This window comes from Pelodiscus sinensis, chromosome 6 (assembly GCF_052426305.1).
Source record: "Pelodiscus sinensis isolate ZL-2025 chromosome 6, ASM5242630v1, whole genome shotgun sequence".
In the NCBI taxonomy this organism is placed as follows: Eukaryota; Metazoa; Chordata; order Testudines; family Trionychidae; genus Pelodiscus; species Pelodiscus sinensis.
In genome coordinates, this window is record NC_143057.1 from 11,516,509 (window position 1) to 11,637,500 (window position 120,992).

General features: G+C 43.6%; 1 protein-coding gene across 4 annotated transcripts; it reads left to right on the forward strand.

The window, feature by feature from the left end:
* The first annotated feature begins 3,853 nt into the window (after window positions 1-3,853).
* Window positions 3,854-88,795, forward strand: MUSK (muscle associated receptor tyrosine kinase). Of its 4 annotated transcripts, XM_006117991.5 has the most exons (17): window positions 3,854-4,095; window positions 7,778-7,904; window positions 19,245-19,396; window positions 20,573-20,700; window positions 21,560-21,701; window positions 49,945-50,069; window positions 56,342-56,501; window positions 58,626-58,632; window positions 62,581-62,847; window positions 67,688-67,863; window positions 68,527-68,550; window positions 73,890-73,978; window positions 74,424-74,583; window positions 75,438-75,624; window positions 77,382-77,573; window positions 84,037-84,185; window positions 87,368-88,793. In XM_006117991.5, exons 1-17 carry the CDS (start codon window positions 3,954-3,956, stop codon window positions 88,048-88,050), a joined length of 2,910 nt encoding a protein of 969 aa, XP_006118053.3. In that variant the 5' UTR covers window positions 3,854-3,953; the 3' UTR covers window positions 88,051-88,793. The 4 variants fall into 4 exon arrangements, with proteins under 4 accessions (XP_006118053.3, XP_075787555.2, XP_075787556.2 ...); XM_075931441.2 differs by lacking the exons at window positions 3,854-4,095; window positions 7,778-7,904; window positions 19,245-19,396; ... (3 more) ...; window positions 56,342-56,501; window positions 58,626-58,632 and having other exon boundaries at window positions 62,617-62,743; window positions 87,368-88,794; XM_075931442.2 differs by lacking the exons at window positions 3,854-4,095; window positions 7,778-7,904; window positions 19,245-19,396; ... (3 more) ...; window positions 56,342-56,501; window positions 58,626-58,632 and having other exon boundaries at window positions 62,714-62,847; window positions 67,728-67,863; window positions 87,368-88,794.
* The last annotated feature ends 32,197 nt before the right edge of the window (window positions 88,796-120,992 follow it).

The following is a 120,992-nucleotide window of genomic DNA, read 5'->3' on the forward strand; positions in this document are numbered from 1 at the left end:
CAAAGGTGCTAAGAAAAAAGAAAAGGAAACAAATAGCCAGTCCCAGAAAACAAGTCACTGGCCTCTCTTATTTCACAGGCCAAGCCACAGTACAGCCCAGTGTTCACAAAGAGCCTACTACCTTCATTTCGGGATGCTTGGACCATCCACAGGAAAGGCATGTACTGCTGTCTATCCCCATGTGTCCCCCCCTCAGCCTGCCCAGGCACCAGGAACTATCCTACTGGCCGCTCCCCTTTTGAACTTTTCATCTGCTCCTGACATAATGTGCAGGGGCAGCTGCAACTTCATAACCCCTTCCTCTCTGGTGTGAGGTTGGTACCCCCACCACACATAAAGATCAGGACTATGACACTCTCCCAAGACAATGGACCTTGCAGGGACAGAAAATTGACTTAGCTTAGTGCGGCTTAATTGCATTAATATGAATGAAGTCATATTGGTTTACCACAGCCAGGCTCCAAGGGCCTTATGCAAAACCGACTGCAGTTAGAAAGGCTCCTATAGACATAACTGGGATTTAGATCATGTCCTACATGCTGTAGGGGAAGGAAGGAAATGCAATTGGCAGGTGTATGGAAAGGGGATGCACAGGGATAACTTGGAACATCTGTTTTAATACAAATATCAGCCCTGGTAATGATTTTTAAAAATGGCTGCACATATCCCCAAAGTACTGCACTGTTACTCCTGTTGAAAATGAATGACCTCACCAGAGAGTAGGTACCTTAAGGAAATAAACAAGTGCTGAGTGGGAAAGCCAGGGCAAAGCTTATGAATATGGGTCAGGAGTGCACAATGTTTTATTCACAGTGCAAAATCTTGCATGTGAGTCAAAGTATTTTCCTTTGCAAGGTTATTGCCAAAAAGCCACAGTCAAGTGCATTGTATAAAGCCTCGACGCAGGACAAGAGGCAGAATGCCCCAAATACAGGATATCATTAAAACAGGGGTCTCGCAGACCTCCTCCTAACTCACGGTTTCCTGTCCTCAGGTGCTGTTCTTCCACCACTTACTGAAAAATTGAGATAATCTGTGAATACCAAAAGTGTTATTGCACCAGAGCTACTGCAATTGTGCAAAGGTGGCTTCCAAATCACAGAACTGTGAGTATCACTGTGTTAGACACACAAGCATTCTACTTTACAATGAGAGACTTTATGCGAATTTTCAGTCTTCAGGTTTTAATACATGGTTTTCTTGTTATGCCTTGGAGTCACATGTATCAGATTGCATCTTCTAGTCTGTTTAAGATTCCATATAATAAAATCCATTCTACTTCAGTTAGTAATGGGCCACGTAGCTCCATTTCCATACAAGGGTTTATTTTGCCAAATGGGAATGCACTGGGATGTTCCCCTGCCCCACCAGAAGTGTAAGAAGTTGGGTAAACTTGCCTGACTTCCATGCGGGCCCTCCAAAATATTTCTAAATGTGTCTCAAATTTCTCACTCATTGAGCCGTTGCACCATGTGACAGAGTGAAGGTTTCATAAATCAATGGGCATAGTGACCCAGGAGTTTACAATCCTCTTATTACATTTAAAGTCAGAGGAGCTGAAACTAGAGAAGAGTGAACAACAAGACTTTATGCACCTGCTTGGGGTGTCACTCTGTAGAGAAATCAAGACCACCACCAGCTGCTCAGAAACACAGCTATGGCTGCCTGTGGCACTGTCGCTGGGGATAACCAGGCTGTAAGATTTTCAGCAGTGCAAGGTTAACTCCTGGCAAGCTGGTACTTCACTGAAAAGAAATGGGAAGTCTCCCAGTTGAAGGCGACCCATGCATAGTAAAGGGTTATTCTATAGTGATCTGCCAGGGAACAAAGAGAGACTCTTATTTTAGTTATGTGCTTTATAGGAACAGGGCACTGACAGCTATACTCAAATGCAGCATGTGAATCTTCTTCCCTCAGGCTACGTCTACACTACAGGGTTTTTGTGCAAATACCCTCAGAACATCCACACCTCAAGCACGTTTTTGCGCAAGAAAATGTACAGGAGAATGGCAGAAAAGAGGGCTTTTTGTGGTGTAGGTACACCTCTTTCTGCAAGGAATAACTCCTTTTTGCGCAAGAGTTCTAGCTCAAAAAGGTGTGTGTGGATGCTCAACAGGGGTTTCTTGCACAAAAAGAGCCTATCAGAAAAAGCACAGGTGCTCTGATGGCCATTCTGTGAATGATAATCAGAACTTTCTTGCGCAAGAGCGTCTATGCAGTGTGGACACTGTCTTGTGCAAAAGCACATCGTTTTTGCAATGCGCTTCTGCAAAAAGCTTCTGCCGCGTGTAGCTGCGGGCACGGAGTTCAGACTAAGGGGGAATTAAAAATGGTGGCACCTGGGAACATGCAAATGAAGTCTGGGATATTTAAATCCAGGGCTTCATTTGCAACTCCGGTTGCCCTCATTTGCCTACCTAGCTCGAACTAACAAGCTAGTGTAGACATACCCATAGATAGATAGATAGATATAAATATATATTAGAGTGTATCAGTTTGTCTGTCTGCAAGACTGTTTGTTCAAGAACTCCTCCTAAACGGTGAGAGCAAGGGCCACCGAATTTGGTATGCAGCTTCCTCTTCTCCTAATGTAAAGCAAGGTCAGGACAAATGGAAGCCCTGGAAAAGGGACAGTTTCCCATAACCTACAGAGGAAGGGTCTGCTTTCAGAAGGACGTGATATAAGAATGTCTATTGGGGGCAGTGAGACCACAGGGCAGAGCTGTCCTGCAGTGTGTCCTCTGGGGGCAGTCGTATCACCATGGGAGTGACCCTCAGGGCAGGGGCTCCGCCATCCTGCCTGCCAACACACCAGTAAGTAGCCCTCCTGGGGTGTGTTCTGGGGGTGGGGCGAGAACAAGTCCTTGCGTCTTGTGGAGGTGTCCTAAGGGGGAAAGAACAGGCCCTGGGCAGGCTGGGGAGGTGGCATGGGGTTAAGGAGAACAGGCCTTGGGAGAGTAGGGAAACTGGGGGGAGAAAACATGCTTTTAACCCCCCCTCCGGCCTCCTGTCCCCCTCCACATACCCAAGGCTGTGCCCTGAAAGACCCGGGCAATGCTGAATAAGTCTGCTAACATACAATAAAATTGGGTGCATGTGTAGGTGTTGGATTGAGGCCCCCTTGAAAATGTGTCTTGTTTTTCAATAGAGACTTGGACAATAATAAGAAATCACTGAGATAATCATGCCTAGATTTAACATGTACAGTTCATAAAATGACTAGATCAACTGTTGCCTGAATTTACCACGCTCTTGCTGAGATTACAGTGAAATACACTTGATCCTCCAGAGAAGAAATTGAGCAACATTCCCGATCACTGTTAATCTTTCATTTTGCCAGCGCTTGTATGGGTTCAAGAGTCTATTTGCAGGACATGATGCTGCTTTCTCAGTCTGCTGCAACAAATCTGAAAAATTGACAGTCTCCTTGATAAACAAGACCAGATTTCAGTTCCCAGAGTCAGACATCTTGTGCTCTGGCAGATGTATCTACTAAGCAAAAGCAAAGCACAATCAGCAGTGGAACAGGTGGTATATTTCAGCTATTCATCAGGGATTATGACAAGCAAGAGACAAAGAGAGAAGGGAAAAAAGAAAGGACCAAGTTGAAAGAAAATACATGTCAATGACAAACATGAGTTCTACTAGTGTTTTTACCTTGGTCTGGGATAAAGGCCTGACAATTTGCACTCTGTTCAGTCTGGTTATTGTTTTGGAAAGGCATTCGGCCATTGTAGTCCATGATCTTTGCTCAAAAGGAATTCTAAAGGGATTCACTTTCTCTTGTTTCATGAGCCCCATGTTATCGTACTGACTTAAGTGGATGCATACCAGCTGGCCACGTCCATCACTGTAGCCACGTCCGAGAATTCCTGATTATACTTAGATCCCATACACTCCATAGCAGAGTCCATTAGCTGGGGCACTTTGTAACAAACTTTGTATGGTTTAAAATGAAACTGGCAGGGAACTCAGTGCATTTACCTAAAGGAGCTGCATATGATTCTGGATTAACCATGAAAGACTTATTACACATTCCACTTGTACATATCTTCACCCTGGTGGCCTTCAGCGTGGCTGAAAAACTTCCAAAAGGTTTGTTTAAACAGCCTTCATCTTCTCTTCATATTTGTCACTGATTAAGGAATTTTTATAAGGACAATTTAGAATTTTAAGTTGCATCCTTTATGTCTTTGGTAAAAATGGTATTAATTTGACTATTTACTAAGCTGGTCATTTGTTGTCTTTAGCAGCTAATGATGAAATAATCCTGCATATCTATCTAAGATTGTTTGTTTACAAATAGCACTTAATGTCACTATAATAGACAAGGAAGTTCTTTGAGTCCAGTTTGTGTGGGATGGGTGTTTGTCATATCAAATCAAGCTACTAAGGCTTAGCTACTAACTTGCATACTTTTGTTAGGGTCAAAAGTTTTATGATACACGTGTGTGTGTATCACATATGTATTCATAATGTGTTCATATTAATATATAACTGCACATATAAATATATACAAACACATATACTTTATGTATATTATTTACATATCATTGGTATTATATACACACACACACACACACACACACAACTCATAATTAGTTCCCCATATGAAAGTCTAAAAAATCTGTTCAGAAGATTCTGAGAGATGCAACTTTATGTAATGGAAACCGAAGATTTACCATATGAGAACCAAACTATCAGCTAAATGAAGGCTTTCTTCTTCTCATATTGGTTATTAGAACTGAATTAAAATATACCATGAACTCTTGGGAAAGGGAATATGGACCAAGAAGAAGCTGTTAGTCAGTGTTATGCCAGTAGCTTTGCCCAAGTCAAGATGAATACATACAGTCAGTGATCAGACTGTTTCACTTGCTTTCCAAATTTATTGACATGGAAATTGAACCCAAGGTATTGTGTTAAGGCAGCAACAGTAAATGAGGCTTGGGAGGTGCATGGTAGATAGTAGCAAGACTAGAGAAACAAGTAAACAAAGAGAGATAGAAGTGATTTTTCCGATACCTACCCTTTCATGAAACATCTGCACAAGATTTTCTTTTTAAGAAAGCTAAATGTCATGTTCATGTTCATGAAGGCAACCAAGTGTGCTGATAAGACCACAAAGTCATATGGTTTTTGCAGCAAAGCTGGACCAGTAATGGTCAGAGATATGCACAAGAGTAGTTCATAGTTAGAGATGTTTCACTATTTCTAAGAGTCTACACAGCTGGAATGGGCGTAAATTTTATTTTTCTGTTTACTTTGTTGGTTTAAAAACGTTTAGATTAAAAGTAAACCCCCTCTCCACAATCCAGTACACTCTGATGGACTGAACTTAGAACACTAAGGATACGTCTACATAGCACTGTTATTTCGGAGCAAATAACGTTATTTTGAAATAACAAAGTTCAGGTCTACACACAATGTCCAATTGGAGGACTTCTTACTCCAATTCCTGTAACCCTCTTTTTACAAGGATTAAGGGAAGTTGGAGGAAGAGTGCTCTATTTCGAAATAAGTTCTGTGAAGACGTGCCTAAATTTAAAATAAGCGATTTTGATTTAAGCTACGCAATTGTGTAGCTCAAGTTGCGTAGCTTATTTTGAGTTTAGCCCTGCTGTGTAGATGTACCCTCAGTAATGAACACTAGCAACATTTAATATTGACCTTGAATCCTTTTGCTACTTCCTGAACTTACAGTTGATGTCCAGGAAAATGCCACCTGAATGGCCTTAATGATGGAGAGGTTACATGTCTTGTGATTCTATTTAAAATCATAATGATACCTAAACATGTCACAGGCATTATCCTGATCTATTTTCTCCAGCACACTCAAGTCTTGGCAGTTTCTCAAACTTTGGCGCGATGAACTGTGCGTCTTTCTCAACCGATTTAAAAATTGGCAATATGGGCCAGTGTGAGTTTTCGGGCTGAGAAAGCACTGGTTCTTATCAACATTAGAACTTTTTTTATGTCAATGTCTAAATAAGCACCAGTCACTGCCATTTTAGGGAGCTCTCTTTAGCAGAAACAAAATGGTGGCACAGCCCACAAATCGTACTCCAATTGTATCAGTTGCTACCATTGTAGAAGAGAGACTTCTTATCCTGTACTAAACACCCTGCATCCTTTAAAGCAGTGCTTCTAAATGATAACCTGATGCTACTCTCTCATTTATTTTTGTTCCAGAACTATGATTTGTTCTTCACATATATGTAATTACTGACTACTATGAGTAGTGTGTGTGCAGTTATCCTGAACAGAAATTTTATTAGCATGCGCTTGTCTTAGTAGCAGTTTTGAAACGTGCTGTACAATACTGTGAACCTGAGAGGTAACATTAGTATGAAGCATCTGATTCTTCTCGTTGTTATCCCAATTTTACTCCAACTGAACTGCATCCATAACTCCAACAGAATGTTATTGTACACCCAGGTAAATGAGAAAAGAGTCAGGCACAAATTCTATACTATACCATATCAATTTTCTGTCTCGTTTATACGGGAGTGTCTCACATCACCAGATGGCTTGGGTGTATTGTAATGCTCAGGAATATTTAATACAGATTGGATTGGCTAGAGAAGAAGACGACATAGTTCAGGCAAGATTTTTCCATGAAGAGACATCAACATGTACCAGACATCTCTGCAGTAAACAGAGTCTGTCTATTTAGTAATTTATGTATAGGCAGGGTCATTTTCTTTGCGGTGTTTAAAGGTTCCTGGGATTTTTCTTGCCACTCCTTCAAGTTCACTGCAGTATTTCACAGCAGAGCATCCACGGTCAGTGAAATCCCGTGTACCTAGTACAGAATGTATGTCTCTGCCAGACATACATTGAGAGGAACTGATTATGCATCTTCCGTTCCTGTGATCACCAAGCGGAGGGGAAAATAATTGAGAGGTCCTCTTTGATCTCTAACAACTATGCTCCGGCTTTTACCAACTGGCATGGAAAATGCCCTTCCAAAGATAGAGGTATTTCATTTGATGATGAGTACTTGACAATAAATGTAAATGCCAGAAATTGTATTCCATGTTTGTTAAAACCAAGAAATACAGTGGAACTGAATCAGTCTGTATTAATGACAAGGACTCCTGTATCTTGCTTTTTTGGGGGTATAAGTGGCAAGTCACCTTACACACTCAGACAGGCAAGTCAAGGAGTCCCCTTATTCCCATATATAGACCCAGCATTGCTAGTCCACACAAAGATGAGCAACGGCTGCAGAGGCCACTTGTCCCCCTTGTATAGATAGGTAGCGGGCAGAGCCTGGGATCTGATCCCCCTCCCAAAGAGTCCAGTTCAGCCTCTGCTTCTCTCTCCCTGTGCAGCTAAGTGGGCATGGAGGGAGAAGCAGAGGCTGAACTGGACTCTTTGAATCAGACCATGCTGGGATAACTTCATGATCTAACCCTTTGAGAGTTAGGAAAAACATGATCAAGAAATTGGAAAATGCCCATGGGCCCCTCACTTCAGCTGTGCTGGTGCAGGAAGCCCCGTGTGCATTGGAGGAAAATGCCGACTCACCAGTGTAGGGGTGCAGAGAATTGCCAGCCGCTGGTCAGTTATAAATGGCCTAGTTCCATGTCAGAGAATTACTGAACGCAAGGGAAGGGGTCAGGAGATGACCCTGCTGGGAATGTGGCGCCACATACGTTGCACAGCAGAACAGTCTCATTGGTTTGTGCCTGTGAATTCACCAGGCAGTTTGATGATTTAGCAGAAGAAACCCAAGAGTGAAGTGGCATGTTTTCTCCCCTTCCTTCTGTAGCTCCGCTTATCCACACTCCCCTGGAAACCGTGGATGCCTTAGTAGAAGAGGTCGCCAAGTTCATGTGTGTGGTGGACTCCTACCCTGAGCCAGAAATTACCTGGACACGTAACAACATTCCCATCAGGTAAGAAGGCAAACCCGAGGAAGTGCCACACATGGGCATCCTTGTACATAAGGTAGATATTACAGTGGGTCAGGAATTTTTGATCAAAACGTTTCTTCAGTGGAAAATGCAGATTCTGAAACCAAGCTCCAAATCCATTTATATGTTTTGCTATTTGGTCAGGTTGTGCTGAATTGAAACTCTTCCACTTTTAAAGCCAAATTGAAACATTTCATTTTGTGCCATTTTGAGCTGCTGAGATGCCTCATGTAAACTGTAGTTTAGATGCTTCATGCCCTGGTTTACACATAATGTGCCATGTCACTTCAAGTCAAGAGAGGAGACCATGCTGTAGACCACCGGATCAGGTTGATGAGGTTTGAGTCTTTCTTCAGACAACTGAGAGAAGCTTTCAGATCATAGGCCCTGGTTCTCATGGGGGACTTTAATCATCCTGACATCTGTTGGGAGACCAATACAGCAGAACACAGAAAATCCAGGAAGTTTTTGGAGAATGCTGGGGATAACTTCTTGGTACAAGTGCTGAAGGAACCGACCAGGGGCCATGCACAGCTTGACCTGATGCTTACAAACAGGGAGGAACTAGTAGGGGAAGTAGAGGTGGGTGACAACCTGGGAAGCGGTGATCATGAGATGGTAGATTTCAGGTTCCTGACCAAAGGAAGAAAGGAGAGTAGCAAAATACACATCCTGAACTTCAGAAGAGCAGACTTTGACTTCCTCAGAGAACTGATGGGCAGGATTCCCTGGGATGCTTACATGAAGGGGAAAGGAGTCCAGGAGAGCTGGCAGTATTTTAAAGAAGCCTTATTAAAGGCACAGGAAGAAACCATCCTGATGCACAACAAGAAAAGCAAATATGGTAGGCGACCAGATTGGCTTACTGGGGAAATCCTGGGTGAGCTTAAACACAAAAATGAAGCTTACAAGAAGTGGAAACTTGGACAGATAACTAGGGAAGAGCATAAATATATTGCTCGAGAATGCAGGGGAGTTATCAGGAAGGTGAAAGCACAACTGGAATTGCAGCTAGCAAGGGATGTGAAGGATAACAAGAAAGGTTTCTATAGGCATGTTAGCAAGAAGTGGGTGATCAGAGAGGCTGCGGGGCCCTTACTGGATGAAGGAGGTAACCTAGTGACAGGTGATGTGGGAAAAGCTGAAGTACTTAATGCTTTCTTTGCCCCTGTCTTCACGGAGAAGGTCAGTTTCCAGACTAATGTACTAGGCAACGCAGTATGGGTGGACAGCCCATGGTGGGGAAAGAACAAGTTAGGAACTTTAGAAAAGCTAAACATACACAAATCCATGGGCCCGGATTTAATGCATCCAAGGGTACTGAGGAACTTGGCAAATGTCATTGTGGAGCCTTTGGCCATTATCTTTGAAAACTCATGGAGTTTGGGAGAGATCCCGGATGATTGGAAAAAGGCAAATGTAGTGCCCATCTTTAAAAAAGGGAAGGAGGACAATCCAGGGAACTACAGTCCAGTCAGCCTTACCTCAGTCCCTGGAAAAATCATGGAGGGGATCCTCCAGGAATCCATTTTGAAGCACTTGGAAGAGAGGAAAGTGATCAGGAATAGTCAACATGGATTCACGAAGGGCAAGTCGTGCCTGACCAATCTGATTAGCTTCTATGATGAGGTAACTGGCTCTGTGGATATGGGAAAGTCAGTGGATGTGATATACCTTGACTTTAGCAAGGCTTTTGATACGGTCTCCCACAATATTCTTGCCAGCCAGTTAAGGGAATACGGATTGGATAAATGGACTATAAAATGGATAGAAAGCTGGCTAGGCTGATGGGCCCAATGGGTAGTGATCAACAGCTCAATGTCATGTTGGTGGTTGGTTTCTAGCGGAGTGCCCCAAGGATTGGTTCTTGGTCCGGTTTTGTTCAATATCTTTATCAATGACCTGGATGAGGGGATAGATTGCACCCTCAGAAAGTGTGCAGATGACACTAAGGGTACGTCTAGACTACATGCCTCTGTCACCAGAGGCATGTAGATTAGGCTACCCAACATAGTAAAATGAAGCGGAGATTTAAATAATTGCAACTTCATTTAAATTTACATGGCTGCCACACTGAGCCGACAAACAGCTGATCAGCTGTTTGTCGGCTCAGCACGATAGTCTGGACGCGCGGGTGTCGACATCAAAGGTATTTGTCAACCACCCAGGTAAGCCTCCTGGGGTGAGGTTTACCTGGGTGGTCGACAAATACCTTTGGTGTCGACACCTGCGCATCCAGACTATCGCGCTGAGGCATGCTGAGGTGACAGAGGCATATAGTCTAGACGTCCCCTAAGCTAGGGGGAGAGGTAGATACGCTGGAGGGCAGGGATAGGGTCCAAAGTGACCTAGACAGATTAGAGGATTGGGCCAAAAGAAATCTGATGAGGTTCAACAAGGACAAGAGTAGAGACCTGCACTTGGGACGGAAGACTCCCAAGCATTGTTTCAAGCATTGCTAAGTAGCAGTTCAGCAGAAAAGGACCTGGGATTCCAGTGGATGAGAAGCTGGATATGAGTCAACAGTGTGCCCTTGGAGCCAGGAAGGCTAATGGCATATTAGGGTGCATTAGGAGGAGCATTGCCAGCAGATCCAGAGAAGTGATTATTCCCCTTTATTCGGCTCTGGTGAGGCCACATCTGGACTATTGTGTCCAGTTCTGGGCCCCCCACTATAGAAAGGATGTGGACGCATTGGAGAGGGTCCAGCAGAGGGCAACCAAAATGATTAGGGGGCTGGAGCGTATGACCTATGAGGAGAGACTGAGGGATTTGGGTTTGTTTAGTCTGCAGAAGAGAAGAGTGAGGGGGGATTTGATAGCACCCAACATATTCAATGAAGCGGGGATTTAAATATCCCCAGCTTCATTAAAATAAAAATGGCCACTGCGCTGTGCCGGCTCAGCTGATTGTCGGCACAGTGCGGCAGTCAAGATGCGGATCAGTTGACAGGGAAAGCCTTTGTCGACCACTCCCTTATGACTCGTGATGATGGTGCTAGAAACCCCAAAAGGTACATGGCAGAAATGAGATCATTGTTCTGCTCCTTTCCATGTTGGCCAACAGGAGAGGTCGACAAAGGCTTCCCCTGTCGACTGATCTGCGTGTTGACTGCTGCGCTGTGCCAACAATCAGCTGAGCCGGCACAGCGCAGTGGCCATTTTTATTTTAATGAAGCTAAGGATATTTAAATCCCCGCTTTATTGACTATGTTGGGTAGCCTATTTTACATGCCTCTGTTGTCAGAGGCATATAGTCTAGACATACCCAAGGGGATGCAGATTAATGTAGAATCAAACCAAAACTCAGCGTCAATTCAGTTCAACCATTCAAACTGAAACATTTTGATTCTAGAATGTCACAACATTTCATTTGGTAGGGAGTGTTGAAACAAAATGTTTTGAATCAAAATTTCTAGGCTATTTCCATAGCATGAAAGGTGTGGCTTTTTTGACTTCTTACCTCAAGTTGGGATTAAAACAAATTTTGTAATACAAGAATTTTCTGCAGGATGGAAATTCTGATTTCCTACCAGCTCTGCTAAAATGTAACACTGAGGAACACAGCAGGGTGTAAAATGTGGAGGGTTGAGTTGAAAACTATAGATGAAAAGTACTAGCAGAGAGTCAAGTATGTTCCCCTTTAGCATGTCCTTGATAGAACAGCAGTGTCACAAGATGTGATCCTGTAAGCGGGAAATAAATGATGTTACCTGTTGTGATTCTAAACAAAATATTGGATCAGATTGTTTGGCAGGAGAATCATGTGTTTGCCCACGAAACAAGAGGTTTGTGATAGCAGAAAGAAACTGCCTTAGTGCATTTTGGTGAAAGTCTCTCACGGGGAGAGATGTGAACAGAAACACATGTGCAGGGGTTCTGTATGTTAGAAATCAGCACAGATGGGATGTATTAGCGGGTGTTTTTAAGGCAGTCACAGAATGCTCCGTGCATGGTAGCTGAGTACGCTATTCCACTTTGTGGAACAGATGGGGCAAATAAAGGTATTTATATATGCTTCGTAGGGTTGTTATCCAGGTTCCTGGAGCCATATCTCCATTAAATATCTTTGCAGACATCTACCTGCACCAGTGCTTGCCAGATTTTGTGCACAAATCAGGGTGGCTTTTAGCCTCTACACCCTGGGGGAAAACTAGCTCAGTGATTTGAGCATTAGCCTGCTAAATCCAGGATTGTGAGTTCAATCCTTGAGGGGGCTAGTTAGGGACCTGGGGCAAATCTCTCAGGGATGGTACTTGGTCCTGCCATGAGGGTGCAGGACTGGACTTGATGCTCTCTCAAGTTCCCTTCTGGTTTTATGAGATAGGTATATTTCCATGTAGATTTTGAGAAGTCAGGCTTTTTCAGGGGAAAACAATTGCTTGAGCAGCATCACCCAATGGGTGAGCACTGGGCTGCTGTCTGTCGTGGGGGAGGAGGATGTCTCTCTAAGGCCTGCTCAGAGCCTAAGACTACGCTCCTTTACGTAGTGCAGCCTACTCTCCTCAGCTCATCAGTCCTGCTCTTTGAGCCTGTGCAGGTCCTTTTGGGGCATCATGAAGTCACTGCACTGCACAAGCCATGTAGGGAAGGGGAGTCCTTACAGTCTCTCCAACTCTGTACACTCACAGCAGGGTTAGGATGAGGCACTTACTTAGGCCCAGGGATTGTTACAATATTGATTTCTGTGGGAAAACTAATCTGCACTAGACCCAGTGTTGACTGGTAACTTTGTGGACTAGCAAATGCTGGTGGTGGAGCAACCTGGCCATGTGTCAGGTTTTGGGGCTCGGCACAAGATCCTAAAAGTTAGAAAAACAGCTGCACTTCATTGGCGTGAGATAGTTAAGGAGAGGACAAGACGGTGACTGTTTGGTTTTATGTAGGGATTATTATTTGTTATTGAGAACTCACAGTGCATTTGGGATTGTATAGCACACAGAACATGCCAAGAGTGCTGTGCTACAGTGCCAGACGCTGATGCTCAATAGTGGTGGAAGAGATGTCAGACAGGGAGTCAGGGAATCTGTGGTTTGTGCCCAGCTCTGCTGTGAGCTTCTTGCCTGAGCGTATTCTTAGCCAAATATTGGAGTTATTTTCAATGTGGTTGCAGAGGGAAGGAGGGGCAGGGGCATATCAGAGGAGAATTTGATCCTTGTTATTCTTTGCATCTCATTTCTGTATATTTTAGAGCTAATTTTCAAATATGGCCCCACACATTTGAATATGAAGGGGACAGTCACATGACCTGGAGTCTATTGCTGCCACCACAGATTTCTTGTGTAACCGCCAATGAAGACAGTTAGCTCTGTTCCTCAGTTTACCAATAACCATATCAGCGATGACATGTCTCAGATGGAAAGGAGTGCTGCAGGACTTAATTTATGTTTTGTGAAGTATTTTGTGAATCCTGCATAGAAAATGTTAAGTAATCATAAAGTATTATTATTCTTGCCTTGTAAAGATAATAATAGATAAAAAATGGTTGCTTTGAATTGTACATTTTCACACATTATTCACTACCTACCAAAACATCATCTAAAGAGGAAATGATGTGCTGTGATTTGGAAACTGTTTGTTACTCTTGTTGTGGTTATATTTTGCAGATAATCTCTTGTAAAGGTAAAAAGTAGTTCATTCATGTTTAACCTTTTATCAGGTAAATTCCTTTGCATTCCCTGTCTCACATTCTTTATTCTCCCTTGCCTCTCTTTCAGTGACGGGAAATTCATTTAGTTTAAAAAAAGTACTCAAGGACTGTTTTAGGATAACTTTTTTTTTTTGGTGGGCTTGTGAGAAACACTCAGGAGATTCCAGACTGGCTATAACTGCAGGCAGAACTGACTGGTAATTAAATGATTTTAGAATATATCTAACCTGTAAATTTGTTTAAAACTTTGCATATATAGCCACACAAAAGATTTTAGAATTCATGCTCCAGTGACTGCAGGAGAACTGTCCTCTTTAGCCCAAAATCCAATCCTGCAAGAGCTGTAATAAAGTCCTCCCTCCCCACCAAAAAAATCTTTGTGCTAAACAGCTTCCAGATTGAGGGCCTAAATCTTGATGGATGGAATCTCCAGATTAAACCACCTGTCTTCTCCAATGATAAACCTAGTACTGAAAGGAGAAACAGCATGGTGGATGCAATTTATACATCAGGACTGGGGTCACGTGACCTTCCCAAACACTTAAAGGTACATACACCTTGTGTGAGTATACAAGTCCACTAAGTGGTACAGTATCCCTCTCTCCAATAGCTGAAATCATCTTCCCAAAGGTGTTTCACTATGATATTAATATTAGCTCCCTATTAGACAGAGCATGTCTGTTTATATCACTGGCAAAAAAAATTCCTAAAAACCTATTTTTTGTGGGACCAAACACTTCAGTTTGCTTTGTTCATCTCTTGGTATTTCTGTCGCAAAAACAAAATAGCTTTTCCCACTTATAGCTGGTACTGGTGGGCACCAACACAGGGCTTTATGTAAACTGAAACTCTTCCAACTACGTTCCAAACACAGGGAGGGAGAAAGAGTTGCTAAACAGAAAAGAACCAAAACAATGGCCTTTATAAAAATCAGATATCATTGAGGCTAATTATTATGATCAATAAATATTAATTATTTTATTTTGGAAATCTTCCTTTGCCAAGGTTCAGGGACACGGGACAGACAGCTAACTTCAAAACAAAACAATATGTAAACAACTGAATTCAATGGGAATGATGCCAGAATAAGGATTTATGAGATTAGATTGCATGCAGTTCTTTATGAATTCCTTGCTTCCTATGGTCACTGACTTTGTGGCATATATTGTAGAGTTTTCTACCTCTGCCTGCTGGTCAGTTAACTCCAGGTGGCTAATTCGTTTTCAAAGCATAGTCTAAACCTGCAAATGTTTGCTGGAGGAACAGCAGTATGAACTTCAACCATGCAGACATCGGTTGGGGTCTCATCTCCAAGAGGAAACCTGACAGATGATGTCATAGGTTATAATTGTGAATAACAGGAATCCAGTGTAATTGTTTAATCTGCTTGAGTGTGGAATGCTCCCATTCTGATGTATAGCATTTTCCTGCTTCCTTGCACATGTCACCAGTGCTACACGGTGCAAGGCAGTAAAGAGCCATGCCTTGTGCTTTCATAGCACTTTTGCTCCAAGAATTACGAAGTGCTTTATGAACGGCACTGAATTAAATCTCACAGCAATCCCGTGAGGCACAGACGTGTCATTATTTCTCTTCTATACACAAGGAAAGTGAAGCACTAGGGGATAAGTCAACATTTTTGAAAGACATTGCTTTAATTCAGGGCTACTCAACGCTCAGCCCGTGGGCTGCACGTGGCCCGCAGCCCATTTGTTTGCAGCTCGCGGTGCGGTTTGGGTTTACACACAGGGCTCAACACACGGACCACGGGTGGGATCCTTTGAACATGGCCTCCACTGGGAACACAATGGCGAGGTGTCTCTCAGGTGGGGTGAGCATTGAAAGATGCAAGCGCACAGGCCGGCTGGAACAGACAGGTACAGGGTGTCAGCGTTTCTAGCCCTCAGAGAGTAGGTGCTGGGAGTGCCAGGGCATTGTGGGAGGTGCTGGCTGCTTAGCCTTGTGGGGAGACCCTGAGAGGTGCTGACTGGCTCACACTGGCCACTTTTGGGTCTGATGATGCGGCTTAAGGCTTAATATTTGTATTCATGCCCATCACTGTGAAAGAAGCTACTTGTATATATTTGCATATATATTTTCATGTATATGCAACCACACTTAAGTTGCAGCCCCCGGCATGTGCTCTGAGTATCATTGTGGCCCCCAAGGCTTCCAAAGTTGAGTAGCCCTGCTTTAATTATCGGGGTCCCACTCTCCAGCACCTCGGGCCTGATTATCAGAGGAACAGTTGAGCACTCAATGGAGTTGTGGCTATTCAACACCTCTAAAAATCATGTCTTTGAAAATTAGAGAATAAAGCCACCATCCTCAAAGGCATTTAGGTGCTTTCAATTGATTTCAAATGGAAGATAGGTGCCTAATGATCTTTGAGGATCTAGGTCTACATGACTTGCTTGAAGTCACCTAGGAAATCAGCGTCAGGCAGACAGAAACAGAGCTCCTGACTCTTATTTCTGCACTTTAGCCATTAAACTGTCCTTCCTGGGCATTTGTATCTTTCACTTTACTTTGTAAACGCCTACGTTTTCCTGGGGAGAAAGAGAAAAGGCAGCTAATTGGGAACCTGAAACCATTTATTGGCAGTTATGAGCATGGCAACGTGTGCTACAATGGTTTATTTAAATAAAATAAAAACTTTCCAGAAAACCATAAAAAGTTTCCATTTTCTCACCTCCTGCTCCATTGTCCAACCTAAACAGTAGTGTGGAAGCTTTCCTAGTACTCAGACAGCCAAGATAGTTTTATAACTCTGGCAAGGCAGTTCTGGTAACATGTCTAATTCTCAGTAAACCCACTGAAGTGTAGCTATTCATGACATGTATTTGGCCAGCATATAGATCATACTGCAAAACTTAGTTTGAGGAAATTGCTCTCCCTGAAAAGTACTGCTTTAGCCTCACAACATCTTCCACTACGGCGGGTGCAGTCTCCAAAACAAATACACCAAATCACACACCTATTCTACAATGCATCTGGGCTGATTGTATCAGGCTATGTGCTGTTTCAGCTATGTATTAGGGATTCGTTGATTAACCGATAAGCAAACATTTATAGGTTAATGCTACAGACTACATGCATTTCCCCCCCCCCCCCCACTCCCTTGCCAGTAAATGTTTTAGTAGACTGGAAGGCAGTCCAGCTCAGTCCTGGCTCACGCCGGGTCTGGGATCTACCCCCACTGTGTCTCTGTATTTAAAGTGCATTAGGAGCCAGGCAGGCAGGCAGCCCAGCTCAGTTCTGGTATCAGAGGCAGCAGTGCGGGACAACAGGCAGCCAGCCTGCAAGGTGAGCTGTTTTTCAAACTGGCTCCCCTCACAGATCAGCTCCTACCTGGCGCCCTGCGCTGCTGCCTCTGATACAGAGGTAGCAGCACGGAGTGGCAGGGGACTCCTCACTGGCTGCCAGCCCCACCCACAGAGACTATAGACTAGTCGAGTAACCACTAAAAATCCATGAGGTTACTCAACTATTCAGTTAACCTATATTTAACATCCTTACTTTGTATTTCCTGTCCCATATGGGAGCAGCTTTTGCCTGCTGATTTTAAGCTCCCAGAATAAGGGTTTGATTATTTGCTCAACATAGCTCTCCTGCCATACTGCTCTTCTGTTGAGCTGTGAATCAATGGCACTGTATGAGCAATTATTATTTTTATTTAAGTACAAAAATCTGTGATGTACCAGTTGCCTTGGATAGCCATAGGGAAAGCAGTACATGAAGGAAAATATTATAAAAAAATCAATGATTATCATATCAAATATCATATCATACCAATGACAGCCATCCCAAATATATCTCCTGAATGCTATTGCTAAACTGGGTTTTTATTTTGCTCTCATTTAGAAATAAATGGCAGTGCTTAGGCTGACATCAGTAAATACAGAATCAGGGTCTTACACAACATGAAGTATCAAACCTTGATCCCTTTGAAATCTATAGTAAATTTCCTATTGGCTACATTGGGGGTCCAGATTTCACTCACTTCCTTCACTTCAATGGAGTTACACAGCATAGGGAGATCTCCCAATGCTTTAGGTAAACCACCTCCATGAGGGGAGTAGCTTACAGCATTGGGAGCCTGTTTACACTGGCGCTTTCCAGTACTTTAACTTGCTGGGCTCACGGTGGGAGGATTTTTTCACACCCCGGTGTGAGAAAGTTACAGTATAGTAACTTGCCATTGTAGACAAACCTACAGGAGCAATTGAGAGCAGATATGGCTCCTTTTGCTGAAAGGTGTGTTTAGAGGTATCTAACTTCACTTTGGAAAGTTGAGCCTATAGAATCTTAAATGAGGAATTTAGACTTATAGTGCAAAATGTTTTATTACTAAAAAACAGCAAATAAGTCTTTTGGAGGGTTGAATGTTCAAGGAAGACTCATCCCTCATTTCAGTAACATTTGTCAGAGCTTAAGGCTACTTTCATGAGTGCAGTTGTAAACAGTCACAAAAAGATGTAACACTCAGAATCTGATGGAGATATGATATTTGACGCAAGCAGGAAAAATCTTGCACCATGAAACGGACTCCAAAAATTGTTTTATTTTTCAGATTTGCAAAAGTGGCCCTTCTTCTCCCCTAAGAATTTTTCATTGTTACACAATTCAGCAATACCTAGAGTAGCAGGCTACTTTCCCCTTCCAGGACACAAAACTCTTCACAGCTTTGTGGAGCCCTGAGGAATTTTATTTCCTTCTCTATGGCAGGTGGGCCAGAGCTGGATGGTACATTTTTTCTCATGACAAATTACATTCTCCCCCCTCCCCCAATTTTTCTCTGTTTCAAAACAAAACAAAAACTGTTTTGGATGCCAAAATCTTAAAATGGCTTGACTTTTTCTTGATCAATACCCATTGGTTTTTTTTTAACAAAACAAACATGTTTTCACAAAAATTTCCTCAACCCCCCCACACCTCTAGCCTCCTGCCCTGAGTCCCCCACATCCCCAAGTCCTGCCCTGACTACTGCACCCCCACACTGCCAGCTCCCTGCCCTGAAGGACCCTGGCAACACTGGGTAAGTCTTCTAGTTTTAAATAAGAAGCAGGCAGCAGTACCACCCATCAATGTAAACAAACTTCTTTGTCTTAGCAAGTGGCTGAACAAGAAGTAAAACTGAATGAAGTTGTAGGCTTTGGTTTTACATTGTTTTGGTTTTGAGTGCAGTTATGGAACAACAAAAATTATTAAGTTAAATTTTCACGATAAAAGGATTGCAGCACAGTATTTGTTCGAGGTGAACTGAAAAATACTATTTCTTGTCTATTATTTCTACAGTGCAAACATTAGTAATAATAATATAAAAGGAGCACATTACTGTTTGTATTCTGTGTTGTAATAGAAATCAATATATTTGAAAATGGAGAAAATTATTCAAAATTAATAAATTTCAATTGGTGCTCTATTGTTTAACTGTGCAATTAATTTTTTAAACTAATCATGTGAGTTAACTGCAGTTAAATCGACTGCCCGAATAAATACCACAGATTAGATAGAAAGAAGACTGTTCAGAACTGCTACTAAAACTGGTGTCACTAAACACTGAAACGTGTCACCAATTGAGAAATGATGAGAAAAAAGCAAAACTTGTAATGAGTCCTGATTTACACTGTGCACCTCATGCTCTTGTTACCATGTCACTGTATCCTGCAGGCTGTTTGATATGCGGTATAGCATACAAGAAAACGGGCAGCTCCTGACCATTCTTAGCGTAGAGGACAAAGATGATGGAGTGTACTGCTGCTCTGCTGACAATGGAGTTGGAGTGCCTGCAAAAAGCTGTGGGGCTTTACAGGTGAAAATGAGTAAGTGTGTGTGTGGGGGGGGGGGGGGGGGAGGGGTATCACTGAGTGGACAATAAAAGCTTGTCTCACTTTGTGAATTAATCTAGCAGGCACTTAGGTCTCCATTCTGCTGCTATTTGGGAACATGGTCCACTTTTGCACAATAAGGGCAATTTAAAGTATACTGGATGTACGTTTTTGTATGTCTGTATGAACACATCTGGTTTTGCATAGCGTTTCTACATCTGGCAAATGCAGTCAGTGTTTCATGCATGGAAGGGACCATATTTGGGTCTTTGTTTATGCAAATTTGTTGACCATGTTCTTGTTCTGACTATTCAATCCTTAATACATCCCCCCAGCTATATACAGAAAATACTAGAAATCTTTACAGTACCTGAATGGGAATGCGAGAGAAAAACAATTAGCTATTCAAGCTTTATGCACCAAATTTAATTATAATGCTACGTTCCTTGTGACTCTCAAAACCGTAAGGTAGGGCAGGTTTATCTTTCCTGATGGACATCTGTGTAAGACTCTTATAATACTTCACCGACCAAAAAGGCTATTCTCCCGTCCTCCTTCCAGCTGACATTTTTCGCTATGGAGATTAATAATCCTCAGCAACTCCCTAATCTTAAAATCCATCCCCAGTGGAGGGAAGGATGCCTCTACTATTTGGGTGAAGCTCCCCAGCTCAACAGCAATGTGATGACAATCTTTCCACCCACTGCAGATGGCCACAGGAGTGGCCATATTCCCCTCTGAATGGCATAACTCACCATTCTGAAGCCCCTACAATGGCAGGTTCAATTTTTTTTAAAAACTGACCGCAAAGAAATCTGAGCACCTGCATCCACTTTAACAACCTTTGTGTGAATCAGATGGCTGGGTCTTGTTTATCATTTCAGGTCACACTGGTATGTGAATACACATGTAGCCAGATCCCCCTGACTAAAAATCTGAAGAAGCTTATTACAGTAAATACCTGAAATATATTGTGCTCATGGAAATATTATGCCTGCAATGTTCTAAACTGAAAAGACAATGTCATATTTAAAAAAAAGTCATGGATCAAACCTTAGCTAGTGTGAAGAGGAAAGCAGAGAGGGATGGAGAGGAAGAGTCTGTTTAATAGTATATTTGAAATGTGTTTATTGTCTGTTGTTCAGATTTAATTTTGGCTTTTTTTTTTAGAACCTAAAATAACTCGTCCTCCTGTAAATGTAAAAGTAATAGAAGGATTAAAGGCTGTTCTCCCTTGCACTACAATGGGGAATCCCAAACCTTCTGTCTCATGGATCAAGGGAGAAACTGTTCTAAGAGTGAGTACAGAATGACATGAATATATAGCATAGATGCTAAAAATACATCATCAATCCAAGCACTTGTCAGTTCTACTCGATAAACATATAGAGAAATACAGACGTCATGTAAATGACAAAAGGTTTTGGTTAGGGATAATTTTACTTACAGAGAGAAATTCTCAAAAAAAATGCTATATCTCATTTTCAAATTACTAGTAGATCTGGCCTAATACAAGTTGAACCCCTCTAGTCTGGCATCAAACCAGAGAACTTGACAAATCAAGGGAGGTTAATATTGTCTAGCAGCATTACGAACACTTCCACTGCTTACTGGTCTCTCTAATTAGGTAAATTAGAGCTAAATAACAGCACAGAACACCGAGAGTCAGGACTAGTGGCTATAAACAAATCTTATTGGACCTCTGGAAACTTGGCCACCCATGATAAGTAGACATCTAGCTAATTAAAATCATGCTGGACCATGGATGTTGCTGGACCAGAGAGTATCAGGCTAGGGAGATTCAATGTGTACAGCCAAAAAGAGTTTGTGAATCTAATTGTGAATAAAACAAACTGATCTTCTATGCAAATATTTATTCACAAGCTTTTTTAAATTATTCACTTATTTGCAAAAATGTGGCTAAGTGAATAGCTTGAACAGTACAAACTAAACTTACTGGCCTAGAGGACCAACTCCAGTTCTTAATTCATAGGACTGTACAAATAATTCTTATACAAAGGAAGCATTACTTCTAGCACTTCTAGTTTCTGTAGGACAGTCCATGTAGTAAATGAAAGCTTCTATTTGTTTGACCTAACAAGTTACAAGTATATTAATTTTTTCCTTTCCCAACTCCCCCCTTGCCATCCATGGAAGGACAATGCTCGAATTGCTGTTCTGGAGTCAGGGAGTTTAAGGATCCATAACGTTCAAAGAGAAGATGCGGGGCATTATCGCTGTGTTGCAAAGAACAGCCTGGGCACAGCCTACTCGAAACCTATCACAATGGATGTGGAAGGTAAGTGACTCTCATACCCAGACTATCAGCATTTAAAGGTCTCAGAGGGATAGCCGTGTCAGGCTGTAACTAAAAATTTTTCAGACGCGCACAACCCAATTTCAAGTTAAATAAATGGGACCTAAATAGTGTCATTCAAAAGTATACGTTAAAGGGGGTGCAAAAGGCTAGAGAAGGGCAAGCAAAACAAAACAAACACCCTCATGTTGAGAATATTGGCTCTGAGCCCATGAGGGAAAGAAAAGCAAAGGAAACAAACCAGCAAGTGCATTTATTTTTTTGTTGCTTGCTGATAGTGAAAGTGATGATTTGTGGAGGTTTCTGCAGATCCTTTGCCATCATGGGAACTTTGGCTATGTAAAGACTACAGTCTTTGCCCTACAGAGAAATAAGTACTTGGTGTATCTCCCTGTTCTTTGTCAAGGCATGTAGTGGTTTGTAAAATTTCACCCGTGTTCTAACCTCTATGTTTCTAGCTTGACCACACTGGGGAATGCTGGCACCCCAGAGAGATTCCAAGTGTCTGCTGCATGCTCACTCAGGCTATGTCTAGACTTCAGGCTTCTTGTGCAAGAAGCTTTTATCAGGAGAGATCTTCCGCAAAAACTTCTTGCTCACACTTGCGCGTCCACATTGCAAAAGCGCATCGGAAAAGCGATGTGCTTTCACAAAAGAGAGCATCCAGACTGCATGGATGCTCTCTCGAAAGTAAGCTCTGATTGCTATGCACAGAATAGCCCCCAGGGCACCTGTGCTTTTTCCTCTGTCCTCTTTTTGCACAAAACCCCCTTTTCCTCGTCCATACACAACTTTTTGAGACAGAGCTCACACCTTTTTGTGGAAAACCCCTCTCTGTTCTTTCGATTTTTGGGGGCAAAAATGTGCTTGAGGTGTGGACACTCTGCAATTTTTTTGGAAAAACAGCCATTTTCCTGAAAAAACCCTGTAGTATAGACATAGCCTCAGAGTTCTCCCCAGCTCAGAATGGTGCAGCGCTGGTTCTGAGCTTACTACAAAAGACTGTAGCTTTATTATTATTATGGTCACCTCCCTCTTTCTCTCCTGTTTTTTATTTAAATGGGTTGAGTCTTCAGCAAAACAGGTCAGATCTCTTGAAGGAACCTCTTTTTTTCCTCCTGCCAAATTGGACACTGATTTAATTGTGTTTGTGACTCGTGTACAGGGTGTTTGATCTCTGGTGTATATACAGCACTGTGAAACTGGTGATAGAGAGAAATAGGTGGCTTCAGAGATAAACTGAAAGAGCTAAAAGGGTGTTACAAGGAGGAGGGAGAAAATTTGTTCTCCTTGGCTTCTGATGATAGGAGAAGAAGCAATGGGCTTAAATTGAAGCAAGGGACGTTTCAGTTGGACATTAGGAAAAACTTCCTGTCATGGGAATAAATTGTGTAGGGAAGTTGTGGAATCTCTTATCACTGGAGATATTTAAGATCAGGTTGGATAGACAACTATTGAGGATGGTCTACTCTAGACAGTCCTGCCATGAGGGCAGGGGACTGGACTTGATGCTCTCTCGAGGTCCCTTCCAGTTCTAGTGTTCTATGACTTTATGAAATACATTCTGAGTTCTTGGATACTGTTAGGTCAAGCAGTGCTTTATGGTAGTCAGTGGTGGAGAAAGAGTTAATCCCATGTCTGAGCTAATCTGCATGTCCTATGCTCATTGGAACCCCATCCTGCAAAGGAGCTGTCTATTTTCCCAGTAACTTTTTGGGGCTGCATGGTTTTGAACAGCAAGCTATATTTAGCATTATGATGACATTTTTCCATAGAGGATGCAATTCAGCTCCCCAAATGCCCCACTGACTTCACTGGGAGCAGGATATGGCCCATTGTACTATGACAAGTGATTGGAGGACTGGTGTTTTCTGTCCATTTAATATTTCACTGGGCAAGTTTCTTGTACACCAGATACAGTGTACTTCAGTGTATCAGAAAGTATTAGAGATACAGTGTTTTGTTATAACTGGAGATCCAGACTTATCTAGGGTTCATATCTGGGGTTTTGGTCTGAACCATCACAGACATGCAGTCACCCAACACTTTTGGATCTGGGTCTAAATTTCTCTTCCACTGTTGAGATAAAATCCATAAGGTCCTATAAAGAATTAATTGATTACAAGAACTCATTGCTGTTCAGTGGCATTTCCTCTAAAGGGCAGGTGAGCCTATTTTAAATCTTAAAGCTCTAGGACTGTACGAGTCAGCTGCAAAGTCTGAATCTAGAATTGCATCAAAATTTGGGGGCTTTGCATTAGTATTTTGTTTTGTGCCTGTTAATTCAACCAGAGGAGAATTAATCAGCAAAATCACATTGCAAAGAACTCTGCATGCATCCATTCTCTAAAACAAGAAAAAATAATGCTTAATTAATTAATGAAAGCTTATCAGTAAACTCTTCCTTCACATTCCATTCATGTATGTTATATTAACAAAGAAATACTGTTCACTAGTCTTGCTTTCCTTTTTTGGATTAAAGGTACCATAATAATATACCTCATTTCAGGTTTCAGTTTGGTTTTATTTTTTAGCTTCCAAAATCCAAAGGTACAAATCCTGCAGGGCATAAGAGTCTGTTTCTCCTTCCAGTGTTTGGGTGTAACTCCAGCATACATTAACAAGGGTTGTGTGTGCTCACACTACTCACCCTCAAGCATTCAGGAGACTAATTTATGGCCTGGCACACACATACTAGTTGTCACTATTTTTAGTATTTTCCCGTAGGTCACAATTTAAAAATATCTCCAGGTAAATAGTAATCTAAAATGGTATGTTGCAGGCAATCAGTCCTCAGCTAGGTCAGCTCGATGTATTTACTACAGTGCATTAGGGTTCAGGTAGAAAAGTAATGAAAATACTTTTTCTATATTACCTTTCCTTAAAAGAAATAAAATATTATTTTCAGCTGATATATTTATACTGCCACTCACTGAAACTACTTGGACTGTGTATTATTCATTGCTATTAAAATGTAGTTACTGGGAATGATTGGAATACTATTAACATTTAATCCCAGAGCAAATGCACATTCCGAAAGTAGTACTAATATGTTTTAATACCATGCTAAATATAGATCATGTAGATCCTGATTTTGAAAAAAGGCTCCTCTTGAGCTTCTAATTTCATGGGTTGAGTCACAATTCACAATTCACAATTTCAGGCACAATTCACAACATATACATTTCTAATTGCTTGAGGGATTAATCTAATGCCTATTGAATTCAATGGGGCTATTTAGGTGCTTAAAGGTAGGCAATCCTAAAGTACCCTGGGAATCAGCACCAGGCAACTTCAGGTTCTCGGAGTTGCAGAAAGTAGTACTAATATGTTTTAATATCATGCTAAATATAGATCATGTAGATCCTGATTTTGAAAAAAGGCTCCTCTTGAGCTTCTAATTTCATGGGTTGAGTCACAATTCACAATTCACAATTTCAGGCACAATTCACAACATATACATTTCTAATTGCTTGAGGGATTAATCTAATGCCTATTGAATTCAATGGGGCTATTTAGGTGCTTAAAGGTAGGCAATCCTAAAGTACCCTGGGAATCAGCACCAGGCAACTTCAGGTTCTCGGAGTTGCAGAAAACTAGTGCTATGTCTACACTGCCTCTTTTTTGCGGAAGACGCAATGCAAATGAAGTGCTCATTAGCAACTTCTCACGCTTCATTTGCATATTCTCTTCCAATCCTTTTTGCAGAAGTGGTTTTTGTGCAAAAAAAAAAAAAAAAAAAAAGCAGTGTAGACAAGTCCATTTTGCGCAAAAGCCCTTTTTTGTGCAAGAACCCTTATTCCTAAAAAAATGTGGTTTACAGGTTCTTGCGCAAAAGAATTTTTTTGCACAAAATGGACCCGTCTTCACTGATTTTTTGTGTGTGTGAAAAAATCTCTTCCACAAAAAGCATCAGAAGAGAATATGCAACTGAAGCACAACCAGTTGCTTATGAGCACTTCTTTTGCATTGCCTCTTCTGCAAAAAAGAGGTTGTGTAGACGAGCCCCTAGTGCTGGATGGCGAAAGAATTAGAGTTAACTGAAAACAGTGTGTTCTTTGCACATCCACATTGGGGGAGCCAAATTGATGTGAATGAAGAGCCTGATTCTGCCTCTGTTGGAATGAAAGGCAGAATCTCATTGATGACAGTAGTTCAGGATAGAGTTGGCAGGGCTGACCCACATTTTGGCACCTGAGGCGGGGAGCTCAAATGACGCCCCCATTCCCCTTCGCTTGGGCCAAAACTTTGAAAGGTCTCAATTCTGCCTTCTTCCTGTTCTACTCCTCTCATGATACTGCTCTGCTACCTACATATGCACCAGCGGCAGGCATGATTTTCTACACTCTGGATCCTACTGGCGCCCCCCCGCACAGTCTGGCACCTGAGGCGGCCGCCTTAGTTCGCCTTATGGTAGGGCCAGCCCTGAGAGTTGGTCAATCAACACCACCACGGAAAGGTAATTTCTCCCCCTCAACATTATTTTTCTAAATAATCTATGGGAATTTCTCCATTTCTTGAGACAAACGGGAACTTCACCCTTCCCCTATTTTGGTTTTTAGTTTTTTGTTGACCTTCCAACTCCAAAATAATGATCACCTCCCAAAAAACATTTCAGCCAAAAAGGTTGATGAGCTCTAGAGTAGGATAAAGGCCTAAATGAGGTGACGAGGGTTCCTATGGAGCCCTTCCTCATTCTGCATGGGCCTGACTGCATACTCTATCAGTGTTCGGTGCCACCAACTTTTATTTTGCAGGTGAAATACTTCCCTCTCGAAGTCCATATCAGTTTTGTCATTAATTTCAATTTGGCCAGCATTTCACCCATATATTTTATAAAAAGGACTAAAATCCACAGACCACTTGCACTGTGCTTATGTAACACCAACAGACCCTCGGCGTCAGGCAGCAGGATCAAACCTGGGGCCTCTAGAGCTTAGTGTATGAGTCTCTGCTACATGAGCTAAAAGGCATGTTGACTTTAGTGAGTCTATTCCACAGCCTTAGCTAATTTCTCTCTAAGTATGTGTCTAGACTATATCCCTCTTTTGACAGAGGGATGTAAATTAGACACTTTGAAATTGCAAATGAAGTGGGGATTTAAATATCCCGTGCTTCATTTGCATAATTGCATAATTGCATAATGGCACTCTTTCAAAAAAGCACCATTTCGAAAGTAAAACCACGGTCTAGACTACAGGATCTTTCGAAAAAGCCTGCCATTTTTTAAAGAACCGCATCTGGACCATGGTTTTACTTTCGAAATGGTGCTTTTTTGAAAGAGTGCTATTACACGATTATGCAAATTAAGCGTGGGACATTTAAATCCCCATTTCATTTGCAATTTCGAAGTGTCTGATTTACATCCCTCTGTCGAAAGAGGGATGTAGTCTAGACACAGCCTAAGTCATCTCAGTGCTACTAGAGGCAACCACATCCAGGAGGTATGTGAGTTACACTTGCAAGCACTCGCCACCCAAAAATCAAAGGGAAGTCCAAACCAATTTTCATCAAATACAACTTTTCCTTGCTCAGGACTAGCTTGCTGCCAAACCTCAGCTTTCTTCTCCCAGCCATTTCAGCACTAGACATATTCAAAACATGTTTGAAGAATTTTTTTTAACAAGACAAAAAGTCTTTATAAAAGTTTCCATTTTCAAAACTGGCTGAACAGTTTTCACACAAACTTTTGAAAATAATCCACTGAATCTGAGCCCCCAAGGATCAAACTTTCAGAAGGTCATTGAACCACTAAATACAGAGCCTTAGAACAGAAATATATATGAAAGGTTAACAATAGCTTTTGTTAATGCTCTGACTAAATGTATTTTGATATATAATGACTGCATTGTTCTCAGTAACAGAATAAGTTAATATATGTATACTACAATTCTTTGCACGTAGCTTGAAGACAGTGATTCAGGCACTGATTACACTTTATTTTGTTGGGCCAGATTCTGCAGCCATTTACACTAGCATAAATCCTAACTAGGTCCATTGCAATAAATTAAGATATTCCAGATTTAGACTTTTGCAACTGAGAGCAGAATGAGACTTAGGGTATGTCTACACTTGCCCCCTAGTTCGAACTAGGGAGGCAAATGAAGCATACCGAAGTTGCTAATGAAGCGTGATATTTAAATATCCTGCACTTGATTAGCATATTTGCGTCCGGTCTCCATTTAAAAAAGCCGGTAGCCCGAATTAACTCATCGCGTGGGGAGTAACAATTAATTCAAGGGAAGGGTTTTGGATCAGACTACCGCATCTCCACGTGGCAAGTTAATTCAGGCTACCAGATTTTTAAAATGGAGACCGGATGCAAATATGCTAATCAAGCGCAAGATATTTAAATCCCGTGCTTCATTAGCAACTTTGGTATGCTTCATTTGCCTCCCTAGTTCGAATTAGGGGGCAAGTGTAGACATACCCTTACTGAATAAGGATAAGGGAAAAAAAATAATTTGGCTCACTGACTTGAGATGAATGAGAAAAAAAAAGAACTGGGTGAATAAGAGAGAAGAATGTTAACTGAATAATTTGTTTGAAAAACACCATGAAATTTACCAAAAAAGCAATTCCAGAAATGTAATTCTACTGCCTCCAATATTGATTCTGTGGCTGTTGTGCCATCAAAATTAATATGCAGCCATACATCTGGTTCATCATAACATTTCAACTATTTTTATAATAGTTGCAGATAGACAAATGATTCCATGGAATTGAATGGTACATCCGCAAGAACACAGAGGATTTTAATCATGAATCATTCTGAGACGATGAATCATCACGTAGAGATCAAAAGGCTGCAGCTGGAATGCTCAGTACAGGCACACAAATCAGTTCACTAAAGTAAGGTTTGAAGAATTCAACCTGCCCCTCCCCATTTGAAGGAAAACTCCTGAGTGTATCAAAAACTGCATGGGTAGGTTTGAATTAATCATTATGGAGGTGGTAGAAAGGAACACAAGTGGCAAAGCATTTGTTAGGAGAGTGTTGAAAGTAACAAAGTTAGGTAAGCTGAAACAGTAACTAAGGATAAAAGGGCACAAACTATTTTTACGATTCGGGCATGGCCAGTAGTAAATTACACTGCAAGGAGACTGGAATGCAGGTGTCACTCTCTTTGTAGACATCACGGCACGCTGGAGCTTATTTTTACTGTTTCATTCCAGGGACAGTACAGATGGTCCCAAAGTAGAAGCCTTTCACACAGCCCAGGATGTTGGGGGAGGGACTCTACCTGCACATGTAGGCAGCGTGTCCTTGCACGCATGGCTTCCCATTTACATCAGTGCAGAATGAGGCAGGGTATGGCCTTGGCTTGTATCAAGAATACAATCCTTCGCCTTTTCCTGATAATGGGATAAATGGGGAGCATGCATAGGCCAAAAATTAGCAACATTTTCATTTGTGGTGCAGCCCTGGATGTGACAAATGCAACAGAAGTATTTCCAGACTGTGTGTGATGTATTTTCAGTGAGTACACTATTAATGATATTTGCAGTGATACTTTTCCAGGCATCAGTTCTGTTACGCTGATGCTGCTAACAGGGTTGATCCAGAAAATACTGTGTTGGTAGAGCTCTCTGCAGGTGCACATTGTTACATACAGTTGAAAACCTCACCCACCCACACCCCTTCTGCAGCCCAAAGGGCTGATCTTGTGAGCATATATTTTGCATCGTTTCACAGAGGGCATGTTCTTAAGAAGGTGATTATAACAATGATATTCTCCATAGCTGGGATGTGTCAGAATTATTAGATGCACAGGATCAGCTAAAAGACATGGGCCAAATTCGTGCCTGGTGCAAACCAACTGAAAACAATGGGGATGAGATGGTTAAGGTCAGCATCCTGACAAAGGAAGACAGGAGAGCAGCAGAACATGGACCCTAGGCTACAGAAAAGTAGACTTTGTATCCCACAGGGAACTGACGGGCAAAATCCCCTAGGAGGCTAATATGAGGAGGAAAGGAGTCCAGGAGAGCTGGCTGTATTTTAAAGATGCCTTATTGAGGGCTCAGGAACAACCTATCCTGATGTACAGAAAGAAAAGTAAATGTGGCAGGTGACCAGCTTGGCTTAACATAGAAATCTTTGCTGAGCTTAAACATAAAAAAGAAGCTCCCAAAAAGTGGAAACTTGGACAAATGACTAGGGAGGAGTATAAAAATGCTCAGTTATGCAAGGGTGTAATCAGGAAGTACAAAGCACAATTGGAGTGCAGCTAGCAAGGGATATGAAGGGTAACAAGAAGGGTTTTTACAGGCATGCTAACAACAAGAAGCAACTGAAGGAGAGGAAGGTGATCAGGAACTATCAATGTGGATTCACTTAGGGCAAGTCAGACTTGAGCAACCTAATTACCTTCTATGATGAATTTACACAATAAATAATAGAAGACATGGCAACACCAAAATGTAGCTATGCAGTAACTTTGGTGAATTCAGGCCAAGGCCAGCTGATCAAATGATCTGGGCCTCTGTATGTACAGACCCTTCTACTCCTAAATTATTGGCATCTTCTGATTTCTGTAGATGAGAGGATCGACTGCTACTCACAGCCATGCTCTCTGCTCTGTCTCTCTCACAGAGACCTTTCATCATTGGTTCTCAGCCCAAAAGACCCAGGGTCACACTGGCCTCTGATGAGACTGTTTTGCTCTACTCTGGTGCCACAAAGAAACCTTAACGCTGACAATACAGCACAGCACAGAAGAGCTCCAACTGGTGTAGAGTGGCATAGTCATTCTACATACATTAGAGTATGCTAAAATTCAACAACTCCTGGTTCATCTAATGGTCCCCAGAGATTGCAACAAGCCAGCATACATTTGGGTAGCCCCAAAGCAGCTTTAATTTATACCAGAAACCATGTAAGGAGAGGTAGACAGAAAGAGCCAGAGGAACCTTCTTTATATTTTTGTAAGGATGTTTCAGGCCAGGCTATTTGAATTGATCCAGGTCTAATTTAGGCTGAATCCATCCCTGGCTGTAAAGCCATGTTAGTCCCATATTTTTTGAATTAATGGTGGACTCAGATGTTCAAGTAAATTCAACAAATTAAAGAAAAAGCTTGGTCATTTTGATCTTTAAAAACAAACAGTCATTCATATATCTGCAGCATTTGAACTTAATACACTTCTGAAGTAACCTTGTATGATAAATATAGCCCTTGAGGTAGTGCATCTGCTAATTACACAATCATAACAGCCATACTTGAATTTGGCATATGGCTGCCATCGCATTTTTTGAGTATCACTTTCTGTACAGATTCAAAACCCTCTAGGGAAAAGGAGGTCCTCTTTGGACACATGGAGAAAGGGATAAAGAGAAGATGGTTCAAGAATGCTCCCCTTGTGCTGTATATCTCGCACTCTTAAAAAAATAATAGCATAAAAAAAACCTCCTAAGGACTTAATATAGCTATGAAGTAAACATTTAGAGACTGTTTATTTGAAAGCAAATTAATGTGTAAAATCCCTGAATGACATTTCTGTCTCCTGGAAAAAGAAGAGCCCATGCTTCATCAAAACTGTCTACCCAGAGGAGCCAACAGCTTGTCAGAATCTGCTGCCACTGAGAGCCATGCCACCTGTTCTGTCTGATCTGACTGCCTCTGGTGGCAGTTTTAAGGGCCCAGGGCCCTTTGAACCACTGGACCCTCTGTCTCTCCCATCTGGGCAGCGGGCCTGTGCCTCCCATATCTTCTCAACTGCTGAATGCCCTACCTGTCTCCCACCCATCTGTCAAAACCTCCAGCAGTCTCCTTTCACATTAAGCCTAGCTATGTCATTTCAGTGCAACACATTGAATATTAAAAATATAGAGAAAGGCCACCTAAACAGGAGTTTAATATCAAATGAAATTGCTAAAGGAGCAGGGTGCCAATTCTGTTAGGGTATGTCTACACTACCACCCTAGTTTAAACTAGGGTGGTTAATGTAGGCAACTGAAGTTGCAAATGAAGCCCGGGATTTAAATTTCCCGGGCTTCATTTGCATCTTGCCGGGTGCCGCCATTTTTAAATCCCCGTTAGTTCGGACTCCGTGCCCGCAGCTACACGCGGCACGGAGTAGGTAGTTCGGATTAGGCTTCCTATTCCAAACTACCAGTACACCTCATTCCACGAGGAGTAACGGTAGTTCGGAGTAGGAAGCCTAATCCGAACTACCTACTCCGTGCCGCGTGTAGCCGCGGGCATGGAGTCCGAACTAACGGGGATTTAAAAATGGCGGCACCCGGCAAGATGCAAATGAAGCCCGGGAAATTTAAATCCCGGGCTTCATTTGCAACTTCGGTTGCCTACATTAACCACCCTAGTTCGAACTAGGGTGGTAGTGTAGACATACCCTTATTTACATTTGAATTCAAGTCAATAAAAGCTGCCATTTTATCAGACAATCTCCAATCTGGGAGGAGGGAGGGGAGCAACAGTCCTGCAGAATCAGGGGCCTTTGCTACAGAATTATTTCAATGTTGCCATAGAACAGGTGGGGCTTTGCTTATAGTTCTAGAGTTGTTCATATGATGGCAGGTGATAGAGGGCTTGTCTGTATAAATCAGGGCTTGTCTACCTTTATAAAATGCTACAGCAGCGCCCTGAAGCACTAAAAATGCTACCTACATAGACAAGAAGTCTTCTCCCATCGGAGTAGTTACTCCACTACCCTTAAAGGCAGTTGCTGGGTTGACAGGAGAATTCTCTTCTTGGCCTAGAAGAATTGTCTACACCGAGGGTTAGGTTGAACAATCTACACTGAGTGGCTATGGAGGATGGATTTTTCATCAGGCTCTAGCTCTGTACCTGAGTTTCTTTGATCAGGATCTAACCCTGACCCTGAATTTCTTTTTCTGAATATCTTTGATCAAGAAGGACTGAATTGAAAATCTCATGAGAACAAGCTATTTCCAGTCAGGCTGAACATGTTTCGTTCTGAAGGATGGGCAAAAGTTCAGGTCCTCAAAGACATTATCCACGCAGATTCATTCATCCCTAATTCAAATTATTCCAAATCCACTTGTTCTGCTGCTATTTGACATGACAAAAGACAAACAAATCAACAAGAGGAGGAGCAATATGCCTCATGCTCTGTTACTTGGAGCAAATTTGTTTTAAAGTTCCATCCCTTGTAGACTGAAGCCCTTTCCTGCCTGCAGGTAACTGCTTTTTTATAACTACTAAAATAGTGCCACAGTCCACAGAAATGTTCTCCCACAAGTCACTTATGAAACCTGCATTGCCCTTAAAAATAGGAAGGGCTTGATAGGGGGACCACTCCTCCAGGGGGAATGACCTTTAAGAAGCTGAAATAGAGGTTATTTAAAAAAATACACTATTTCAATATCTGCAGAGAATATCCCTGTGACTGGGTGGACTAGGCTGCGATGGAGGCTGGAGGCCTTCCTGCACCCCACCCCAGCCATGGGAGCTCCTCCAAGCAGGATAGAATGGCAGCCTCTGGCCTGGCAGTTCTTTCTATATTGGCCTGCTGTGCCCTGATTGGCCACCGCAGAGGCCACCACTCTAACCTGCTTGGAGGACCTCTCTTCTGCTCCTATGGTTGGGGCAAGGTGCAGCAAGACCTCCAGCTTCACTGGGGCCTAGTCCACCCGGTCACAATCCCCCTTCCTGTACATTAACCTGGATGCTAAGGAAGCTGAGAACTTGCACATACAGTCACTTTTCTATTTGACAGACAGGTTGAGGACATTATATTGTAATAACGTTACATTCCTTCCATTACTTTCTGGTCTCAGAAAAGCTGATAGTCTTGTATTTTTCACAAATTTGTATTTGTTACACCAGAAACAACTGTCAAAAACAAATCTGTAAAAGATGCATGTTGGGAATGCAGATTCTTGTGTGTGTGCAGTATGTGTTTGGGGAAGCAGAATGCATGACAGGATTTTCAGATGGGAGCAGTTCAGTGCAAATCTGTATTGGGGGTATACAGTGCAGCCCATAACTCTCTTCCTTTGCCCAGTTTCTGCATGATTACTGCACTCTCTTCTCTTCAGGGGACCATAGTGACTAGGAGGAAGAATTTTCTACTATAGGTGGGGCTTCTCTTGGGGGTTCTATAATCTATATCAGAGCAAGGAAGTAACAGAAGTCTCCCATGTCCCAGTCTAGTGCCCTATTCTCTGTGTTATCCTTTTCTGGATGCTTAGAAGCTTTGTTCAGCTTTGTTGCCTGTGCCAAAAAGGTACATTCTCCACCCAGTGCTCCTAGAATTATAGAATCCTAGGGCTGGAAGAGACCTCAAGAGGTCCAGCCCCCTGCCCAAAGCAGGACCAACCCGAACTAAATCATCCCAGCCAGGGCTTTGTCAAGCTGAGACTTAAAAACTTCTAGGGATGGCGATTCCACCACCTCGCTAGGTAACCCATTCCAGTGCTTCACCACACTCCTAGTGAAATAGTTTTTCCTAATCTCCAACCTAGACCTCCCCCACTGTAATTTGAGACCATTGCTTCTTGATCTGCCATCCGTCACCACTGAGAACAGCCTTTCTCCATCCTCTTTGGAACCTCCCTTGAAGGCTGCTATCTAATTTACAGTTCATCTTCAAGTTTGACACAATCAACTCCGGATTAAACAAAGACTGTGAATGGCTTGCTAACTACAAAAGCAGCTTCTGCTCTCTTGGAATTCACACCTCCAGATCAGCTGCTATAAGTAGGCCTCATCCTCCTTGATTGGATCCACCTCGTCATCTCCAGCCTGATCCTGGCCTGCATATTTATACCTGCCTCTGGAAATTTCCACTACATGCATCTGACGAAGTGGGTCTTTGCCCACGGAAGCTTATGCTCCTACACTTCAGTTAGTCTATAAGGTGCCACAGGACTCCTCGTCGCTAATCATTTTGGTTGCCCTCCGCTGGACCCTCTCCAATGTGTCCACATCCTTTCTGTAGTGGGGGGCCCAGAACTGGACACAATATTCCAGATGTGGCCTCACCAGAGCTGAATAAAGGGGAATAAGCACTTCACTAGATCTGCTGGCAATGCTCCTCCTGATGCACCCTATTATGTCATTAGCCTTCTTGGCTACAAAGGCACACCGTTGAATTTTCATCCCTGCTGGCTGACACACAAAACTGTGAACCAAACATCATCATAATGAATGACCAATAGTTGCAAGTCACTATAAGGCAACAACTGAAATACATTTCAGTTGAAAAAGCTGTCTTTCCCCAGAGCACAGCTATTCCCCAGACAAGCCCTATGCATGAAGTTTAAACCAGGAAACAAAAAGGATAAGAGGGTCCCTTCAATCCCGAACCCACTCCAGGCCCTCTCTCAGTGTTATATGACAATGCTATTAATTTAAATAGGAAACAAATGAGTATCAGGATGAGCCAGGTATGGCATGTTCAGCTACACACATGGGGCGTGTCTAGACTACATGGCTCTGTTGATGGAGCCATGTAAATTAATGTATTCAGCATAGTCAAAGAAGCTGGGATTTAAATAATCCCCGCTTCATTAAAATAAACATGGCCACCGCGCTGTGCCGACAATCAGCTGATCTGGCACAGTGCGGCAGTCTAGATGCGGATCTGTCAGCTGGGGAAGCCTTTGCCGACCAATCCCTTATGCCTTGTGAAATAAGGCTTACAGGATTGGTCGGCAAAGGCTTCCCCAGCCGACAGATCCACGTCTAGACTGCCATGCTGTGCCAGATCAGCTGATCGTCGGCACAGCATGGCGGCCATGTTTATTTTAATGAAGTGGGGATTTAAATAATTCTGCCGAAGTGACTCTGCCGAATACACTAATTTACATGGCTCTGTCGATGGAGCTATGTAGTCTAGATACACCCTTAGTGCACATCTTATAAACATAGCTGGTACATGTCACAACCATTAACTAGATAAACCCTGACAGGAGTAGCCCAAGGCAGTTTCTAAAGGATAAGGACTTAGATAAAGGCCCAGTTGTTGCTCTGGATCTTGTTTCACTCCATTAATATCATCTGTTTATGAATTCCCCACAAACTGCGATGGGCCAAGCTCAGAATTGCCTTTATAGTTTCTTCAGAGAAATACTAAACTTTCAGGGCTATCCACTGGCTCTGGGTGTGCACATATGGCTCCCACTAAAGCCAATACAGAGCTGCACATTCACTTCCAAAACCAGACTATGCATCTCAATATGTTTCTCATGTTGCTGTTATTTTTTCAGAGTGCCATTGGGACTATGCTCGAATGGTATTTCTGCTGATCTGGTGCTTTACAGCTCATTTCATACCCAAGCAATGAATTAATAGCATCCCATTAAACAGCACCAATTACAAACATCTGTTCATTTCTTTGTGCCTTTTATTTTCCCGTAGTTGGCAAAGTGCTTCCAGCCAGGAAAAAAGGCAAAGTTCAGGAATTATCCACTTATCAAAGGAGACATGGTGTCAAGAAGAAGACATTGTTGTAAATCAGGCAGACAGATAACGTTGACCGGAATGTATTGTGCTAAATAAACTGATCAAGCCAGCACAAATACTACTTGTATCTTGCACAGATTCACTTTTTAATGTTGCTGAAAAGAAAAAGAACTACCTGAATTCCAAAGGGACATTCAATGAGAGAGCAGACCCCAAAAGTAGTGCAAGAAGTGATTTCACACAAAACAATAATCTTATTTCACTTCCTTTATCCTATTTCTTTGGCCAAAAGCACTGGAGAAGTTAGGAAAGACTTAAAGCCCTGCATTGTGTTTTTCCTCCTTGGAGGATGGTTATAAACACACAATTCAGCTTCTCTTATGACATTTCATTATTATTTTTATTTATTTGTGTTGCACTAGTGGTGATAGGCACTGCACCACTGTACTAGACATTGTATGTCTCAGTTTCAGGGTAATTGCATCTGTATTCCCCCACTGTGATCCCTTAAGGGCATCTACTTAAGATTTCAGGCTCCTCAAGCTCTCTTGTATGGAGACCTATGGTTCTCTCCTTCCTGACAGGATTTAAGGCTGCACAGGTCCTTGCCTTACACTCCGATATCCCCAGAAAGCCAGTCTGCCTGCATGCCAACAGGTGCAATTTGCTTTCTCTCTGAGGGCCATAGCCAGTGTATTGCCAGAAGTGACAAGTTACCACACAGCTCTTTCTTAGCAAGTACATGGATTCTTAAGGTAAAAGCATTAGAAAGAAAACATTAAAAATAAGAACAGACACTACGCACATGCTTCAAAGCTTACCAGAAAAGACTCCAGCTCCGGCTGAGGACTCTGGTATGTGTTAGTCTTTCAGATCTCACAACTAAGTTTCCCTCTTGGTTACCAGTTCATGTCAATTTTTAGATCAGGAACCAGAACCCTGACTGGACAGTTTACCTCTTTCTTGATACAGTTTGGACCTTTTATCTCCAGTTTTTAATCACCAGTCAATGCCTCTCTCTCCTCAGCCCTAGATACAAAAGAGACTGTGCTTCTGTATAATTTGAGTTGTGAAATTTGGATAAACTATTGTGACGGACCGGGCCGTGTCTGGGCACAGCTTAGGGCGTCTGCTCAGGGCGAATTGCTCAAATCCGGGGCTCTTTACAGTCCCCCTGACTGGCGACCTCTCCAAACAGGCCACAAACCAGTCTCACAGAGCGCTTCAGCTGTCTGCCTGAAGCCTCCCGAGCAAAACCCCTCCGACACCCCAGCAATATCCGTGCCCCAGATGGCCCCGGGCCTATACACGGGTGGGGGGTCCTAGCACCCAATCCCACCTACCCCGAACAAGTTCTGTCCAGTTCCAAGAAACCAGCCACAGATCCCTGGTCAATTTACCCTCTGGATCTTACCCACAAATCACGCTGGGCCAATCCTTTAGAATCTATATCTAAAGGTTTATTATTACAAGAAAGAAAAGCCTGAGAGTAAGGTTATTAAAGTACAGTACGTTACATGCACCGAATCTCCCAGTTCTCGATGCAGGCTCTAGCAGAGATGTTGCAGCTGCTGGTTAAAAGTTCTTATTGCGCATCCTAGGATCAGGATGGGTCCACAGGTCTTCCAGGCTCTTCAATCCCTGCAGTGCTGCCTCTGGGATGAAGTGCTGAGCTGAGAACCAAAATGGCATCGACCACATGGCCTCTTTATACTCCTTCCTGGCCTCTTCTTGTATGCAGCAAGTCACCTGGTCAGAGGCCAATCTCTATGTTTCCTGCTGGCTGCCCTCAGGTGACAAATCCCATTCTTTGGGTGTGTCCATAGCCCATTGAGAGCCATTGTTCCACAGGGCTTTGCTACTCAGCCTGTCCATAGCCATGCTTAACCACATTCACAGAAATATTCAGCTTCCACACAGATTACAGATTCCTACCTACACACATAGACATTATACACTCACATAAATAGCGTACATAAGATCAACAAACAATAATCTCCCATTCAATACCCCACATGGCTCCCCCCACACCAATTTCTGGGGCCAACACCCCCACCTAGGGGTGCAGCAGCGATCTGGCTGCTTCCCTCCAATTCAGCAACGTGACACCCCCAACGCAAAATTGATGCAGGAAGTGATGCCAGTAACATCACTGAGGGCATCACAGGCCTCCCCCAACAAAATGGTGGTGTGCCTCAGTTTCCCTTCTTACACAGGACCTTCTGGCTGGAACCCTTTTTGTCCTGTAAGAAGTTCCAAGACCAGTTACAAGTGTTAACCATGAAATAGCAACATCACAATGTCCCCTTACATACCGTCTGTCGTTTGGTACATCTCCAGACAGATTACATGGTATTTTCATAAGCTCATGCACACTGTATACCGTTACAATTCTCTGCAACAATAATACATTGGTTACAAGAATTAACATCAGTAACAAGAACAATCCTATACCAGGTGTATACTGAAATTCTCTGTCAGGCCCCTTCTCTGGCCCCACACCATTGCAGTTTTGGCCCTTCAGGTTTAAACTGCAAATCTTCTTGGCCAAAGCAAGTCCTGCCCCTCCCCCTTGTCCTCTGGGCTCCAGGCCTGAAACCTCTGGCCTGAGCAAGACAAAGGGCTGGCTGGGCGTGACTCCCTGGCTCACAATGGCCCTGGAATTCTCCCCCTTTCCCCACTCAGTGGGGTAACAGCAGTAAGCTGTAGACTCCCAAGTCTCTCCTCTGTCCCTCTCCAACCTCTGTTTCCACATGGAACCAGATATCAACTTCCCTGATTGAGTATGAGTGTCCACCGTGTCCAGAGATGGGAGCTTAATTGCCATCTCCTGCATCCTAGGGAGAGTGACCACACAGCTGTTCTGCTCTGCATACTCAGCTACACAGCCCTTCTCCTGAATCTGAGACACTAACTTCCCACTCTCCTCATTCACCTGGGAACAATCCTGTTCCACACACACTGACTTCCCAGCAAGCTGGTCACCCACAGTTACTGGGTTAGCAGCCTGCTCCAGTTCTCTGGATGTTCCTGCCTCATCTGGAACAACCCTCAGTCCCTCTGAGACTTCCCCACAACCCTCCACACTGGATTTGCCTATATCCGAGTCAGTGGAGTCACTGCTAATGGACACATTCTGTCCCTCAGGCACTACAACAAGTGCCTTACACAAGAAGCTGCTGCCTTTTACAGGCAGAGCTTTCTCCTGGATGCCTTCTCTGAGCCAGGCATCGTCACCTCTCTCAGTCACAGCAAACTGCCTGCTACAAGCACTGCCAGGACTCTCCTCCCTATGAGCTTCCTTAAGCAGCAGTTCACCCTTCCCTGGCTCTGCAGCAGCCTTGCCCTGCTGAGCCACAACCAACTCCTCCTGCAATTCCCTTACTCCCTGAGTCATCTCTGGCCCCTCTGGTGGATTCACAGACAATCCCCTCTCAGGCACACAGACAGACTCACAAGAGACAGGGTCAGAAGCACCTTCACTCCCTGTGCAGCTCTCTAGATGGCTGTAAACGTCCACACCATCATTAGGCACCAGAGTTAACACACCCTCATTCTCTCCTTGTGCCGGGGCCAAGGGGTCTCCCTGCTCCCACAGAGTCGCTCCCCCCTCTGCCAGCAACACAGCAGCATCAGGCACAATATCAGGGTCACCACTGTCTGGTCTCTGGGGTTCTGGTAAAACACTGACTGACTCTACCTGAGTCACCTTATCCCTCTCCCCAGCAGACACAAACCTTGGGCCACCCCCTTCCTGGGCCTTAGCCCTATCCAGACCCAACCCTGGGACAACCACACTGCTCTCAGCCTTCACAGGCTGTGGGGCACCTTCCTCAGACAAAGGAAGAAACTCTTCCCCACACACAGCCAGACCACCAGAGACAGCTTCTCCCTTGTCCCAACACCCCTGGCTAATCTCAGGCATACAGCTAGCCACTGGGACAGCTTCCTTTACTGCCCCACTGCTACTTCCACCAGCCAAATTGCCAGCTTGCACACACTGTGTTTCTTCACACACATCAATTTCAGCTTGTGCAGGTTCAATTCCACAAACCTCACCAGCCACCAACTCCTCAACTAAAACTTCACTCTGGCCAGCCACTCCAGGCTGCCCCAGAGAAACATTTCCCTGACTTCTGGGCTCTTCTTGCCCTGGTTCTGATTCCAGCCTCACCTCTGAGGCATCAGACGGGCCCTCACCCACAGGCTCACATGTAGAGACACTTTCCCCTTGGTTACAGGGAGACTGACCAGCTCCAGGAAACTTTTCATACCCACATGCACCCCCTTCCCAGACCTCCCTGTTAGCTACAGGTAACACAAAAGGTTTGCATTCACACATGCTTTGGGGTTGGGTCATCACATCAGCTGGGCAAAATACGTCTGCCATATCATAAGCACACCGCATACCCACAGAGTTATACATTGAACCTTCAGGAGAATACAGTCTCTCTTGTTCTTTTAGTCTCTTAAGCTGGAGGTCAAGTCTAGCATTTTCCTCCTTGGCTAGGGCCATCTTCTCTGCATGCTCCGCCATTTCCTTAAGCTGACGTCTGGCCCTCTCTGCCCTTCTCTCCGCATACTCTGCCATTCTCTCTGCATGTTCTGCTTTTCTCATCTCAAGTTCCCGATCCATCTCCTGCTTTCTCTTAGCAATTTCTTCATCTGCCTTCCGCCTTCTTTCAGCAGCCTCCTTGGCTTGCTTCTGCTCCTTTTCATCCACATCTCTGGTCAATAACAGCACTACCAGATCTAGTTTAGAGGCCCTTTTCCTAAAGGCAATGCCTCTCCCCAAGCACAAATCCTTCAGAGCACTTTTGCTCAGACTCTCATATAATTCCGGGATCATCGCAGCGGCTCTTTAATCAACCAAACTCTCAACACCAAAAATCAAATTTAGACAGCGTGGGGTCCTGATCCCAAAGCTCAATTGACCAAGATCTGTGTATCCTGCCGACTACGCCACTGTGACGGACCGGGCCGTGTCTGGGCACAGCTTAGGGCGTCTGCTCAGGGCGAATTGCTCAAATCCCGGGCTCTTTACAGTCCCCCTGACTGGCGACCTCTCCAAACAGGCCACAAACCAGTCTCACAGAGCGCTTCAGCTGTCTGCCTGAAGCCTCCCGAGCAAAACCCCTCCGACACCCCAGCAATATCCGTGCCCCAGATGGCCCCGGGCCTATACACGGGTGGGGGGTCCTAGCACCCAATCCCACCTACTCCGAACAAGTTCTGTCCAGTTCCAAGAAACCAGCCACAGATCCCTGGTCAATTTACCCTCTGGATCTTACCCACAAATCACGCTGGGCCAATCCTTTAGAATCTATATCTAAAGGTTTATTATTACAAGAAAGAAAAGCCTGAGAGTAAGGTTATTAAAGTACAGTACGTTACATGCACCGAATCTCCCAGTTCTCGATGCAGGCTCTAGCAGAGATGTTGCAGCTGCTGGTTAAAAGTTCTTATTGCGCATCCTAGGATCAGGATGGGTCCACAAGTCTTCCAGGCTCTTCAATCCCTGCAGTGCTGCCTCTGGGATGAAGTGCTGAGCTGAGAACCAAAATGGCATCGACCACATGGCCTCTTTATACTCCTTCCTGGCCTCTTCTTGTATGCAGCAAGTCACCTGGTCAGAGGCCAATCTCTATGTTTCCTGCTGGCTGCCCTCAGGTGACAAATCCCATTCTTTGGGTGTGTCCATAGCCCATTGAGAGCCATTGTTCCACAGGGCTTTGCTACTCAGCCTGTCCATAGCCATGCTTAACCACATTCACAGAAATATTCAGCTTCCACACAGATTACAGATTCCTACCTACACACATAGACATTATACACTCACATAAATAGCGTACATAAGATCAACAAACAATAATCTCCCATTCAATACCCCACATGGCTCCCCTCACACCAATTTCTGGGGCCAACACCCCCACCTAGGGGTGCAGCAGCGATCTGGCTGCTTCCCTCCAATTCAGCAACGTGACAACTATACCTCAGGGATTCCCTCCCTCAAATACTTATTGTCCAGAAATTGCATATCTCTCTGACACATTTCCAAATAGCCTTTTGAACATCTTACACTTCCCAGGACTCAGATCTGCCACACTATACAAATACATAGTAAGAAATAATCGATGTCCGGAAAGATCTCACTGTGTAAATAGAGGAGATTCATAGACTTTTAGGGCCAGAAGGAACCATTGAGATCATCTAGGTTGTCATCTTGTACGATACAGGTTAGAGAACCTCATCCAATAATTTCTGCTTCCAACCCATAAATTACGTTTAAGCAAGGTTATTTTTTTAAAGAAAACAAGCAAGACTGAGAAAGGATGGGGAAAAGTATCAATATCTCCATTGTACAGATGGGGCTCAGAGGCAGGGAGAGAATAAATGATTTGCTTATGATCATGTGTGAAGTCTGTGGGAACTGAACCCAGGGTATGTCTACACTACAGCGCTAATTCGAACTAAGCTAATTCGAACTAACGCATCCAGACTAAAAAACTAGTTCGAATTAGCATTTTGCTAATTCGAACTAGCATGTCCACATTAAGTGGACCCTGAACTGAGGTTAAGGATGGCCGGAAGCAGTGCCAGCAGGCCATCAGATGAGGACTTAGAGTGTGGAGCTGCTGCCTCAGGCTAGCCGAGGGCTGTGCTTAAAGGGACCCGCCCCCCGCCCCGGACAGACAGTTCTCAGGGGTGCCCCACTTGCAAAGCAGTCCTGGCTTGGATTGCCCGGACTACCCACACTGGGCATATCACACCACTCAGCCATCAGCCCGGCTGCACTTGCCGCAGGCTGCCATCTGGGGAGAGGGGGCAATTGGGGGGCTGCAGGAGAGCTTCCACCCCCAGAAGCCCGCAGAGCCAGCCCAGTCCTCCCCATCGGGGGCTCATGCCCCATTCCTCCCTCACCTCCTTCCACTTACCCTTCCCTAGCCCCCCCTTCCTGATGTACAAAATAAAGAAAACGTGTGGTCAAAAATAGAATCTCTCTTTATTGAACAGAACTCGGGGAGACTGGGAAAAGGAGGTGGGAGAGGGGAAGAGAGAGGGGAGGGCAATTACAATGATCAGAGGTTTGGAAGAGGTCCCAATTGAAGAGAGGCTAAAGAGACTGGGACTTTTCAGTTTAGAAAAGAGGAGACTGAGGGGGGATAGGATAGAGGTCTCTAAAAGCATGAGTGGGGTGGAGAGGGTGCATACAGAAAAGTTCTTCATGAGTTCCCATAAAGAAGGACTAGAGGACACCAAAGGAAAGGAATGGGTAGCAGGCTTCAAACTAGTAACAGAAAGTTGTTCTTCACAAAGCAAAGAGTCAGCCTGTGGAACTCCTTGCTGCAGGAGGCTGTGAAGGCTACAACTAGAACAGAGTTTAAAGAGAAGTGAGATCAAGTGATGGAGGTTGGGTCCATGGAGTGGTATTAGCCAAGGGGTAGGAGTGGTGTCCCTGCCCAAAGTTTGTGGAAGGCTGGAGAGGGATGGCACGAGACAAATGGCTTGGTCACTGTCTTCGGTCCATCCCCTCCAGGGTCCCTAGGGTTGGCCGCTGTCGGCAGACAGGCTACTGGGCTAGATGGACCTTTGGTCTGACCCAGTACGGCCATTGTAAGCTCAGGGGTCAGGGTTGGGGTTCTCAGTGGACCACCTTGATTTTCATGCACACCTGCTCCTGGGTGGCCAGGCTGGCAGCTCTCCTGCCCTAGATGGCCACTTTCCTGTGCCTAGTGCGGAGGTCGTGGACGAGGTCCGCACTAGACCAGGCGGGTGCCCGCCTCTTGCGGCCCTGGGCAAGCTCCCGGGAGCCGCCAGCCTGGTCCCGGGAAGAGGGGGAGGGCTGGGGGGCATCGGGTGGCTGGCTCGAGCCGTGCCAGGTGCAGGGTCTGCTAGCTGGGTGCTGGCAGGCTTGCACCTGGCACGGGCATCGTAGCCAGCCCCTTTAAGGGGTCCGGGGCCGGGAGGGGGGCAATAGTTTCCCTGGTGTTGGCCAGAGTGGCCACCAGGGAAACCTGGGGAGGGCTAGCCTGCCACTAGTTCGAATTAAGGGGCTACACACCCCTTAATTCGAACTAGTAAGTTCGAACTAGGCTTAGTCCTCGTACAATGAGGTTTACCTAGTTCGACCTAAGCGCTCCGCTAGTTCGAATTAAGTTCGAACTAGCGGAGCGCTAGTGTAGCGCCTATCAAAGTTAATTCGAACTAACGTCTGCACTCATATCTTGTAGTGTAGACATACATCCAGATCTCATATTTTCCACCAGTCTTTTAATAACCTATGTGAGATAATTGTCTCCTTTCCTCTGAGCATTTTTCCAGCGTTTAATTTTGTTTGTTAATCTTTACAAATAACTTGTGCTTGCCACACAAGATGCTTCATAAAAGCATACAAATGTTGTGCAAAGTCTGTCGCTTTCCTTGCCAATAAGAAGTACAATCCTCTAGCTTCCGATCTATCACATTCAATAATGCTTTCTGAGGAATTTAAACTGAGAAGCGTTAAAAAGACAACAAGACTTGGAGTTAGATTTTTCTTCAAAGGTCAGCTATGTAAACTATGGCATTCTTACCCTCTGACATTTCCAATTAATCTGCATGAAATCCCAATAATTCTCCAAATACCATGTCTGAAAAAACATCATACATTATGCTACACTGACATGCATCACCACAGCTGCCATGGAAAAAAATGCATGTAGTCATCAATCTCATGCCAGTCCCAAAACTAGTCAAGTGAGGCACAGTCTTCACAGTTCACATGAGCAGAGTCGATCCCCTTGACAATCCAAACTGATTCTTTGGTAAAGCATGATCAGTGACTTACAGCAGCAGAAGAGGACTCTGGTTAAACATGGATCATATGTATTCCATATGGAATCTGCTTGATCTTTCTCTCTCACAAATACACACGCAACCACCACACGTGGAATGCAGTGGAAATGCCTAGAGGTTCATATGCATCGAGATAGGTGAGAAATATAGTAGAAATAAATGGACATGTCTGACTTTAGCTTGGATTGTGATATTTTGCTACTGCTACAGCAAAATAAATAAATAAATACACAGAATTGGTAAGAAGTATTCACAGGTACAAAGCTGCAGTGATGGTTTTCAATTAATTTATATTACACCAAATTTATATGGGGGTGGATATATATATATCCACCAAATTTATATATATATATCCACCCCCATTTAAATTTGGTGTAATATAAATTAATTGAAAACCATCACTGCAGCTTTGTACCTGTGAATACTTCTTACCAATTCTGTGTATTTATTTATTTATTTTGCTGTAGCAGTAGCAAAATATCACAATCCAAGCTAAAGTCAGACATGTCCATTTATTTCTACTATATTTCTCACCTATCTCGATGCATATGAACCTCTAGGCATTTCCACTGCCTTCCTCATCTATTTCTTCATATGCATCTCTCTGGAAATGTGCTGACTGCAGGATAACTGCATACACACGTATGTAATCTGCATACACACATCCAATCAAAAGGATGTGTAATAGCCAATCAGAATAGAATGATGCGTATAATCATTGTATCATTATTAAGAAATTGGTATTCAGTGATTATGCCAATCCCAGCATTCTGAATGGCTACTGTCATGCAGCCAGTTAGAGTACAAGCGTTTTATTTCATGTGAAGTTATTAGGCAGTAATGCCACTGTTGCCAGCTCTCACAATTTTATCATGCGTCTTGCAATATTTGGTGTTTCCATTAAAGCCTGAGCTCCTGGAGAAAAGTGCCTGTGTGAAAAGAGGCGAGAATGTCAGCTTTCATTTCTTTAAAAACTAAGTTTCTTACTTTACCCTGCCTGTGAAGAAAAGCTTGAAAATATGACAAGTGCACCTCAAAGGCCCAGAAATCAAACAGCAAATAAAAAGCATCCAAATGTATTATTTTTGTTAAAATCGCATGCTTTTAAACATTGCTCTCATGATTTTTTGGCTCCTGACTTATGAATATTGAGAGTTGGCAGTACTGTTAACTGTATTATCATTAAGCAAATTATACCCTCTTAGTCAATCTGTCATTATGCACATTAACCCCCCTGAGTCAATCAGGATGTGCAGGAAGAGCAGACAATTCCATTTCTGTGTAGGAAGAACATATAAAACCACAGCATGCTCATTCAGAGCAATAGGCCTTCCACTTGTAAGCTCCAGTGTTTAATATCAAAGTATGTTTTTTCTTAGCAAGGTAATAGCTTTCCAAAATAACCGTATTCTAGGGCGTGTGCCAAGATTTATGGATAGTAGGACAAACTGCATCGGTGGAAGGTCTGGCTGCATGTTAAATGCTCCAGCTTGCAAAGAAACGTCTCCAATGTGAAAGATGACAGGTGGGAGCGAATCTTCCTATTCGGGTAGCTAAACTTGGACACACCAGGCTCAAGTTAGTGCACTAATAGCAGCAATCTGGATATTCCTGCTCAGTATCCCACACAAGTACCTAGCTTGAGTGTCCATGCTGCAGCCTGAGCCAGAACATCCCCATTGCTATTTTTAGCATGCTAGCCTGAACCCTACAAACACTAGCTCAAGCCCCTCTAGAATGAATCTGTCTACCCAGATTCGATGGCTAACTTGCCATCGCAGTGTAGACATACCCTTGTTGGTCCATGACAAGGGGAGTGCCTAAGTCGGACAACCTCTTGGGGTATGTCTACTCTAGCCACCCTAGTTCGCACTAGGGTGGTTAATGTAGTCATACGGAGTTGCAAATGAAGCCCGGGATTTGAATTTCCTGGGCTTCATTTGCATGATCCCGGCCGGCGCCATTTTTATATGCCGGCTAGTTCGGACTGCGTGCTGCGCGGCTACACGCGACACGAACTAGCTAGTTCGGACTAGGCTTCTAATCCGAACTAGCTGTACATCTCGTTCCATGAGGCGTACAGCTAGTTCGGATTAGGAAGCCTAATCCGAACTAGCTAGTCCGTGCCGCGTGTAGCTGCGCGGCACAGAGTCCGAACTAGCCGGCATTTAAAAATGGCGCCGGCGGGATCATGCAAATGAAGCCCGGGAAATTCAAATCCCGGGCTTCATTTGCAACTCCGTATGATTACATTACCCTTGCTAACATCTGCTTGGAGGAGAAGGGACAATGAAGAGGCAAAGTCTTGGCCTCATCTTCCTGCTTTCATGATGGTTAAAAGATCTGGCTCTCAGTCCCCCCATAGGACTGTGCCATTGGGAGGGCTGGCTCCAAATTTTCCTGAATTCTGCTGAGAGCAGGGGAGCTCTCTTCTAGCCCTTAATGCAACCCAGAGCACAACTGCCAATATCAAGACCTTAGATAATTTTCAAACATTATGAATTCAGTGTTCTGTGTCCGTTAACCCTATCTCGACAGCGGCAGAGCTGGCAAGGCCTGTAAGCACAGCTGGCATGTGTTGGATTCCCCACAAGTTCTGTGCTGGTCTCTTCCTCTGCAGAGCTCAGCAGGGATTCACTGAAGTGCAGACAGCGCTGTGAATACCTGGAATATCCAGAGCTATTACAGTAAATACTGTTTAAAAATAAACGAGAGGTTGGGAACAACTGTAAACCCTCATGCTTCAGGGCATAAGTCAGACTATGGAAATTTCAGAGGACACTAAATGAAATTAATGAGTAGCAGGTTTAAAACTAATAAAAAAAAGTTCTTCTTCACACAGCGTATAGTCAACCTGTGGAACTCCTTGCCAGAGGAGGCTGTGAAGGCTAGGACTATAATAGAGTTTAAAGAGAAGCTAGATAATTTCACGGAGGTTAGGTCCATAAAAGGCTATTAGCCAGGGGATAGAAATGGTGTCCCTGGCCTCTGTTTGTCAGAGGCTGGAGAAGGATGGCACAAGACAAATCACTTGATTGTTGTCTTCAGTCCACCCCGTCTGGGGCAGCTGGTGCTGGCCACTGTCGGCAGACAGGCTACTGGGCTAGATGGACCTTTGGTCTGACCCAGTACGGCCGTTCTTATGTTCTTATGTGACTCTCACTCTTAGGGGCTAAGAGAAAAATTTAGCTGAGGGCAAGTTATCCCTGAATTGCCTACTATGGGGTTTCTGGCACTTTACTCTGGCCATTGTCGGTAGCAAGGCTATTGAAGTCGATGGTCTGAGCTGGTCTGATAATCCCATATGCCAGGGCTCCCAGATTCTAAAATACCTCCCGGTTCAATCCCAGGGTGCGTCATTTTGTGCAGCTTCATCTGTTGACATCCCTTCATGGTGGGAAACTGTCACTGTTTTTTTCCCTCTCTGGGCTCTTCAGTCAGTGGTAGCAGCTGGAGGAAGCAGGAACCTATTCCAGCTCACCTCAAAGCAACGGGATCTGCGGGGAATTAGTGGCCTCATAACAACTCCTTCCATAATGACACTGGGAACCTAGTGGAAATCAAGCTACTGAAAGGAGCCAGGGGCTGTTGGGATGTGTGTGTGGGCAGACAGTCTGGAAGAAGAATTGCTGGGGAAGGGGGAGGAGAGAACTTGGGGTGCTCAGGGGTAGGAGAAGGAAACACTTGCAGGAGGTGGGAGTATATATGGTTGTTGGGGAACATTCCCTCATTTTGCCCTTTCTCCCCAATAACCCCCCCCCCCCCAATAACTGTGTCCTACATCGTTTGTTTCCTTCTGCCCTAGGAGTACCCAGGGATGTGAGGTACTCACCACCACCAGCCTCTGGCAGCATAAACACTGCCTTCCGGGCCTCCACAGGCCTTGCTCCTTCTGTACAGGTCACAAGTCCTCAGAGGGTTCTCTGCAGTGCTTGGCCCCTTCTCCAACAAACACTCTCAGAACTGCCAAGTTGGCTGTTCCCAAAAAGAACAGGACACAGCAACATGTACAATTCAGCTCTGGGCCAGCACTTTGCTTACCACCGCAGCACTGGGATATGTTTACAGTGAAAACATAAATACGTTTATGATCAAAGATTAGAGATTCAGGAGACTGAGAATGAGGGCAATGAAAACAAATGGTTAAATATAAAACAAAATCATAACACGCTGTGAAGAGACTAAACTTAATCTGAAGTCTCCTGACTAAAGAAATGTCTCTCACCCAGAGCAGGCCAAGACCCCACTTCCATGAATACCAGTTCACTGTCTGATTACAGTACTTCCTTGTTGCTGAATGCCCATGTGCTCTTTTCTTTTTAGAAAAGAGCCGCCAAAGGTCATTTTCTGTATTGTTAGACATGACAACTCCTATGGCTTGGTTTTTTTTTCCTGTGACCTCCTTCCTCTTGAGTTCATATCTCTCTATTAACATTTGACTTTGTATGTAAATGCTGTGCTAAATTACAGTGCTTCATTTACATCCTGATGGAGGTGCCAAGTACAATTCTACCTGAACTTTAATGAAAGGCCTTTCCCCTACACCTTGTTAATGGTATGCATGACTGGTTTCTGCTGTCCCCTTAGGCGACAGCTTAAAATAGGTTTCACTATTTGTAGACCAGAGATCAGGTTATGTTGCATAGCAACATAGCTTGCTGTGCATTTATTGTAAATCGCTCCACATCAATGGGTTTATCCCAGTACATCAAACTCTCTGCTCTCCACATTCTTGCACATGGCCTCTCCTCTGCAGTCTACTGGAGCTGGCAACATTTGGCTAGAACTGTGTAGTATTGTGTAGTTGGTGAGATTACAATCTTGGGGTAAGAAGGTCTCTTATCCACTGGTGAATCTACTTATTCATTTTTATTCATTATAGGACTTGGACTGCCGCCTCTACCAAGATTTACGGCAGAGGAAACATCCTCATGTTGGAAAAGTTTCTAAGCTTCAGCTTTAAATAGTCACTTAACTATTACCTTTCTTTTGTCAACAGTTTTTGCCAGAATCCTGAAAGCTCCTGAATCCCACAATGTCACCTTTGGGTCTGTGGTGACTCTGCGGTGCACAGCGACTGGCATTCCCATTCCCACTATCACATGGCTTGAAAATGGAAAAGCTGTAAGTGCCCCTTTTATACCTATGACTAATGAGGGCTGGCATCAGGGGATGCATGATTTAATGGATCACACACAGAACTGGGAGCCAGGAAGTCGGGTTCTATTCCTGTCTGAAATGACACGGCGGGCCACCTTGGACAAATCATTTAACTGCTGCGTCTCATTTTCCCCATCTGTAAACTGTGGAGAATTATACAGTGTTTATCTGCTTCATGGGGCTGGTGCATCATGTGACCTGTTAATGATCACAAAGTGCTTATTAATCCTTAGAGACAGGGCATTATAGAAGGGTACGACTAAACTACATGGCTCCGTCATGGAGCCATGTAGATTTGTTTTTTTGGCAAAGGGAAATGAAGCCACGATTTAAATAATCGCGGCTTCATTTAAATTTACATGGCTGCCGCGCTGAGCCGACAAACAGCTGATCAGCTGTTTGTCGGCTCAGCGCGCTAGTTTGGACATTCCCCTGCCGACATGAAAGCCTTTTATTGACATCCCCTGTAAACCTCATCCTATGAGGCATAAGGGGGATGTCGATAAAAGGCTTTCAGGTTGGCGCGGAGCGTCCAGACTAGCGCGCTGAGCTGACAAACAGCTGATCAGCTGTTTGTCGGCTCAGCGCGGCAGCCATATAAATTTAAATGAAGCCGCGATTATTTAAATCGCGGCTTCATTTCCCTTTGCCTATCTGTCTAATCTACATGCCTCCATCGACGGAGGCATGTAGTCTAGACACGCCCGAAGAGTGCAATACAGCTGTTATTAGTGATGTTCTGCATAAATAGGTCTGCATATTTGATTTTATGGGTCTTTTCTCACCATCTTGTCTGGCTTTCCTTTTAATGACCCCTTTGATAGGCAGCCAAATAGGTCAATAATATTAGGGCAAAAAGATTCATGAAAAGAGGACAGAGACTCATGGCATGGCACTGCTGGGAGATGTCAGTACCGGGCTGATATTCTTGTAAACATGGACTGGGGTGAATGGTATGTGCCAGGATGCATTAGGAAAAAAATGTCCTTAAAACAATCTGCCCACACAGATTAGTTATAGGTTCATTATAGGGATGTAAAAAAGTAGTTGATTAGTCGATGAGCTGATAGGGCCTAGGCTCATTAGGTAGTTGAGTCAACTACTCATGTTTCCCTCCACCCCTGCTGCTTCTGTATCAAAGGCAGCAAGGGGGGAAGCCAGAGCTGCAGCAGGGTTTGATCCCGGCACGAGCCAGGACTGAGCCGGCAGCCTTCCCCTATCGACTTATCGAGGAGTCAATAAAAATTCTATCGACTACTTGATTAGTAAAATAATCTCATTTTAACATCCCTACTTCATTGATTTCCAAGGCCAGAAAGAACCATTGGATCATATCATCTGACCTCATGTATAACACGGAGCCTTAAATTTCACCTAGTTGCCACCTATCATAAACCCAATAGCTTGTGTTTGGCTAATGCCTGGCTTCCAGAAATGCACCCAATTGTGATCTGAAAACGTTCAGAATTGGGGACTCCATGCTTCCCTTGGTGATGTAGTCCAATCTCCCTCAATGTTAAACAAGCATGCCTTTCTCTATAGGAATTTGTCTGGTTTTAAAGTCTATCCTTTATGCTTGTTCTGCCTTTGTACTACATTCATTGGAGAGCCTTTTGTTACCTGGTGTTTGCTGCCTGTGAAGGTAGTTATGCACTGTAATTAAGTCCAGCTCTGGATGTTCTTTCTGCTGAACTAAACATTTTGAGCTCTTTTAAGGGCTGGTCTCCAATCTGCTGGGGATTGATGCTGCAGCAATCGATCCACCAGCAGTCAATTTATTACATCTGCTTAGATGCAATAAATTGATCTCTGAGCACTCTCCTGTCGATGTCGAAACTCCACCAGGACGAGGAGAGTAGCCGGCACTGAAGGGAGAGCAGCCTTACCACACACAAGACGCTGCTATAGTATCCCCAGAAGGTGGATATTTTTTACTGCAATTTGTTAATTTTACACTGTATGCCACAGCCCGTGAACACAGGTGATCACAAGCAGAATGCAAGGCAAGCTCCTCTTTCAGGACTAGTAGCTCAAATGCCACACCCTGATTACTAGGAAGAAAATTTGCCTCAGGGATTGACATTGCTACAGGGATTAAGGCGGGGCCACATGCAAAGGAAAAGATGTCGTAAACCATGTGTAACGGCACTAATGGATGACTCCTACATTATCTTTCTAGTTGTGGCAGCTTTGGGACATACATAATCCTCCCATGCATTTGCCTTGTGATCCGTGCTTTCAGCATAAATCACGTGCAGTCCCCATCCTGCATAGTCATGCTCCAGATTTCTGTGTTGTGTTCTCTGGGGCACTGGGCTATGTGTGTTCTTATATTTTTTCACAGCCGCACTCTGCCGCTCTTCGGTCTGAGATCAAGCTCCCATGGAGGAACTGCAGAGCAGCTGAGAAAATAACAGAACGACAGAATTCTCTGCCTTTTTTTGCAGGAGTCATATGAATAGCAAGCTCTGCCCCACTATTAAATAGGCCTCACTCTAAGAAAGGAGCTCTCAGCACAGGATCCCAAATGCCTTTTGTCTGTAGTGGCTAGGGTTGCCAGATGGTTTCAACAAAAATACCAGACACACTTGACATTCCATCACAATCTACATTACATCTTATTTAGAAAATACCGGATATTTCTATTTTCTCATTTTTATTTCCTCAGTTTGTTTCCTGAACAGAAAGCTCAAATACTGGACTGTCCAGTTCAAAACCGGACACTTAGCAACCCTAGTAGCGGTAGCGTATTCTCTCTCCTCAATTTCCTGATCCTTTGCCCCAGCTGGTGATTTGCTAGTACCTTCCCTCTGTGTAGATCCAGTCAATACAAACTTGTCCCAGAGAAAGGAGGGTCTAACCAATACACCTGGCCTACTCAATCCATTTCTTAACTGGGTATTGTTGGGCTAGGGTCAGATCTGCTCCAGTCTCTATGCCTGCAAGGCAAAATCAGTCCCAAGAGGAATGCCTTTCTGACCACATGGCTTTAAATATGGTAAGGAGACCTTTCTTTAATGAGTGCCTGCCTTTAGTCAAGTTAAACGGGGAAACAGGTGGAATTGAGCACATGTATTTAAAGACCGACTTGCTAGCATGCACCAGCGAGTAATTTGAGGATGTGCTCCCTGCAGCCTCTCTGTTGTTGTAGTCTCTGAACACTAATCTGTAATTGTCCTGAAGTTAAAAGAGGATGAAAACTTTGGAGTCATTAAACTGCCCCGGAGCAGAAAGATGAAAGTTCCTCTAAACAGCAGTTGTCTTTTCTATCCAATTTAAAAAAAACCCAAACTAACAGAACTACAGGTCCAATTCTGTTTCCCCTTGTTAGTGATTGTAAGACATCATGGGACTGAACTATAGCTCTCTGTTTTACTGCAAGGGGGAATTAAGATAAATATAAAGATATGGCAAGACCTCTTCTTTCATATGTTCCAAAATGGATTTTGAAAAAGTTTTAGAAAATCCTATGTGAGGAGGAGGGGATTTTTTTAAACAAAGAAAATCAATCCATTTAATTAGGACACTCTCAAGTTCCAAGAAGAAAAATTAAACAGCAAGTTTGTAAGGTATAAAAATACAATTACTTGACGTTTTCAAGAGCTACATCAGAGAAAGAAGATGGACAAGTCAGGGTTCCCTCTAAGATTTTCCATCCATGAGCGGAGAGAGTTTTTCTTGTTCACCAATATTGACGTCATGTGCGCTTGTTCAGATGTGTGCCGCTGTGGCACCTTCCAGTTACAATATGTATATAGTAAGTGCGCACGTGCGCGCGCACATGCACGCACACACACACACACACACACACACACACTTTAAATGGTTATGGAAGCAAAAATACTAAATCAAGGGTTTATTAACAAGGTGCATGACCCTGCACACACTCCTTCCCCCCCCACACACACAACCACCCAGCTTGGCACCCAGTCTCACTCCCATTCACCCTTTCTCCCACTGTTCCTGCATCACGGGCTCCCCAACCCCTGCACCTCCATCCTGTGCACCCTTTGCCACTAACCCTGCATTATGCTTCTTTTGCCCCTGTATTCTGCACAATGCCCCCTTCATCCCAACTCCGCCCTTTCTTCCCAGCCCAATCTAGTCCAAAAAGTGTAGTACAGTAAAACTCCAATAGTCCGGCATCCAATAGTCCGGCACTCCTGATAGTCCGGCATCAAAATGGCAAGAGCCTAGTGAGTGAGCTTCGGCAGAAAATGAGTCACAAGGTAACAGCGGCAGCAGCTGAACTGAGCAAAAAGGGTAAAAAAGGCTTAAAAAAACTAAAACATAACAGTATACCGTATACAGTATGTACAATAAAAAGGGCTACGAACACTTTATATACAGTATATAATGCATACAGTATATATATAACCAGTTTATAGTACCTCCTGATAGTCCGGCATATCTGATAATCCGGCACCACTTAGGTCCCATAGGTTCCGGATTATCAGAAGTCTACTGTAATTTGTAGAGCACAACAAATGCTCCCCATTGACTCCAAAGCTCATTCTGCAGTTACAAGTTAATGAATTTAGGAATATCAACCAGAAAATTTCATCCAGCTCTTTTTCTTCAGTTCACATTATTACACTGTATATAGGACACAATGTAGTTATTGATTATATTTCTTATAGTATCTGCATGATTTAGACCCCAGTGAATCATAGAAAAGTCCCTTTCATATGTCATCATGAACTTCATATTGATTTAGCATCTATACAAAATAATCGATATTCATTAACAAATTTTTAGTTGCCTCTACACACAGAGGGTGCATCTACATTTCCCCGTTTTTCCAGAATAACGGCCATTATTCTGGTAAAACAATGCCAGTGTCCACACAGCAATTGCGTTATTTTGAAAGAAAATCGAAATAACAAAGCGCTTTTTCTGACATTGATAAACCTCATTCCTTGAGGAATAACACCTCTTCCGAAAACGCTTTTTTTGGAAGCGCGTGTGTGTGTGGACGCTCCACTGCTGCTGTCAAAATAGTTCCTCACCAGGGCCATTCTAAAGTTATTCCTCCCCAGTGCCTCCTGGGACTTTAAGTCTAGATAGTATGTCCACATTAGGGGAGCCTGCCTCGGACTTTCCTGTAGTGTGGATGCTCTATTTCGAAATAAGCTTTTCCAGAAGATACCTTCTGGAAAAGCTTATTCCAAAAGAAGCTTGCAGTGTAGATGTACCCAAAGCGTGCACATGCGCGCATGCACATGTGTGTGTGTGTGTGTGAGAGAGAGAAATAACTTCCATTTTAGGGAGAAAAATAGTCATTGGGACAATCAACACTATTGACATGACTGATGCCTTCAGAAGTGGCAAGAATATAGAGGGTCAGTGTGGTTCCAGCTCTTAAATAAATATGAACAGGGAGCAGAACATTTCTCTAGTCACCTGCCATCTATTTTAACCTTCAGATAACTGCAGGTTGGGACCTTTTGAGATTCCAAGGCTGAGCCCTTTAGTGAAGCTGGACCTAGGGCACCCCATTACACAGCCCCAGCTCTGGCCCTCTGGCCCTGGCTGCTAGAGCAGACACCAGAGTGGGGCCCCCCCATGCAGCTCTGGCCCTGGCTGGGGACACTGGACAGGTGCTGCCACCGCATGAGGCTTGGCTGCAGCTCTGGCCTGGCCAGGGCCACTGAAGCCAGCTGCCACACGACCCATGGCTCCAACCCTCGGGAAGACTGAAGCTACGGCCAGGACTGCAGGGGGGCTGCCCTGCTGCTCCTGGAACAAGTCACCCCTCCCACCTCGCCCTGCCTTGGAAAAGCTGAGCAACCATTGCATGACTCTGCTCAGGAGGTGGGTGGGCCTGAAATTCTTGGTGTGTTCCCGCTCAGGTCTACACTTTACAGGGAACACTGGGGCAAGGTGGCATCTTTTTTGGATGAACTTTTGTTGGTGAGAGACACAAGTGTTCAAGATTACACAGAGCCCTTCTTTACATCTGGGCCAAAAACTTCGGTCCACTAAAAGATATCTGGCACCCCTAAATTGAAGCACCCCAAATCACCAGTCATACGAAAATCCAGGCTATCAAAACTTGCTTTGTTAAGAAGGTGCCATTTATATTCAGTCGGTTCTCTGACCATGCTGTACTTAAACTCACTGCCACTTCAGTCCACCGGATTCAGCTCTGTTGGTTCATTATTTTTAAAACTGTCTTAATACAAGCCCCCCCCCAACCAGACCTTCACCCATTGTTCTATTCTCTAACCTTTTAGGTTTCCGCAGGCTCTATAGCAGAAACCGTGAAAGACAGAGTGATCGACTCCCGACTGCAAGCATATGTCACCAGGCCAGGCTTGTTCACTTGCATTGCCACCAACAAGCACAGCAAAACCTTTGGCACAGCAAAAGCTGCAGCAACAATCAGTGTGTCAGGTATGCTGAAGAGAAAAGGCTTTTAATAAGTAACTTGCCACCAATCATTAGCATTCTTCTTTCAGGAGGAAATAGTAGGAGAAGGAGCTTTGGAGGATGTGAAGGGCTGCACTTAATAATAATTTACAGTGGGTTAAATTTGACCACAACGTCAACCCCCTGCTGGGTTATTTCCTGATATATCATTATACTTCAAAGACTGGCCCAGCTGTCGTTTCCTGCTTACTTGCTGTTGTCTTGCAAGGTCTGTGTAAGGGTTTGTCTACACTGCCACCCTAGTTCGAACTAGGGTGGCTAATGTGGTCATTCAAACTTGCAAATGAAGCCCGGGATTTAAATATCCCAGGCTTCATTTGCATGTTCCCGGGCGCCGCCATTTTTAAATGCACAGTAGTTTGAATTACCTGCCTGCGGCTACACGCGGCATAGGCTAGATAGTTCGAATTAAAGCTCCTAATTCGAACTACCATTACTCCTCCTGCAATGAGTTTGAACTAGGGTGGCAGTGTAGACATACCCTAAGCTAGTCCATGTGGAACAAAGTCACAATATTAATATCACCAAACAGCAAAGTGAAAATAGCCTTAATGGGCCACTAGCATCTTATGTTTTATACACACTCTCTAAACTGTACCCTTGTGAGGAGACCTCCTGTGTGGTGAACTGGGAAATGTGGAGTGTAATAAAGCAGGAGGAACTACTGAACATTGGAGGATAATCTGAGGGCCCAGTTCATTCCTGCACTGGCACGATCAGGGTTTGTTTCCACTTACGCTGAGATAGACACTCTGGAGATCAATCTTCCAGGGTTTGATTTATTAGGTCTAGTAAGGACCCACTAAATCGACCACTGATGGTGCCCCTGCTGACTTTGGTGCTCCACTGAGTTGTGAGAAGGAAGGGAAGTCTTTGGGAGAGTTTCTCCTGTTGGTCTCCCACAGTGCAGTAATTCAACCTAAGAAGTGTTGACTCCAGCTATACTATTCTCGTAAAGGATGTTGCGTATCTTAGGTCGACTTTTCCCCCAGTATAGACTTGGCATCAGGAACCAAAAACCACAGTTTGCTGGGCCCTTCCCCTATTCAGGAGTTGCTAGGATAATGGGAAAACAAAGCAAGACTTAGAGCTGCTTGCAAGAAAACACTTCAGTCTTGATGGCAGTTACCATAAGCCCTGAATAAGGGGCTGTGTGTAGCTGTAGTGCCCACGGAACAAGCCAATCATAATTCAGGCTAGGTCTATACTAGACTCAGAAGGTCAGCTTAAGGAACACAACTCCAGCTATATAAACAACATAGCTGGTATTGACACACCATAACCCGAGCTTGGTGCCATCTTCATAGTGGGAGCAAATGTTCCCGTCAGCTTCCCTTGCTCCTCATGAGTTGACAAGTAGTGTCACCGACCAGAGGTAACCTCAGCATTTGATTTAGCTGGTCTTTACTAGACCTGCTAAATCAAATGCAAGAAAATTAATTTCCAGGATGGTAAATATAAACCTGGCCTCAATCTAGGGTTCCCTCTTGCTCCAGGAGAGAAATGATCTGTAACAGCCCCTGATTGGGAGCATATTACTTCTCTCTTTGTGTTAGCTCAGTTGTGTACACTAGCTTATTGTGGAAGATAAAAGTAGAGCTCCGTTCATTCTCAATCCCCACCTGTAAACTCTGCCCAACTGTGGGTGCTCTTTCCCACATGCAGTGCTGATGTCCAACACAAGCATACAGGGTAAGTCACAATTTAATCTTTATGGCATTACACTGTGTGGACACCAACTGCTGATTTTGTATGACCTACCACCCACACCTACCGCTAGAGTCAGTGCCATTGGTACTTGGATCACCATGATCCATTTCAGCCATAATCTCTCGGAAAAAAAGCCTTCCTGTTCCTAATGTACTCTCCTTCCTGTCTTCTCCAAATACATCCAGGAAAGAAGGTCTTGGCCTCCCTTTCCTTTAGAACAGAGAAATCACTGACAGAAGAGGGTGACAGAACATTTTCTAGATGAATTGTAAGTTTTTTTGTTCAAGAGAAATGGGTAAAAGGCCACTAACAAATTTTTTCCCTTTTCTTTCCTAAACCTGACCCCTGTCGTGGCTGAATCATGCGCCATTCCAATAGAATGGAGGTAAGACTGTGTTTTCTTGTCTGTTGAGGGTTTGGGCTAGGAAGGCAATGAGAAGAGACGAATTATGAACAAAGAAGAGGTTTATTATATATTACCTAAACTAAGGATAAAATGTATTGAAGCAAGAACAGCATCTTGAAGAGGTTCTCAAATGTGTAACCATATTGATGTTGCACAGATTGATACTGGGAATTGGCTTCTAAATGAATTAAAACTGTTTCTAATTGAGCCAATATACTTAATTCTGTTCTTGGTTTAACACTTGAAACTTTATTGAATTCTTTCTGTTGTAGGTACGAATTATACCAGCAGCAGAATATGGCCTCATGTATATATACTGAACAAATTATTTTTAATATAATCACTAGTCCTGCAAACTTCTATTAATAGAAGATTTAGAAAATTGTTCAGAGCAATATTAGGAATGGGCAAACACGTTTGGATAAAATAAGAAGTAACTTGGATCTCTGCCTAATGGTTTCATTCTTTTTGTAAGCATTGGCTAGCTCTGTTTTTAAAAACATTAAACACACTTCTGCATGGCCTGCTTTCAAATAGGACTGGAAGCAAAACTCCAGGATTAACGGGAAATATAAAACAAGATCTAGTAGTCCACAGAACTGTAACCCATTAAACTGGGAGCCTGCCACTGTCTTATTTAGGGTACGTTTACACTGCACACTCCTTACGGCAACATGAAGCATACATCCATTGCATGCCCCCCTCTAGCATAAATATAAACTGCAGTGTAGACAGTGGGGCATTGATTACTTGAATAAAGATACACCTGACAACTCTCTAGATGCCCAAGCAGTGCCACCTCTGTCTACATTACAATTTTAGTATCCTGCTGAGCTGATGGAGTCTTTCCCTGGCACAGGGGAAGGCTTTGGCTGGGCGGAACAGTGGGGAACGCTCTAATAATTTCCCCACTGCCGGAAAAGACTCCAGAAAGTGAAGGAGGTGTCCCTGGTAGGGGAAGGCCTTTGGAAAAGGCTCTGGCATCAGTGCCACTGCCCGAGCCTTTCCCCATTAACTGCTGTGCCTGGCCTTTCTCTGCAGTGTGGACACAGCTTGCTTTATACCGCAGTGGTGTGCAGCTACATGTATCTTACATGCTGCCACCACCAGTGGTGTACAGTGTCGGCAGCTCCTTAATGATCTTGAGCAAGACGCCCCGTCTGTAAAATGGGGATGGTAAGCTATAGTTAGGAATAACGTACGGGCCACTTGTGCTCTCACACAATTCTTTTACCATTTATTATATATCCAGCCATTAAAACATCTATCAATCTTTATCAAACCTCTGTAAGCTAATCATAAATGGAACCTGAATTGAAAGTGACTAAAATTATTGTGGTATACTCATCCAGTTGAAACCAAGGGCTACGTCTAGACTACATCCTTTTTTTGTAAAAGGGATGTAAATTAGACGTATCGCAATTGCTAATGAAGCGGGGATTTAAATCTCCCCCGCTTCATTAGCATAAAAATGGCTGCCGCTTTTTTCCGGCACGGAGCTTTGCTGGGAAAAAGTGCCAGTCTAGACGCAGATCTTGCGGGGGAAAAAAGCCTTTTCTGAAAAATCCCTTATCCCTTATTTCAAAGAGGGATAAGGGATCTTTCAGAAAAGGCTTTATTTTCCGCAAGACCCGCGTCTAGACTGGCACTTTTTTCTGGCAAAGCTCCGTGTCGAATAAAAGCGGCAGCCATTTTTATGCTAATGAAGCGGGGGAGATTTAAATCCCCGCTTCATTAGCAATCGCGATACGTCTAATTTACATCCCTTTTACGAAAAAGGGATGTAGTCTAGACGTAGCCAAGGAGTATTAGAAAATAATATGGGAATCTAATTTGAGATTTCCCCTCTGATTTCCAGAATGAAAATATCATGGATATATTTGGTTGAGCCTTTTCAAATTCCTTCCTCATAGAATTGGACATTTACTCCATGAATTCGGCCCTTGTTGTCTCTTCACAATTAATCCATGAGAAGAGTTCAATTTTCAGCATTTGGGATTCCATTCTACTGGACACAGATTTTAGATGTACATCTTTCAATCTGCATCTCCACACAAATTCTTTGCAGCAACCGTTCCTTTCGGCAGTTGCAGTTCAGAATCCACATTTTGTGCTACATGAGGAGGCACCAAATGAACATATTATTGTTTCTGCTCTGTGGTTAGATGTCTGTCTGTGGCTCTTAACTTAGTTTTAAGATAACCACGCATACACATTCTTCTGAGGTCTCTGAACACAAGGGAAATGTCATACTTACACTGATTGTTGCTATCAAGCTATGCCTGTGGGCCGCCTGCCATAACAGTAGCTGGTTTCACAGCTGACCAATGGAATCCTATGTGTGCACTTACCCCTTCCAACTTTCTCTCGCTAAGGGTGTGGAGGAAGTTCCGCACCCATTAATCACAAAAACAGCAAAATAGTAACATTTTATAAGAAAATAATATGACTGTTCAAAGAAGGCAGTGACCCTGCCATGTTTCACACTCTAACAAGCATTGCTTCAGTGTACCCGCTGACACATAGTGCTGATTTGGAAACTTACCCTCCATCATATTTTCTTGGAGGGGCAACAGCATACTAGCAGAAGGCATATTCAGGCAGAGGCTGACTGATGCAAGCAGAAGTATCCTGGTCACCCCTCTGAGCATGCACAGAAAGTTGTGGTGGCAATATTCAAATTACTGCCATCATCAGTGAGTTACCATTTTTTCAGCAAATGTTAAACAAACTCCAAAAAGGCTTGAGATTGTCCCCAAAGCCATGCAATTAAGAAATGGAGCATAGCCAGAAAATGTCATCAGATTGCTATGAAAATTGTTTCTGAAAACCATTGAAATCAGGATTGGAAAAGGTTCATCCATTTGACTTATTTATTCCCTTGTCACTACTGTTTCAGTTTTCTCAAGGGAGGAAAAATCATACTGGCAATGGGTAATTTGTGGAGGGGGGAACAAATAAAAGGAAAATATACAGACAGCTCCACTGGCTTTTCCAAATAGTTAGCATGTTGCAAACTGAACCCCACTGACCTCTGTTAAACTGACTGAAAGAACAACAAGGACAGCTGTCGCCAAGCCTCATCCCTCTGCAGTTTGAAAGCTCTCTGGTTAAAGTCAAGGCAAAATGTGCCCAGGTGCATGCTCAGACACTCCTACTCTCTAACTGCTAGTGGCTGGATGACTCATAGGGGTGTGGATATCTTCACATGAAAACAAAACTCCACATGTTTGCATTCCTTGACAGCAATCCCAGCCTATCTGACAGCTACTCAATTAGCTCCTTTAAGTAAAGCTGATTGATACAGGCAATTCTTGAATTTACGATGTTTGGCGTACAACGAACAGCAGTTACGATGGTTCTGAACTGACACCCTGCTCTGACTTACGATATTGGTTTCGACTTTACAATGCTCAGTCCTGCAATGGAGTGGATTGCGGTTCTGAGTTACGACATTTTGACTTAAAACTCAATTTTCAGGAACTAATTGTGCCAAAAGGCCTGTAATTATAAACCTTATACATTGTCATGCTTTCTTATTACACTTACACTGAACTAGGCCAGAGCCTTCTGCTTCTAGTCTACACGGGAGACCAGAACTGCATCAGTGAGGGAAAATACGTTTTTCCAGATCTAAGAAAATATTGGAGTAGAGGGGGTTTGGTTTGAATGTTGGGCTGTGTTTGAAATTGATTGCCTATGCTGAATTACAACTGCTGTCCTAGGGCTTCCATGCACAGATGTCTCCTGCAGTGCCATACGCTCATGCTCCTGGCAGAGTGGAAATCTTGTGTGGTTCCATGTTTGGATTCCACTTGATTATTCTAATAGCATATTTGTGCTGCTGCTTTGTCACTGTCTAATTAGCCTTATGAATACTGTCTTACGTTTACTTTTATGTACCTTCCCTCCCCTCTTCTCCTGCAGCAAACTGTACAAGGGCGATACAGGCTACTGCAGCACATACAGAGGTGAGGTGTGTAGTGCTATCTTGGCGAAGGATGCTCTTGTTTTCTTCAACTCCTCCTATGCTGACCCAGAGGAGACCCAAGAGCTGCTTGTTCAAACTGCCTGGACTGAACTGAAAACGGTGAGTTCATTCTGCCACCCAGCTGCTGAGTCTCTGCTGTGTAACTACATCTTCCAGGAGTGCAATCCCTCAGGAGTTGGACCGGCTCCAAAGCCCGTGTGCAGGTAAAAAACACTCACCAGCTGGGCATATTTCAGAGAGGGTGGGTGGTGCCGGTGGTGGGGGAGGTTTGTCAGGACGAGAAGTGGGGATGGAAAGGAAGAGCAAGAAAATGTCCTTTTGAATGGTTAAATGGTGTATGGGATTTTTCTTTGCCCCAGTTTTAGCTTTGTTCATCTGCTCATGGTGATTCCGAACTGCCCCACTGCACACAGATGTCAAGTTTACTCTAACTGCAGTGAGCTCTTTGTAATAAGGAGAATGCTGGGAAGGCATCAGTATTAAAGAGCAAAAGCACTTTCAAAAATATCCTACTGGGTTTCTCTCTGACAAGCAAAAGAGGTTTAACTAATGAATGAGTTAATGCCCATAAAACGGTCTGAAAAAGAATCCTACTTACAGTACTATGTAAACGCAGTGGCTGTGTCTAGACTGGCATGATTTTCCGGAAATGCTTTTAACGGAAAAGTTTTCCGTTAAAAGCATTTTCAGAAAAGAGCGTCTAGATTGGCACGGACGCTTTTCCGCAAAAGCACTTTTTGCAGAAAAGCGTCCGTGCCAATCTAGACGCGCTTTTCCACAAAAAAAAGCCCCGATCACCATTTTCGTGATCGGAGCTTTATTGCGGAAAACAAATCTGAGTTGTCTACACTGGCCCTTTTGCGCAAAAGTTTTGTGGAAAAGGACTTTTGCCTGAACGGGAGCAGCATAGTATTTCCGCAAGAAACACCGATTTCTTATAGTAGGAAGTCAGTGCTTTTGTGGAAATTCAAGCGGCCAGTGTAGACAGCTGGCAAGATTTTCCAGAAAAGCGGCTGATTTTCCGGAAAAATTGGCCAGTCTAGACACAACCTAAATATTTTATTTGTAAGGGGCCACATCATAAGGTTGTTATTCAAAGTAAGGTCAGAGCATGGGCTGCAAGATTTGGCTATCCCAGTAAAACACACATAATATTTAATGATTTTAACTATTGTAGCAAAGTTCTGGCTGTGCTCTAGGGGTTCTGCACTCCTTAGGTGGTTATTCTAGGCCTCAGAGGCTCGCTGTGACCCTAGTCGCTGCCTCTTGTGTCTTTCTAGAGGTCTGGGTTACAGCTTACTGAGTCATTTTCATCACTGGCAAAGTCAATGAATGGGGAGAGGGAGATCCCTCCATAATTCCTGGACCACCTTCTCTCAGAATCAGGTCTTTCTGTGGTGCAGGGAAGTTGGGAGGAATGTGGGTTCGCCCACTACTCTGGGATTTGGCCCAGCAACCCTAGGCAGTGGCAACTGTTCAGGTTTTTCCTATAGTCCCAAGACAGCAGCCTTTTTCAGTTGGCTACTTCCCCAAACGCTCCCTCTATTGTCTTTTCTCTGGTACCTGACTGAATCTTTCCCTTCTCTGCAAACACACTTCTTCCTCTTGGTCCATCCCTCTTCTCCTTCCCCCTTCCTTACCTGGGGGGAACCTTTCAAAGGAGCACACCAGGCTTTAATTGGCTGCAGGTGCTTGATTAACAGCTGGCCTAAAGGAGCAGGCTAATTAGCCTCAGGTGTCTACCTGCCTTAATTACAGGGCAGCAGTCTCTGGGAGCTTATTCAGGGAATAGAGAACTATTTATCCAGCACCCCGTATACTTACATTCCATCAAACGGCGACAGCCAGCTTGTCTGGGTCTGTCAAACTATGTTCAGGAAAAATGTCAAATTAACATTTATCAGATCAGCAGTCACACTCCTGAAATCTTTGTTCAGCCAAATCTCTCTCTGGCAGGAATGGTAAATAGTGGCTTAAGCCACTTAAGCCAAACAGTCAAATGATCTCTAATTACCGTTACCTCTATTGTTACATAGGGAGCAGCTATCCCTGTCAATGATACATCTACCCAAAATATTCACCTCTTTCAGTGCAACTCCCTCAGCATCTCTAGAACCAAGTCATTTAGGGAAATCCCTGTATGAAATATGATAATGAAGTGTGCATTATAATTGGTGAATATATTATAGGATTCGCTAATCCACACAGCAATTGATGTAACAAGAAAGTACATACTTATAGTGATAAGTAGGTTTCAAGTTTAAACCAAACAAAGGGAAGTTTTTCTTCACGCAGCATACAGTCAACCCATGGAACTCCTTGCCAGAGGATGTTGTGAAGACCAGGACTTTAGCAGGGTTCAAAAAAGAACTAGATACATTCATGGAGGTTAGGTCCATCAATACTTATTAGCCAGAATGGGTAGGAGTGGTGTCCTTACCCTCCATTTATCAGGGGCTGGAAATGGATGACAGGAGAGGGATCACTTGATGATTGCCCATTCTATTCACTCCTTCTGGGGTATCTGGTATTGGCCACTGTTGGAAGACAGAATACTAGGCTAGGTGGACTTTTGGTCTGACCTGGTATGGCTGTTCTCATAGAATCATAGAATCATAGAATAATAGGATGGAAGGGACCTCGAGAGGTCATCGAGTCCAGCCCCCCGCCCTCAAGGCCAAGCTCCGTCTACACCATCCCTGACAGATGTCTATCTAACCTGTTCTTAAATATCTCATGTTTTTATGATACACACTAACCATGTAGCAGCCCAGTCCTGAGAATGCAATACCCCTCAGCCTATTGTCAGTCTATGCAACAATATTTATATTTAAATCAGTCTCAGTGAATTTGCCAGATACGGTTTTCTGAGTTGCTGTATTAAATATTACACCTACTACATTCCATTCCCCTCATCTACAAGTGGCCCTCTATGGACTGAGCTCTAAAGCCTCAAGGGAAGTTCTGTGCCTACAGCACATGAAAAATTATGGACCAAAGACTAAGCTACTGTACAAGAATCTCGATCCTGCACCAGCTGAGGCTCTGTCTTGGTGGGCCTAAGGGTTTGCAAGAGAATTCACAATTAATAGATTAGTCTGGAATGATCCATGTCAAAATCCCAGCTGTTCTTTGCCAATGGTTTCATTACCACTCTGCAGATGCACAGAGAATTAAATATTTATATATACTTGTTCCATTATTTTAATATGGATTGAGGTCAGAGATGTCATGCAACTACGCCCTCTTCCTGTTTTAAGGTATCAAAAAGCCGCACCACAATAGTCTTCTCCAGAACTGCAATACTGGTACATCTTGTGTGATCTTTGATTTCTGAAATGTAATTGTCAATGGTTCTGAGCCCTTGGCTGCATTTTATGCAGTCCTCTTGAGTTGTATATATTAATTTGTCCAATTATGCTGTCTGCTCTTTATCAACAGCCATACCACTGGCCAGACCTCACCACTTTTCAAATCTTGTCAAATTCCATTTTTAAATAAGAAATTGTGACATCAGAAATAAATCAGCCAATAATTGTATGCTTCATAGGTGGGCATTAGCAGGCTTGCTTACATTCTGAATATATCAGAAGCACTGCACATTTATGGAAATAATAAATATGTAGCATAAATCAGGGTGAAACAGAAGGAAATGTGTGTTCTGTTCCACTTCAGTTAGATTACGATGTAGTTTCAGGACCTATCCAAAACTGCTTATACCTTTGCAAGAACAGTTGGTGATACATAGCCACTAAAGAATGGGAATGCAATTCTGCCAATCACTGAATAGGGCATTTGAGTGTTGTAGGTACCTGTTTTCTATCTTTCAACTAAGTTTTCTCTGAAAAATTCCCAATAATTATATGCTTCGTAGCTGGGCATTAGCAGGCAAGTAGGAGGCGTAACAGAGAAAATCAATGAGACCAAACCCCCCAGTGATAAGTGTGCAACTCCTGTTAACTTCAGTAAGAATCACACCCAGGTAAATGAGGACAGAATTGAAATCTTCACCTGAGATTCTCAAAGCCCAACCACCATTCTCTTTCAATGAGATGGGGGTGCCTGACTCATTTAGACTTATTGGAAAATCTCACCCTTTCTATTCTGGTCATCGTCTTTGTCATGAATATTGGCAGTTTTCATGCTTCTGTGTGTAAAGCCAACAAACCCAGGTTGTCAGCAGGTGGGACCGAACCTGCAACTTTACAGGCTAAAGCCATGAGCCTCTATTCCTGAAACAACTGAAAAATATTAAGCATTTTTTAAAATTCAATAATTCATTTACCTATCACTTTCAAAGAATAACCTAGGATGCCAAGCATCGGAGAGTCTGCTTTTTATCTATTATTACTTATTATTCATAATATTATTATTAACACTTCTATTGACTTCGTACTAGCGATCTCATCCATGTGGGAGTTGCATTGTACTACAGGTGCTCTGTATAGGTCTATACAGGTGCTCTGTATAGGTCTCTGTCCTAAAGAGATTACAATGAAAAAGACAAGACATAGCAGGTGGAGGAGACAATTGAAGAGACCAGAGCAGGGAGATGAGATAAAAAATAGGATGTGCACAATTCTCAGACAATTGGGTGCAGTAATGGCAGCTGACCACCTGTTATCAGATTGCAGTTTTCTGCATGCATAACAGCAGAAAGGTGACTTTTGAGGCAGGACAAGAGGTGAAAGAGACCCACAGACACAACGCATTGTCATTTGATGGTTGCAATAAACGTCTGGGGGAAAGCTGGTGTGAACCCATGCTACGAGTGGTACTTGGAACCGAGGGCAGCTTCACAAAAATGTAGCTTCAAGGATTTCCCTAGAGCACATGTTTTATGCAATGTCTCCATTACAATTTATGGGGCAGATTCATAGCTTGTGTAAATCAGCATGGCCCCAGGGAAATCAATGGAGCCTTGCTGATTTTCCCCAGCTAAGGATCTGTTTGCATAACTTCTGTGTGTGCACCATTGTGAATGCAGTGTTTGTCAGCAAGCTATTGACCGTCTATTTCACTGTTCTTTGTAAAATAATGTAGAGAGCATTGTCTTGCGGTAAAGGATCTCTACTGCTTTAAGGAATGGCTCTCAATGGAGGAAAATGCCCAGAAAGGAATTTACAAACCAGGACTAATGCTGCTCACTCTGCCTGAATGCAATAGACTTCCCAGCCTGCACCAGGATCCCAAGGCCTGCACCAGGACTCCGTATTTTGGTAACTGCAACTGCTACTGTCCATTTGCATAGACCGTGTCCTAAATGGAGTCATGACTGGGGAGGAGGGGAAGGCCTGGAGCCAGTGAGGGAATCAGGACTAAAGTGTGATCCAGATTACGCCCTAAGAATGTGGTGACTCCTCCTCCCCAAAGAGGGATTATGAGCCAGCACCATACCAATACTGCTCCCTGTCCTTGGACTCTTATCTGTGGTGGATTCATCAGAGTTTTGGGGGTCAGGTATCAGTCTATATAGCTGGAAGGGGCTTTGGCCACAAATTGTAGCCGTGCATCATCTTTCATTCTCCTGTAGCCTGTGTGTGAAATGTCATATTCTGTGCAGTACAGAACGAATGCCACAACCGTTGTTTGTTTATTTGGTCTGATTCCAATGTCCAACCCACCCAAAACCCAGCAGCCCTATTTTAGAACACTGGTCCCAAAAAACAAACTTGTTGCTCAAACCAATTTTGTTAATGATAGTGTTGCCACTTTGAAGAACTGGCATATGTACTGAGAAACTAGTCTTTAGCGCGCTTCTGGGAAAGAATGTTTTCCCGCAACACGCGAGAGAACTGATAGTAGCTGTGCCATTGAACCACGATTTCAGTTAGAATATCTGTTGCTTACTTCTTGTTGTTTTGTGTTTTTTTATTTTTCAGATTTTAACACAGAAAATACAACCAGTAAGTAGATTCCCTTCAGGTTTAGAACTGGAGTCCTTGAACTGGTCTAGTTGTTTAAAAACCTATGCTGCCTACTCTCATATCATCTGTGGTGGGGAAGATTTCTTCAGCCCCAAATACCTATTGGAATTAAGTTATTACCTACAAATCCCAGCTTTCATTTAAAACAAGTAGCTTTCAAACTTAGGGAAAAAATGTGATCCCCAAACTTACCAACACCAGGAGGCAAATAACAAGAGCCAATAGTTGATTCATTTTTAAATCTTGTGATTTTTTTTTAAAGCCAATCTTATTATTTTGGAGGGCCTTGACTCATGGATTTTGAACACGCGGGGAGTGATAAATTCAAAGATGTTGCATGTTTTGAATATTTGCAATATACTTTTTCATCATGATGTGTCAAGATTTTTGCAACATGAGGACTCTTTGGCTGTTCATACCTCCTGTGGAGCTTTCGATTTGATAAACTGTGACGATTTAGCCTTTGTATGGGTTGAAATGTGTGTATGCAACTCCTTGGTGTGATGCCAAAAGCTCTTCATAAAAACTGAGTTAAACTCAGTGTCTTGAATGTGTAGCTTGCCCACAGATAAACTAAACAGAACAAAAAGGAAGAAAGAATGTGGAAGGGCAAAGGAAAGGAAGGGAGAAGTGGTAGAAGTGTGCAGAGAAAAGAAATGAACCCCCAGAAGCCTAATCTCCTGTACTTTTGTTTCCACCCTTGGGAGTGCTCAAATTGAGAGGCACCCAATGCAAACAGAGGAAAAACTGGGAGGCAAACATAGGTTTTTCCGCATAATACTCTCTCTCTCCCTACAGCTACGGTTTGGGTTCCAGAATCAGCCATACAAATCCCTCAAGCACTTCCCTATTATAATGTGCTGTGAACAATAGCTTGATTCATTACAGCTGCTCTAAATCCTGCTGTTTTGATACAAATCTTTGCATAAGGCATACAGCTGTAGTCTTTCCCCTGCTCAGAGAGGAAGGTGTGTGTGTGTGTGTGTGTGAGGGAGAGAGAGAGAGAGGCATGTGTGTGTATATATGAGAGAGAGCAATTAACTTTCCCTCGTTACTTTTGGGTCAGGGTTTTAAATGCTGTGGTAGGTCAGAAGAGAGACTGTGAAAATGTGCTACTTTTCTGTGTAGTGTTGCTGGCATTTCACAAAGGACATCATCTTATTCAGCTGATTTCCCCTTCTTTCCTTGTACATTTCAGTCACATCTGCTGGCTTTTAGGACAAAAGTAGGATTTAGGTGCCTTTTTTTATAGTATCATTGCCAATCCATACAACTATGGGAGAATGAGCTGGATTGTATTCCAATGCATACATCATCAGTGGAGTTACTATTAACTAAATTCCAAATACAAAATCTCTGTTTCTCCTTGCTTTTTCCTATGGGCTGTTAGCTGTGTAAGAGGCATCCTTGTTTCCTAGTTTCTCATCACTCTTAAAGAGAAAGCAGGGGCTACTTTTTTTTAGTAATTGGTTCCAACTCCAAAAGGTCACTAGAAAGTGTCTCACAAACATTACATGGATATTTATTTCAGATGTGGTGAGAGTCCCAAATGGGAGGGCCTGGGTCACTTACTTTTGTCAAGAAACAGGCTAATGCTTTTGCAGCATCTGGGTACCAGATCAATAGTTAAATAAGTTTCAGATATTATTCACTGTGCCCTTGAAAAGAAAACTCCTAAAATATTTATTCTGTGCTGCTAGGATATTGTCATTGTAGGGTGTGACAAGTGGTTTCTTTTCTCTGCCCAGTGTGTAATGTAGAGAGCCCTGCAAGAGCTGTACTGAGACTACAGAAAATAAAACTATTGCAATACAGGCAGTCCCCGGGTTACGTACAAGATAGGGACTGTAGGTTTGTTCTTAAGTTGAATCTGTATGTAAGTCGGAACTGGCGTCCAGATTAAAGACACTGCTGAAACTGACCGCCAGTTCTGACTTACATACAGAATCAACTTAAGAACCCCAGGCGTCCCCAAGTCAGCTGCTGCTGAAACTGATCAGCAGCTGATTCCAGGAAGCCCGGGGCAGAGCAACTCTGCCTCGGGCTTCCTGTAGTCAGCGCTGGTCAGTTTCAGCAGAAGCTGACTTGGGGACGCCTGGGGCAGAGCAGCTGGGGTGCTACTGGACCAACCCAGCAGCACCCCATCTGCTCTGCCCCAGACGTCCTGATTCAGCCGCTGCTGAAACTGACCAGCAGCGGCTGAATCAGGACCTGGGGCAGAGCAGCTGGGGTGCTGCCGGGTTGGTCCAGTAGTGCCCACGGGCGCTGCAGGACCAATCGGCAGCACCCCAGCTGCTCTGCCCCAGAGTCCAAAACAAAAGCCTGGTCTGCTGGGGGGGGGGGGGCACACTAGCTGCGCCCCCCCCCCCCCCAGCAGACCAGGGACACGGGGAGCAGAGCCGCAGCGGCAGCGGGGTGCCGCGCCTCTGAGGCTTTGCTCTGGCAAAGCCTCAGAGGCGAGGGACCCCGCCACGGCTGCGGCTTCAGTCTGGGTGCCTGTGGTCTGCTGGGGACGGTCCCCAGCAGACCACAGGCACCCTGACTGAAGCTGCAGCCGCGGGGGGTCCCGCGCCTCTGAGGCTTTGCGCGGGGAACTGCCGCTGCTGCCGCTCCAGTCTGGGTGCCTGTGGTCTGCTGGGGACGGTCCCCAGCAGACCACAGGCCCCCGGACTGAAGCCGCAGCCGTGGGGGGGTCCCGCGCCTCTGAGGCTTTGCCAGAGCAAAGCCTCAGAGGCGCGGGGAACCGCCGCTGCTGCCGCTTTGACTGAACCCCCGCGGCTGCGGCTTCAGTCAGGGTGCCTGTGGTCTGCTGGGGACCATCCCCAGCAGACCACAGGCACCCAGACTGGAGCGGCAGCAGCGGCGGTTCCCGCCCTTCTGAGGCTTTGCTCTGGCAAAGCTCAGAAGCGCGGGAACCCACCCGGTGCCCCTGGTCTGCTGGAGACGGTCTCCAGCAGACCAGGGGCACCGGAGCAGCTTACGAACGGGGCTTTCTCGCCCCGACTTCCGGGGCGAGAAAGCTCCGTTCGTAAGTGCGGATCCGACGTAAGTCGGATCCGCGTAAGTCGGGGACTGCCTGTAATTGGGGCTTGAAATGCAAGAGATTAAGGAATACATGATCATTGATGATGCATTTGATTTACTGGGTTCTTTTGAACTTGTATTATAAATGTCCAGTTTAAATATTTATACCTGAAACCATATTCTGCATGTATCCTACAGATGAAGAATGGGTAAAACCTGCTTAGATAAAATAGGAGGCCAAATCTTTCACTCCAAACACAGACTGAATGTCAAACAAATCTTCCCTGAAATTCAACATGTTAGTGTCACTTTTCACGCTATTCCCAAATGTCCCTTCTCTCCACTTCTGGGCTACGTCTACACTGGCCCCTCTTCCGTAAGGGGCATGTAAATTTCAGCAGTCGTCGTAGGGAAATCCGCGGGGGATTTAAATAAAAAGTAAGAATAAGACCCTCCGGAAAAGGGCGCTTTTTCCGGAGGATCGGGGCCAGTCTAGACGCTCTTTTCCGGCTTTTTTAAAAGCCGGAAAAAAGCGGCGGCCATGTTTATTTAAATGCCGCGGAGGATATTTAAATCCCCCGCGGATTTCCCTACGACGACTGCTGAAATTTACATGCCCCTTACGGAAGAGGGGCCAGTGTAGACGTAGCCCTGGTGTCTGACTAGGGATGGAAGAAAGGGTGCTGAAGTAGAATAAAAGAATATTAGAAATGGAAGGACCTCAAGAGATCATTGAAGATTCCCCTACCCTCACGAGAAGTCATTCTTCTGCTCTACTCTGTGCTAATTAGGCCTCAGTTGGAGTATTGTGTCCAGTTCTGGGCACCACATGTCAAAAAAAAGATGAGAAATTGGAGAGGGTCTAAAGAAGAGCAAAAAAGAATGATTAAAAGTCTAGAGAACATGAGTTACGAGGGAAGACTGAAAGAATTGGGCTTGTTTAGTTTAGAAAGGAGAAGTCTGAGAAGGGACATGATAGCTGTTTTCTGGTATCTAAAAGGGTGTCAGAAGGAGGAGGGGAAAAAATTGTTCTCCTTGGTCTCTGAGGACAGGACAAAAAGCAATGGGCTTAAATTGCAGCAAGGGAGGTTTAGGTTGGACATTAGGAAAAGCTTCCTGCCTGTCCGGGTGGTTAAACACTGGAATAAGTTGCCTAGGGAGGTTGTGGAATCTCCATCTCTGGAGATACTTAAGAGCAGGTTAGATAGACATCTATCAGGGATGGTTTACATGGTACTTAAATAGTGCAAGAGAAGTGCCTTATGGCACTTCCAACCCTCCCAGAAGCAGCTAGTTTAAAAAACCTTGCACTTCAGCCTATTCTCACAAGATTTCCTGCTCACTTTTTCTCCAGTGTGAATAAGATTTGATGACCTACCTGAACGGTATCCATTCTTTATTATTCTCTGTATCACTGTGTGCAGATACCACCTCATGTTTAAGCACTGCATACATACACTCTGCCCCGAGGAGCTTACACTTCCATCACACAAGCACCACATGTAGGTGGGAGAAGAGGGACATGGTTTCAGAGCCTGATTCACCCCTCTGAAGGCAGAGGATAGTATGTCACCCTTCCACACCAGGGGCTTATAGGGACTTCAGTTGCTAGTCCTGAGGAGAGAAGACTGCCTGTGGAGATGCCAGTCTAAGTGGGTAGGAGGCTGATTCATAGGAGTGCCATGTCAGGGCCACTGATAGGTAGGACCTGGCTCTGGAATTCACAATAGTCCCAGTCACTCTTAGGGGGTTTGCTCTCTTATGTGTTTCGGAAAAATCTTCTTTTTGTTTCTTCGAAAACCCTCCTTCCAATCAGGTCAGCAAACCTTTTGATGTGCAGGATGGTATTTAATTGTACAGTTCTAAGAGCTGCCCTTTTAATACCAAATTTTACAGGAAACAAGGAATAATTAATTTTATATTCTGTGCAGCTTTAGTTATTATATATGCCCATGAAACAACTAGAAAGGTACTCCCAGGCTGTTGTGTGCTGCATTTGCTGCACTGTGGAGGAGGAGTGAATTGGATGGATGGAATTGCTACACTGGAATCTGAACCCACATCACAGTGGTGTAAACATGGACTAACTCAACTGAGCTCAAAAATCTATTCCAAGGTGCAAATATAGTCAACTAGCTGTCTAGCCACCTTAGTTTCCAAGAAGTTTTTTCCCCCGTCTAAATCAACAATTGAGGTCATTTACTCCTAGTTTATGAAATAGTTTTTACATTTTTATTCACTATACTTCAGCCCGTTGTCTTACTTCACTTGTTGAAATGGCTTTTCCCCCACAGCAACGTGCTATAAAGGCAATGGCAGGTTCTACCAGGGCTCTATCAACATCACAACCTCAGGAATTCCTTGCCAGAAGTGGAGTGAGCAGGTGGGCATCAGTTTATTCAGATCTACAGTCCGGGTTGGATCTACAGTCTAATGCTGGGATAGCCAAAGAGTGTTACAGAAACTCAGTGGAAGTTGGGCCCCTGCTCTAGACACCTCTGAAAATCCCAGCCCAAGTATGTGATCTTGGGTATACGAATCCACGGGGCAAAGGAGGCAAAGGTGACATTGGAGGGGCCAGAAGTGTGCTAGGCATCTGCCCTCGCATCAGAGCAACCTGAAAACTAGCTTAAATAAGCCACATGCCCAATAACCCCAAATGGGAACTATGGCAGCTGCAGATCAGCGGAGCATAAAAAGTCCCCTTCCTCTGTCCCTCTATCAACAACAAGAAAGGGGTGGTGGTGGCATAGGAGCTGCTGTTTCTAAAACCATAAGGAGCTAGTGCACTCTAGGAACACTAAATGCAATTTATTCATTAACCCCAGGTACCTCATTTGCACAGAAGGACCCCTCAGGTTTTCCCAGAGCTATCAAATGCAGAGAACGCATGTCGTAATCCAGGAGGGGAAAATGAGCGTCCCTGGTGTTACACAAAGGATCATTCTATAAGCTGGGAATACTGCAATGTGCCTCTCTGTGGAGACGGTAAGGGACAGCAGCTAACCACTTCTCACGGAAGTAGCTAGTTTTAGAACATCATTAAACACTGAACCACAAAACTATTCAGGATCATCATATCCCAGTAGTCACCATGATTGCTCTGACAAGTGTGCCATTTTCTTTGGACTTCAGTGGGAACAGGATTTGGGCCCTTAATGTTTCTAAACTAACACGTCCTGATTGGCAGAGGAGAGAAGTGAAGATAGAGAAGAAGCCAAGTGACTTCTTCTCTATGGCCCTGGGAAATCCAGGTCAGAGGCACGATCAGAATTTAGGGGTTCCTGCCTCTAAGCTTGGTGCCAGGCATGCATTTGTCTTCTTCATAGATATCAAGATTTTAAATGACCATCTCAGAAATACAATTCAAACAGCGTCCAAATATGCTCAGCAAAGGCTCTTTTCACCACTTCCTCTTAGCATAGACCAGAAGCATTGAAAGACTCTAGTGATCCAAAGCTGTGATCTGACTTAGCTTCCCTTTTATAGGTTTGGCCATCATGTGTACCAACCATCATGTTAGCATGGCTCTGAAAAAGCGAAACCAATACTTATATGTAGATTCAGGGTAATTTTTTGAAAAATATAATTAAACTAAAAGTTTAAATACATTTGAATCTATCAGATGTGTATTCCTTTGATGCTTAAAGTTACTGGCATGAAACAGGGGTTTCTTCCTTCTCAGTCACCCCCTCCTGTATGATCCTGTTCTGAAGTCATATGGCTGAATTTGTGACATCACAATAATTTCCATGACAGTGGGTAATGTTAGAAACGACCCCCAACAAAAAGTTCTGGAGAATTTAAGAGGGATGGAATCACTGGTTTTGTTTTCATTACAGTATCCCTAGCACCAGGCACCAAAAAACCAAGTGCAGAGACTCCCAGTCTTCCTTCGTCTTCTTTCTCCCCTACATACTCCATGACTGTCATCATTTCCATCATCTCCAGCTTTGCACTGATAGTGATCTTCATGATCATTGCTCTTGTGTGCTGCCGGAGGCGAAAACAATGGAAAAACAAAAAGAGGTAAGACCTTGAGATCTATAGATAAAGCCAGGTAGGATTTGTTCCAGCAAAGAGAGCTTTGACGAGGGGCTTAGCATGGTAATTCCAGTACTCACTACATTCAGATTCAATGGGGGAACTTTAGATGACTTCGCAGAGGTCAGGTTCTTAATTATATGGGCAGAAAAGATTGAAGTCAGAAATTTCTTCTTGACTGACAGCTTGTGTCTGTTCATTATCTGGTACCCTGGGACTCTGATCCTAAATGGAACCTCTGTGTGCTACTGCAGAACAAACAACACATTAAAAGCAGCTAATAATGCAGGCCAAAAATGTTCATGGTCTTCCATGAAACCTTGAAACCATGGAAGATATTGGTGCTTGTCCAGTGCTTCAGCTTTCCTTCACATTTCCAGCTGAGGACAGCAGCGTTTCATTCTGAATTCTCGTCACAGAAAGCCAAGGAACTGCTGACTTATATACTGTAGGTCAAAGAGAGTCACATGAACAGTAGCAAATCCCTAACGACATAGGACCTCAAGCAGGGATCACTTGACAAAGGCATCTGAAAACATGTGTATAAGATTAAGCAGGTCGGTCGCTTTCCTTCTGAACAGCAAATAACTGTGCTGGTTTTTCAGGCAAGTAACAGTTTGGAGAATGAGTTCAAGTTTAGCTTTGAATGTAAGGACCTACTGTTCCGGACAATCGAGATGTAGGTACCTTTCCTCCTTGGGGAGATTAGATGAGAAGTAATCGGAAGATATTTAGACATTGTTAAGGGAATTAAAAAGGGCAACACCAGCCCACCGGCTACAAGTAAAACAAAAACAGAAGGAGACTCTTAATGGAATTTCTTCTGTTCCCAAGCATTACCCTACAAACTCTTAATGGCGAGACTTTAGAGACTATATAAGATTTTATCTGGACTTGAATGAGGTTGAAAATAATATTTGTGGGTTTTCTCTCTCCTCAAAACCCTCACGCACTTGAAGCAAATTCCTTAGCTTCAACTTTACTCTTGGTGGTTAACAGTCTGCACTGTTTGTGGAACAGGACAGAAGAGAATTTTTCCAGCCATTAGATTTAATTTATTGTCAAAAATGTAAAGGACACTGGTTTTTGAAAAATGTAAGTTTGCAGAGTGCTCGAGGGGCGAGAATATTGTTTCCAGGGTATCATTACGTTTTGCTGTATGTTCTCACCCGTTAGGTTTCCTTTTGCTATATTGCGGCCCCAAATTACTGAGGACATGGTCCCGCAAACTCTAGATCAAATGAGTAATCCTGTCTAATGTGAGTAGTTCTGTTGCAACTGTTCACAGAAGTTCAATTCCCATCCCCAATGACCTGCTGGATTGGCTGCTGACCTGGCAGACCAACAGTCATTCTAGATCCCTAGAAACAACAAGCACACTGTAAGCATCCCAGAAACAACGCTACAATGTCATGAGACACATGGCAGTGCACAATGGGTAAGAAGGGGGGGCAGACAGCAAAGTGCCTGGGCAGTGACACTGGACACTTGGCAGGCACATATCCCCATATGTGGCATATGGGGCTGTAAATGAGGACATTGGCATGGTGGGAGCAAAGGTGAAAAAACATAAATATAGGGCAGGCTATGGCCTGGCAGCCATTTTCATGTATAATCTCTACACAGCGCGAAGAGGCCCTGTGAACAGTCTTTCTGCTCCTCCATTTTCCAGCCTTGTTCTCTCCTGACACAGTACCCTACGTGCTCTCCCCTACTGATCATTTCCTTATCCATCATTTCAGGGAGTCACAAGCACCAGCACTTACCACTCTTCCATCAGAGCTCCTCCTGGACAGACTTCATCCTAACCCCATGTACCAGCGCATGCCCCTCCTCCTGAATCCTAAATTACTCAGCCTGGAATATCCAAGAAACAATATTGAATATGTGAGAGATATTGGAGAAGGAGCATTTGGAAGGGTCTTTCAAGCAAGGTAAATGTCCTGCTAGCAAGTGCCCTTTAATATTATTAACTGGAAGACATTAACCTCTGGCTAGAGTTCTGGAAGCAGGAAGACATCTGTTTATTCCAACTTGTTGTGGAGAAATTAATTGTTCTAAACAGAATGAAATGTGTGAAAGTGTGACAAAACTAATTTTAAAACTGGACTTATTTACTCCTGTTTCCCACTTTCAATTGTTATTTGGTAAAACATTGTCACAAACGTCCATAATCATCTTCTGTATATTAGACATAGTGGGTCAATTATTCCTGGGAATTCAGTTGAATGTGGTAGCTAAGCTTATGATGCATTCAGGATGGTAAGAATTTTGCTTGTTTATATTGTGACTAGTCCATTGTCGAATTTTCATATCTTCCCAGGATGTCACATTTGTTTTAGAAGTGGGTACATGCCAGCCAGCATTAAAAAGTCATCATTTGCTGGTGGTTACTCCCCACTGCTATACTAGCTGTGATCTAACAGTTAGGCCCCAATCCTGGAAAAATCCCTTTATTTGCATAGTGGGTCCTTATTCCTGAAACTGACAACAGTTTTTTCCTATTTGTCAGGAGACTGGGTTGTTGGCAATCAGGCCTAGTTGTCAGAGTCCGAATGCCTAACACAGTCAGGGATCAGAGCTGAGGGTCAGAACCAAAATCAGAGTCTGAATGCCGAGCCATGGATCAAGAGTGTCCTGGAAACAGGATTCAGAGTCGAGGCTTGGAAACTAGTTACCATGAGTCAGGCCCAGCAGGAGCAGAGTTGGTTCAGAGGCAGAAGCAAGGCTGGGAGAGAATGGGAACAAAGTTGAATGCAGGGTAGGATCTGGGCAAGGAGGAACAAAGGATAGAAATAGACTCCCAGTGCTAGTTCATATGAATATTAATTGAACTGTTTTCCAGTCTTGGTTTCTCTATGGCTGTGTCTACACTGGCCACTTATTCCGGAAAATCAGCCACTTTTCCGGAATAACTTGCCAGCTGTCTACACTGGCCACTTGCTTTTCCGGAAAAGCACTGACGATCTACTGTAAAATCATCAGTGCTTTTCCGGAAAAACTATGCTGCTCCCGTTTGGGCAAAAGTCCTTTTCCAGAAAACTGTTCTGGAAAAGGGCCAGTGTAGACAGCACAGATTTCTTTTCCGCAAAAAAGCCCCAATCGCGAAAATGACCATCGGGGCTTTTTTGCGGAAAAGCGCGTCTATATTGGCACAGACGCTTTTCCGGAAAAAGTGCTTTTCTGGAAAAGCATCCTGCCAATGTAGATGCGCTTTTTCCAGAAATACTTATAACGGAAAACTGTTCCGCTTTAAGCATTTCTGGAAAAGGGTACACGTGTAGACGTAGCCTACATGTTTTCAACAAGTCACAGACAGAATTTTCAAAAGAACTCAGAATTTGCTCAGTTCAACTTCCATTGGCTCTAACAGAGTCTGTGTTACACTCCCATTGCCACCAGAGAGAGCAAATTAATCCAATGATGAGCTCTTTTGAAAATCCCACCCCAGAATTATTGAAAGAAGGTGGAGAGGTTGCAATAGGTATTTATTTTGGCCCCCTTTTTTCTTTTCCCAGTTAATTTCAGTGATATGTTTGCTACTTGGGATGCCTCTGTGGGATGGAACACGACTGGCAAAGCGGTTGGTTCTATGTGGAACTGTATGAGAGAGAGAGACAAAAATGAACATCACAATGTACATATTGCTCAACATGGACATGGGCCCCCAACCGTACTAGTGGGACTTGCCTCATTGATTGCCAAGTCAAAGGACTCCTTTTGCAAGTTGTGGTTGCAAGAGCAGACATTTTGAACTTAATAGTATGATAAAGGTCTGCGCTGCCATGGTCACCGTTATCATTGACAACTTTAATCAGGAAATGAATTATGCAGTAGGTTAAATTTGTTAGAGCAAGGAAATACTTCAATGGATGTCAGAGACTGTTGTCTCCCCGAAGGGATGTGGAGGAAGTGCACATTTATTTATACAGACTGTGTTAAAAATAACAGTTTAAAGGGCAAGCTGCAGCAAAATCACAGATGCTTAGCTTATGATTGACTGTTCGCATTGATGGCTAAACTAGATGAGCTGAGTTTGAAGCGACAACAAAGCATATGGGACCAGATTCATAACTGTGCTGCGGATGCCACTTGCCACTCCCATGAGGTAAAGCAGCCCTATACCCAGCATATCTGCCTAGCTAAACCAGGCATCTGGAACACCCTGGTGAATGCAGCCCATCATTTTATTTCATATGGGGTATAATTCACCTATATGCAGAGAGGCAGCACAAGGACTGTACCCCACTTACATCAACTTGGGCTATCCCCTGTGCATAGAAGTGAAGGTTCACTAAAACAGAACAGTACCAATACAAGGCAATTCAAACCCTCGTTAAGCAGATTGCTTAGTGAGCCTTAAATAGCTCCTCAGGTAGGACCTCTTGTCATGGGTGAATTCTATCCATGGCACATTTCTTCAGAATAATCCTTACCACTCCAGATTCCCAAATGTAACTTTCATTGCATTTTGCAATTCTTTTAAATAAGTTTTTAAGTGATATTTTTAGAAGAGAGGGCAATGTGTATGAACACAAAACAGACATATTCTGTGCTTTGGGAACTACTTTTGGCCTTGGCTTGAAGATGGAGAGTCCACCATACTGATTCTTGAAAAGATTTCCTCTGCATTGTTGGTGTTATCCTCTCACCTTGCAGCTTCATCAAGGATGTCTGAGAAATGGAGCTTTTACTGGCAAAAGTTTGCAGTTGGCACTGCTACACAGGGTTGGTGGATGAAAAACGATGGCTCGGTTAGCTTCCAGAACTGCCAGGTCCACACCTGGATAGAACACTAAAGCTACTGCATGAAAAAGGACCATTTTTTCTGTTCTCAGAAAGAAAATTATATATACTGGTCCTATGTATGTTAATGGATGCCTCAGACTAAATTTAGCAAGCCTCTTGTTTCTCCTCGTGTAATATTTCATCCCTGTAAACATAATTCTACACTCAGTGCCAATAATCTCTTTGCCAGTTGGCTTACTTAAAATTCTGATTCACTGTTTACTTATTCTTGGGTGAAGCAGCATGTCAGGACAGGAAGTGACTGGCTGTTATTTACTGGATCCTTCTGAAAGGCTGCCATTTGTATTAAGAACTGTCTCCTGCAGTGGGAATTGAGGATGTAACAAATTACCTTCACAACTGTCCTAGAATGAGATCAGTAGCCAGGCTCAAGTAAATCGCACAAAGCTGGGCCATCTGAGGACCTTCTGATAAAAGTAGTGATGAGCCCTACCTTATGCACTGTGGATATTACTCCTCTTACAGCTCTCAGACCACATGCAGCCTCCTTCAGTTTGGCTCGGCGGCTATGGCTCAGCAGATCTAAAAGACTGTCCAAAATTCTGGGATTAAAACCATGATCAACAACTGCACTCCTCAAGCACAAAAGTCCTTCCCACCCTAAATGCAGATATAGCTCAAGTCTGCCTGGGGTAACTCTGCCCTGCTTTGTGTTGGTTGTCACCTAAGAGCCACATTCTTCACCTAAGAATCGCACCTTTTCCTATTCTGCACAGGTGCCCGAAGGCGTAGACCGCTTCTGCGACCCCAAACACCATAATGTGTGGGCAGCGTAGCATTTAATCCAAGCACCAGAGAGAGAGACTAGCCAAACATCAGATGGTGCAACCTGGTCCCTGGAAGGAATAATCTGTTGAGGAGGAAGCCCCCAATTTTCAGCCCTGGAAACTGAGCTCTTTTGTTTATTGGCAAATACTGCCCTGGAAAGAGAACTCTGTGGATTAGGGATCTCTGTCTCTGTTTAAAACAAGCAAAAGGAAGTTTTCCTTCACTCTGTGCACATTCAACCTGTGGAACTCCTTGCCAGATGATGTTGTGAAGACTAGGACTTTAATAGTGTTAAAAAAAGAGCTAGATAGATTCATAGAGGTTAGATCCATCAATGGTTATTAGCCAGGATGGGTAGAAATGCTGTCCCTGGCCTCTGTCTAGATGTGGGTGACAGGAGAGGGATCACATGAGGATTACCTGTTCTGTTCCCTCCTTCTGGGGCATCTGGTATTGGCCACTGCCAGCAGACAGGATACTGTGCTAGATGGACCTTTGGTCTGACCCAGTATGGCCGTTCTTATGCTCTCTGCTAAAATTGTTACTAAAGGCAGCAATTGGTTCCAAATCATGGGGGTATTTGCAATATAGATCTGCTAAGAAATGGACCAAAGAAACCACAGAGTCAACTCACTCACTGCAAAGCTAATGCATTGCTTAAGCCCGATTTAATTTACACTTTCATGATTCAAGAGGTGCATAGGTTTATTGCTGGCCTTTGCACAGGGGTGAATTTCTCACTCAAAAGAACGCCATGTGAAACCTATATGTGCTGCCTCTTATTTCTGTTCCCTGTAAATACTTCTTGACTTTTGATCAGCTGTAATGAAGCCCTGATGCTAATCAGAAGAGGTGAGCCCCCTTATCTTTCAAACTCTTGCATTATCCATCAGTAACTACAGATCACTTACATATTTCAGTGACTGAGAAAAGGAGGGTAACACTGACTGATGTATTAAAAGGGTATTGTCCCTAACAGCACAGTGGAAGATCTGATACCCACCAGAAGGTGAAAACAGCACTTTGCTTTAAAGAAGGCAACTGTGGGCAAAAGCAAGAATTGATTTTATTGCTCCTAGGTGCTGGATCTCAACAGAGAAAGCTTTTTAGCTGTAATAACTGGCTGCCTGAGGCGATTTCTCTTTAGATGGGCATTTTGCCATTCTCTGACATTTGACAATGATGTGACATTTACAGTAGCCAAGTGCATCTGTTGCGATGCCATCTGTTTGCAGAAGGTGACAAGGTAACTGGAAGTTTGCTTTGGAAACGAGAACCTCTCATTGGCTACTGAACCGCAAAATAACCTGACACTTCAGCAGTGGCAGATCAGCAAGCCAGGTGTAGAAATATAATTCACAAATGGATGCTGCCTTTTATAGGCATTGGATGGCTACATCCAGGCACTGTGTTACAATGCTGAGGGCAAGGCTTCCATATCTCCAGGGGTAGGGAACAGGGCTGGCCTTACCATGAGGTGAACTGAGGCGGCTGCTTCAGGTGCCAGACTGTGGGAGGGTGCCACTAGGACCCAGAATGTAGAAAATTGTGTCTGTTGCTGGTGCATATGTATTCTTTCTGCAGTACCATGAGAGGAGTAGAACAGGAAGAAGGCAGACTTGAGACCTTTCAAAGTTTCGGCCCAAGCGAAGGGGCATGGGGGCAACATTTGAGCTCCCCATCTCAGGTGCCAGCCCTGGTAGGGAAACACACACTATTCCCCTAGGTTTGGCCATCCTTTAAAGAATGGAAAGTTATTGTCCTTTGGAATTAGAGATCCACCCGCTCTAATGAAGTATTAAGGGAAGCATGCCCCACAGATTATCATTTATGTCCCAGTGGTGGTGAGAGGCTCCAGTTGAGAAGGCTGCCTCAATGGAGGCACTGCAGCCTTGAGCATTGGCCTGGGACAGAAGACAGGGGTCCCAGGTTTCCAGGCTCCACCATTAGTCTCCAGACAAAGCCTCACAGTCAGAGTTCAAAAAAAGAGCAGGATAAATTCATGGAGGCCAGGTCCAACAATGGCTCTTAGCCAGAACGGGTAGGGATGGTGTCTCTGGCCTCTGCTTCTCAGGGGTGAGAATGGGTAACACATGATAATTACCTGTTCACCTGGTATTGGCCACTCTCAGAAGACAGGCTGCTGGGCTAGATGGACCTTTGGTTTGACCCAGCATGGCCGTTCTTATATTCACATCACCTCCACATCTGTGAAATGGGGTTAACAACACTGGCCTGCTTGGTACAGTGTTTGTGATCTAAAGATGGGACCAGGCACTGTGGCTACACTCAGCCGACAAGACAGAGATTTCCCCTTAGTGCCAAAGCAGATCAGAAACAGAACCGGCAACAGAATCTAACTCTCCTGAGGCCCTGCCTCATGCTCCATCTACCCAGCCATGTTTACAGTTTACGGCATGTTACAAGAGCTGCTCTCGGGCAAGCTTGTAAGCCTGAAAAGCTCAGCAAATGAGATTGCCCTCTCACAAGGGACAGCTGGTGAAATGTGCAGGACTGAGTACGCAGGGGTGAAGCTAGACACTGCTCAGACACCACAAGGGCAGCAGCAGCGCCACCTCTCCCACATGCTGGCCATGCGTCTTACACCCCTGCCCAGGAGACACCCCCTTTCGGTCCTTGCTGTCTCCTGAGACTGCTGAAGGCTGCAAAATGGTTTCCAGTTGTGGGCATGTCTTTGAGACCTCTCCCACTGTCCACGCTTGGTTTGGTCCATGAATTCTTTCTGGAAATGAGGCTAACGGGGTGTGCCTGTGCAATATCTCCAGTCCTATGCAGAGATTTTCTTTCTGTTTCTCGAAGGGCTCCTGGATTGCTTCCGTACGAGCCATTCACAATGGTGGCAGTGAAAATGCTCAAGGAGGAAGCTTCGGCAGACATGCAGGCTGATTTCCAGAGGGAGGCGGCACTCATGGCGGAATTTGATAACCCGAATATCGTCAAGCTGTTAGGTACAAAACCAAAATTCTCTGCCCTTAGGGTGTGGTCTTCCATGGAATTTGTCTGTCGTCGTGTTGGGTCTAAAATTTCAAAAGCGCAATGAACTTGGGTGGCATGCACAGAGGTTTGCAGTGACAGGCGCTCCCCGGGTTACAAACCTCTGACTTACAAACATCCGCACATGCAAACAAAAGCTCACCCGCAGCCTCAGACGGGCAGACGAGAAGCACAGGTGCTGGCCAGAGGACTCTGGAGGATCAGGGGGCAGTCACAGGCTGGAGAAAAGCAACATGTTTGAAGGGGAATTGCTGCTTCTTTCCAGCCATTGGCTGCATGGCTGCCCCATCTCTTCTGGAGTCCTCCGTCAGCATTCACTCCATTGGCTGTCCCCTGATGAGCAGGATCTGGGTGCAGCTTGTGGGATGGATGAAGGGAGGGGCTGGATGGGGGATGGGTGTTGCCAGAGCCGGTGCTGAGTGGAGGGGTGTGTGTGTGTGGCCAGAGGATGGCCAGAAGTCCCCTTCAGAATCTCCACCTATCTCCTCTAATTCAACTTGCCTTTCCTAAAGAACTAGTTATTTTTCATTGCACATATACAGTATTTCAGATACACTATGGATTAAATGGGCTTTTGTGGGCTAGCCTGGGAATCTAGCTATTATTTATAACATTGTTTCTATCGGAACATGCATTCCGAGTTCCAAACAGCCAACTTACAAATGAACTTTTGGAACAAAACCTGTTCTTAAATTGGAGACTTCCTGTATATGGAAGTTTCACATTAAGTCCTGGGAGGCGGACATTTGTTTTTGGCCAGGCCCTAGGTTTTTTATATACATGATGCTTCATGCTTTTAGCATTCTATGTTGGCACATGTTGGAATGTTTAGCTCTAATACCATTTTCATTATGTTGTGACAGACTAGTTTTCATATAGGGCCATTTAAATAAGACATTCAGATCCTGCACTGAGGGTCCTGTATCAGCACGTAGGTTGGTCTCTGTATCTCTTTGCTAAGACTTTTAACACAGGCACCAGTTAGTTTCAAATCATGGTGATTTTTGAAATATGGGTACGTTGTGAAAGATCTGGATTGAAACTACTGAGTCAATGCACTCAGGGTGAAACTCACCCTTGGGCACAGGCAGACTACAGAGGAATGCAGACACTTTTCTCTGCCTGCAGTTGAAGGATGTAGGTGCAAATCTGATTGTTTACACTTCCGCCAGGCTGTACGTACAAAAGATCTGGCTAGAGATGCAGGTACTCAGAACGGCTATTTATTTGCAGGTACAAAACTGTGGGTGCAAATTTTGAGTGCACAGATTGTCTCCGTTACTCACTGACTCCCGTCACTGAATTGCTTGAGTAGCTCATGGGTTTCTCTTTCCCCTACTCCTTTGCAGACTGTCTGAAAATAGCTAATGGTGAGCTAATGGGCTCCCATGTCATTCTTCCATCAAGCAATCTGACCGCAAGAATTTTAGTCCCACAAACGTCATCCTTCAGCAGTGGTAGAGGCCATTTAGAAATGCCATCAGATGGCTCTTCTGTAAACTCCCTGTAGGTAGATTTGGTCTTTGTCATCTAGTCATCAAATCTTTGTCCATATCAACAGGAATATTATCAGGCAAGTTACCCCTAGTGCAGGAATTCTGCATGAAATCTGGCTTCATGAAAGAGTATGTACTTCAGCAACAGAAAGGAGGAACAAGAAGTGCCCTAAACTAAAATCAATTTTTTGTTTATTGCTAACTCACTGAACAAATTAGGAAAGCCAAAGATACAGGAATTAACCAGTTTTGTATTGCAAGGGTGTGAGGAAATGGCTGAACACTATTTGGGAAATAATGTTGAACACTATTTGGCCAATAAACCTTTTGCGTTATTTGTTCTTGCTAGAACCAGATAATATCATATTGAGAAATGTCTGTTCTTTCTCAGAGTCAAGTGTGAGGTCGTCAGCAAGAATTTCATATTTCACAATAAGCCATATGCTATGCTGAATGGCATTTCTAAGAATAAACTTAAGAAACAACGAATAGTCTAGCAGCACCTTAAAGACTAACAAAACCTGTAGATGGCATCATGAGCTTTCATGGGTACAACCCACTTCTTCAGATGAATGTATGCTATCTTAATTCTGGTTGCACTGGTTTTCAGTGGCTGTCAAGCAGTAGAATATGGGTGATGCTCTTGCCTTTTTGACCAGCTCTAAAATATTGTTATTTGGTAAAACTGTGTGAATAATTTGGAAATCTATTAACCAAATAATTCATTCATTGAATGTTGAAAAAAGCCAGCAAAACAGGGCAAACTATCTGGGGTCAGACCTTTAAATTGCTCAGCATTCAGTAGCTCACACTCAGAATAGTAGCTGCTAAGGAAATCTGGTCCTTGATAAATAATAATTTACTTTCAAATTGAAAGGAATACATGTCAATCAGTTTTGAATCACACCAAGCTCTTCCCATACTTAATGTTTTTTTCTTTAAGACACAAAAGATACCCATTACCTTGTGACAGAGTGTGTATCTCCATTTCACTCATCTGGTTGTGAATTTGTTTGAAAGAATAGTTTTAACTCCCCAGGGAAAATACAAAATGTAGATACAAATATTTTTGAAACATTTAATCCTAACAGGGGAACTTGGTTTGGTTCGAGGACAGACATCACAAAATATCTGGCAAAACAGAAGAAATTGGTTGTGTGTACCCCCAATAGAGGCAAAAGTACAGTTTTTTATAAAGAAGTCTCAAGGAAAAAAATCAGAAATTTCAGAAATAGCACAGAAGTTTGGTTTATGAGAGTTCTCCTAGGAGCTTAGCACCAAACATAGTGGAAGGGACCATGTTTGTTTTCTCTTTGTACAGTACCTGTAGCACAGTGGGGTCTATGGTAAAATTCTTAATAGCATCAATTTGACCAAGATTTGATTCATAATCAAATGAAGGCACGCACATTTTTTATTTTGGAGGATCAGCGTAAATCAACCAAGCACACCACATTTTTTTCTCTCTTTACGAGATTAAAAAAGGGACAAAAAGTCATTGAAAGCTAGTGGGATTTGAGGGCCTAATTGGTATCTGTGCTTTTTAAAAATATTCTTCTTAAGTTTTATTTCTGTTTTGTCATACAACAGCAACAGCAAAGTCCAGACAAGACTGACTTGGTGTATTTTCTTGCATTCAGGGGTGTGTGCTGTTGGGAAACCAATGTGTCTGCTGTTTGAATACATGGCCTATGGGGATCTCAATGAGTACCTGCGCACCCGCTCCCCACGCAACCTCTGCAGCCTGAGCCACAGTAACCTGGACACTAGGATCCGGCTCTCCAATCCCAATCCCCTCGCACTGTGTTGCACCGATCAGCTCGGCATTGCCAAGCAGGTGGCTGCAGGCATGGCCTATCTGTCAGAGCGCAAGTTTGTACACCGGGATTTGGCCACCAGGAATTGTTTAGTGGGAGAGAATAGGGTGGTAAAAATCGCCGACTTTGGCCTCTCCCGGAATATCTATTCCGCAGACTATTACAAAGCCAATGAAAACGATGCCATTCCCATACGCTGGATGCCCCCTGAATCAATATTCTACAACCGCTACACAACCGAGTCCGATGTGTGGGCCTACGGCGTGGTCCTGTGGGAGATTTTCTCCTATGGTATGCAACCCTATTATGGGATGGCTCATGAGGAGGTGATTTACTATGTGAGAGATGGCAACGTCCTCTCCTGTCCTGACGACTGCCCTTTGGAGCTATACAACCTGATGCGCCTGTGCTGGAGCAAGCTGCCTTCGGACAGGCCCAGTTTTGCCAGCATCCATCGCATCCTGGAGCGTATGTACGAGAGGGCAGTAGCTGCTGTCCATGTCTGAGGCAAAGCGGGTCTACAGGGCCTCCAACAAAGGACTGGGCCTCACAGGCTCAAATGAGCCCTCAATAAGGGCCTTAGTATTTGGCTCTTCAAAATTTTGCCCAATGTAAAAATGATCCAGTGATGAACACTTGAACTGAAGAATGAAATGAACTCTGTAGCAGACTGGGCTCTCTCAGCAAAAAAAGACAGAGTTCAAAATGAACTTCCAAGTTGTTTCATCATATTGTCTGCCAATGGCAAGTTGGATGACAGCTCAAACAGAACAAGAGTTACCTAGGGAGTGGAGGATGGAAATTTCCTATTCACTCTTTGTCCCAGTAGGTCCTGTTAAGCTCTTGTGAAATATTCTGTTTATCTGAGAGTTCATAAAGAAATTGAATACTTTTTAAAAAAAACCTGCTTCACGAGTTTCACAATATGTCCTGTTTGGCATTTGCACAAGTAACATTGAACTGTTATGTTACTGATGTTACAATCTTTTTCAATGCACACTGGGTGGTTGTATAATTTGTGTGAGCCTTTGAATTATAAGCTCAGAGTCACACTTACATACACCTTGATAGGATTTAATGAGTTCTACATGCAAAAAAGGACAGGACGAGGTTCTAAACCTGTCCCCAGTAAGATATTTCCTAATTTTACACTCTGGTTTAAACATACCACTTATACACTAAGGCTACGTCTAGACTGGCATGATTTTCCGGAAATGCTTTTAACGGAAAAGTTTTCTGTTAAAAGCATTTTCGGAAAAGAGCGTCTAGATTGGCACGGACGCTTTTCCGCAAAAGCACTTTTTGCAGAAAAGCGTCCGTGCCAATCTAGATGCGCTTTTCCGCAAAAAAGCCCCGATTGCGATTTTCGCGATTGGGGCTTTTTTGCGGAAAACAAATCTGAGCTGTCTACACTGGCACTTTTGCACAAAAGTTTTGCGCAAAAGGACTTTTGCCTGAACGGGAGCAGCATAGTATTTCCGCAAGAAGCACTGATTTCTTGCAGTAGGAAGTCAGTGCTTTTGCGGAAATTCAAGCGGCCAGTGTAGACAGCTGGCAAGTTTTTCCAGAGAAGTGGCTGATTTTCCGGAAAAACTGGCCAGTCTAGACACAGCCTAAGGGTAAGTCTACACAGCAGCATTATTTTGGAATAACTGGCATTATTTCAAGATACAAAAGATGTGCATCTACACAGCAAGCCATTATTTCAAAATAGTGTTGAGATGGAGGCCTTCTTACTCAGACTCCTGTAACCCTCATTTCACGAGGAGTAAGGGAAGTCAAAGGAAGAGGGTTCTTCCTTTGACTCCTGCTGTGTAATTTGGCCAAAATTTTGACTCGTAATTTTGACTCGTATTTTGACTTCAGCTATGCAATTGATGTAGCTGAAGTTGCGTATCTGAATTCAACTTTTGCCCTGCTGCGTAGACATGCCCTAGATGTGCTCACGAGATGCCTTGGATCAAAAATGGTGGTGTTTCCATTAGGGATGTAAAAAGCCATTGCACACCCTGTGGGCTCTGCAGTATAAAGGTTATATGTAAACTTTATACTGCAGAGCGCACAATGAAACTTCCCCCGAGTGGGGCCAGCAGGAGCTGCCTTTCCTGCTTCCGAGAGGCTTCACTGCTCACTCTGCAGTATTCAAATTATACTGAAAACCTGCAATGAAGCTGGCTCCCTGGGAGTGGAGCCAAAAGGGACCCAGGTAGGCAGCATGTAACTGTAATGGAAACTGACAAGCCTCCGCTTATCGGTTAAACATTTACACGGTTACACTTTTCCATCCCTAGTTTAAATCTAATTGCCAAAAATGGTTGGGGGTGGGGAGGGAGGATTTTTACAAGCATTTGGTTGGTTCAGTGTTTTGCTCCTGTTGATGTCAATGGTGCAATCCTCATTGACCACAATGACAGCAGTGTGGCAAACGTTGAGTGCCTGTGGGACGCAGCGGGAAATCACACTCAGATTTATCCCTAGTACTGCATCGTGGTGAATTTTATCCCTAGTGGAAGCACCTATAGAGCAAAAGTGTCAAACTTGTCCTACAGAGAGTGTAATATCGTTTGGAATTAGGGAATTTAGGAAGAAATCGCTTGAAACACAGAGAGCTGTAGTGGCTGCAAGTTGCCATTTTAATCTGTAACACAGAACTAACTAGAACCAGCCCAAACCGCTAGGCTGCCCCCTAGTGACCTAACTCAGTTACTATAACAATAAGATCTATATCTACAACAACCCCATACACAACAGAGTATATGCAACTAATACAATTTAAAATTACGAGTCAAGGGCTAGGGTGTTCATTTAGGGCTATATACTCCTCTCAGTTTGCAGCACAACTCCCACTGACTTCCATGGGAGGTTTGCATGAAGATCAAGGGTAAGATCAAGATTTGGCAATGTAGTAACTAAATGCTTACTTATTATCATTCATTACAGGTTCAGTGCCTTGTGAGAAAATACCCTTTCCTTTAGCAATGCCATCGTTTCTGCCCTTTGTTTCCTCTTGTTTCCTCATTTCTCCTGTTTTCTCTTTCACTTCCCAGTCTTTATGTCATCTCTATTTTCCCTTCTCTGCTCTGCTTCTCTCTCATCCCTTTTCATATTCCTTGTGTGAAAATAATCAGCAAGGATATAGTGTTAGTATGTAGAGTGTCATTGGGAAACTTCAGATGAACTGGGATGCAAGTTATGCAGCAGTACTTGCTAATGTGAACATAGCCCTAGAGCTTTTTCTCTGTTAAAGCTAGTCCATTCATATCCTAGCAGGTGTTGTTTTTCCTGAGGAAAATTTCATATTTTTCTGCACCAGTTTTTATCTCTTAGTTCCCAGAGATGAAAGAAAGGAGAATTATCCAGCTTAGAATCCACAATATCATGGTTAATATCAAAGGAAAACTTTTCCGTTAAAAGCATTTGCGGAAAATCATGCCAGTCTAGACATAGCCTATGCGTATGTAGCACCTGGCCTAGTGGGCCCCCGTTTTCACTGGGGTGCTATTGTAATACATGCACTAAATGCTCATCTCTGGATAGTCAAGGGCCTGACTCTGACCAAATCAATGGGAATTTTGCCATTCACTTCAGCAGGAGCAGGATTGGTCCTTGTATATCAGTTAGAATCCTTCTGAATAACAAGCACCTCTTATTCTCCTTGCTACCCCTCCTCCCTAAAGGCCTCACGAGTGGCTGTAGACGTACAAAAAGGCAGTGCTCTACGTAAATAAATACATTTAAAGCTTGAGAGACTTTTTTTCTTTTTCTGAGATACCGGGCTGGCTTCAGCTAATTGCCCCTCATTCTTTTCCTTCACCTCATGCAGGAAGTCCTGAAGCCCTGACTGCTGTTTCCCTGCCGCTTTAATGATATATTTACAGCCTGGCCTCATGTCACATACTATAGCCTCTCCTCACTTCCCAACCGAGCAAACAGATTGTCATTAGAATACGTGCCCCTTCTCGTTGCACTTTCCTGACCAAGTTCTTCACTCAGTGACACTATTTCAGCCCCCTTAAGATCAATAGGGATACACCGGTGCACAAGTGGAGGAGTATTTGGTTTTTCTTGTCCAGCATTCCAGCTTTTGCAGTGCCAGAGTAAACCTGAAATCTATGGTCGTTAGCAATTTTTCTTTTAAATGCAACAAAGAAGGTTTCCACTGTTTTTACATCCGAAAAATATCTTTTCCTATGGAAACTTCCCATGACCTGTGAAGAGAACCACCAGTACAAGGGCCATGTAAATGATTCCCTATTTTGGAGATGTAAGAGAGGGAAAAGACCTATTATTTTCATCTCTTCTGTTGTGTATTTTTCAACTTACTGTACAGAAATTGCTTCGTTTCAGTTTTTTCCTTTGAAATTTCAGCGTTGTTATTGTATGGTCGCTACTAAGAGGAATATACAGTGTTCTGTTAGCAATGTACTTATTTAACTCAAATTGTTTTAATGCAGGTTTCAGGAGGGATGGGGCGGTCTCTTGTTTAAAACAAATTGAAGACTTTTTTTTTCTGTCTCCAGTTTGAATTTAAGTGTTCATGAAGAGGAGAGTAAAATATCAAGTCAGAATTTTCTAAGGGCTTAATCCAAAGCCCCAGGCTAAGTAAGTAAATTTGATTTCACATTGGGTGTGTCTAGACTACATGGCTCCGTCAACGGAACCATGTAGATGAGTGTACTCGGCAAAGGGAAATGAAGCGGCGATTTAAATAATCGCTGCTTCATTTACATCAAAATGGCCACCACGCTGTGCCGATCAGCTGATTGTCGGCACAGCACGGTAGTCTAGACGGGGATCAGCTGACCCCAAATCCTTTGGTCATCAGACCCTGTAAACCTTGTTTCACGAGGCAGAAAGGATCTGACGACAAAAGGATTTGGGGTCGGCTGATCCCCGTCTAGTCTACCGCGCTGTGCTAACAATCAGCTGATCGGCACAGCGTGGTGGCCATTTTGATGTAAATGAAGCAGCGATTATTTAAATCACCGCTTCATTTCCCTTTGCCGAGTACACTCATCTACATGGCTCCATCGTCGGAGCCATGTACTCTAGATACACCCATTGTGTTTGACAAGAGCATTCACAGTATATATGAAGCTTTATCATTGAAGACCCATAGTATGAGGTGAAAAAAAAAATCAAAGGGATACAGAAATCCACCTATTCATATTTTTATAAATCTTTTAAAAATATTTTGCATGCTTGGATTCATATTTTGTATGCTTGGATTCATATTTTAATGGTCTTTTTCTCAGCAACATGATGCAATCTTGGCCAAGAAGAAATTCCTCATAAACATGTCATGGACTAAACTTAATAGATTAGATAGTTTTCCAAGAGGCTACATATATGTTCTATTTTGGTTTGATAATCTCTTGTAATCATCTGATGTCTCGAGCAGCAATGTATATTTCACAGTAAATTTTGTACACTGGTGCAGCCTGTGTAATTCTGGTGTGTAACATTTCTCATGGCGGGGGTGGAGGGGAAGCAACTGGGACAAACTTTATCCCCCCTTCCCTCAAATTCAAGGTTTCGGGGGTTTGTACGGGGTAAGTTATTGAAACAGGATCGATTTAATGTCAGAACAATGGGTTTATTACAGCTTTTTTTTTTCATTACGGTTATATTAAACTATAGTTAAATGTTTAGGAGGCCACTAAAGGTGGAGCTAACAGGCAATGACCAATAAAGAAACATCTACGTGAAAGGCATATTCTTTCTTAGTATCTTACCGGCACCAAAAAGGATATTTTAAATATATTTTGTAGTAACAAACTATACAAGTTTATGACAAACAGGAAGTTTTAAAAGCCCAGACTAGCAATAACAGACTGTTATCATGTACCTAATGCTGCAAAGTGAAATGTAGTTAAGATGGGATATTTTTAAGATATCCAGGGTCTAAATTTCCTTTAGACAACGACAAGTTTATTCTGCCAGAGCATTTAAAGGGAGCTTCATGTAAATGAGAATAAAAGATTTTTCAGCCTGATCCTGAGCTCACATATATTAACGTGACCCAAGAGGAAATCTAGGGTGTAAAATGAGAGAAGAATCATGTTCCTTATTAGGAGGCTACAGCAGAGCTAATTATTTACAACTGATGATTTATCTAAAAAGCCTCCTTTTCTGCATACAGAATATCTACAAACAGATCATTCATTTCCTTTAATTTTTTCATTCTGATACTATAACTCCATTAAGTTTTTGAAAACTGCTTTATCCTATGGCTCAAGTGGAAACAGTTCACTACAAGAATTTGAGAGATTCTTTGCTTAGCAGTTAAGACCCAAAGTGTATTGCTGTGTTTTGCCAAGTCAGTGGCATGTTATTTTCCTCTTTCTTGCGGATGAAAATGCAAATCCTCATTTTTTGAGGAGTACGTGATCTTTTGAAAAAGGGTTTTATTTTCGAAAGATCCCCGTCTAGACTGCCTTTTTTTTTTTCTGAAAAAGCCCGTTTTGGAAAAAAGCGGCAACCGCCATTATGCAAATAAAGTGCGGGATATTTAAATCCCGGCTTCATATGCAATATCAACGTGCCTAATTTACATCCCTTTACCGAAAAAGGGATGTAGTCTAGACACACCCGTAGGCACTATACTTGGTAATATTTGTATGCAAGATGGACTCCTATTATCTTAGCTATCTAAAGTACTAGAACTAAGAACCAGAGTTTTCCTTTAACAATCTATATTCAGAACACACAGATGCTACCTATAATGAAGGTAATAAACTTTATATTAAGGTTACATTTTCATTTTTAATATAGGTTGAACCTTTCTAGTCCAGCACCATCCTTAGTCTGACACTATTTGTGGTCCGACGTAATTTTAGTTAGCCAGATATCCACTTATCTGGCCAAGTTTGCCAGTATCCAATAAAATTTATTTACAACCACCAGTTCTGGCGCTCAGCATTCTGTGCTGTTATTTAGCTCTAATTTACCTCTAAATGTCTTCTAAAAGCAAAGTAAGAAATGCATGTGTTGGTAATGCTGCTAGACAAGATTGGCCTCCCATGGTCCAGCAAATTCCCTGGTTCGGCACTGGTCAGGTCGTGAGGGTGCCACAGGAGAGAGGTTCAAAATGTATCTTATTTTGTGACCCTTTCCAAAATTGAGAACTAAAGAAGCAAACAGTGTATCAGCAGCAGACAGCCAGGATAAATCATCTAAACACTCACCATTAAGAAAAGAATACAAACTAAGGATATTAAAATGCAATTATCTGGCTAATCGTATAGTCAATACAATTTGTATCGACTATACAATTAGTCTATAAGCACTGCTGTGCAGAGATAGCTCCAGGGGCCAGCTCCAGAGTCACCCACACAGCTGAGTTACATTTTAAATGTAGTAAGAGCCGCTGAGTCCCAGCTCGCTCAGAGTCCAGCAGCTCCTGTTCATGGCAGAAAGTCCTGTCCGCTGCAAACAGGGGCTGGTGTCAGACCAGATAATTGCTGCTCCCTGTCCGTGGCCAGCCCTGGCTGCTGTGAACAGGGGATGGTGCTGAAGCTGCCTCCGTTCGCGGCGGCGGCCAGGGCTGGCCACAGACAGGGGCCACTGCCTGAGGAGCCGCTGTCTGCGGTAGGACTGCTTGGTGGCAACAGCCCCTATCTGCTGGGACTCCTGTGGACAGGGGCTGCTTCCCAGAAGTGTCCCCTATCTTCCCAAAGGGCTCTTGTACATTTCAAAAGCCGAAGCGCCTGCAGTGGGAACCGGCGTCAGCAGGAACTGAAGCAGTCCCTGCTCGCGTCATTTCTCTGCTGTACCTCTGCCTCCCTTGCTCCCCAGGGAGAAGGTGCTGGGGAAACCGGCTTAAATTCAGTTCCCCCCAGCACCAAATCCCCTTAGCACTGGCTCCTTCCCCCTTGCTGCTGCTCTCTGACAGAGGCAGTAAGGAGGGGGGAAAACAATTAGTCGAGTGGCTACTGGACTAGCCGATAAGCATTTGCTTATCAGATAGTCGACTAGCCACTAGCATCCCTAATACAAACATTTGAAAACCATTTGCCTTTTTACTTATATATTGTAAATCTAATGCTGTTTATAGGCCAATCATTTTATTTTGCAGAGTGAGTGCAAGTACTGAACGCGCATAAGTGAGCATGTATGAAAGTTTGTATGTTTATCTGCTGTCCCCCAGGACTCTTATGCACATGAGATGCTATCTAGCACATACGTTTATCTAGGCAAGACAACTTTTAGGTAAACGAACAATTCCAGGAGAGGGAGACTGCACTGAATTGAGAAGCACTGCATGAATGAAAGAGGGTCCCTCCCTGGGGTGGTGAGTTCACTCAGGGCTAAATTTATCTTCTTATGTAAAGGCCTATTAACTCCACAGCAGTGATACTAGAAGACAGACAGGGTTTAGTTACAGCAAAGGCTGGAGAGCTTCTGGGGTCCTGCTGAAAAGCAGGAGGATGACACCGGATCGCCACGAGGAAGGAACATCAGGGAACTGGAAGTTCTTTGCTCAAGGTACATGACATTTTCTTCATAGATGAAATGCCAAACATACCGACCCCACCCTCAAAGCAACCAGGGCTCTAAGTTTATTTGGATTCTAATAGCTTCTGCTTACAGTCCCTCGTTGTTTGTTATTGGGATGGCGATGAATTATTTGTATTACAGTAGAGCCAAGAGGTCCCAACCCCACTGTGCAAGATGCTCTGCGCACACACCACCCAAAGATGGCCCTTCCCCTCAGCGTGTTTCTGTTCTAAACACCAGGTTTCTGCTCAGCTCTTATTCAGTTCTGGGTTGTGCAGCAGGCATTCCGATCTCCCTGTGGTTTCTGACTCTGCATATAGCATAACCGAGTTACAGCTTTCAGTGGGTTTGCCTGGCGGCTCCTCGTTTGGAAAGAGCTCCTGGCTGGAACTCTATGAAGTGTTTGGGACAGAACCTGAAACCATGCCACGTTGCCTGCCTGTGGGTGTCGTTACTAGTTCGGAGCAGGTTCATTTAAAGGTTTGTGGGAGCCTTTCAGCGGGATCTCAGCTCCACTTCAATTGAAAGTTGGCTGGTTTGTGGATTTGCCACAGTAGCGCACAGCAGGCAACAAACAGCCTTGGCCAGGCAGGGAACAGACTTGATCAGTGTTTCCTGTGGTGGGTCCTGACCCGCCTGTGTGTTGTGGAAAGCTTCTAGATGGGTCACCACATCCAGGGATGGATTAAACCACCGGTGGGACCTGATCTGGGCAAACATGTGGCCCGACACGGCGAGTGCAGGGGTTAAGAGAGCAAGCCTGTCTTGCAGCCACGACACAGCTGCGGCTCCTGGCCTATGGGTCTGGGTTTGGTTCCCTGCTCTGGGCATTGTAATACGGTACAGTTCAGCCTATCATGATGGGTGCAGGGCAGCTGGAGCTGTGATTCTGTATGCCATGCCAGGTCACAAGGCTCAGAATAAGAAGCCAGCCTGGGACCTGCAGGACAGAAGCCATTGCTGTGGGACAAGCATGGGGTAGGCTTCCTTTCCAATATTTCCCCTCCCCTTTGCCTCCCCTTCGCACTAGTCCAAGATCAAGGATGAGGTGCTGAGGCATAGGCTGCATTTTAGGCAACAACAAACAAAAAAAAGAGACAAGAGACAAAAGAGATGGGGGAATCACCTTAGCAAGCAGTTTGGGAACCATTTGACTAGTCGACCTAATATCCATAATTCTTCAGGTAAAATCCTAGCCCCATTGAAATCAATACCAGATATCTAATGATGGCTTCTCACAGGTATCATAGTTCCAGGGCGGCACCATTCTAGACACTCCAAGTACTTTTTCTTCTGATTTATTTTCTCCAGAGAAGGCTCCATATGCGTACATGGCTCTCCCCGACTGGCAACTTATGCTACACAAACAAGAGGGTCCCTGTTCATTTTGCAAGCCTGGTGCTGGAAAAACTCTCCCCATGTGTGCAAAGCAACAGACTTCCCCCCCCCCCCCTGTGACTAGCATGACATAAACCATGTCAACAAAAGAGCACGCTCTTTATTCTGAACCATACATTGACTCACTTGACTTGGTACAAATATTTTTCTTGGACTTGGACCAGACAGATAAGTAGTTGCTACTAAACCATTTGTCTTTTTATACCACCCAAAACTTTAAACGAACTCCGAAGCTTCAACAGGTTTAAGGGATAAGACAACTGCATGTTGACTGTGAGAAAAAAAATTAGTTAATGGAGATAGGTTAATCAAGTTGTCTAAGCCTGAATCACCACAGCACTACTCTGATACCCTAGTCACCCAAAGTTGTTACCATGTAATGACTGTAGTGGATTGTGTGAAATGAGTCGCTGGCTCAGTCCAGTGTCCACACGACAAATTTCCATCTCTCTCATACAAACAGATAGCACAACTGGAACACTGGGATGGTGGTCTCAGAAGGGAAATCAAGGACAAAAGGAGCATGGGGGCGGGGAGGGGAGAGGCCTGTTCTACTTGTTCACTCCTAGAAGTAGGTCCTCTGGGCTAAATTGAGGCCTTTACTGTATCTGTTCTGTGGATGCACGATATAGATCTTCTGGGCTGCCTATTGAGCACTGTCCACCATCAGTAAGAGCACATAGGACAGATATTTACATCCCTAACCTTTGACCCCTGAAAACATTACATATCTATGCATGTCTAGGTAATCCAACTGACTTTACAGTGATTTCAATGAGCCTTAAAGTTAAGCCTGGGCATAACTGCTTTGCTGGATCAGTGTCAAACATTTTGTTTTCTCTTACTGAATCTTGACAGATATCACCAAAACATCCACGTAGAAGCAGAAGAAAAGGGAGCAATATAGTGTTTATCCAGAGTGCTTTTTGTACTCCATCACTGGTTATTAGTGCTCAGTCCCATGGAGGAGGCTAGATTCATATGCTCGTGACCTGGTATGATTCCTGTAGTTCCCAGCCCTGTAGCGGTCAATCTAAATAGCTGGCTTTCTAACCTCCCTTGGGCTAGAGCTACAGCACTTTGTGATTCATCCACAGATGGTTGTTTGGATATAGCCACCGCTCAGTTTCCAACCTCCAAAAGTAGGTAATCCCAATGCGCTCCGTAGAACCAAAACCGAGAATGAATGCACACTCCAACACGGACGTTACCATAGTGCTGACACGATCTCACGGTCTGCAAAACTCTCCCAACTACTGACATTTCTAGACATTATTTTATTATAAACGCAACATTTCAATTATGATTATTTTTATTCTTAAAGCACGTGTCTAGCAGTTACAGCAGGGAACTAGGAGTCAGGACTCATGGGTTTTGTTGACGGCCATGAACTCATTACGCAATTAGGTTACAAAGGGCTTGACCATGAATCACCGAAGTCAGTAGGCGTCTTTACAATAACTGGAATGGGAACAGGATTGAACCCTTAAGCTTCTGCCTGCATTCAGTTTCTCCTTCTGTGAAACTATTATAACAACAGCTCTTATCAGAACTTAAAGCAACATAAGGGTTTGGTTATGCTAGGGAAATCTCAAATGGTTGTGTTGAAGCTGCAGTAATATATTTGGGAAACCCTTAAGCCTCTGCTTGACAAAAAATAGAGAAGTAGGTAATGTAATACACTTACACAAATCTATTATGAATGTCTTATTTATCTTATCTATTAATAAAGTAAGAATAATTTCAGTTTTCCATTTACCACCAGAAATTTTTAAATACATTTAGACTGTGAATTAATCTTTCAGGCAGATTGTATTACTCAGCAGCAAATGACTATATCATTCATCCTTACTATGTATTACATTTCCCTGGGAGAGAAAAGTAAGGCAGTATTTTGTGGTTACCTCCTTCCACCACCTTTTCTCCCTATATCTACTATATATTTTAGATAGTTTGTCTTTTTGATCAAGAACTCCTCCTAAACAAAAAGAGCTTGGACCATCAAATTCAGCATATAGCTTCCCTTGTCATAACTTTAAGTAACATAAGGGTTGGTTGTGCTAGGAAAACAGGATGTGCCTGAAATGGGATTGCTTCTCATAAAGCCAATAAGAAAAAAAAGAGACAATTACCAAATGAAGTGCAATCCTCAACATTGACATAACTGAGCAAATGTTGAAAAAAACTGAACCAAGATGAGCCAGAAAAATAGGATGATCCGGGAATAGGATTGCTTTTCCATAAACTTTACAGAAAAGGGGATAAAATGGAGAAATTTAGAGTAGTGGTCTGTTTTGGCACAGCTAAATCAATGCTTAAGGTTTGAAAACTAGACAAAAATGTTATCGAAAACAAAATTGACAATAGCTCTTTTTTGTTAAAGCACAGTGAATGATAAAAGTTTATAACGATGAAGAAAAATACACTTGATGGAATTCCCATTTAAAAAAAATTTACTAAAAAAATTAAATTGAAAAATTTTAACAATCCCTTTAAGAAATCCAAACTAAAAATTAATAAAAATAACACTATTTTTTAAAAAATACAATTGTTTAAATAAAAACATGTTCATTTATCTTTTAGTAAAAAATACCCTTTAATTAAGGACCCAGACAATGCTGGGTAAATCTGCTAGTATGGTTTACAGGAAGCATGGATTTGAAGGAGTGCACAGTTTTGGTTTAAATCTGCTACAATTGAAGCCAAGGATAAGCCAATGATAAAACTTCCATTGACTTCAGTGGGAACAGAGTTAATTAACACTGACTTCAATGGGAATAGAGGATGTAGGCCAGTATGGAGTGCTTTTGGAAATCCTACCCTAAACCTCGATTTTTATAATGTCAGTGGTTATGCAAGATAAAGCTTTCCATGTAAGGTGATATGAGGCAGGGCGGTTTCAATCAGTGAAAGCAACTGTATGAATTGCTGCGTGTTATTATTAAAGTTATATAAATGTGACCTGTGGCTGGCCTTCCTTGGCAGTGCCTTGACTTGTAATTAGAGATCTGCTGGCAACATGTCTATGCTGGGCTCCAAACAGTGTGTCTAATTCCAGATCCAGTATTCATTTTTGGCAAGTTGGATAGCCAAACACCCTGAAATGGTCTCCTGGAATAGCTTCTCTTGAAAGTCACATGCTTTCACTGGCAGATGAATGGAAGGTTTTTCAGTTTGTTCCCCCTCTTTTTTCAGTGCTAGTTTGTAAGGAACAACACTGTCATCCAGTGACTGGCCAGGAGAACAACAAGTGATCTCTGGGGACACCTCCAGCTCGTGTTCCCTCTAAGCTGCGTGGCAGCACAGCTTCACAGGTAATTAATTAGCCCTGCCCAGTCAGAGGCTCAGGGCTCCCTGTACGGAGCTGACTACCTGGGCAGGGATGGTTAATTATCTGTGAAGCTGCGTTGCCGCATGACTTAGAGGGAACACTGATCCCAGCTCAAACACAATATGCTCCCATGTATCCTCTTGAAAACACTTGTCTGAAATATGGTGAAGTGGGACCATGTTTCCTGGAGTCTTCCACCACGTATCTGCATATAAACACCAATGTACTACAGAGCCAAGGCAACGCAGTTACATTGTGCTATCCTTTCCATGGTATGGGGCTCGTCACAGTTGTGGAATGTGCTGTGTGTGGGATGGGGAAGAACGAGCACTTCATTCACAAGCTGAACACATCTTTCCTGGCAAGGTTAGCTGTTGGCCCAGCCTTAACCGAACGCTGCTTCCCTGTGGTAGGTCTGGGGCTGGCTTTCATGAAATGGGCCAATAGTCTCAATCCAGTCCTAGAGAACAGGTCTAAATCATTACATGACAGCCTGTTGGAGGTCTCCACAGAGAGACCCAGGACTGAAGAGGCATCTTCTTCCTAGCTCTAGCAGCATGTTTCCAAGAGTAAAGCCCATTGGCAGTGTGGTATGGTAAGCTCTTGGTCACCATGCTGGACCTGTGGACATCAGCCTCCACCATGTTCAAGCAGGCACCTTTCATCATCAGTCAATTCACCACCTCCCCGCTGTTAAACTCCCAGGGCCATTCACTTGGGTGATGGAAAGGCCTCCCCTGGCTTTCGCAGAACTGGAGATTTGTTCCTGGAAGTTGGTTGCAGGCCTCGTTTGAAGGAGCCAAATGGGCATAGTAGATAAGTCTCAGAAACTGTGGAGCACAGTAGGTTTGCAAAGTGCTGGAATGTGACTGGGTTGGTTCTTGGAAGAATCAAGGAGTGATGGACTCTCATAGACTGCAGTCCATCTATCACTCTGAGGTATCACAGGAATATTGCTGGGATTGGGGTTCAGCTCAGTTATCCAGCAGCATTTGGCCAGCCGAGTTTTATCTGAAAGCTATTTACCCAACTGTTTGTCCCAATGAGACATGAAAACACAATAGCGTAATTGAAATTTAACTAGACCTACCACAGTCAATTAGTTGTTTGGCATTTTTCATGGAATAAGGCAAACTCCTGTATATGGCGTGCTGGAATGCTATGAGAAACATTGCTGCACCTTCATAATTGATGGATTGAGTTCAGATTAATAATTGATCCCATTTGAGTAGTTTTAAGGAGGAGTTGTTGACTACCACTCCTGTGCACCGAACAGATGTCAATGCTTGACTGAGCATTGAAATGAAAGCATCTGGAGTGTAACTCATCTCAAGCACAAAAGGTTAGTATTTGACCAGGGAACCATTCAAACCTGCACATCAACAGACTGCCTGGGAATGGTATGCCTATAAAATAAGTGTTCAAAGAAATAGGACGTATCGTACACCACTTTCTTCATCCCCTTCTCACATTGTGGCCTAACCCGGATTAAACTGAAAACAGAAATGTGGTAGACATCTGAATTATCTGTACAGTCAGAAAATTAGTGCCTGATCCAACTTCCTTTCATTCATATCAGTGAAAAAATTCCCATTAGCCTCAATGGGAGTTGGATACAGTTGACAGTGATGAGAAGCATCTGATCATGATTAATGTTATGTAAACACAAAATAAGTTTCTAGAACATGTTAGTGATGCTGCCATAGGATAGAAGCTCCTCTGCTCTCACAAACTAAGCAGAGTTCAGGTTTGGCCAATATTTGGAGTTCCAAGAAATCAGCCTGCAGTAGGACATAGTTTTGGTGATTCCTTAAGTGATGCACTTTCCCCAGAATCAGCACTGAAGTAACACTCTAGACGGGTGTATTTGGGAGCAGAGAGCAATGTTACCAATGGCACTGTCTTTCAGAGATGCAGACCTGAAGTTTTTTAAAAGCCCTATGGCAATTTCATATGATTAAAGATGTTTGTCTTGGTGACCTGGCCCAATCTGAAATGTTATTTAAATTCCCAACACTGGTTTAATTAACATAATTATACTTTATTTCTGTAATGCTTTGAAGCATTGCTGTGTGCCATTAAATTGTTGTGACTTTCCTCCCAAAGGCTGCACTGGCATTTTTCAATGGTAAGCAAAATAATTCCTAAGTGTGTAATGTGTTTGGGAATGTGAGTCAATATATAAAATGAGATACTGAAAATCGTTTTCAATTATGGGTCACTTCTTCTACCACAGACGTTCCAATCCAGCTTCCATGTAAGTATTATACTAGATTGGTGATATTAAAAAAGTGGATTAGAACAGTATAAAGGAAACAAGATTAAAATAACTCTCAAATGTGATGGGTGTGGCTGCTTAGTAACATTTACCAATGTCCTCTTCCCCCTGTGATTGTCGTGCTGGTTACTTTAGTCTCCGGGCACACAATTTCGCCTCTATCAGTAGTGAATCTCCTCCATTTCTCTTGCACACTCCAGTGAGGAGTATAGTATAGATGGTCACTGGAGAAACTTCTGAACACCTAAAAGAGTCGTAGGGCTGAGGTACACATAGCAGAAGAAACACTGCTCAAAGCCTAACAAAATCTTGGCCACCTCAGCTCCCATAGATCAGTGTTTCTCAACCTTTTTTTTAAAATATCCCCTTTTTTAAAAAAAATGGTAATTACCCCCAGTACCTAGTTTTCAGACACACAAATTTTTGTTCTACTATTTCAACACATTTGTTTAAACAATGTTGGGTGTAAAAAGTACAAAAATAAAGTGCTGTAAAACTTAAAATAAAAAAATTCAGTTCTCCAAGTTTCAGTTGTATTGATGTACCCTCCAGACTTCTCACAAGTACTGCTAAGGGTACTTGTACCACTGGTCAAGAAACACTGCCATAGATCACTTGGAAATGCTCTATACCACATGCAAGATACTGTTCTTGTCATGAACCTGGCCCTCTCTCTTACCTTCATGTTCTGTCTGATGTGGCTTTGATTCCTTCAAAGAAACTGGAGAAATATGAAATGATTCATTGGTTTTCATGCTGATTGCCTGCAATTTTCACAGTCCTATTACATTTGGTATCTTTCCTCCTCTCCATGGATCTGATGCTGAGACGTGCTAAAAACATCCATTTACAATAGTGGAAGTGGCAAGATCCTGCAGAAAATCCTTGTGTGTCATCACTTACCCATCATTCATTAGCTCCCAGCTGTCTCGAGCACCATGTCACATCTCCAAGTGGTGAATGCAAAGACCAAAGAGAAAAAAATACTGTACGTTGGGGATTGGAATTCCTTCCTCCCCCCCCCCCCTCCCGCCCAACTCCATGAAATAATGTGGGGAGAAGGGGAAAGTTCTCCCAGAACAATCCAAAAAACCTGAATTTGTAGCATCCGAAACTGAAGACAGTAAAATGGAAAGAGGTGAGGTCCAATGAAAAGAGATGCAAGTGCACCAAGCAATGGGCTGATTAAGTGCTAACATGTTTGTGGAGGCCGCATGTGTAGGCATGAGTGTGAATTTGTTCTTCTGTGGCCAACACTGAGAGGTTTGGATTAGAAATGCAGTGGGGTTGAAATAGGATACATACGCCAATCACGGCAATATACTGTACTGTCACAAGGGAAGGCCACACAGCATATTTGGGGGGAGGAGAATACAACAACAATACCAGGACAGGAAAAATGATGAGGTAGAATCTTAATGACCATTGTCCTTCAGTACCATTCTGCAAGAACATTTCGGGAGAGGGGACCTGGCACTCAGCAATCAACGAGCTACCACGGCTTTCACCAGAGGTGCTGTCAAGATGTAAGGCTTTCATTTCCTGCTTTGTTATTGGATCAGAGTGATTTTGGCCAGCAACAATGTTTGCTGGGTTGGAAAGACTTAGGCATTTGATTTTCTAGGAAGTGCACATGAGCTCATCAAAACGTGGGATGTTGCCAGTAATTCTGTGTTCTGGTAACTTGCAGCAGAATTTTGATTGGGATGTGGAAGGAAAGAACCATAGGAACAAGACATTTAATATTTCTGGGCAAATCATCCTCTCGTCAACTCGGGCACCCTGCCCAAACGATCGGCGTTTCCAGAGAAGGTATGCCCCATGCTAACGAAAGTAGATGGCTAATTGTGTGGCTTGGAGAGGGATTATAATACCCCAGTTTGGCCACATTTTTCAAACTGTGGTCCCTCTAAAATTCGGCTCCTAAATCCATATTTAGCCATCAAAATAAGTGACCTAGTTTTCAGAGAGGCTGATTGTCTGCCATTTGGTTTTCAACACCTGCATTTGAAAGCAGTGGCCTACATACCTGGCCAAAAGTTTCACTAAGAGACACATAGAGCACTCATCACCTGACTTCCTCATTACTACACCCTACATACCTGGAAGGGGTCAGCCAGTATCCCTTACAGAGATTACAGCCTTGCTCTGTCTGGATCAAGTTCTTTTTGAGAAGGATGATCCAGGACCGGCGGCTGTAATACCACATTGGTGCCTATGCCGGCTTATGAGGGATTGCTTTTAATTTAGTTTTGGAACACTCCAGTTGGGACATGTCTGTATGCATTATATTACATCTGTAAAGACTCCCCCTGCCTTTGCAGAATCAGAGATTTGTTCCTGGAAGTTGGCCACAGGCCTCGTCTGAAGGAGCTGACTTTTCAGCCTGTACCATAAATCCTTGGCAAGAGCCTGCCACAAACTTTAAAATAGGTTCATTCTCTAAAAACAAAGCCAGAAGGTCCTTTCTCATATGATGTTTGTGTAAATCATTTCAGCAGTAGAGGTTTTTAAAAAAAATATATTTTACATAATGTACGGTAAAAATATGAAAGACTTAGACTAGAATTATAACCATGGGAAGCTCAATATGGGCGTCAAAGGAATGAAAAGAGGGAAAAAGGCAGTTTGTAGTGATTGCACTGAGGGATTCCAGAACCCCCGAAAGATAATCAGGCTCTGATACAGTTAGAGGCCCCTCCTGAGTGTTAGAATAATACAAATAATAATAAGATTAGAGATTTCCTGGTATTTTACCCATTCACTGTGAACAGTAACTACATTATTTTAGGGTAATAGTTTGCATTCAAGAAATGCCTCAATTTAGCACTGTCTCCTACATGTTTTTGGTCAATCTAGAAATATGCTGAAATCTCATTCCTTTTTCCAGATGTTTTGACTTTCCAATGGCGGTTACATTGGAAAGTGGGAAGAGGAAAAGCTTTCTGGAGATTGCGGTAAGTGAGTGAAACTTTAGATGCTGGAGGACTCATAAGGTGGTCTAGAAATTAAGGAGGCCTTGCCAATGAATGGGGGAAAAACCGAGTTCTGCTTAATTTAATATACCGTACTCTTCTCAACTATTGTATATATGACAGGGAAGCCAACTCTGCAAAAATGTGCCTTTTCAACTGTTCCAAAATGCTCAGATTAGGGCTTTGTTTAAGCAATTCCTCTGCAATAGAGCAAATGCAGACAAGAAGTGTCTTAACCCTAGAAGTGGATCCTAATGTTAAATACAGGCAGTCCCCGAGTTACGTGGATCCTACTTATGTTGGATCTGCACTTACGAATGGGGCTCTCTCGCCCCGGAGCTCGCAGGCAGCGGGACCGCCCAGAGCGCAGTGGTCCCGCCACCTCGACCTCCGGGGCGAGAAAAGCTGCTCCGGGTGCCCCTGGTCTGCTGGGGACCGTCTCCAGCAGACCAGGGACACCTGGAGCAAAGCCGGGGAGGCGGAGGGGTCCCGCGCGTCTGAGGCTTTGCTCTGGCAAAGCCGGGGAGGCGCGGGACTCCGCCGCTGCTGCGGCTTTGCTCCCGGTGTCCCTGGTCTGCTGGAGACTATCCCCAGGAGACCAGAGGCACCAGGAGCAAAGCCGCAGCAGCGGTGGGGTCCCGCGCCTCTGAGGCTTTGCCAGAGCAAAGCCTCAGAGGCGCGGCACCCCGCCGCCGCTGCGGCTTTGCTCCCCGTATCCCTGGTCTGCTGGGGGGAGGGGAGGCGCAGCTAGTGCATCCCTCCCCCCCCCGGCAGACCAGGCTTTTGTTGTGGACTCTGGGGTAGAGCAGCTGGGGTGCTGCCGGGTTGGTCCTGCAGGGACCTAGCTGGCAGCCCAGCTGTTCTGTCCCAGGCTCGAGTTTCAGCCGCTGTTGAAACTGATCAGTGGCTGATTCTAGGAAGCTGAGGGCAGAGCAATTCTGCCTCCAGCTTCCTGTAGTCAGCCCCTGGTCAGTTTCAGCAGCAGCTGCTGAATCTGGAGCCAGTTCCGACTTACATACAGATTCAACTTAAGAACAAACCTATAGTCCCTATCTTGCACGTAACCCGGGGACTGCCTGTAACCACTTTCTCCAGCAACACATTTTTCCCTTCAACACTACACACATTCTAGTCTTTATGCAAAGATGTATGGGAAGGTTGTATCACTTGACAGCATATAGAAGAAACTCAATTTGTATTTATGGTACTGTGAATTACTAAATGTTATGACTTAGTGAATGAATAAACACAATAAAGAAAATCAAGAATGCTGCATAAGAAGAGATTTTTAAATTATTTTGACAACTATTTTTATGACACTACTGAAAAATGAATCAAACTATAGAAATAAACTATGAAGTTGTATTACCTAAACATCATTGTTTCCTATAAGATCCAACTGGAATGCTCTTTTATTCAGTCTTCGTTGGGATATAAAGAAAACCACCATTTTTGAAGTGGATTATGCTGTATATAAATTAACAACATGCAGATTAGCAGGATTCTACCATACTTGTTTTTGCGCACACAACATTCCTTGCAGTGTTAGAGGGTTTTGAAAGATAAGAAATGACGTAAGCCAATAATTCCAAAAAGAAAAACAGAACAATTTTACAGATTTTCTGCAGTAATTAAATGTACAAGCAAGATATTATAGTCTAATGACGAGACCTTAGCCAGCTGGGTACCCACGTTTGACATTACAAAAAGGATAAAAAAGTCAGACAGAACAGATCAGAGACATCTATAATTAGTGTGGGTTGTAGCATACACCATATTCATCTTATGCATGTAAAAGTGTGTTTTAGTTCTGCGGTCTGAGCTTATAGAAGAGTACTAAAGCAACATTGTAGCATCACTGTAAGCACTCCAAATTTAAAGTGAAGTAACAATTTAGAAGTAACCCCAAAATCATACTTTTCAAAAACGCTGTTACAGTTCAGAGGTGAAGCTAGACCTTTGAGGCTACATCTACACTGCGGAGCTGTTTTGGGATACCTCCGGTATCCTGAAATAGCTATTCCACATCTTAAGAGCAAGCCTGTTATATCAAAATATAACAGTCTCACTATTCAACATCCCCCATTATATGAGGGTTAAGGGATGTTTCAGAATAGCGCTTTATTTTGAAATTTGGTGCTGTGTAGATAGCGCCAAATTGCGAAATAAGCTCTATCAGAATAAGATCGAAATAAGCTTATTTTGAGGTAAGGGTGCTGTGTGCATGGTTCCTCTCAGCACCTTCTCCAAGTGACAGGCTTCTCTCAAGGTGGAATCCCATCATTCATCCCACTTTCATACTGTATTTACCAACCACATCACCAGCAGTTTGGACCCCTGCTATCAGGAGCTAGGAAGCACCATTAAAAGTCTGTGTGGAAGAGGGCATAAATTTGCACACCCCTGCTTGACCCTCCTCTTCCTCTCTCAGCTCCCATACCACACAACCTGAGCCTATGAGCCCATACACTCAACCCCTTCAAATCTGAGTGTAGGGTTGCGGCCTAGTGCTGTTAAGAAACAGTTACAGTTCTCAAAATGGCCAAGAGGGAAGCACGTGGGCTCTACACTCACATGGCCTCAGACCAGGCAAGCGCTATTGCAGGCATTTAGAAAAAGCGGACAAAACCAACACTTTGTGCGACATCCTGGAGACATTAGAGTCAATGGGAATTTTTCCACCAACTTCAGTTGGGGCCAGGGTTTCATCCTTCACATTTTCACAATAACCTTTCAACCGACACTCAGCAAGCTGTCCCAAAGCACAACAAAATAAAGCTCCCAATCACATTTTTCTCCCCACAGTACATCAGTAGTATACAGGGATAGGAGATTATTCCTTTAAATATTTTGTAAGCCAACTTGTAATGGTCCCCTGTGTTCTGTGTTTCAAAAAACAGCTAGATCAGAGCTGTGTATATGCAGGTTGGCCTTGCATGTGGGGAATATGTAGTAAATGTATCTAGTCCCCTCATTAGCCAGATGGTTTCTGTATTTTGTTTGCTGCATAAAAAACATTTACTTCCACTGCTTCAATCCATATCTTCATCCATGCTGACCACTTCCCCCAACCACAGCAAACTTTCTACCTTCCTTCACACTTACCTCCATGCCTTTTTTCACTGCTACTGCTACAGGAGGATATTTCAGTTCATGTACTAGTGCTGAATGGAAGACAACATTTTTACCTGAAAGAGAGATCAAAACTAATCAACAGATTTAAATGCAAAAGGCCACTTTATTACTAGTTCTTTGAGGGAGTCAGAAAGCAGACTTTGACCCCCCCTCAGAGAACTGATGGGCAGGATTCCCTGGGATTCTTACATGAAGGGGGAAAGGAGTCCAGGAGAGCTGGCAGTATTTTAAAGAAGCCTTATTAAAGGCACAGGAAGAAACCATCCCAATGCGCAGCAAGTAAAGCAAATATGGTAGGCGACCAGATTGGCTTACTGGGGACATCCATGGTGAGCTTAAACACAAAAAGGAAGCTTACAAGAAGTGGAAACTTGGACAGATGACTAGGGAGGAGCATAAATATATTGCTCTAGAATACAGAGGAGTTATCAGGAAGGTGAAAGCACAATTGGAATTGCAGCTGGCAAGATATTTGAAGCGTAACAAGAAAAGTTTCTACAGGCATATCAGCAATAAGAAGGTGATCAGAGAGGGTGTGGGGCCCTTACTGGATGAGGGAGGTAACCTAGTGACAGATGGTGTGGGAAAAGCTGAAGTACTCAATGCTTTCTTTGCCTCTGTCGTCAGAGACAAGGTCGGCTCCCAGACGAATGCACTATGCAACACAGTATAGGAAGGAGGTGACCAGCCCTTGGTGGGGAAAGAACAAGTTAGGAACTATTTAGAAAAGATAAACATACACAAAGCCATGGTCCCGGATTTAATGCATTCAAGGGTACTTAGGGAGTTGGCAAATGTTATTGCGGAGCCTTTGGCCATTATCTTTGAAAACTTATGGGCTGTGTCTACATTGGCACCCCTTTCCGGAAAAGGGATGCTAATGAGACCAGTCGGAATTGCAAATGCTGCGGGGGATTTAAATATCCCCTGCAGCATTTGCATGAACATGGCTGCCGCTTTTTTCCAGCTTGGGGTTTTGCCGGAGAAAAGTGCCAGTCTAGATGGGATCTTGCGGAAAATAAGCCCTTTTCCGGAAGATCCCTTATTCCTATTTTCAAGTAGGATATTTAAATCCCCTGCGGAATTTGCAATTCCGAAGTGTCTCATTAGCATCCCTTTTCCGGAAAGGGGTGCCAATGTAGACACAGCCATGGAGATCGGGAGAGATCCCAGATGACTGGAAAAAGGCAAATGTAGGCCCATCTTTAAAAAAGGGAAGAAGGACAATCCAGGGAACTACAGATCAGTCAGCCTTATCTCAGTCCCTGGAAAAATCATGGAGGGGATCCTCAAGGAATCCATTTTGAAGCACTTGGAAGAGGGGAAAGTGATCAGGAATAGTCAACATGGATTCACCAAAGGCAAGTTCTTTCAAAGATCTATCATGGTATCTGTGTTCTACATTCACTTCATATGCAATTGCATATCTAATTTGTGCAGGTAATTATTATGACTATGTGCAAGTGGGGCATTTACACATGTTCATGACCAGCTACTGCCATCATGCACGCAAATCCTCAGTGAGATGACTGTGTGCATATATTTGATCTGCAATTGCATGCACATTTTTTACATTTGGACACATACAGTTGAACCCAATGTTTTTGCTGGAGAAGAAAGAAGACATGATTTGTATTACTTTTTGTTAAACCATACGCGCGCACACACACACACAAATCTGGAGATTAGAATTTTAAATGTTTTAAGAGTTTCAAGACAACATCTAGTTCAGTATCCATTTCATGACAGTCACTGACTTGTTCTAATAAGCAGATCCTCTTAAGCAATACTAACAGCATGAAGGAAGAGAGCGCTATCAATGTTATGGTCAGTTGAAAACAAAATAGGGTCTGATCTGGCAGGAGATGTTCAGCAAGAGAAATGAGTTCTTAGTGAGCCAAAACAAATCTCAAAGAACAATAATTCCACGTCCTCCATATTAAACAAACATTCCACACAGTTTATCGACTTCTATTATGTTGGTGTCCAGATTCTAAATTAAATCCTATATTTTATAGGAAACTGGAGGTCAGAAAAGATCCTTCCAAAGCAATAGACATCTCTTGGCCTCTGCATGACTTGCTGGACCACCCAAAATCTTTATTGCGTGCTGTGGGCATGCTTCCAAAAGAGCAAACAATCAACCACAATAACCATGTCAAATGCAATTAAAAAAACAAAAAATTTTGTTCTGAGTACACACTTCCAAAAATAAAAAAGGTACTCTTAGGTCAAGGAAGCAAGGTGAAATCTCCATAGTGTTTTACTGAGGGACTTCTCTGCTATTTTCACCAACATATTGGTGCACTTATGACCAAACTGTGATGATCTTTCTTTGACTGTTCTAGATGTGTAATTGGCTCAGAGAAGCTTCTTCCTCCATCTTTGCAACCAAACAGAAGTTAGGTGCCATGCTAGTTGTAGCCAGCATTCCAGGCTCCCATCTGAACATCAGTGACAGAAAAGTATGTGCTGAACCATTCTTAAAGGAATAGGCTGAGATTTCTAACGCAGCGTAAGGGAGCTAAGCCCCCATCTCCCACCAGAATTCAATGAGATTTGAGAAAGTGGGGAAGACAAGTAACACAGCTCTTCCTCCTATGCTAAAAGCAGAGCGATAACTCCTCCTTCTTTTCTTGGCTTGGCTTGTTTCAGTCACAGTATTGCCAACCCAGCACTCATAATGATAACACAGGACTTGGGATATTTGGCATTTTTCTTAAAGCCCCAGTTCCAGGAATCATGTGATTAAGTGAGACTTTTTTTATGCTAACAAAAACCAAGTCTTAACTCTCTTGGCTGCAGAGACAAACTTAAAAACCATGAACCCCAAAAGTCACTGTGGAAAAAAAAAAAGAATCCAGAATGTATTGTTTTAATAATCTCATGATTTCTAAGTCAATCTCCTGAATTATGAGCATTTCCAGCTGGTAATACTGATAATCATTTTTACGGAGTGCATTTCCATCTCCCCCTACTGCATTAGCGGTATCAGAGATACCATGCATAATCAGCCCAGTCAGCCTTAGCCATCACAACTGCAAAGCCTCAACATGTATCTCCAGAATTTAACCATTTGCTGGGCATTTAACATCTCAAGTTCCCTGCTTCTTGATATCCCCTTTTATTCCTCCTCTCAGCTCCTGCTTCTCTCCCTTACATGTGAGCATGATTATGCTCTCCAGACACAGAAAGCCAGGTGTCCTGTTGAGTCAGATTGGATTTTGCTTTAGAGTTATGGAAAAGAAATCAGGGAAACATCCAAGTCTCCATGAGGAAGAGAGCAGACTGTTTATGTCTCACTGTGGCCACACCTGTGTTGAACTGTCCCCAGTAGTCAAGGGGAGAGAGAGAGAGAGAGAGACACACACACACACACACACACACACACACACCCCTACCAATTATATGGTAACATGCACCACAATAATTAATACTTAAGTGGGGACAGAACAACAGAACACATACAGAGTAAGATATCATCCTTGCCCCAGGCAGCACAGAATTTAAACAGACAAGTTGAGTGCAGTCATCTTTTTTACTGGACCAACATTGTTGGAGGGAGAGACAAGCTTTTCCTCAGGTTTAGGAAAGGAAAGGCCTGGGCTCAGGCCAGGTCTGCATTAGGAAGTTAGGCTGGTGTAACTACATTGCTGAGGGATGTGAAAAGCCACATCCCTAAGTGATGCAGTTAAACCAACCTACTCCCCGTGATGTAGACAGAACTACATTGGCAAGTTCTCCCATCTACCTAGCTATCAGCTTTTGGGGAACTGGAGTACCCATGCTGACGCGAGAGCATAGATAGCATCTGCACTGAAGCACTGTGTAGACAAGCCCGCAGAGCATCACAGCTAAATACAAGGTGGAAAGATTTGTGTATATCCTAAAAAGACCATTCAAGATGAAGTGAAGGCAGGATAAGGGATGACCTGAAGGTAGGGAGGTAGGATGGAATCTGGAGTGGCCTAGGGAATAGGGCATTTGCCTGGGGAGTGCATGGAAGTGGGTGCAAGTCCTATCCCCCCCCCCAACACCAGCCTCCCCAGGTATGGAGCGGGCAAATGCCCACACTTGCAACTGACTAATATTTTGTCATTTCCCTTTGATCTCATTTTAAAAATGATTTTGTCTCATCACTGTTTTTATGTGTACGTAACTCCTGTTGCAAAAAGGGGAGCTGAATAGATCACTTAAGTTATGTTGCAAGTGCTACACTAGGGCGGGGAAGAGGTTCCATATCAGTCTGGTAACTCTTATATCAAACATCTTCCAATTAGAAGTCAAGAGATGATTTTTTTGTAATTCCAATGCCTGAAAAAACAAAACAAAACAACAAAAACCAGCAGGACTCCAGTAATCAGGCTGTTCTGCTTGTGTTTTACCTCATCAGCAGCAATATACATTCTGCAGTCAGACCATAGCTGACAATTTTATGGGTGATGCAAGAACCAGAAAAGCCTCCTGCTCATTCTTTCATAGGTACAATGGGCCCACTGCATTAACAGGAGTAAAATCTATTTGGTCACAACAGGAACCAGATATGACTGTAAGGTTGCATCTACACAGCACCTTAAACTTAAAATAAGATATGCAATTTGCACTATGCAAATCTATTTCGAAATAGCAGTGCCAAATTCCAAAATAACGTGCTATTTCGAGCTCTCCCTCAACCTTCGTGCAATGGGGTTTATCAGGATGGTGAAATAGCACGCCTGTTACTTCAAAAAGTATTTTGAAATAACAGGTGGCTTGTGTAGACATGAGGTAGCTATTTTGGGATACCTCAGGTATCCCAAAATAGCTGTGCAGTGTAGACGTACCCTAAGACATTCAGGGGAAAGATGAGCAGAATATGAAAAGGGATATTTTTCCATGGCCTTTTGCTTAATCATAACCACTCTTCAATTCTGATCCTCATGACCAGCCAAGAGAAAAGTTGATCCCACAAAAAGCCAGTCGATTCCAAGTGGTAACTTCTGTCCATCCTAATACCATGTGTTCCTGTGTCCCTAAGACAGAACCAATATCCTGCTGGTTTCTTTCCTGCCCATTACTGTGCTTTTATATAATTTGATTAAGAAATTATGCTTCTTAAAGGCTTTTTTTACTTTGATTTAAATCAGTGGTTCCCAAAATCTTTGGTATCATGCCCCCTTTTTAATTTTTGAAAAACCCTCACATCCCCCCCCCCCCCCCCATAGCAAAACTTGTTGAGCAAAAAAAAATAAATAAATAATAATAAAAAGGAACTGAGCGGGATAGAGAAACTTGATGGGGCGGGGGAGGGAGGCTGGGTCGCTTTGAACCCCCCCCTGGAATTTCTTCATGCCCCCAGTTTGGGAACCCATGATTTAAATAGTCCAAATAGAAGGGGTTACTTATTGGTTTGTGGGTTATGAGCTTGTCTAGTAGACCAACATGATCACCAATACCCAGACACTCCAAGAAGGAGGCTGTGCAACAGGCAGACAAAGAACACAAATACCCTGGAGTCAACAAGCAGAAGTCTTTAGACAGTTCTTGTTATCTTAACATAGGATTTTGCACACAAGGCATTCTATAAAAGCCCTGAGGTGCTCTTTTAAACAACTTTACAGAATATAACAAATAAAGCGCCAAATGTTTGGCGCTAACTTGAAAGACTTGGGCTTATGGTGCATGTGTATAAAAATATCAGAGAGTCTATAAAATATTGATGATAGGGGAACCCCAAAAGATCTGATGAGCTGGGCCAGATGCTTTCCTGAAGCTTATCATAGAATCATAGAATAATAGGACTGGAAGGGACCTCAAGAGGTCATCGAGTCCAGCCCCCCGCCCTCAAGGCAATTATCTAAATTGCCATACCTAGATCAGGCTATTGCATGAGATTACTGGTTTCAGATGAGCTAGAACCATCACAAAAGACTCCTCTTAAAAATGTCTTGTCCCAGCCGAAAGCATAGGCACAAGAAAATAACTAAAAAAGGGGAAACCAAATATTTTCAACACCCATGAGACTTTGGGGCCAGGACAGATGAAGTATTTGTTCTTATTTTACCTAATGTGATTGGCTCAGCCTTGTTTTAACTGTGTTGGTCCCAATCCTGCTCCCACTGAAAACATGACACTTATCAACTTAATGGGACTAGGATCAAATCCATGGTGCAAAAATACTGGGGTACAATATCAATGAAAGTATGTTAAAAGATTGGGAGTACACAAGAATACCCCCACTCTTGTATGACTGAATTCACACAAAGATATCACAAACAAACACACTATTTACACAAAGTCAATGTGTTAAGTTAATTTGCAATAAAGAACTCTTGTTCTGCAATAAGAGTGTCTACACGTGAAGTTAATCAGGAATAACTAGCTGGCAATAATGCCTCATTTAGAAAAGCACTTAAAAGTTGTGAAGAACACAAACATTTGTGCTTTGGAAGAACCCAATTATATAGCAAACTGGCCAGCAAAGCTCCTCGGGAGGCAATTTTGGAAGGCTTTGTTACAAAAGGCTAGACGAAGGTATCAGGAGACTTGGGATGTTTTTAATGTTAAAAATTATAGTTGGCCAGTTTTATGTGGTAACTGTTACCATATGTCTTACAAAAAGAAAAAAAAGTTGCCATCTGGACATGTCATATTAAGTCTGTGCAGGAAGCCTCCATGCCCACTTTTCTACAGTATAATTTGATTTGCATTTCTGTCTTTCATGCAGATCATATCACAAAGCAGAGAGAGTGAAATTCAGAGAAAACAGCAAGGGAGAAGAGACAAGGAGCATTAAGGAGGCACAGAGGTATAGCAAGCCAAATGGAAAGACATTGTTCCAAGAAAATCAGTGGAACATCACAAATGACTCAACTTCTTTGTTCTATGATTATTACAAGCCAATCACATGCAACAGCTCTGCCCTCTCTCCCGAGCTACTGTTTAGAGAGACTCTTTCCTGACTTGGGCTTTGCTCCACACACTTTGAGCTTGTCTGCTCTAAATGTTTATTCCTGAATATTTTCTCCCACTCCTCTGGCCAGTGCCATTCCACTAAGGGCGGCCACAAGAAAAACCTTAGTGGTCAGAAGGTATTGGAAGCCACTAAGATGCTGACTATTATGTCACTGAGTCCCCCTCTAAGCCAGCTTAGGTGGTCCTGTGCCAACCACAAGCCATCAAATATAATGTGATCCTCTTAAAAATCAGGGTATTTAAAAAAAAAGTGTGTGGTTCTCCATATTTGCCTTCTTGTTTATGATCGTTTAGCTGGTCAGATTTTCAAGCTCTCTCTACAACCCTGAAAGCTGGAAACTTAAGTATCCCCACTTTTTTTCTTTTTCTTTATTTTGTAAGTAATCACAAGACTCCATGAGCCAGGACTTTACTGGTGTTGAGCTGTTTGGTGGTTGTCAAACTGCATTCTCATGGGAAATGCTACATCTGGGGTAGCAACCGTTGACATATAGAAGCAGGAAAAAAAAAAGACAAATCTGGCGACAGCCTTCCAGGGCTGGATTCCTGCAAGCCCCAATACTGAGAACTGGAAAAAGGACTCCAAGTAAGCCGGCAACCTTAGGCCACCAGGTAAGCATGGGGGCTGGGATCGAGGGGCTGGGGGTGTTGGGAGCTGGGAGGCCGGGTGCTGAGTTCTTGTAGGGTTGCCAGGTGCCCGGCATTTTCGCCTCCTGGCTGGGGAAAGATTCAGAAAATACTGGACATTTTAGGTGTCCGGTATTCTCTGAATTTTTTTACCAGACAAGAGCCAAAAATACTGGACTGGACATAATACTGGTGAATACTGGACACCTGGCAACCCTAGACACACTTGACATTCCATCACAATCTACATTCCATCTTATTTAGAAAATACCGGACATTTCTATTTTCTCAATTTGTTTCCCGCACAGAAAGCTCAAATACTGCAGTGTCTGGTCAAAACCAGACACCTGGCAACTCTAGATGCTAGATTTGGGGCAGCACTTGCAGGAATGGGCCCCAAGATTGTACTGTAAGAAAAGCATGCTTCAATTGAAATAAACACAACAAAACGTACACACTTACACTCACAGTCCTAGTAGCTGGTCTAGAAACTGTATTATACACACTGAAGGGCTGCTCTTTATCAACCACCACCCCTCTCCCACACTCTAACCTTGTAAGCCCTGTAAATTGGTGGCCCGAAAATCACATGGCTTTTCCAGGAAGTATTGGATCACAGAAAAGATATAAAAACACAACAAAATGTTTCCCCCAGCAAGGTGTACCTTACCTAGCCCCAGTTTCAGATAACACACTAGAAGGCTCCCTCTTCCTGCTCCTAGGGCAGCTTCTTCCTGGCACCCCTCCCTGCAGCAGCTTTGTGAGCCTGAGTGGCTATTAACTCCACAGTAGCATGCTATGTAGATAGCTTCAGCCATCTTGTCTCTTTTCCTGTTAACTCCTTATTGACCAGGGTAAGAGTAGGCCTCTGCATTCAGTCACAGGCCTTCCTCCAATGTATCCCCTTGCCCACCCTTCTGCATGTATTGAGGCTGATTTGTTGTGGAAATGGTTGTTAGGTGAAACTTGCTTTGGTAAAAGGATGGGAAATGGCCCAGTTTAAAAAAATGGAAATGAAAGGCAAACCTCACTATTTTCCAAATTCATGTTGGCTGCTAGGGTTGCCTGATGGTTTAACAAAAAATACTGAACACCGCCCCCCTCCCCAAAAAAAACAAAACCACTGGAAAAAAATTCTGTTGAGAAAAAAAATGAGGGGGAGACCAAAGTTATTGATCAGAGCAAAAAGTTGTTAAGCAAAAAAAGGCGCTGCACCTTTAAATGGTCCCATGCTCCTCACTCCCTCACCCCTGCCAGACACAGCAGGGGAAAATTGTCCCTGAGGAGCTTCTGTCTGCGAGAAACAGGAAATACCGGACATTTCACATGTCCAGTATTTTCTGTTTTTTTTACCGGACGGGGGAACCCAAATAACGGACAGTCCAGGCGAAAACCGGACACCTGGCCACCCTAGTTGGCTCTCTCACATTCTGCAAAATCAAATCAATAAAGCAAACTCTTGACGCCTTCTTTTATATTTTCTCTTTAGGAAGATGGACAGCCTGTTTCTTACAGAGCAATAGGGACAAAGCAGCATGTGTTTTATGGACTGGTTATAAAGCATATGTGTTTTCTAGTGGCCTCACAGTTGGTTTTGTAATCTGGAGTCCTATATACCTCCTCATGACTTGCCTCTTGGCAGTCATCTCTTTAAGACCTCAGTGAATGTTTCCACATTGTTCCCAGCTAGCTATCACATATCATGCTATTTCTAAATGAATACATGGCCAATCTTCCCTCACTTATGGAAAAGTCACATAGGCTGTGTCTAGACAGGCAAGTTTTCCACAAAAGCAGACGCTTTTGCGGAAAAACGTGCCAGCTGTCTACACTGGCCGCTTGATTTTGCTCAAAAGCACTGACTTTCTACTGTCTGAAATCAGTGATTCTTGCGCAAATACTATGCTGCTCCCGTTCGGGCAAAAGCCCTTTTCCGGAAATGCTTTTGCACAAAAGGGCCAGTGTAGACAGCTGAAAACTGTTTTGCGCAAAAAAGCCCCGATGGCGAAAATGGCGATCGGGGCTTTCTTGCGCAAAACCGCGTCTAGATTGGCACGGACGCTTTTCCGCAAAAAGTGTTTTTGCCGAAAAGCGTCCGCGCCAATCTAGATGCTCTTTTCCGCAAATGCTTTTAACGGAAAAACTTTTCAATTAAAAGCATTTGCAGAAAATCATGCCAGTCTAGACGTAGCCATAGTGTTCAATAGAGATAATGGACTAGATTTTGCCTGCCTTACTCATGGTAAGTAATGCCACACTACGTGAATAGCCCAATTGACAACAATGAGTCGAAGCACAACAGCACTGCTGAGGGTGAAGGAAGATGGCAAAATCTGGCCCTGAAACAATTTGATTTTGATTTTGTGCTGCTTGATGGACAGAGGGTGGGATTGCCAAGGGTGACTCTGTACAGGGTCATTTTTTGCTTTAAATATGAAGATATTCCAGGCCACAAATATTTTTCTCCTTCTTCCTGGTTGCAGCACTGCCCCCACCAAAGTTACCGGTTCTCTACTCTCATATTTCCCTTCAGCAAATGTACATCTAACTCCAATGCCTTTTGTGACTGCCCCCAAATTCCTCCCAGACCTGTTTCCTGGAAACCAAGGATCAGCTCCAAGATTTCTTCATTCATCCTGAAGCTTGCTGCAGCCAGCACCACAGGACATATGAGTTCTCTCCAATGACACTAAGCACAAAGTGACCTCACACCTTTTCATATGCCACCCCGTTACCCGCATTGCCTTCCCTACTGCAGTCACTCTCAGCTACAGCTTTATGGCCATGATTTCTTGCATACAAGTAGGCATAATCCTGGGATTCTTACTCAGGATACCTGTGTTTTCAAATAGCCCCATTAAAACTAATATTGGAGCATGTTAGTCCATGCATCTTATTCAATAGGTGAGGGGAAAAATGGTGCAAATCAATGAGTGAACCAGGTTGCTGCAGAGCAAATTATTTCCTTTGGTTATTCACAACGCAAGTTGTGTTAAAGACACTAGCATATCACAATTTAATATTGCATTGTGTGTCTATGCAGCACATTTTAATGAGGATTATATTATCGGGAAGAAAATTAAGAGCACGATTGTCAAAGTGTATAGCATGCAACTACTCCCACAATATGCCATGTGATGCTTTGTGCCTAATGGGCGCGTGTGCATATAGCAGGACTGCAGATGTATTCAGGGGATATGCATATGCAAACGACCAGTTAGACACCTTGATGTATGCATGTCCCCAGTTTGCATATGCAACTGTGCTCCCAAATTAGGTGTAGAATTGGGTATGAATTTTGTGCACAGTTATGTTTTTAATCATTTGAAAACCAGACTCCAAAGATCATTGCGCGACTCATAGAGGTAAAGATGGAAAATCCCTTACAGTACCTATGAACTAGAACAGTGAGGGGCAACCTAGGCTCGTGAGTGGGCCACATGAGTGGCCTCCTTCATCTCAGTGAGATGCAATATTGTCGTAACCAAGAGGGTCTCCCGGAATAGGCAGTTTTTCTCATTGCGCTTGCATACCTAGAATTTGTGGGGTGTGCTGATTGAACCATAGCAATGCTTTGATTGGATGCAGAGGGAGTGCACAGTACTCAGTCAATGTTGTGTGCCATTAACATGTACCTCACTTCACCTGCCCTTGCTTTAGGCGAGTGCCACTATTGTAATGCAGGTAGGAAAAAAGCTACATGGACAAAAATTAGCAGAATTTGGCAACCCCATGCATGGACAACAGTAAAGAAAATGTCTTATGGGCTACACGTAAAACCCCAATGGGCCGCAGGTCACCCACCGCCGGACTAGAACCTACCTCTGCTGTTTGGACTGGGAGTAGAGATTGAAGAATTACACATCACACCTCCATCATTATCCAAGCATTGCTCCCTGTGGTTTGAAGCCGGGACCAGTTTCTCCTGTTGGGGCTGAGAATAAGGACAACCTGGGGATGGGAAGAGGGGGTGGAAAAGGGGCAATTTGCTCTGGGATCCCAAAATGACAGAAAAGGGGCTAAGCCAAATTTGAGTGAGAGTCATTGCAACTTGGCTCTTGGATTGAGAGCACCACTCCTTGATAGTTCATGGAGTGACTTACACTGTCTGGCAGGGCCCAGATATCACTGTCATTGCCACTGGGCCCATGGCAACCCCCCTACAAGCCAGGAGCCAGGAGTGGGTTCGCAGGCCAGGGATCCCTCTCCCACTGGCACTGGGGCTCAGGGACAGGTGAACTGGGAATGGCC

Bases quoted from the DNA above. Each gene is read 5' to 3' on its own strand.
- MUSK (XM_006117991.5), top strand. From the start codon at position 3,954: ATGAAACTGGCAGGGAACTCAGTGCATTTACCTAAAGGAGCTGCATAT. The intron at 68,551-73,889 runs GTAAGTAGATTC...TTTCCCCCACAG, and splicing joins TAACACAGAAAATACAACCA to CAACGTGCTATAAAGGCAAT. The intron at 73,979-74,423 runs GTGGGCATCAGT...CATTAACCCCAG, and splicing joins GCCAGAAGTGGAGTGAGCAG to GTACCTCATTTGCACAGAAG.